At 36.7% G+C, this 144,179-nt stretch overlaps 8 protein-coding genes, 4 long non-coding RNA genes and 1 pseudogene across 28 annotated transcripts; 7 read left to right on the top strand and 6 right to left on the bottom strand.

Moving 5' to 3' along the window:
- Positions 1–8,037: 8,037 nt before the first annotated feature.
- LOC148872894 (small ribosomal subunit protein eS28-like) lies at positions 8,038–10,489 on the bottom strand. 3 transcript variants are annotated; one of them, XM_088968117.1, is made up of 2 exons: positions 10,380–10,489; positions 8,038–8,430 (listed from the first exon to the last, which is right to left on the bottom strand). In XM_088968117.1, the coding sequence occupies exon 2, from the start codon at positions 8,427–8,429 to the stop codon at positions 8,232–8,234; it is 198 nt and encodes a 65-aa protein (XP_088824243.1). In that variant the 5' UTR covers position 8,430; positions 10,380–10,489; the 3' UTR covers positions 8,038–8,231. The 3 variants fall into 3 exon arrangements, with proteins under 3 accessions (XP_088824243.1, XP_088824244.1, XP_088824242.1); XM_088968118.1 differs by having other exon boundaries at positions 10,335–10,469; XM_088968116.1 differs by lacking the exon at positions 10,380–10,489 and adding an exon at positions 9,807–9,964.
- A 3,394-nt stretch (positions 10,490–13,883) lies between these two features.
- Positions 13,884–15,818, bottom strand: LOC148872893 (IQ domain-containing protein IQM2-like). Its single transcript, XM_088970167.1, has 3 exons — positions 15,778–15,818; positions 14,939–15,161; positions 13,884–14,820 (listed from the first exon to the last, which is right to left on the bottom strand). The coding sequence occupies exons 1-3, from the start codon at positions 15,816–15,818 to the stop codon at positions 14,074–14,076; spliced, it is 1,011 nt and encodes a 336-aa protein (XP_088826293.1). The 3' UTR covers positions 13,884–14,073.
- A 1,613-nt stretch (positions 15,819–17,431) lies between these two features.
- Positions 17,432–33,101, bottom strand: LOC148872892 (mediator of RNA polymerase II transcription subunit 7a-like). The gene is made up of 8 exons (XM_088968115.1): positions 32,905–33,101; positions 32,673–32,767; positions 29,502–29,571; positions 21,102–21,256; positions 20,499–20,568; positions 18,530–18,696; positions 18,374–18,447; positions 17,432–17,879 (listed from the first exon to the last, which is right to left on the bottom strand). Exons 1-7 carry the CDS (start codon positions 32,966–32,968, stop codon positions 18,400–18,402), a joined length of 669 nt encoding a protein of 222 aa, XP_088824241.1. The 5' UTR covers positions 32,969–33,101; the 3' UTR covers positions 17,432–17,879; positions 18,374–18,399.
- A 7,990-nt stretch (positions 33,102–41,091) lies between these two features.
- Positions 41,092–56,881, top strand: LOC148872890 (Ribosomal protein S18). Its single transcript, XM_088968114.1, has 6 exons — positions 41,092–41,244; positions 41,385–41,495; positions 51,131–51,486; positions 53,299–53,394; positions 56,124–56,183; positions 56,283–56,881. Exons 2-6 carry the CDS (start codon positions 41,387–41,389, stop codon positions 56,487–56,489), a joined length of 828 nt encoding a protein of 275 aa, XP_088824240.1. The 5' UTR covers positions 41,092–41,244; positions 41,385–41,386; the 3' UTR covers positions 56,490–56,881.
- Positions 46,929–47,882, top strand: LOC148872891 (uncharacterized). The gene is made up of 2 exons (XR_016106789.1): positions 46,929–47,327; positions 47,472–47,882. It is a non-coding gene; the product is annotated as an uncharacterized LOC148872891 (long non-coding RNA).
- Positions 56,882–79,761: 22,880 nt separating the features above from the next.
- Positions 79,762–83,279, top strand: LOC148872889 (IQ domain-containing protein IQM2-like). Its single transcript, XM_088968113.1, has 9 exons — positions 79,762–80,016; positions 80,396–80,926; positions 81,025–81,139; positions 81,225–81,290; positions 81,387–81,475; positions 81,590–81,680; positions 81,763–82,002; positions 82,124–82,225; positions 82,346–83,279. The coding sequence occupies exons 2-9, from the start codon at positions 80,436–80,438 to the stop codon at positions 83,087–83,089; spliced, it is 1,938 nt and encodes a 645-aa protein (XP_088824239.1). The 5' UTR covers positions 79,762–80,016; positions 80,396–80,435; the 3' UTR covers positions 83,090–83,279.
- A 593-nt stretch (positions 83,280–83,872) lies between these two features.
- Positions 83,873–87,047, bottom strand: LOC148872888 (uncharacterized). Of its 2 annotated transcripts, none has more exons than XR_016106788.1 (2): positions 86,827–87,047; positions 83,873–86,566 (listed from the first exon to the last, which is right to left on the bottom strand). It is a non-coding gene; the product is annotated as an uncharacterized LOC148872888 (long non-coding RNA). The 2 variants fall into 2 exon arrangements; XR_016106787.1 differs by having other exon boundaries at positions 83,873–86,382.
- A 1,937-nt stretch (positions 87,048–88,984) lies between these two features.
- On the top strand, positions 88,985–90,322 carry LOC148872887 (putative pentatricopeptide repeat-containing protein At3g13770, mitochondrial). The gene has a single exon (XM_088970166.1). The coding sequence runs from the start codon at positions 88,985–88,987 to the stop codon at positions 90,320–90,322; it is 1,338 nt and encodes a 445-aa protein (XP_088826292.1).
- Positions 90,323–99,128: 8,806 nt separating this feature from the next.
- On the top strand, positions 99,129–108,003 carry LOC148872885 (mediator of RNA polymerase II transcription subunit 7a-like). Of its 14 annotated transcripts, none has more exons than XM_088968110.1 (7): positions 99,163–99,278; positions 99,749–99,851; positions 104,137–104,292; positions 104,826–104,895; positions 106,713–106,879; positions 106,960–107,033; positions 107,528–108,003. In XM_088968110.1, exons 3-7 carry the CDS (start codon positions 104,152–104,154, stop codon positions 107,583–107,585), a joined length of 510 nt encoding a protein of 169 aa, XP_088824236.1. In that variant the 5' UTR covers positions 99,163–99,278; positions 99,749–99,851; positions 104,137–104,151; the 3' UTR covers positions 107,586–108,003. The 14 variants fall into 14 exon arrangements, with proteins under 14 accessions (XP_088824226.1, XP_088824235.1, XP_088824236.1 ...); XM_088968102.1 differs by having other exon boundaries at positions 107,525–108,003; XM_088968111.1 differs by having other exon boundaries at positions 103,945–104,292.
- On the top strand, positions 101,321–101,518 carry LOC148872886 (small ribosomal subunit protein eS28 pseudogene; annotated as a pseudogene).
- A 5,822-nt stretch (positions 108,004–113,825) lies between the features above and the next one.
- Positions 113,826–114,970, top strand: LOC148872884 (strigolactone esterase D14-like). The gene is made up of 2 exons (XM_088973812.1): positions 113,826–114,266; positions 114,342–114,970. Exons 1-2 carry the CDS (start codon positions 113,881–113,883, stop codon positions 114,775–114,777), a joined length of 822 nt encoding a protein of 273 aa, XP_088829938.1. The 5' UTR covers positions 113,826–113,880; the 3' UTR covers positions 114,778–114,970.
- Positions 114,971–122,762: 7,792 nt separating this feature from the next.
- LOC148872883 (uncharacterized) lies at positions 122,763–123,370 on the bottom strand. Its single transcript, XR_016106785.1, has 2 exons — positions 123,228–123,370; positions 122,763–123,115 (listed from the first exon to the last, which is right to left on the bottom strand). It is a non-coding gene; the product is annotated as an uncharacterized LOC148872883 (long non-coding RNA).
- A 5,467-nt stretch (positions 123,371–128,837) lies between these two features.
- Positions 128,838–129,731, bottom strand: LOC148872882 (uncharacterized). The gene is made up of 2 exons (XR_016106608.1): positions 129,451–129,731; positions 128,838–129,353 (listed from the first exon to the last, which is right to left on the bottom strand). It is a non-coding gene; the product is annotated as an uncharacterized LOC148872882 (long non-coding RNA).
- Between the last annotated feature and the right edge of the window lie 14,448 nt (positions 129,732–144,179).

The following is a 144,179-nucleotide window of genomic DNA, read 5'->3' as shown; positions in this document are numbered from 1 at the left end:
TCAATAAAAACAGATGCACTGCTTGATTTTATTCAATGTGATATTTGGGGACCACACAAAACTCATTTTCATTTTCGGTCTCGTTATTTTCTAACCATTATTGATGATTTCACTCGTTATACATGGGTGCACTTTATGAACTTTAAATCCGAGACTCAGTCTATATTGAATTCCTTTTTCTTTTGGGTGAAAACTCAATTTGCTCGGGATATTGAGATTTTACGAGCTAACAATGGGGGTGAGTTCACTTCAATGCGCCCTTTCCTTGATGAAAATGGAACCATCTTTCAACATAGTTGTGTTCATACTCCTCAACAAAATGGAGTAGTCGAACGTAAACACCGTCATCTTTTAAATGTTGCCCATGCCCTAAGATTTCAAGCCAACTTACCTTTGCACTTTGGGGGAGAAAGCATTGAAACCGCATGTTACCTCATTAATCGTTTACCCACACCTCTTCTGTCCTATAAATCCCCTTATGAACTTTTACACAAAACTCCACCTATTTATTTACATCTTTGTGTCTTTGGATGCTTATGTTTTGCCACCAATCTCACTCCCAACAATAAATTTGATTATCATGCACATCGATGTATTTCCATTGGATACCCTCTTGGACAAAAGGGTTACCGAGTTTATGACATTGAAGGAAAGAAATTCTTCACTTCTCGGGATATTTTTCATGAACATATCTTTCCTTTTCATAACCATTCACTAGAAAAAGAAGATGATGGCCCAGTCTTACCCCTACCTAATGGCCCAACACACTTTAACAACCCGACGCAATCTTCTGAGCCTTCGGATAATGATCCATCTACTTCTAACACCACAGATGCCCCCACCATCCTGTCGTCTCCAATGACGTCATCAGCACCAGATCATGACCTCTACCAGAACCACCTTCACCATCACTAGAATTGAACACTTCTTTTGTCTCTTTAGACCCACAACACAACCAAATCCCCCCTCCTACAACTTCACCAAACCCATCTCCTATACTGGAAGCATATTCCAACCTTAACCTTCGTTGTTCCTCCCGCATCCATCGGCCACCACCTCACCTATGAGATGCACCATGCTATTGTCCTACGCCATGACACCTCATCTTCCTCGTCTGGTACTCGTTATCCGTTGCAAAGGTATGTCTCCTACTCTGGGTTGTCAGAAAAGTATCGATCATTTGTGCATAATATATCTCGACTTGTTGAGCCAGCCACTTATGAACAAGCCTGCCATGATCCTCAATGGGTTGCAACGATGAATTCTGAGATTAAAGCACTTGAAGATAATAAAACTTGGTCTTTAGTTCCCTTGCCTCCCGGTCAACGACCTATAGGCTGCAAATGGGTTTTTAAGATCAAGTATCATGCTGATGGAACCATCGAGTGTCACAAAGCTCGACTTGTTGCCAAAGGGTTCACCCAACGCGAAAGCATCAATTACAAGGATACCTTCGCCTCGATTGCCAAATTAATTACAGTCTGTTGTTTATTAGTAGTTGCTTCTATTCGGAATTGGCCTTTATACCAGATGGATGTGTAAAATGCTTTTCTTCTTGGTGAGTTAACTGAGGAAGTATACATATTGTCTCCGTCAGGTTATCGTCGACAGGGGAGAATGTAGTTTGTCGACTCCATAAGTCACTTTATGGACTCAAACAAGCCTCACGCAATTGGTTTCAACATTTTTCATGTGCGATTCAAGAAATTGGGTTTCAACAATCAAAGGTCGATTACTCTCTGTTTACTCAGGTCAGTAGGAATTCAATTACCATTGTGTTACTTTATGTTGATGATATGGTCATTACAGGAAATGACGAGAAGGCCATAAGTAATCTCAAGAAATTCCTCAGGAATTGTTTCAAAATTAAAGATCTTGGACCACTGAAATATTTTCTTGGGATTGAAGTTGCATGTTCCAAGGCAGGGATTATAATTTGTTAATGCAAATACACATTGGACATATTGGAATAAGCCACTTTACTTGGAGTAAAACTAGCAAATGTTCCCATGGAGCCTGACTTGACTTTGACCGGAACGGGGAGTGAAACTCTCAAAAATCCAACTAGATACCGAAGGTTAATTGGCAAGTTAATCTATCTCACGATCAGTAGGCCAGAGATCACATATGCTGTGAACACACTCAGCCAGTTCATGCAAGAGCCCAAAATACATCATGTCAAAGCTGCTCATCGTCTACTTCAATTTTGAAGGCAGCACTAGGGCAAGGGTTGTTATTCCCATCTAATAGTCAACTTCATTTGATCGGATATTGTGATGCTGATTGGGCAGATGTCCACTCACACAACGATCTGTTACAGGTTATTACATTTTCCTTGGCAAGTCTCTTGTATCGTGGAAGAGTAAAAAGTAGGCTACAGTTTCAAGGTCATCAGCAGAAGCAAAGCATCGATCTATGGCAGTAGCCGGTTGTGAACTCTCCCGGTTGAGATATTTATTAAAAGACCTACATGTATCACATCCTCAGTCGGAAAGGTTGTTTTGTGACAACCGGGCAGCCTTGCACATTGCTGCAAACCCAGTGTATCATGAGAGAACAAAGCACATTGAGTTGGATTGCCATACCATCCGTGAAAGAATTCAAAAGGGAGAGATTCAGACGGCCTATGTGCACACTAGAAGTCAGATAGCTGATATATTTACAAAGCCTCTGCGGTCACCAGCATTTCATACGCATCTCAGCAAGTTGAGTGTTATTGACATTCACACTCCAACTTGAGGTGAAGTGTTAAAGGAAAGAAAATCAAGAGCATTCATATTTGATTCCATGAAGGAGAAAATCGTGGGTCAAATAATCAATATTCAAATTTTGAATATTGAAATAGAATGATTGTAGGATCATAATTATGTGAATATTTGTATTCCTAAAATAGATCTATTATTCCTAGAATAGCTCTCCAACATGTCTATGTATACCTAGCTTGTACAGACCTTTGCAGTACAACAAACACAATTCTCTTTCACAATTTGTTCAGTTTCCTTCCATTTGTTCACCCCTATCACTAGATCAAGCTTAAATTCAACAATTCCAATTCAGGCAAATGTGATACCATTTGCAACCTTTGCCTTTCTAAGGGTTGTGTGTGTGAGAGAGAGATTAAATTTAGAAGGGGTCAAAATGTTAAAAGATTGATCAAAATGTTCTGAGGGAAAAACTATGTTGAAAAGACATTATTTTAAAAAGGATTTCACCAATCACAACTCCTTGAGAAATTTGATGAAGACTCACCTGATTGGTGACTACGTGTATGATGTTGATTGATAGGTTGTAAGTTTTCCTGGTATCATGTCTTTCTAGCGTCATATTCCAACTCATTTTCTAAACTTCAAGAGACCCGTGAAATATTTTTCTAATGGTATAGATATCTAGGTTATTATCCAAAACTCTCCTTCATTTTTCTAACCTTCTTTAAATAACCCTTACCCTACTTTTTGTATCTCTAACTGTGAGACACTTCTATTTATAGCATAGGTACTTTCTTAAGGCTATCAGTGAACTATGAAGTCTAAGATCCAATCTGATATCAAATCCAATTATTTTGGATTTAGATATTAGAACCTACCTCCATTTAATATCTGAATTGGATGCAAATTTGACAAACTTAAACCTATTAAATAACGCTCTAGGTAATTGTTTCAAACCATACAGAGATCTCTCAAGTTTGTACCCTCTCCATTTAATAGGACATAACTAAACCTATTAAATAAGGCTCTAGGTAACAGTTTCAGACCATACAAAGATCTCTCAAGTTTGTACCCTTTCCATTTCTTTTCATCACTATAAAAATCAGGAGGCTCATGTATTTCTTCACATCCAATTGGTAGAGAAGCCAAGAGTATGATGAAACTGTAAAAGGTTTCCAAGTAATTAATATCATATGCTTGTGAGTAATTTTTTACAACCAACCATACTTGTCGAAAATCAAACTGAATGAGGGTCAATCTTACAAACATTCTAGAACTACTTAGAATAGCAATTGATCTCTTCTAGATGTCAAACAAAAACTAGAAAAATAAATGTAATACCCAAAAAAACCCACTAAGATTAATAATGGGAGAGTGAGTGTTGTAGGAGGGGGCTCTTTGAAATTTCTTTTAAGGGGGGACTTCTTAGCAAAAAGGAAAAATGTGTTTAGAAAAAAACCTAATTTCTTTAGCTAGTGCAAGAACTCTTTCCTTTTTTTTTTCTTTTCAAAGATAAGAGAAGGTGAAGACAATCCATCATTGGAAAATCAAGTTAGGGATTTTAGTGATTTTTGGCATCAAACCGCTCTTTAGGTAAGTCTTTTTCTCCCTTAGATATTCATTTTTTGTTTTCTTGTGTATTAAACTTAAAATTAGATTTTTTTATATGATTATTTTCTAGACAATCTCCAACAATAAAATAGTTTTAATAAGGACTTCTTCATATTAGAAACCCAACGAATTCAACCTTGTGTCTTTTGGATTTGTAGATGGAAAGCTAGGTTAAATTTCATATTGAAACACAAGGGACGCCAACCGATTTTAGGCCACCAAAAAATTGGCATTCTGGTGACATTTTTTTACTAAATTTTGGTTCTAAATTACAATTCTCGATGATATCTTTGAAACAATACCTAAATTTTCTCGTTGGATTTTTGTACTAAAAGTTATGAATTTTTAAAGCTAGTATCCTAAATCTACCCAAATATGGGAATCCAAGAAAATTCTAGCAACCAACCATTTTTAGGCTACCAGAAAGGGATCATCTAATGATCTCTTTAGAAGGGAGTAATGTTTAAATTGTAATGGGCTGTAAGACCTTCATGACATTATATCATACTTGCAAAACGGATTTTGAACTGAAAGTTATGAGTCTTAAGATTTTGATCCTTGAACACAACAAATTTGGAAGTATGGGAGTCTCAAAACCTAAGCTAGTAAACTATTAGAAGTTTAGATAGACTAATACAATAAGGTTATAGTTTTTACCCCACAAATTTATCAATATTAGTTTTGAAATTGGTGGTGACAATTATTCATTGATTTATAGGCTTTTGGATATACCGTGACTCACTTGTATTGGTAATTTGGACTCAGTGTATTGAATAAGTGACTTTTCATCTTCTAGTTATATATTTTTTTCTTTTCTCTTTTTTTCTTTTGCCAACTATCAAGTAAATTAACAAATAAATTCTTGGTTATATATTTTTTTTTATTTATTTGAATTGGGATCCAAGCATGTAAATATTATGAATTTAGAATTTAGATGATGTTTTTTTCTTTTTTTGTTAACTATTGTGAATCATCAATGATTGACACATTGTTATTCCTTAAAAGAAGCAATGACTTTTTTTAAAGTTGTTATTCTTTATTTAGCTATGTTGTTATTCCTATGATAAATTCCTTTGTGAGACGCATGTGTGGATTGATACATCTATTATATATTCTAATAATATAGGACTACCCTTTGGACCCTGCCATTGGGGATGAATACGATAGCATCTTAGACTAGTCCATTTTGAATTTGGGCCCTTGCCACAGGGCATATATGTGATCCTTTATCACTAGGGATAAGGTGGTCGTAATTTAATATATAACTACATTCTGGACCTTGCCATTGGGGATGAAAATGGTCGTAGTTTACCCTTGTGAAAATTGCTATGTGAGTTTGAATTTGAATTTGAATATATCAACATCAGTCCACACATTGTGTTTCACCTAGCTTGTTCTTATGATTTGGTGAATTGTTAGAAAGTTTTATACTTTTTTGAGTATGTGAATTTCTCTTCTCCAAGACATATTAAGTGGTTTGAAAATTATCTTGTGAGTAATATGAGGATTTTATGAATTATTTATTGTTATGCACATTATTATTTTCTTCTACATGCTTGATCTAACTGGAGGAAAGAAATGTTACTTACTGAGGGTCGTACTCATTATTCTCACTTTTCTTCCTTTTCAGATGCCGAAGCAAATAACTACTATTTGGGATTGCTTGAGAAAGAGAAAGAGTGCTAGTACAGATTTTCTTTATATTAGAGCTTGTGGTAGACTTTATTAGTTAGATTTTAGATTTATTTTCTAGTAAGCGAGTGCACATCTACTAGAAGCATGTGGGCTATTTTATCTAGTAAACTGATTTACAATAACCCGACTATACTGTAGGGGGCAAATGTAGCTTTAAGGAGAGTAGCCAAATGACACAATTCAACCCATTTCATACTACTATTACTCAGTTTGTTATCAGCTTTCAGCACTGATTCTGCAACACTGGTGCATTCCGGGTTCAGAAAGCATTGAACGATAAGTTCTATTATCTGTTATTAATTCTATTTTTGCAACAACATGTGCATCAGTCTTCTCCAAAAACCTCCTAAAGGCATGTGATCCAAGAGAAGAAACTGATTAGTGCTTCAAACACCTACATACCTTGTTTATCCTAGGGTTTACATGAGACTACCATGCAAGAAAGTAAAAGAAAGCCTTTGCTCTTATAGCAACTTGTGCTTCAACAAGTAATAGAACCAAGGTCTAGTTTAAAATGTGCAAAGAATGGGAAAAGTTATAACATTTGAAATGAAGAAAAGAGGAGAAAATAGAAATCAACACACCATCATGGGTTTCTAGGAGAGTGCAATTGCTAATAAGTTTTAAAATTTGACCTAGGATTTGTTCTGACCACTGATTTCTAGGTCAACAGTTTGCCTGTTCGGTTGAACGGATGACCTATTCCAATTAAAAAACAATTAAAATAAAAATGGCCAAAAACTGTTAAATGGGTCGAACAGGTCAAGGGTTCAACTATTTGTGTTAATGGGATGCTAATCAAATCAAGGATTTTTTTGCCGAGGACTGGATTGAGGGTGAAATGGAACCATTTGCCTGAACGGTTACAAAGTTAAACAGTCCAACAGTCCAAGTCAACAACAATTCAAAAACACTATAATTTAGGTAAAGGCTAACTTTTCCTTTGAGGTTAGGAAAGAAGGGACAAAATGGACACAAAACACAAAAACACTATAAAAGAAAAGGCCTCTTACATTCATCTCGAGCTGTCAACAGGTCAATTCTACCTAATCAATTAAACCAAACGGATCTTTTATTAAATAAATTTTAAGGGTTTTCCTGTTTTTCTTATAATTTTTATTATATTTTATATATAAAATGGTAAATTTAATATTAGATGAAAACAAATTATTTTATTAACATATAAATGATTTACTATCCTAGTGTCATTTAATTTTTTATATTATCAAACTTCAAGTTTTGAATTATTCTTTAAATAAATAAGTATTTCTATCAGTGTAATCCGGTTTATTGGGTCAAACCTGATTATCATGATCCATTATTTTGTCCTGCTTAATAATCGTTTCAGGACTGGAACATCCTGTCCTGCCCCAGAATCAACCGATGACAGCCCTACATTCATTCCAACAATTAGAAATTAAAAATAAATAAATAAACAAATAGGTGACAAACTAATATTCGATGTTCTCTAATCAGATTTTAGACCAGATTTGGATTTAAAGTTTAACAATTAAATCTGATATAGAAATAGCTGGATCCAATCCATTAACACCGTATTTCTCCAACACAAAGCTATTCTATTGAGACTAACAGAAATGGTCCGCAATCCGCATACACCACTGTTTTCTAACGACAAATGACTTCGAACTAGACCTTTCATGGGCGCGGGCTTAAGCTCAGAGGCCCATTCAAATTTTGGCGAAAGCTCAACCCAAGACCGGCCCAAGTATACTTTAGTTTAAAATAGGGCGAAGGAGTTGGCAATCAAGAAAGCAGGGGCCATCGTAGACGTTTGATGTTGGAAAAGAGAAAGCTTTAATCAGAACTGTTGAGTCAAACAAAGGCTTAATACAAACTATCTGGAGAGGAGTCGAGGACATTCACTGATCCACGTCTTCCGTCAAGTATCAACTGGTAATTTCCTAAACACTGCAATTCACGTCTTGATCAGCGGAGCAATATCTAAACTTCCCAAAAGTCACTCCTTGCATGAACATTGAATAAAAAACAGCCAACAGAATTGAAATGCTCTAAACTAACTCTTGATTCGTTCTCTAAAGCTCAACCAAATAAATAATCGGGCAGACTCCAATCCAATTTTGAAGGAGAACCAAAAACGTACTAGTGTAAATTCAAAATTTGCATTGAAATGGAGATAGATCTAAGACAAAAAAAATCACTTTAAGAGAATAAGAGGGGAATATTGTCATGTCCATGGCCTCAGCGCAACCTCCTAGCTTCCCTTTCGGATTCGAGCAAGGTGAGGACATCACCCTCCCTGACAGGCCCTTTGACGTTCCTCATGATAAGCCTGTTCTGGTCGTCCATAAACTTGACTCTAACCTGAGTCACCTGCCCCCTTGACCCTGTTCGTCCCATTACCTTCACCACGATGGCAAGTTTCACCTGAGAATCCATCCTGTATTGTGGGCAAAATGAAGTCAAACAGAGGAATTGGTTGTTAGCCGTAAGCCATTCAAATACAAACCAAAAATAGCACAGTTGTAGTTGCAGAGTCAATGAAGCATAATCAGAGTCGTATCATTTTAGCAAGGTTGAAATTAAGCCAGTCGATATGAAACAAAAAAAGTAAACTGTAAAGGCACCATAACCATATTTGAAATTTGATTAAAGGTCTCTGTTTCTGTTTGTGTTAGAAGATGCCCACTTCAAGAAACAATAAGAGCACAAGCATCATTTAGTTTATTTTTCTGCACATCTATAACATGTGATGCCACTTCCTGGCTCATCTAGGTTGCACCTACTAGCCTCTACTTTCAGGATATAGCTAATGCTAAAATAAAATGAGAAGTGAAGCAAGTACTAGCGTAAAGCTCAACCAGTGTTTTAAGACTCAGATCAGACTAGACAATTGGACCATGAGAACCAGGACCTGGAACCAGAAGTTAATTAGTTCTATTGCTAGTAAACATATTCAACCATTGGTTCGACCAATCTCCAAATGAGATATCCGCTTGATACACATCAAACACATACCCTAATAGGATAGCAATCTAAAGGCATTCCCAATGAACCATAGTTCATTAGGGCAGCAAAATTATTTAAACAGCAAGACAACACAAATAGCATCTTCATGATGCACTTCAAGCTAGGAGTCCATGCATCGAAGCAACCATAATGACATTAAACAGCCTCACTGCAGAGCACTTTAGACAGAAAATTCAAAAGTTGTTGAGAATGGGCTAAACCCATGGGCATGGACGGTTTTACATTCTGGATTTCCAGAATGTCAACCTCTAAGATAATAGCACAGAATCAATGCCATACATAAAAATTTAACTATTTTAATGATCTCATGAATAATAATTCTGGATGCAAACTTTTCCACTGCTTTTGCTACAAATAGAGCCTTCACAGTTCACAAAGCTTTTGGGAAATCAAAGCATTTGCACATTATTCATTAAAAAAAAAAGTATGTAAATGAGATGATGCACTAAAAGGGCTCTACAACAAAATTAAATATATAAATAAACAAAGGCCCAAACAAGCAATAGGTAAATATTTGCACGATACAAAAAATAACCTTCCCCAATCAAGGTTCAGCCAAAGAGTCAGCCAACTGGTTCAGTTCTCTTGGGATCCATCTGTAACTACAGCCAAGGGATGCAGATATCTCACTAATTTCATGGAGAAGATGGGTTACCCTCCAAGGACCTTACTGCACGTATTTTTTCTAGGGATAGATTGTCAATGAATCCTAAATGCCGATATTTTTTATTGACTTGTACTCAATTAATTGTCAATATGCGGGTCCAATTAGCGTTCATGGCAGACCTTTTAGTCTTGAGGTGCTCACATAACGCCAGAACACGCATAAGGCTCAAAACTTCTCCCATACATGTAGAAAATTGCCACTAGATAACCAAGCAATTACCACCTGTACGCCATTATCACAAGAATTATCGTTCAATTAAATTTCCTAAGGAAAACGATTGGCACCATGTTTGCGCATATTCACGTAGACAAGGAAACTGGCAATGTACTGATCTAAGTTAACCCAAACAAGATTTAATTCTAATTATCAAGAAGATAAAGGAGTTGTCTCAATCTTCAATATGCAAGGAGAACTATTGAAAATCATAAAAGTGAGGCCTTCAAACAAGAATAGAACATATATCCATAGCACAAAACCAGATTCACCATTATCTATGTAATCGAAACACCAGAAAAAGGAATCGTCTGTCAAGAAACACCATATACGTATACAGTACACGTAAGTAAACAAGAGAATGAAATATATGGACTGATTTCTGAGACAAAGGAAAGCCTTCAAGAGACAAGATATGAGCCAGAAGAGATAACTGTGCATCCAAACAGAGATCTCATGGGAAACGCAGATTAGGGCACCTGCGTAGAGATCGGAGAGCGCGAGTGAGAGAAGAAAGAAGACGTTGAGGCCGCTTGCTCGCAACTCGCACTCCGTGTCCAGGGGGAAGGATCGTAAAACCCTAGTATTGATTCTTATATAGAGAGAGGCATTGAATAGGTTAACTCTGAAATTACAAGGACATCCTCCGAATTTACTCTCACATAGGTATACAGTAAAGGGTATGATGGTCATTTCAGATTTTGAATTCCTCTAACCTTGTTTCTATCTTCTCTGTGAGGGGCGGATTTGAACTCCTGCGGCTGCCAGGCTGGGAAATCAAGAGGTACATCAACTCGTTTACGAATTACGAGTGAGTATTCATGTGAGTTGGAACCATCTACCGATCTACGGTTCAACTCATAATACTAAACCAATCCATGCACCAGATCAGCTCTACATACACGTCCTAATCCTACATGTAAAGCTGACGTGGCATATGCCATTTGATAATGCCTGATGTGGCTAAACTGAATGATTCATTGCTGTCTTTCTAAGAATCATGACTATTAATGAGTAATGAGAAGCAGAAGTTTGGTTGAATTCCTATCAAGCCCAAGTGCCCAACCACAGCCTCATCGTCACAGGCTGGAAGATGATTAACTGGGCCTAAGCCTACTTACTTTATAGATCCAAGCCCAATAGTGTGACCAATTTTATTCAGTGCCCATTGGACCTGAATATTAAGCAAAGCATCACCCAAGCGGCCAAGCTCATTAAAATCAGTTCCAAATTCAAAGCAGTTGATTTTCTGTCTAAATAGGTAATGTTCAAAGTATTGAAAACGTCAAAATGTATCGGAAAGGCAATTTTAAAAGACATATTGAAATACACCTTAGATAAGTATGTGCATCGAAGAACCTACCAAATGGGGCTATACAATGCAGGTAGCCCATCCCCTCCCTTAACCCTCCCCCCCCCCCCCCCCCCGGTGACAGCAGAATTTAATCACAGGTCTTTACTTGGACGACTGACGCGGTGCCAGGAATCATTCACAAAAAGCATTAATGACTGATTGTTTGTGACTTTGTTCCTTTGTGTTCTACTTGAATAAGCTGAACCGAATAATTTATTCATTTCAGTCTTTAATAATAGGGCAAAGGATCTCACAAGCTATTTGATCACTTAATGACTTGTTCACAAAAGGAAAAGCAATTAATCATTCAGTTAGATCACTTAATGACTTGTTCACAAAAGGAAAAGCAGAGTTTAGAAATTTCATTTCAATCAAGTAGATACAAATAAGGTTCAAAGTATCCATATGATATACCCCTTATATATTTTGGTCCTCAATACATCTGTTTACAGTGATTTTGGAAACACATTTTTTAAATAATATATAAAAATATGTGTAGAACTGAAACTTGAAAAAAACTAAAAAAAATAGGAGTATCGTTTTTAAGTATTGATACATCTCTGCCGATACACATACGTGTATAGATAATTTGAACCTTGGATACAAGAAGATTACTGATACCTAAAACATAGCTGTTTGGTATTTTCTTGAACAGTCTATGTGATGCCACCCAAGATTATATTTTGCTACAAAAACCCTTTCATTAGCGAATCTATTATGTTGTATTTGCCTTAAAAAATTCTCCTGTTTCTATCTATCTAGTATTGACCATAACATAGCTGGTGGAATAACTCCCCAAATAGCCTTCCCTTTCTTAGACAGACCAGCTAGATTCCAGCACCATAGTTGGACCACCAAAACCGGCAATGGCAGCCAAAATGGGTTTTCAGTTGTCCAGTTCTTAGAAATGTTGATACAGTCAAACTTACCCCATTTACATGTATTAGTATGTATTATACTCTGTAGTACTTATTGTTTTAAAGTTTATTTTGATTTGAAGTAGACTTCAAAACTAATCTAGAACCATGCTCAATTTTTCTGAATGAATTGAATGGTTGAACCAAAGGATGAAACCATTCAACCTGTGATCCAGTAACCAAAACAGTTCTCTATCAGATCGGAGTCGACAACATTCAACATTGATTTTTAGTGTTTCCTATAAGAGGTACATGAATATTGATGTAGGTGCATATGGCACAGCCCCGGATTGTGCCACGTGGCATCAGCTGGATGTGATTCTGGCCATTCATCTCTAACTGCCTCCAATCACCCCATGGCAAAGTCAGCTATAAAACGGGGGGGGTGCCCAGTTCAAGGTAAATCCGTCTTGCTCAGTCTTACTCTCTTGCATTCTTATTCGAGAGAGACCTCGTCTGAGCTCTTAAGGACTAAGCTTTGAGCCCTCGTCTCAAGTCTAGTCTAACCCCTCTTTAAGCACCTGGCTAATTTCACCGTCAGAGTCTCCGCCCCTGGGATCACACCTGGGGCGTCTGACCTGTTCTCTTCTCCTACTCACATGTTGGACCCATCAGCATCGGATGTCAGTGAATTTACTTTGTTGCCCTCGGTCTCATCTTTGACAGCAACAAATATATTTATCTTCTTGAGCTTCTTCAATGTTTCTTGCGCAAGGAATTCATCTCTACGCAAAAAAGGCATAGAGGGAGTAGTTGGTGCTTTAAGAGTTTCTTTAATGCTTTCTAATGAACCTGGTCTCAGGATTTGGTGACTTGATTGATTAAAATACAGAAGAATCTTTCTCAACCGATGATATGGAATCTGCTTTCCTCCCCAAGATGTGGATGCCAAACATCACCATCAAGGACTTATCTACGCCGACTTGTTCTTTACCACCTCCGTCCCAAAAAGACCTCCCCAGAAGGATACGAAAATAGACCAAGTAAAAGTCCTTTAGGCATTATCTCATTTATTTTACTGTCATTTTCAGGTATTCCATGTTTTGATGTGGACATGAATAAGCAACTAAGCACGTAAATTTCTTTGAATTCTTGCTTGACGCGGAAAGATTAGAAAAATTTGACTCCCTGCACTTTCTCACACGGTTTCTGTTAATCTATACTTGCTCCTCAAACAAAGTTACTCCTGTTACAAGTAAAGGATTTAATACTACCCCACACTTGAAATGAAGTCAACTGTATTTAATTCAAATCGAACTTATGGGTATGTAGTCCAAGCTTATAATTACCAAGAAAATCACTATTTGAACATTGTTTTCGTTTCAGAAGTTCTATACTGGTGCAGAATGCAAAGTAGTTTCTTTGAGTTCTTACTGTACACGGAAAGAAATGGTTTCCAATTTCCATTATCCTACCACAGACAGAATACTACATACTTTTCTAAAGCCCAAAGTGAAGTCAAATTTATCAAAGTCAGCTCAGTTCATGGTTGAAGATCATCCTCAGAAAATGCCCTTTTTAGGAAGATAAAACTGCAGTTCTTGAATAAGTTGACAGGAGGAAGTAGTTTCAGAACTGAGGCTCATCATTTGATGATCCTCAGATATCCCATGGCTAAGGTTGACAAGGATAAAATTATAAACGGTTAAAGTAGACAGAAAGTTCAGGACACAGGCATGAGAAGCACTTCCATGATATCATCACACCAAGTGTTGATAAAAAGAATCTAAGTCATTTCTTTGTTAGAGGGAACTAAAGCCCAAAAGACTCTACAATTTTGAAATTCACAACAGGATCTACAAAAGAATTAAAAAAATAATAATAATAATAATGGTACAAAAAGAATTCTTGTATAATCTTGTCTACAGACAAAAGAATAGATCATTAGGGGGTTGTCCCTCCTCATCTAAGATTAGTTCTTATGGTTGGTGTTGTTTCTCTCCACAAAGAAGTTGGTGTTGATACCTTTGGGCTCAGTCCTTTTAAGCTTCTAGGAGAGGAGTAAGCTCTAGAACACCCATCACTTCTTGGAGACAAGTTTGCTTGCTCCAGAGCTCGGAATTGGAGCTCAGATGGGTAATCCCTCAAGCAGCCAATACGGGGTCCAGCCCCCGTTGTCCATTTGCAAGACAACTTCTTCCCCAGTTGATATGACTTTGTTCCCTTCTTTGAATTTATCCTCTGGAGGATTGATTCTTTTGGAATAATTTCATCTTCTTTTTTTTCTTGATCTTCCTCAAACAAATTCCTCTTGGGAACCATATAATCTTGCTCTGGCATAATCAAATCTTCTGCGGTTTCACAGCCATTAGATAAAGTTTCCCCTGAGAGACTGTTGCAACTTGGTCCATCCAATAGACATTGGCTCACTGACGTCTCAAACAGATCATTTCTTTTTGGTATTTTAAGGTTACTCAATTTGCTTTTCAGGTTATGAGTCTTCATCGACTCCTCTGGTTCTGGTTCAGAATCGCTAACTAATTTAGCAGAATCAGTTGGTTCTTGAATCAAGTCAACGGAGTTGATGTCTTCTGCCTCAAAATCTGTCACTTCCTGAGTCAAGTCTTGTTCGGAGGAGTTCTCTCTAATAAGACCAATGCTGCTCCTCTGCTTTCTTAATGAGTCTTCTTCCTCGTCAGTTGGACTTCTCTGGAAAAAAAAAGAATTAAAAGAAAACATAGAATTCCATCAGAGTGTGCCCAATTGACTATGTTTTCCTTCTGAGTAGGTTATGAAATTACTAAAAGTGAAGGCAAAACTTTTATACCTTAACATCCGTGAGATCCACATTATGTTCCTTGAGGTAGGTCATAAATTCCTGAAAGTTTTCTTCCGTTGGACGATAATGTCCACTATGTGGCCAGACTGCCTGTTTAGAAGTCGAGAGAAAATCCTGGTTAAACAACCTTATCTGTGCATAAGCTAAAAGCCACAATAAAGCATTGGATCTTGAAGATAAGAAGAAAATTAAATCAGAAATTGCTTTATACCTTCAATACACCATTTTCCACAACTAGTCTCCCGGCTGCAGAAGTGGCGCCTCCAGCCAAGAAACTGGAGTGTTGGAACGTTCCTTTCTTCTTCTGCCCAACATACAAGTTCTTGGATGTGCTCAGGACAAACCAACAAGGGTAGGTTTCGATTACATGAACCTACAACCAATCCCTACAGGATAGGATCCAAGTTTTGCATTGGAAATGAACCAAACAAACCTTATGTTCACCCTTAAATAGGGATGGCAGCACGGCAGCTTCTTGGTGAGTTTTATAAATTCTAGACCCTCTTTGTCTCCCCAAACCTCCCAATCTGTACCCTCCCCCAAATGCATAGCGGCGGGTTGGATTTTTAGAATCCAATCCCTCTCTACACACAACAATGCAAACCCTTTCCTAACTCTACCCTCCCCATATTTGCAGGTGGGGTGGGCTGGGCTGGATTGGCAAGTCAGGTCCAAACCCACATCTAATTTCCCGTTATTCACCATGCATTATATATAAGCAACAAAGAAGCAAAATAAAATCAACAAACATAAAAAATTCCAATGATTGAAACATATAAAAAAAACGAATTGGGATATGCTCCTCACAGAGCGCTCCTCACACCTACCTCACAGCTACATCCAACCATATATTGGGAACATCTCCCATGAATAATGACATACAAGTATTGGAGATATTCCCGATGTACAGTTGATACATGTTGCGAGGTCAGTGTGAGGGGCAGATCCTGACTAAAGAAAAACATAAGCCATAAGTTGTTAAGGAGGGTCAAATTTAGCCTAATTGACACATCCTACCCATATCCATACAGGTTGTAAAATCCCAAAACCAATCTCTACCCTAAAATCTACTTTTCAAACAATAAAACCCGTCTTGACGGGGTAGGTAGGGCAGATATCCATAGGATAGTGTGGAAATTGTTGTTCCTACTCTCAAGACCTTTATTATATTTTATAATATACAATGTGTAACATTTACTTATACATATATTATACATCATATAGCATAAAACAGGGTCCTTTACAAAACACCCCCTATAGTTTCATGGATTTACTTAAACCTACCTTATAGTTTTCACTTTATAAAACATTGCCTATAATTTGCAACATATTTATTTAATCGACCTTCTATTATATAACAGTGGAAAATAACAGTTTTGACCGGAATGTCCATTTTAATAAATTTAATCAAAATAAAATAAAAATACCACTTTAACCCCTAGTTGCCAGAAGTAGTCATTCAATTTGACTCCATTTGGTCAATTTTGTTTTTTGAATAAAGAAATGTTAAAGATACTTTTGAAATAAACAATCATGGGTCCATGCCTTTGAACATTTTCCATTTAGTTTAGGTGATCACGTTACTATTTGCTTTTTATTTTAATACTCTGGAAAAGTTTTAGTAAAATGAAAACTATAAAATAGGTTTAAGTAAATCCATGAAACCATAGGAGGTGTTCTAGTAAATGATCCCATAAAATATTACATATTCTTAGCATTCTGCCTTTTTTTTATTTGATATTTGATAATACTACAAATGCTTAGTATTCAACTTCAGGGATGGAACCCGGGACTAGAGTCCTTAGCAAAGGTGCTAAGCGCAGGTTTGGCTAAAACACTTTTTTAAGTCCAGGCAAGAACTTGGATTTGCTAAGGATTCCCGATCATTACCGCTGTCGGAAAGCCAAACACTACAATCCCCAACAATAATGTGTCCCTACCAATATCAACACTGGTATTTAGAGGTTCTACAAAGGATGTGGAAATTACCATTCTCAGAATTTTTTGGGTCCGTTTTGTACAGCTTTTACAGATGGTGGATTCTCAAAGGATGGTTCAAGTGGTTTTGGTTTTATAGCACAAGATTGATTTTGGTTCTCTTTTAACTGCAAACTGTGGCCCCTAAAGCAAAATCTGCTATATATGCTGAACTAGTAGCTATCGGTGAATAGTATGTGGGCCACCGGCAGAGGTTTCTCAAACCTGTTGATTTACTGTGACTCCAGGACTATAGCATCTATCCTAAATCAGAGATCTTTTGAAAGCCCTCCAGAGGCTTGGCCTCTATTATCAGATTATTATAACATAGCAGGTTTGAATCGCAGGTTCATCTGGATTAACAGGACTGCTAACAAGTCCGCTCATATTCTTGCTTCAAAAGGAAAGGATGGAGTTTCAGGTTCTTGGAACTCTCCCTTAAATTGGCTGATAGGGCCTCTAGCAGAAGATTCTGCAGTTTTTTCCTCTTTCGTAATGTGATAATTGGCAAATAACAAGAAAATGTCATCTTCAAAGTTCAAACTGCAATGCAGCCTATGGGGTTAACAAAATGCAACATGAATGCTGCTGGTTCAGCTGCCACATACAGGATACCTGTCCATTCAAATTGCATGGGATGTCCACAGTATATGGCCTTCCAACAAATATGGCAAATGGCCCATTTTTGTTATTCTTTCCTATAGATTTATTACATTGGTTGGCTAAGTCTCTCCTATATACCAAGAAGTTTCAAGCATGAGGCATATCCGGAGATGCTGCAACGGATAGAAATGAGAGAAATCTGAGGTCCCATTGGTAGGCGTAAGAAATCTGCTCATGTCAAACCCACAAGATCTCTTGAAAGCACAGCCTCATATATACTGATTTGTTCTAGTGGCCATCCAAGGTCCCAAGTGACTCCTTAAGCAGCCTCTGAGCTTCTTCTCTTCTTCTAAAGAAGCAAAAGAACAATCAAAGGTTATTACTCATAAATGACAAAACATAATTATAGGTGCTTGCGTTGCACACACTCAATAATAAAGCAACAAAGGCAATTCTAGCACTAGTGGGGAGGGGGTCTATTAGGATTTAGGATAGAGGGACTCTCCTATCATCCCCATCCCCATCCTCCACCCCTCCAAAAAGGCATACAAATATACAAAATAACAACCCCAATACGCAGAGTATTTTTTTTTTCAAAATATATTTAGATGCAATAGCATCCATACATGTACTTCTCATCTAAGTCATCAATTTTGTTAGCTGTCCAGTGAACTAAAAGGCAAAAGTCAACCTCAGCAGGATGGGGTGATAAGAAAGTAACCAAGAAGGATGTCTACATTGGTTGCTAAATGCTATAAGCTCATGGACAAGGCCAGTATTGAGATTATTATATCTGTGGTTGGAAGGACTTGATATTTCCAACAAAACATTGAATCAAGATACCTTCTGATGTCTTCCACTGCTTGTTTTCAACGTTGTATCTGTAGTTCTAGTATGTGAATCAGCGTTGCCCTGGCCTGTGAAGAAAACAAAAGGCAAATTGAAAGAAGTAGAATTAAAAAAAAAAAATTGTTAAACAATTAAAGGGAAAATTTCTACCTGGTGAGGACGCAATGAATTAAGAAGGTGGTGTAAGTTTTTAAATATAAGAGATATGTCCTCCACTCTCCTTGCATATTGAGATGGCCTCTCAACAAGAACATCTGCAAGCTCCAAAATATGTAGCTGCAATTCTCTGTTCAGTGATCTTAGTTCTTTCTTGAAGTCTGGGAAAAAAGAGAAGTTAGTCACATAACAATTAACAAGCACTGTTTGAATTTCATTATTGAAGACGGTTACAAGTGATCAACCATGTCCAAGTTATTAAATAAAAGAAATGCCAATAATAACAAATTTCCTTTATTTTCCCTCTTCTTTTCTAGGTGACACCAACACAATAAAAAATGCCCCAGGAAGCTTTCATGCACAGCACACAACATGCTCAAGTTCAAAGCAAGTGAAACTTGGATTTGCTTGTCCATATTTATTTATTGTTTTGTTTGTTCACATTGATAAATACTGGAAAAATACATAATTAATGATAACAAAAAACTCCTGTTATGGCCATGTGTTAGATGTGAAGAACAAAGTTAGACTGAAAGCATCTATCTGCAGGAGAGGGTTGAGGGATTCAAAAGGAGGGCTTATAGATGAACTTTTTTCTCTTCTAAACTCGGTGTTTTTGGACCAATCTTGTCTTGATAGTAGAATTTGATCAGAAGTCTCCTCAAGTTGTTTTTCTTGCTTTTCATTTTTCAATGATTTGTTGCAACTTGGTTTCCTTTTTTCCTGTAAAAGAAGTGAGGTGTGCTCTGTACCTCCAAAGGTGAAGGCCTTTTTGTTGGGAAGTGGTTCTCCTAAAAATTAACACTTAAGACATGCTTCGAAGAAAAAGACCAAATTGGTGCTTATCCCCAAGTTTGTAACCCTGTGCTTGAAGAGTGGTGAGACAGTAAATCATCTACTAATCCCCTGTCCTCTTGTTACTCTTATTTAGGATTGGTTCTCCTCTCTCTTTGGGTGCAGGTGGAATCCTCTTACAAGCATGGCGGATCTTTTTGAATCTAACTTTTTTCTAACAACCAATGAAAGAGGAAGGGTGATGGGGAGAACAACAAGGGCAGCAATCATTTGGGCAGTGTGGGAAGAGAGAAATAACAGAGTTTTCCAAGGACAATAAAAAACAGCACATGAACTCATAAAAGGGATCACCATCAAGGCTATACATTGGCTGAAATCGTTGGACCTGTTCAAAGACCTCCGTAGATGATATGGTTAGAGGTTGGAGGACAGTAGCGAGCTCTTCCTGTTCTATAACTCTTAAAGAGGATTGGTACCCTCCTTTACTTTTTGGTGTGAAGTTGAATTTTGACGTCAGCTCTACAGGTAATCCTGGCCCCTCTGGAATTGGGGGCGTATTTAGAGATGGGGAAGGAAGAGTCCTGGCCCTGTTTTCTGGCCCGGTAGGTTTGGGGGACTCTCTTAGAGTAAAAGTTTTGGCACTCCTATAAGGGCTCAAATTGGCTAAACAACTAGGTTTTTAACAATTGGAGGTGGAAGGAGATTTGAAATTGGTAGTAGGTTGGATGCAAACAAACAGTTTGGGCACTTGGTCTCTTAGACAACCTATAGGGGAAATTATGCACCTAACAACGGAGCTTGAAGTGCATTTTAAATGGACTAGGAGGTCAGCCAATGCAATGGCCGGTACCTTAGCAAAGGGAATTAGTAGGGAAAACCTTTTCTGGGCATGTTTGTAAACTGTTTTTATGTTGAAGATCACCTTGCCTATGAAGGTTGACAGTTGTACTAAGTTTCCTTAAAGCTTAGTGAAAGTTACTGTTTCCCATAAAAACCATATATACTGATACATATTTTTTTAGGATGGCCTAAATTGTTCAGACTCTACATTCCGCCAGCCACAAACATAGTTTTTATTTAGATGGAACAAATCTGGGAAAGAAAAAGAAATTAAGCCAATCTGTCTTCAAATAGTATTACAAATAAGAAGAAATGAACTGAAATGTACCGATATTGGGCCCTTTTGGATAAAGTTGATGAATTCCTTGCTCTTCCAAGCTAGGAAGTACATCATCAGCCTATGGTGGCAATGCAACAAGTCCAAACAATCTGAAGCAAATGAAGTATATATAGCACACAAAGATACAAATGCAATTTACACAAAGATAACTTGCAAATCTGATCCAACAAGGAAAGAAGTTAACATCAAAAGAAACCTACCAAATCTGAGTCACTCAGTATATCAGTGAAAGTTCAAATACAAAATGCCTCTAAATTTATGGAATTATTAGAATTTTCTAAAAGACAGAGCTTAGCGGAGTAAGCATGCACAAGGAGTTCAAAAACAAGAAATAATTAACCAATACATCAATGCACATCTAAATAACATAGAATTTCAAAATGAAATGCAAGGTATTCATATAAAATTAAAATTAAAGAAAAATAACAAAAAAATCAAAACTAAAGCTCAGTAACAGCATTAAGTAAACAGAACCCACATATTTACATCTAAATAAACCCTAATCTTTACAATGAAATGAGAGAGACCCAAGAAGAAAGTAAACAATAAAAATATGATAACAAAGTTTAAGAAGAAAAACAGAGAACAGACCGTGTAGGCGCCACCATAGAGCATGTAGGTGCCTTTAATTGGAGGGGGAGGCACAGGAGCCGATTTAGGGTTTTGGAGGTAATCCTTGTAGAGCCTGTAGTATGGTGGTGGTGGTGGGTATGTCGCTGATGTTGCTGCCATTACTTCGTACTTCCCTGTTTCGAGTTTTTAGGAAGAAAAAAGAGTTGTTAAATACCAAAATTTGTTCTCTTTTCCTTTGAAAATCCAGATAATTTCATGATTAGGACTGCCAAAAGTAGGCATGACTGGTTGTCTGAACTGAATCCAAAATCAAATCCCATTTAGCTGGGTTTGAAACTTAAAGGAGGGGATTCACCCTGGTTCAATCTGATCCAATTAGAACCAAAACCATAATATTACTATATGTTTATATGAAGTTAGTAGAAATCTGCCGAATTAAAAAATATGAAAGAAAAGTTGTTTCTTGAAGAGAGAAGGAGAATAAGAGAAGTTGAAAGAAAAGAGAGCAATAATCTGGCCGCCTCCTTCACTTATTATTTATACTAAAAATAATAGAGTAGTACAAAAACAACTATGCCCTTATAGGGCGGCAAGACATAAAACAGCATATATAAGACACAAAAATATAATAAAATTTGGACTCACATAAGTACTAACATAAAACATCTACTCATAAAATACATCATAAGACTGATTAATCTTCAACACTCCCCCTCAAGTTGGGAGTAAATGTCACACATTCCCAACTTGCATAGATCATGTTCAAACTTGTTCTTTGCCACCCCTTTAATAAGAACATCAGCCAACTGCAACTCTGAAGAGACATAAGGCAAACAGACTTCTCCAATTGTTACCCTTTCTCTTATAAAGTGTCTATCAACTTCAATGTGTTTTGTCCTATCATGCTGAATTGGATTGTGGACAATATTGATTGCAGCCTGATTGTCACAGTATAACATCATAGGTTCCTCTGCTTTCACCCCAATCTCACTCAAGAGAGATCTAACCCAAAGAAGTTCTGAGACACCATGAGCCATGGATCTACTCAGCCTCTGCACTTGACCTTGCCACAACCGCTTGCTTCTTACTCTTCCAGGAGATCAAGTTTCCACCTACAAAGGTACACACTCCTGATGTAGACCTCCTGTCATCTAAGCATCCTGCCCAATCTACATCCATATAAGACTATAGCCTCAGATTCTCATGATTTGAGAAAAGAATGCCTCTGCTAGGGTGCTTCAAATATGCAAGTATCCTCTCAATAGCTTCCCAGTGCTAAACCCGATGTGCATGCATGTACTGACTCACAACACTGACAACATGAGAAATATCTGGTCATGTCATACACAAATACATTAGTCGGCCCACCATTCTTTGATATCTCCTTGCATCCTTTACCAACTCACCATCCACACCATTAATTCTATGATTTGGATCAATAGGAGTGTCTGTTGGTTTGGTCCCCAGCTTGCCAGTCTCCCGCGATAGGTCAAGTACATACTTCCTTTGTGAAAGGAAGATCCCATGCTTGGATCTTGCAACTTCAATCCCCAAGAAGTATTTGAGCTCACCAAGATCTTTGATCTCAAATTCTTATTGCAATGATTTTTTGAGATTATCAATCTCCTCCAAATCATTTCCTATCACCACTATATCATCCACATACACAATCAGAATTGACACCAGAGCATCTCTCCTCTTCACAAAGAGAGTGCGATCAAGTTGTGTCTGTGTGTATCCAAAACAAATGAGTGCCCCTCTGAACCTGTCAAACCAAGCCCTAGGTGACTGTTTCAATCCATACAGAGATTTTCTGAGTCTGCACACCTTTCCCTTATCAACATTCTCATAAAAGCCTGCTAGAATGTCCATATATACCTCCTCCTGTAAATCACCATTGAAGAAGACATTTTTTACATCAAACTAGAACAAAGGCCATGAATAGGTGACTGCTAGAGATAAAAGGATATGAACTAAACTCATCTTAGCTACTGGTGCAAAGGTTTCCAGATAATCAACACCATAGGTCTGTGTATACCCTTTTAATACCAACCTTGCCTTGTATCTCTCTATCTTGCCATCAGCCCTATACTTCACTGCGAATACCGATCTACATCCAACTATCTCCTTGTCTGGGGGGAGATCAACTATTTCCCAAGTTTGGTTTTTAACCAAAGCATCCATCTCATCTTACATGGCTATTTTCCACTCAGGTTTGAAGAGAGCCTCAGTAACATTCCTGGGTATAGACAAAGAACCCAAGGAAGAAAGAAAGGCACAATATGAGGGTGATAAGGCACTATAGGAAAGATGGTGTGAAATGCAATGGGTTGTACACTTTCTCTTCCCCTTATGAAGTGCAATGGGAAAATTAAGGTCAGTGGGATCAGCTGCAACAATGGTGTTAGGGACAAGAACATTATCATCAGAAAACATAGCAAGCTCTGGCTCAAGAGGAATACCTAGAACTGTATCTACCGAATCTGGAGTTTCAGAAGGAGTGATAGATAATGGTGTGGGTTGAGGATGTTTGGAGTCAACCATCATCTGTCGACACTGATATTTCTGTGAGGTTGCCCGTAGTGGCTCGAGTAATGAAACTGGAGGTGCATGTGTTAGCTGAACTGATGAAGGTGTTGGATGAACTGATGAAGGCACCAAAAAAATAGGAAGATGAACAGATTGTGAGTTCTCCTCCCCAAAACTCTCCCCCTGAGGAAAACCACTCGAGAAGAAGAAGGTGGATTCAAAGAAAGTAACATCCATTGTGACAAATTTGCTCCTCAACACTGGATCATAACAACAATACCCCTCAGAGGTATATGAAACACACCCAAAAACCCTCAGAGGTATATGAAATATCTCCCCATCTGAAAAAAACAGGCTAAATGGCACCTTAAACCCCAAAGCCCGTGAAGGAACATAGTTAATCAAATGCACGGTTGTAAGTACTACATCTCCCCAAAACTATACAGGAACTGAAGCACACACCATAAGACTCCTTACCACCTCCACAATGTGTCTGTTTTTTCTCTCAGCAACTCCATTCCGTTGTGGTGTATATACACAACTGCTCTGTTGAATTACCCCATGTTCTAGGAGATACGTGGTCAGGTCCTTCTCAAAGTACTCTCTGGCATTATCTGATCTAAAAACCTTAGTTCTCACTCCAAATTGTGTGAGAACCATCTGGTGAAACTGTCGTACCAAGTTAAGAACCTCATCATGTGATCTCATTAAACATATCCAAGAATATCGTGTATAATCATCCATAAACAACTCCAAAGTAGATAACTGAACAGACTCGAACAACTTTGGGAAAAGACATTTCAAAGAACTAAAAGAAAGTTGTCCCAAGCAATTGTGCCAGAGCATAATCTGATTCACTGACTCTGACCCACTACTATTGTTGTTGCTAACATGATGGCCCTGATGTCTCGAAATCTCATCCAAAAGGTAAACTCCATTCACCATACAACCACTCCCAATCATCTTCTTTGACTCCAAATCCTCCAAAACACAATTACCAAGAAGAAAAGTCACGGAACAATTCAAATTCTTTGTCAAAGAACTAACAGATAGTAAATTGGTATGAAATCTAGGGACATATAAAACAGAAAACAGAGTTATATCATTGATCACTCTAACTGTCCATTTCCCAGCAATGGAAATATGTGAACCATCTGCTATAGAGACTCTGTCTCTACCAAAACACAACTGATAGGAACTGAAAAGGGTAGGGGCATTAGCCATGTGCTCAGATGCTCCTGAGTCTATAATCCAGTGAGGTCCCTCCTTACCTGAAGTGGATGCAAGATTTGCAGTTGCATATGAACTACCTATATGTGCAAAGGAAGTGGTGTAGTTGGCTCCTGCATTATGTTGTCCATCTAGAAGGCTAGAGCTAGGTGAATCTTTCTTACTCATAAGTTGTCCAAACTTCTCCAATTCTGTTCTCATTGCTGCTACTGTAATGGATTCCCAATCAGTTTGGGAAAGAGGGGCTAAAGAGTCTCGTGTAGTGGCTACATTTACATTTCCTTTCTTGTTTCTTATCCGAGCAGGCATAAGATTTGGATGAAGCTTCCGACAAGTGTCCCTGGTATGCTTAGGCTTCTTACAATAATCACACACCAAGTCCTTCGTATCATCCCTTTTAGTCTCACTACTCCCCCTGTCTCCATTTGGCTTAGGTTTTGTTGTACCAACCATAGCTGACAGGTCAATCCCAAGCTGTCTCAGCATTACATTCCTCCTATTTTCCTCTCCAGAGGCAAAGGCATAGGCCTGAGAGAGTGTCACACCCTCCCTAAAAAGAATATGCTGCTTAGCAATGCCAAATTCAAGGTTCAGCCCTGCTAAGAACTCAAAAACCCTATCCCTCTCTACCAGTCTGTGTTAAGTTGTTGCATCATTTACACTTTCCCATACCATAATTTCTAAGTGATCTATTTCCTGCCATAGGGTTTTCAGCATGGAGAAATACACAGCAAGAGGTTTTTCTCCTTGTTTCATACTTATCACTTGATTTCTTAACTAATAGGCTCAAGCTTCATTTTGCTTCTGAGAGTAGGTTTCAATCACTCTATCCCAAATCTCCTCAGCAGTATTAGCCCATAGGAAATTTTTTGCAATATGAAGTAACATAGAATTACACAGCCAGGACATTACCATGTAATTCTCCTGCACCCATCAGGAAGCACCTGTATCAAGTTTCTTCTCCTCCCTAGTGAGATACCTTAATTTTCCACATGCACCAATAGTCATCTTAGATGATTGTGCCCACTCCAAATAATTTGTACCATCAAGTTTTATTGTAGTAAGGATCCCTGACCCAAAAATATCACTACTACCTCCAACACCCAATCCCACAGTACCGGTAAATTTCATCTCAATATTCCAACCCTCCATCTTACTTCAAACAGTTCAACAATAAGAAAAAAAAATAGATTAGAGACCTTCAAAAAATAATTTAATACCAAACACACAAACCAACCCTTCTGAAAGAAGAAAACCCTAGCTGGAGAGAAATCTCTCTCCTCCCTACGCCTCCCAACAAAGAAACGAGTGAACCGATCACTCTGGGAGGCTCAGAAAATTCCAGAAACCAAACCGCCGTCTTTAGAAAATCAAAAGAAAACTAGCAATACCTGGGCGCCAAAGGTCAGATAAAAAATAGAGAGTCCAACTTTTCTGGAACTCTTCCCCGTACTCCAATTCTTCCTAATTTTGATGCTGAACAATAGATCACCTTCCTGATGACTAGATCCCACCAAAAAATCCAAGAACTAGGCAATCTATAGCAGATCGATCATCCCTTTACTACTTCACGCAGTTGGCTGATCTAGGGCTGAATGAGAATGCTTCAAGAAACCCTAGCCGAGGCTCTGATACCAAGTAGAAATCTACTGAATTAAAAAAATATGAAAGAAAAGTAGTTTCTTGAAGAGAGAAAGAAGAGAAAAGGAGAAGAAGAGAAGTTGAAAGAAAAGAGAGCAATAATCTGGCCGCCCCCTTCACTTATTATTTATACGAAAAATAATAGAACAGTACAAAGACAACTATGCCCTTATAGGGCGGCAAGACATAAAATAGCATATATAAGACACAAAAACATAATAAATTTTGGACTCACATAACTACTGTGATCCCCACCTCCTATCTAACAACTAACATAAAACATCTACTCATAAAAAACATCATAAAACTGATTAATCTTCAACAAAGTTAAAATATGTTTGTTTTTTTATTTATTTTTTGATAAATAAGTTAAAGTATGTTTATTAGAAGATATGGAACAATAATCACTTGAGCTGTCATCCTCAACCACCAGTGCTCATATAGGCATGGAACAACAAAAACATATAGAAGTTGTTTCATGAGAAAAAATCAATGTATCATGGCATTCTAATATAGAGCCAACTTATTAACTGTAATTGTTCTTGGGTATCAACTTCTACTTCTAATTTAAGAAAAATGAAGCTTAACACACAAAACTCATGTGGAGGCAATCCATCCAAGAGGTTAAGCTCTCTAACTCCTTTTTCAAAAACAGATACTAAATGAATTTGCAGTTTCCATTGGAGCAAAAATCAGTCCTCGTTAATCTAAATATCGCATCAATACAAGAAACTTTCATTAACTGTATTATGTTTGATATCTACATTCAAGAGTTTTAAATGTCAATTTTTCTTGCAAATTAATGTAGAACAATATAGATGGGGTCTGTATAATTCAACTATTTGCTAAAATAATAATGATACAAACTTATGAAAAAAAATGATAAGACGCTTCTTGTGGAAATTTGGTGGAGCTGAAAGTTCAATTTTTTTATCAGCAACACAAAGAAGAAATTTTATTGATTAGAAGAATAAAGAGCAGATTACAACAAGGCGTTGTGAAAGAACGGTCCAAAATAGGACTAGCCCCCCAAAAATTACAAATGTGCCTAGTACATATTGTTTCTTTGAACTCCTTTCTTAGCTAAGCTGTCAACCAAGCTATTCGCAGATCTCCTAATCCATCTGATTTGGATATACAAATCCTTTGAGAGCCATTTGAACCACCTGAATTTCATTTTTGAGTTGCCAAATCACCCCTGCACCTTTCCTCAGCCATTTACTACAATCTTAGAATCTCCTTCAACAATCAGCCTATTAATGCCCATTTCTTTTGCTCTTTCTACTCCAAAAACCGCTGCTAGAAATTATGTTTTTATTATGTCCTCCTGCTCAATTGGGCAGAAAACAAGGCCCAAATAGCACCATTCTCATCCCTGATTACCCCTCCAATGCCTGAGGTCCCCAGGTTACCCATACTGCTGTCGTTAAAATTCAGCTTCATAAATCCCCTCCATGACAGCTATGGCCCCCCAATTCCTGAAAAAACCCTCCAACTTAAAGTCCTTGAATAATGTCAGAGTTTTTACCCAGTGTGCTACTCTTAGGGTAATTACTACTCTTAGAGTTTAAAGTTTAATTGCTACCTTCAACATAAATTTTTGGTCCTAATTACTTTAAATATAGTCATCCAACTCTCAGGAGTGGAACAAAGATTTACTAAAGAAATTCAACAGGCTACATATACATTATACAACTCTGAAGCTGGAAATACCAGGGCTTGATGACTTTCAGCTATGTTTTGTTGTAAAAAAAAAAGGTGTTCTTTTTCTTTTATTTGTACCTAAACTTTTTTTGTATGGGTTGCTAAACCTCAGCAAACTTGGTTCCAACAGCAAGAGAATTTGCTTCACAATAGGTGGAACTTTGAATTGAGGAGACAGTTATGTGGTAAAAACGTGGACCCTTTGCCTGCAGCAGTTTCCTCTGCTTAGGAGTGCAACTTGGGTTGGCCTGAACTAACATTTTACACTGCTTCAGGCTCAGGCCATTGGGCTGGGCCCATTCAATTTTGATAAAAGACCAACCCAAGCCCACGCAAGTTGCACCCCTACCTTTGCTTGATATATGAACCAAGAAACGAATAAGAACAGCAAGACAAAATAAGGAATCAAGCAGAAATAATCCCAGGTTCCAGAAATTACAAGAAAGGATGCATCTGAATAGACAATTTTCTCTACCTCAAACATCCTCCAGCTTTTACAAATGAAAATGCACATATACATATACTAATTTGTACACTGGTGCTGCCATAAAAAAACTCACTTTATGGAAACGGTCAGCATAGTGTAGTTGTGTTGAACTATATCGCATAACCTAGTTTATTTTTGTTCTGCTAATATCATTTTTTTATTGTTAACTGTATCAACTTTTATTATGTGGTAAAGATATAAGCAGAAGATAAACAAACAAGTTAGTCTTGCTAAGTTAGCCAGGCCCTTTTCTTTACATCATTAAGTTACCCTTCCCAAAAACATATTGTTCCTCCCACTTGCACATTGGTTTGCTGATGACTCCACTAAGCTGCATTCGTCAACATTCATAGAAAACTCTCCCTGTCCCTGATTTGCCTAGATTTCCTAAGCCGCATTCGTCAAAATTTAACTTAGTTGATTGATTGGTGGAGTTTTATACTCCAATAGGACATTTGTTCTAGGAGATGATGAATGAGCCACCATAATTTTCAAGGCACCAAGGCGAGGCTAGGCAATAAGGGGTGCCTAGTCGCCTAGGCGATGTATATTTTTAAGTAAAAAACATAAATCCTATGGTAGCTCCCTAGGTTCCATAACCATATTTCCTTAATAATTATCCATAATTTCCATAAGAAAGGTATAAACTTCATGTCAAAGTATAGAAAATCAACATATGAACATTTTCATGAGAAGAAATAGAGGAAATAGAAGAAAATTCAAAAATTATTGGGGCTAAACCCCTATTTTTGTTATAGGAAAAGATAAAAAGAAAAGGTGGAAGAAAAAAATGTGTTGATTAGACAAAATCTTAGGTTCTTCCTTACTTATTGGTTCAGATTTTGAAGTCTTTGAGAGTTCAACACAGTAGTTGGCAATGTCTATGTTGATTAAACCCTAACAAATAAGAAAATAATAAATGGAAATTAGTATATAAACATATAAAATGAATATTTTAGTTTAATAATGTCTATTTTATAATTACAATCTCAAAAAGTTAAAAACATAAGAGTATTTCATAACACAACATACAAAACTGCTTGGCGATTAGGCAAGGCAAGCCTCCAAGGGCGCCTTGTCGCCTAGGCATTGCCTTGACAACTATGTCAGCCACCTACTGCCAACCCCTTAGTAAATAATTATCAAGAAAAGCACAAATATATTTAGAGTTCTTATCCAATGCACCGACTTTATGGAAATGTTCTCAATAAAGCTCTCCTTTTTTGGCAGTGATTTCTCCTTAAATGTTCTTGAGTTTCTTTCTTTCCAATTTACAAATTGACAATAATATAGCCACCCTAGTGCATCTCCACATATTTGTTCCTCTTTTCTTTAGAAGGTGGATAATAGATACTGAAAAAAAAAAAAAAAAAAAAAAGACTGCATCAGTTGGAGAAGATCATCTGCAACCGAAGAGAGAAAGAAACTACTCCCAAATAAATATATTTCCCACTTGCATTGCAAAGAAAGCACATACATGGAGAAACGCAATATTTGGGTCTTCTCTTTTGAAGATTCTCGCACATGTTAATTTTCAAATGAAACAACTTCCTATAGAAGGCCCTAATCCTTGGTGGGATTGGTTCCTTCCAAATAGAGTTAAATGGAAAGCCTGTACAATGGGGGAGCTGGTAATTGCAATTAAAAAGGAAGAACATGAGGAGACTCCAGAGGTGTTACGAGCCCAAATGCAAGAGTCAATAAGAAGTAGGGTCAAGGAAGACGCTATCAAGGGATTTGATTAGTTCTAAAGCCCCCAGTCTTTCAAAGTCTCTCAAGCCTCTCCCCAAACCTAATTCACAAACCAAGAAATAGGTTCCAACTTAATCACTTGTACACCCAAAATTACAAGCAATCTGTGCAACAAGTCTGCTAGAATCTATTTATCATGATATAACATAATTCATAAAACTTCTGGTTTCTGTGTAGTCTCCAATTTTCCATTGATACTGAACATACTAATAACTGCACATTTTATTTCTTTTAACCAAGGTTTTAAAAGCCTAAATGAAGAGGTTGCTGATGAAAATAACAGTAGCTCGTGGTTATATGCCGAAATACAAAGATAACAGCATGGAGAATGCAGCGATGATTCAACAAAAAATGAGATAAAAAAAAAAAAACAAAGCCAACTCACTGTCTTTTGATGGTAGTTTGGACTGTTGCTAAAGGGAGAATGGAGAGGTAGCCGATGGTCAGAGGTGAGTGGCTGAACTGGAAAGTTGGGCGTTATCAAAACCCTAATCCCTCTTCAGAGACAAAAAATCTATAACTCAAGAAGATAAAAGCAAAGAATCAAAACCCGAGAAAAGTATCAATGTAGTGGGGAAGAAGATCAACATATAGCATACAAATCAATAGAAAGAAATGGATCATACAACCGTAGTACCCATTAAATCCGGAAAAGTTCTGCATTCTAATAAGTGAATCTCTCATATTAACAATTCTCGCAGCGAGCTCCCTTAAATTTACGAGCACATGTGCCCATGTTACACATGCGAACATGGGTTTTCATATCATTTCGCTCATTATACAATAAGGTAAATTACATATTAACACCATCTACTTTTGGGGTAGTGACACATAGGTATCCTGAATTTTTAATTGCAACACTTGAGTACCCTTAACTTTCAAAAATAGACACTTGGGTCCATCCATTAGTATTTTACCAATTAAACATTACATAATATCAAAAATATCCTTCTTTTGTATTTTTTGAGATCATTCTTTGGAATAAAATCATTACTAGAGAATGTCAATTGTCAAAAAATTTGAATTTGTTATTTGTTGTCCATATGAGAACAACATTGTGGGGAGACATTCAGTTACTTGAAATTGATCTCAAACATACATGAGAAGGGTATTTTTGGTATTATGTAATGTTTAACTAACAGAATATACTAATGGATGGACCCAAGTGTGTATTTTTTGAGAATTAAGGGTACTCAAGTGTTGCAATTGAAAGTTAAGGATACCCATTTGTCACTACTCTCAAAGTATAGGATACCTATCTATAATTTTACCCTATAAAATATCATGAGCAAAAAGCCCCCATTCAAAGTAATGTGATTATTTCTTTTTTTATACATTATTCTTCTATTTTTCATTTGTTCGTTTTCTTTCTTTTCCCCTATTTTTGGTTCTTCTTCTACTAAATCAAAACTCTCTAATCCTTGTGCAGACAACAACCGACTAAAACAACATCTCTATTCTTCCAACTTCCAACCACAAGAGGTATGTGTTCAATCCCCATTTGTGTTCGATTGTTTTATATGCTTATATAAAACCCAAAACCGTGTAAAACCTTGTGGAAAAGAAGGGGAAAATAAGTGATTTGAGCGTACCCATTTGGTAGTTCATGAAGTTTGAACCAGAAGACCACCATGCTTTAGGATGTCAACTTTAAAACATTGACATTATTATTGATCCAAGGCATAGTTTTCAAGGCGAAGGCGAGGCTAGGCAACCATGGGGCGCTCAGGTGCCTAGGCGCCTAGGCGATGGAATCTATAAATATATTAATTTATAGATTTCTATACTTCCTAAAGGACCTAATCAGCCAAAATAACAAAAATAAAAAACAAGACTGATAAAAAATCAGCCATATAGTCAGCCATTTTAGATTTTCAAAGTAAAGCATTTCAAACATATATCAGATTTTCAGTTCAGCAATCAGCATACAATGATACAATTAAAATAAAACATTTCAAAAATAAAATAAAAAACAAAAGAATGGACTCAAGGACTCAAGGGGTGGACGACTGTTGGGCACTTGGACAGTTGGACTCATGGCCTCATGGGGCAGAATGGAAGAAGAAGAAGAAGAAGAAGAAGAGGTTTGGCGGAACCCTAGTTTTTTCAACTGAAATTTGAAGAAGAAGAGGTTTGGCGCCTGGCCTGCGGAGTGCGGACTGTATTGTCAAAAAAAAAAAAAAAGGAGAAAATGTTGAAGAAGAAGAAGAAGAAGAAGAAGAAGAAAACTGAAGAAAAAAACTTACCAACCGCTGTCGGAGGTGAGGTGCGATGGAGTTGGGCTGGGGCTCGAGCTTGAACTGGTGTTCAGTTATCCTCCCTCTACAATCGAAAGAAAACCCTTCACAGAGTCTTTATGTAACTTGTCTTAATACTAGATGATTCGAAGATTGTATTTTAAAACAATACAACAATCAATAAAATTTCAAAACAATTATTAAACAAAAAAATAGTTTTATTATATATATAAATACGCACCCGCGTAAGTCTTTGGGCGGGCGCCTAGTACGTAAAACCCGGGGCGTTTGGGCGAGGAGACCATGAAAATTTGCCGCCTAGCGTCGCCTTGACAACTATGATCCAAGGTGTTTGGTTTTGTAATTTGTTCAGCTTTAGCAATATAGGGATACAAAAATGTTTCTCCATGAATTAAGGGAACAAATAACAATAATAGCTTGATTTTTATTTCCTCTTAAAAGCTCCTACCCCGGCAAGGATGAATTTTAAAAGGAATTAAAAGTTGTTACTTCATGTTGTTAGATTATTAGATATACTCTCATAATAATTATGTTTTCTATTTTGAGGGGTTTGATTCAAAGAGGGCTTCTCACAAGTGGTTGCCACAATAATCAACATGATGTTTGGAAGCATGGGCGTTTTCTAGAACCGATTTACAAGAAAAAACGCCCATACTTCCAATACCCATTTTTTTGTTGAAAAACGCCTTTATTTTTGTTTGATAGTGTTTCTGCCATGTAGGTAGTGAGCAATACTATGCTGTTTGGTAAGGTGATTTTCATCACCGTCTACTATCTTTCATGTATGTTCACACATTCCCCTGTAAGATGATACATGCTAATATCATACTAAATTATATAACGATGCTTATCAAATGGTCCAGATTAAATTGGATGATTGTTTTATAATATATGGCCTAATGGGAGGCATCTCTGGGTTCTTCCATTTTTCTTTGCATGAAGCAGAGCAGAGCTAACAAAGACTCATAATGGGAACAGATTTCACATAAACCCAATTGCAACACAATCAAGAGCCCTCCAGTCCCCTGTCCTATCTGGGTTCTTCATATTTATTTGCATGAAGAGCTAGCAGATACTCATTATGGGAGCAGAATTCACATAAACACAACAGATTTCACCACTAATTGATCCGATTAACGAGCTAGAGTATCACAACAACAACTAGGCATATCATTAAATCACATACGTCGAGATTCAAGTGGTCCATCATGGATGAACTAACACATTAAAGAGATGGAAGCTTCCTCGATATCAAAACACATGGGATTCATCACAAGATACACAAATGTGTATGGAAACCTTTACCATGTTCAGACTTCCAAGCCACAACTTTGTTGGGTTGGATCAGGTTGAACATGTTGTTCATGGGAACAAAGAATTAATCAAATTCTTTGGTAAAAGAATGCCCAATTTGGTTGATTGGTTGACTAATCAATTATGTGTTTTTTCTTTTATTTTGTTTTTTGTTTTTTATTCTATTATTTGGGTTGCTTATTCTCCTAGTTTATTTTGGTTCTTTCATGTTACTTCATTTTTAATGTTTGCTAGTTACTACAGAAACTACAGAAACAAGATAATTCATACAAGAATAGGGACAGAGACTGAAATCAACTAACTAGATACAAGTGCACTTGAAAGCAACACAATCCCCTTTCATCGCTACAATACGATTTTCAAATACAAATTGAAAAAATATATCCAATCACTTTCTTCTTGGATAAAAAACATTTAACCAATGACAGATTCACTTAACTGATAAAACAAAAGAAGAACCAATGATGTTAATAATCTCGTTGAGCCTATTATAGGTTATGACAGACTAGAGATTACTTTGTTTATCTAAGATTATGTTTTGATGATTAGTATTAATGAGGGCAGATTTGGCTCTCGAGTAGAATTGTGACACGTGGCACCTCGTGACAACTAGGTAAACACCCAGCCAACAAACTTACGAAGTTGGTGACCCACCCGGGCACCAGTCTGGCCGCCCTGACGCATGACTTGCGCGGCCCGCGCATGGCACGCGTGGCCTGGCACGCGGCCTGCACGACCTGGCCGACCTGGACCAGCCTAGCACATGATCCGGCCAAGCCGCCCATAAGACGCCCACCGATAAACTCGGCGGCATACATACCCCACGAGCTCGATAGCTCGCCATAAACAGTTCGGCAGAGATCGCCATAGGCAGCTCGCCACAGGGAGCTCGCCCCCAGACAGCTCGCTATAGGCAGCTCGCCACTTGTAGAGAAGTTCGGTATAGGAGTAGTTTGGCGTATCGCCGGAAGATCTCCTGTCTGACGACCTGGCCTAGACACTGACCCACCGACTGACACAGGCGCCAACCTGACGACCTGGCCCAGACACCGACCTACCGACTGACGTAGGCGTCGCCCTGACAACCCGACCCAGGCACCGATCTGGCCGCCTGACACAAGCGCCAGCCTGACGACCTCGAGGAGTTCACCACTGTACCGCGGTTCTGACAGGATGTGACGAGTCTTACCGTTTGGAGGCTTTTCACCCACCTAACCCGTGAGGACTCCGGTATATAAAGACCTCACCCCCCCAAAGGGGAGGGAGATGGAAAAAGGGAAGTAACCCCTGCTCTCTAGCTCTCTCATATTATCTTCAGAGCTCTCTACAATCAGAGTGCTAACTTAAGCGTTGGAGAGCCCCCGCCGGGAAAATACACCTGGGACCTCTGATTCAGTTCTCGTAGGTCCCTCAACTCCCGCCGCCTACAAAGAGGAGGAAAAAATGGAGTTCTCGCAGGTCCCTCAGCTCCCACTGCCTACAAAGGAAAGAAGACCGCCTCATGCTGAGGGCAGTCGGATTTCGCCGCACCAGGGAGCTCCACTATTTTCTAAGTCACCGGCTGCCTAGTAGGGAGTTCGCCACCAGGTAGCTCTTCCCTAGGTAGTTCACCATCGAGCAACTCGCCATCAGATAGTTCACCACGGGGCAATTCGCCACCAGGCAGTTCGCCACCAGGGAGCTAGCCACCAGGCAGTTCACCACAAGGGAGCTCGCCACCAAGCAGTTCGCCACCAGGCAGTTCGCCACAAGGGAGCTCGCCACCAGGGAGCTCGCCACCAGGCGGTTCGCCACCAGACAGTTCGCCACAGGGTAGTTCACCACCAGGCAGTTCGCCCCTAGGCAGTTCTCCACTAAGCAGTTCACCAGTAGGCAGTTCACCACCAAGTAGCTCATCACTAAGGCATGCCACCACCGGGTCAAATGACGAGGTACTTAGCCAAAAAAATTTACATCACAAAACATTGGTACGTGGTCGAAAACGGTTACATCAATTGGCGCCGTCTGTGGGAACACGCTACAAAAAGCTAAGTTCTCATCCTACAAAAGCTAAGTTCTCATCTTACCAAAGCTAAGTCCTCACTTTTTAGAAATTGAATCTATCGCTTTATAGTTTACATTTTTTATGAACTCAAAGACTATGCAGGGAGCTAACGGACTAAATATCTCTACCAACCTTACTTTCAATTCAGATAATGCCACATCAGTCCTCTCCGCAAGGTCCCCCCCCTACAAAGATGAGCTCTTTGTGGCTTTCGCGGGAGTTGGCGGCCAACTGACTACATAGGCGCCCTTACCGGTCGAGCCTTCCAAGGCTCCCATGTGAGCTGGCAACCTAAAGTTAGTAGTGCTACCCCTGAAGGTCGAGCTCCTACTAGCTTCTTGTAGGAGTAGGTGACCGGCATTACGAAGCTGATGCAACAACATCATAGCTCGACACCTCACAAGCCATGCTTATGGGCCACATTACTACTTAAGACCCGGTCGCCTCTCCGGCACGGGCAAAGTCAGAAAAGAGTAGACCACTAGTCACTCTCAAAGTCTACGGGCCACATTACTACTTAAGACCCGGTCGCCTCTCCGGCATGGGCAAAGTCAGAAAAGAGTATACCACTAGTCACTCCCAAAGCCTACGGGCCACATAACTACTTAAGACCCGGTCGCCTCTCTGGCACGGGCACAGTTAGAAAAGAGTAGACCACTGGCCACTCCCAAAGCCTACGTGCCACATTACTACTTAAGACCCAATCGCCTCTCCGACACGGGCAAAAGTCAAAGAAGAGTAGACTACGAGTTGCTCCCAAAGCCTACGAGCCACACTAGTAATTGGATCAGCACTTACTAGCTCATCGACTTACGGACCAAAAGAAATCTACTCCTTTCGCTGAGTTACTATCAGCTCGAGAGGGGGCTATTGATGAGGGCAGATTTGGCCCTCCAGTAGAATTATGACACGTGGCACCTCGTGACAACTAGGTAAACACCCAACCAACAAACTTACGAAGTTGGTGACCCACCCGAGCACCAGTCTGGTCGGCCTGACGCATGGCCTGCGCGACCTGCGTGCGGTCTGCGCGGCCTGGCGCGTGGCCTGCACGACCTAGCCGACCTGGACCAGCCTAGCACATGATCCGGCCAAGCCGCCCATAAGACGTCCACCGATAAACTCGGTGGCATACATACCCCACGAGCTCGGTAGCTCACCAGGAAGCTCGCCAAAGAGCCAGGCAGCTCGGCAGAGCTCGCCACAAACAGTTCGGCAGAGATCGCCATGGGGCAGCTCGCCACAGGGAGTTCACCCCCAGGCAGTTCGCCCCCAGGCAGTTCGCCCCCAGACAGCTCGCTATAGGCAGCTCGCCACTTGTAGAGAAGTTCGGTACAGGAGTAGTTTGGCGTATCGCAGGAAGATCTATTGTCTGAAGACCTGGCCTAGACATTGACCCGCCGGCTGACACAGGTGCCAACCTGACGACCTGGCCCAGACACCGACCCATCGACGACGAAGGCGTCACCCTGACAACCCAGCCCAGGCGCTGACCTGGCCGCCTGACACAAGCACCACCCTGACGACCTCGAGGAGTTCACCATCGTACCCCGGTTCTGACAGGATGTGATGAGTCTTACCGTTTGGAGGCTTTTCACCCATCGAACCCACGAGGACTCTGGTATATAAAGACCTCACCCCCTAAAGGGGAAGGGGATGGAAAAAGGGAAGTAGCCCATGCTCTCTAACTCTCTCATATTATCTTCAGAGCTCTCTACAATCAGAGTGCTAACTTAAGCGTAGGAGAGCCCCCATCAGGAAAATACCACCAGGACCTCTAATTCAGTTCTCGCAGGTCCCTCAGCTCTCGCCGCCTACAAAGAGGAGGAAAAGATGGAGTTCTCGCATGTCCCTCAGCTCCCACTGCCTACAAAGGAAAGAAGACCACCTCATGCTGAGGGCAGTCGGATTGCACCGCACCAGGGAGCTCCACTATTCTTTAAGTCACCGGCCGCCTAGTAGGGAGTTCGCCACCAGGTAGCTCTCCGCTAGGCAGTTCGCCACTGAGCAGCTCGCCACCAGGCAGTTTGCCATCGGGCAGGTCACCACCAGGTAGTTCGCCACCAGGCAGTTCGCCACAAGGGAGCTCACCACCAAGCAGTTCGCCACCCGGCAATTCACCACCAAGGAGCTCACCACCAGGCAGTTCGCCACAGGGTAGTTCACCACCAGGCAGTTCGCCCCTAGGCAGTTCTCCACCAAGCGGTTCACTAGTAGGCAGTTCACCACCAAGTAGCTCATCACTAAGGCATGCCACCACCGGGTCAAATGACGAGGTACTTAACCAAAAAATTTTACATCACAAAACATTGGTACGTGGCCGAAAACGGTTACATCAAGTATCTATAAGTCTAATGGCCAATAAAACTTGAAACAAGTTCGTTGTATAATTCCCTGAGAACAGAGATGCAAGAAAAACAAATTGTTAACCTCAAGTAGCCAGCAGTCCATAATGTATAAGTCAAGAAAGAAAAGAAAAATAAAATAATACACATGGTTATATCTCATGGTTCTATCAAAATGAGAAGGAAAGCAAGCTTCATGGTTCTATCTCATATGGTTTACAGAGAAGGAAAAGAAAACGTTTTTACAGAGAAAAACAAACTTACACAAGGGAAAAAAAAAGTATAGAGACAAACCTCTTCCGGCAACAACTAAATTCCTTAGGCGACGACCAACCTCTTTCAGCGACGACAATGACAAAGATACTTTCAGCGAGTAGAAGTTACAGATGCTCTGGGATGTTCGGTGGCAAGAAGAAGGAAGAGGCCTGTCTAACCCTACCATTTGTTGGGTTATTGTTTTGGTGGACTGAGAAGCATCGAAACATTCCCATTGATGCCAACTTGGATTACACATAAGCGCCACATAGGATGCTATTTTCATCAGCTTAGTTAACCATTGGGGGCAACGGTTCATGGATGCATCAGTGGTCCCCCGATTTTCAAGGCAAACCCGTTTTTTTTTATAATCGGCTGAACCAAACAATGAGCAACATGGGCATTTGTTGAAACACCTATGTGGATTCGACGTGGCACCTTTTTTTTTTTTGAAAAACGACCACGGTTCCAAACATCCCCAAAATATTCAAAAGTGTCACTTTGAATCAGGTGTCTCCTCGTGAATAATAACTCTTAATTTAGGGGTCATTTGGTAAGTCTTTTTTGAATGATCTTTTTGAAGTTCTAATAATCAAAAGATGTAGTGAGCTTTTGTATTAAGATGTTGATAGCTTGAAGACTATTTTGGTTAAAGTGTATCTTTCCGTGCAAAGACGAATTGACAAATAAAGATAAAAAACTTCATTTGGAGCTTCCCGAAAATCGTCCAAAACAAGCTTCATGGGTCTTATTAGCATGATGTTTTTTGGTGGCTATAACACTCTGGTGCGGATTGTATGCTCAAACCCCTTAATTGAAGGATAGTGAAGTCTATAACACTCTGGTGCGAATTGTATGCTCAAACCCCTTAATAATATTTCTCATATCTCAATTCTCACCCCAACTAACAATATAATTTAAAATTCCAAACATCTCAAGGAAAAAAAAAACCAAAGAAAAATTTCAGTTTGAAAATGCAACTTGATCATAACAGATTACAAAACAAAGCCATTTGATTAGTGTTCTCACTATTTGAAATACCCAATATTTCAATTGTAACTTATAAGGCTATAATTACTTACTACCATCAGATGGGTATCAATCAGAACCGTCCAACTAAGCCATCACATTTCATGCCAAACATTTAAGTTAAATTACAAATAGGTACCTTGTACTTTGGGTGTAGTGGTAGATAGGTATCCTTAACTTTCAATTGCAACGCTTGGGTACCTTGGACTTTCAATTGCAACACCCAAGTACCCTGAACTCTAAAAAAAAGACACTTGGGTCTATTTGTTAGTATTCTGTCAATTAAACATTGCATAATGTCAAAAATACCATTTTTCATGTATTTTTTAGATCATTCTATGGAGTAAAATCATCACTAGAGAATGCCATTGTCGGAAAATTTGAATATGTTATTTGTTGTCCATGTGAAAACGTCATCATGGGGAGACGTTTAGTTACCTGGGAATGATCTCGAAAATACATGAGAAGAGTATTTTGGGCATTATGCAATGTTTAATTGACGAAATACTAATAAATGGACCTAAGTGTCTAATTTTGAAAGTTTAGGGTACTCAAGTATTACAATTGAAAGTTCAAGGTACCTATCTGTCACTACCCCAAAGTACAGGGTATATATCTATAATTTACCCAAAAATTTATCAAGTGAAAGGTTTTTTTTTTTTTTTGTGGTAATGGTAAGTTATTTACAATGTAGGGTTACTTACATTGTTTGGTTCAAATCATAAAACCAAACTAAACCAAATTAAATTTGTGGTTTGGTTCGGTTTGCACCTGAAAATAAGTTAGTTGAATTTCATATTTTGCAAAATTACGGTTTGGTTTCTTGGATTTTATAAACTGAACCACACCATAAACTATAAACCATAATTATATCTATAAAATATAAATAAATGATGTGTAAATATGATATATATGTAAACCGAATGTATACAATTTTAAATATATAATAAACTATTTTATTTTATAATAAAATAATAAAATAAAAGGATTAAGTTTTAGTTTTTAGGGGTTCTATTTGGGCTTTTTAATTGGGTTAAGCCAATAGAATCAAAGAATGGTCCAAAGTTCCCCAAACCGTATTAGAAACTGCACCAAACTGTAATAAAACTAGTTGATTTAGAAAATTTTCAAACCGTAATTTACTGGTTTGGTTTGAAATCTTTTCTAAACTGCACCAAATTATAATAAAACGGTTTGATTTGAAAATTTCTCAAATCGTAATTTACTGATTTGGTCTGAGATCTTCTCCAACCAGACTTTGAACACCCCTATTTACATGAGATTTCTCCCGTCAAACGGATTTTTAAAGAATTTTCGGGTTTATATTTGAACCAACCCGGCTTTACCTCCGGGTGATGAATTGAATGGTTCAACCGTCTGGGTGAAGGCACGTATGACGGTATGAGAATAGGGTCAAAATAGTAATTAAACGAAAGATTGAACAACCCTCGTTTTGCTCTCGCACAATTCACCGCCTTGGTATTAGAGACTTGCTTCCGACCTCACCATACCCTGGCTGGTTGTTGCCCTTGAGTTCGACGACCGTGATCAGCGAGAAACCGCAGGAGTGTAGGTCTGTTCGTTCATTATTGCTTAATTTGTGTGAACTATTCGTTACTGATTAATTTCTTTAATTTGTCTTAAGAAGCTTATCTTATATGTTGCTGAATCAAAGAAGGATTTCCTACTGAAATGGGTATTTGATTGTTGCAGAAATGAAACTTATTCGAGTTACATTAAGGTCCATAAACGGCAGCTCGTTTTTGTCGCGCCAATGTCATCGGCCCTGGATGGCTAAAGCTCTGTTCACTAGCAGTACTTCAGGTGTATTTCCTGGAACCAACGTTTGTTTATTAGGTTCTGTAGAGCCTGTACGTGCAAAGAATTGCCTTAGGTTTGAAATAAAATTTAGCTCAGTAATCCTTCTTGACATTGTCAACGAGGAAAGCAAGTCAAGACCTGGCTAAGTGCCTCCCTAGCTGCTAGAAGCTATTATCATTCTATCTCTAAATCCTCCAACTTTTGCTTTGCTAGATCTGTCATTGCAGCAAGATGTCATGCATTTTTTTTTGTGATAATTGAAATTTTATTTGAATGAGGAAAAGAGAATACAAATTCAGGCGATAAGCAATCACCCAGACAGAGATGAAATTAAAAGCTGATTCTCTTATCACAAACCATCAGCACAACCAACTCAAACAACAAATAAACAGCAACAGACCACAACACCCCACTCCATACACAAGAACAACCCACTGTGAAGATCAACAGCCCACTCCAACTCAACAATCATCCTAACATCCCCATAAACCATATATAAACTCTGGCCCAATGAGTAATATACTAATGGCAATTCCCTCCCCCCCCCCCCCCCCCCCCCCCCCCCAAATTATTGAAAAAAACCATTAACTCTCCATCCAATAACTCTGAAAAGATTTCATTAATTAGAAAACTTTTAGGATACAACAAGAAGTGGTGAAAGAAATCAGCTTTAGCAAGCTGACCTGGGATAGAATTACAAATGTGCCCAAAACATTAGTGTTCTTTGAACCCCTTGCTTTGCTAAACTATCTGCCAAACTGTCAGCAGATCTCCTAACCCATCCCACCTGGATTGACATGTTCCTTGACATCCATTTAAGTCTTCGGAAATCATTCTTTTAACCACTGGATCACTAGCTTGGAATTACCTTTGATTAAAAGCTGTTTACAATTCGGCTCTTTGACAAATTCAGCTCCTTGTAGCACTGCTTGAATTTCTGCATTAACTAAATTCCCTACTCCTATAGGCCAGAATATAAAGTGATAATTAACCCCTTTGCATTTCTAAACAGTCCCCCAATACCGGAAGGTCCCAGATTGCCTAAACTTCTACCATCAAAGTTGAGCTTAATGATACCCACTTGAGGAGGTTTCCATTTTGCTGACAGTTTACTTCTCGCACCAGAACTTTTGGCAACCACTTCCCAATTTCTCCATAAATCATTGAAAGAGAATAAAGAAAAGAGTTCCAAGGTATTCACCCAGTTGATGGCTCTACTAATTAAACATTTCCAAACATTGACCTCATCCCTTCTCATAAAAAAATTTGGAGTTTCTTTTGTCCCAGACAGTCCAAATCAATGCAGCCCTAGCACACCTCCACAAGACTCTACCTCTTTTCTTAGGCCACCTAAAAGTTGTATGTTCAAAACTTCAAATAGATTGCTAATCTGCATCAGCATTTTCCACCTGCATCCAAAAAGACAAAAACTTTTTGGAGGATTTGGCACCTTCATTGTTGTCTCTTTGTTAGGGCTTTAATGTGTTCCATGGGTTGGGCTGGTGCCATTAAAGCTAAAAGTTATATGTCAAAGCTTTAAATAGATTGCTAATCTGCATCAGCATTTTCCACCTGCATCCAAAAGAACTAAAAAGCTTTTTGGAGGATTTGGCACCTTCATGTTGTCTCTTTGTTACCTAGGGCTTTAATGTGTTCCATGGGTTGGGCTGGTGCCATTATACACTTCATCTTCCTCATCATTCTCCTCAACCTCATTAACTAATTAATCTCTTTATCAGCAATACTGCATGATGAGGTGAGCCACCATTGAATATGAGAAATATCACTTCCCTCTACACACTCCAAACCAGTCTCAGAGACATTTTCGATCCTTCCTCCCTCAACAACTATAGCTGATGAAGACTCAATAAGAGATTTTATCTTATCTAATAGCAATCTTTCATTGGGCAGAGTGGATCTTATCCTTTACTCCTTTAAATTCACGTAAAGGCTGGACTACCATTCCAATTTTCAGTTTAGGGGAAAAACTTTTATAACTTACACCAACCAGTGATTCCTTTAACTCTTCATGAGATACTGACATTTTCCTTCCATATTGTGCTAGTAGTTACCTCATCTCTTGTTCCAAGCAGCAATCTTTTGCAAGTTGAGGAGGCTAGGAAGGGCTGGGGCAGACCAAAAGGGAAATGGTTTGAAGTAGTAAGAAATAATTTAAGCACTCATGGTTTAACAATGGATGTGGCAATATACAGAACAGAATGGTGGAACAGAACAGAATTCATGTAGCTGGCCCTATATATTTAGGACAAGGCTTAGATGATGATTATGATTACAAAATGAGTGAAGGTGCAAAGCTTGTTTACCTCCTTTCCTTCTAACCAGCCAACAAAAAGGGCAAAGATAATGTGGAGATGTGTTAGGGCTGCAATGTGTTGGTCTATCTGGGAAGAAAGGAACTTAAGGATCTTCTCAGAGAAGGAGAGAACTGTGGAAGTAGTGATAGACGTGATTCATGTAAGGGTAACTCATTGGCTGAAGACTTTGGACTGATTTGCAGAAATTTCAGTAGATGACCCACTTAGGAACTATAAGGAAATTGCAGATTCAGTTTCAGCTAGGAAGGTCTCAAGCTCTTACTGGACCCCCCACCTCTTGGTTTTGCCAAAATGAATTTTGACATCTTCTGCTAGCAGCAACCCCTTTTCTTCCCCAGTAATTTCGGTAAGAAAGAAGGACGGGAGTTGGAGATTCTATGTGGACTATAAAGCCTTGAACCGTACCATGGTCAAAGACAGATACCCCATACCCTTGATTGAAGAACTATTTGATGAGTTGGGCCAAGCTAAATACTTCTCTAAGATGGACCTGCGATTAGGATACCACCAGATCTGGGTCCACCCTGAGGACATTCACAAAACAACATTCAGGACCTCAGACGGACATTTTGAGTTCCTAGTGATGCCCTTTGGGCTGACCAATGCCCCCTCTTCATTCCAGAGACTCATGAACGGGATTTTCAAGCCTTATCTACGCCTATTTGTCCTAGTGTTCTTCGACGACATACTTGTTTACAGTTCCAGTTGGGCCTCCCATTTGGAACACTTGCAGTGTGTGTTGAACCTTCTAGGAGAACACCAATTGTTCGCCATACCTTCAAAATGCTCGTTTGGACATACCCGATCAGCTACTTGGGGCATATCATTTCTGGAGGACAGGTTTACACAGACCTAGAGAAGATTAGTTGCATGGTTTCTTGAGCCCGACCCAGCTCTCCACGGGATCTCAGGGGTTTCCTTGGGCTGACGGGTTACTACCGCCGGTTCATTAAAGGATATGGGGTTCTTGCCGCTCCCTTCATGCGGTTGCTAAAGAAGCACTCATTTGTGTGGGACCAACAAGTTGAAGAAGCATTTCAGGCACTCAAAGAAGCCATAACCACTCCATCTACACCGGCCCTCCCGAATTTTGATTTGGAGTTCGTAGTAGAGGCAGACGCCTCAGGTAAGGGAATCAGGGCCGTGTTGATAGCTTGATGCGGCTAGGCCGGCCCTTGGCCTATTTCAGCAAGGCTCTTTCTCTACAAGCTCAAGCTAAGCCCACTTATGAGAAGGAGCTCATGGCCATTGCTTTGGCAGTTCAAAGATGGAGGGCATATCTTTTGGGCCGAAGGTTTACTGCTAGGATGGACCACCGCAGCATTAAACACCTGTTGGAGCAGCGAGTTTTGGGCTCATATCAGCATAAGTGGGACTACAAGTTAATGGGGTTTGACTTTGCTATTGAATACAAGTCTGGGGCCTCTAATGCAGTGGTAGATGCACTCTCTAGAGCTGGTGACTTTAATCTGATGGGCCAGTCACGGCTGAATTATCCACTGTCTACCCAATTGAAGCAGGAAGCCCAGGATGATCCCCACTTAGCCCAAATTCGGGCCCAGATCCTTGAGGATGCTGCACAGGCCCCAGGATACACAGTCCAGAACGACGTTCTCTTCTACAAGGGCTGAATGGTGGTATCAGGGGAATCCAAACATCACCAGGAGCTGCTTCAACTCTTCCATAACAAGGCCCAAGGGGGAAACTCCGGAGCTCTCTGCACCTATAAGCACCTGGCAGCCCACTATTACTGGAAAGGTATGAAAAGGATGGTGCAAGAGTTTGTGGCCCGATGCACTATCTACCACCAGCAGAAATATAGCACACAAAACTCCAGCCGGGTTGCTGCAACCTCTACCCATTTCGGAGAGGGTATGGGAAGAAGCCACTATGGACTTTATAACTGGGCTTCCCACGTCCCATGGAAAATCAGTGGTGTTGGTGGTGGTGGACCGGCTAAGTAAATATGCTCACATCATCGGTCTTTCCCAACCATACTTAGCAACTATAGTGGCCCAAGCTTACATCCGGGTGGTAGCCAAACTGCACGGGACACCATAGTCCATACTAACAGATTGGAACCCCCTCTTCATGAGCACCTTCTGGAAGGCATACTTCACAGCTCAAGGGGTCCAGATGTTGCATTCTACCAGTTACCATCCTCAGACAGACGGGCAGTCAGAAGTAGTCAACCGTTGCTTAGAGACATACATAGTTGTCTAGGCATCTCCTAGGTGACTAGGCGCCCTTGGCTGGGGCGCAAACGCCTTGACTTTTAGCAACTAGGCACCCTTCTAGGCGACTGAGTGCCCGCCTAGGCGACAAAAATGACAAGGCGGGTGCCTTTTATAATATCATTTATATTGCTGTATCTTATTAATGTATGTGTTAATACATTTTATTACGTGCTATATATATCAATTATACTTTGTTTTAATGTTTTACTATTGAAATTTAAAAGATCAAAGGGTTTTGAGAAGAGAAAAGAAAAGAAAGAGAAAGAAAGAATAGAATAATAAAGTTATTTTTTCTATTTTCTCTCTCTCTCTAATTAAATAAAACAGAAACTCCATCCTTGTTTTTTTCCATCTTGAATATTTATCATATAAAGTTGATAACCATCTTTAGCTGCTAATTAATATCAATTTTCTCTATTAAATACTTATTATAGTAGTATTATTTTTAAAATTAATACATGTAAAAGATTTTTATCTTTTATATGTGATGATTTGCCACATTTTTAGAGGACATTTAATGTTCTTAATAAATAGAATTGTCATTTTTTCAATTACCATACATGTGTGGTATATAAAACTAGGAAACTAGCAAAAGTCATATTTTTATATTATAAAATTTTTATCGCCTAGGCACCCACCTAGGCGACTAGGTGCCCCAGTGTTGCCCAGAATCGCCTAGATGCCTTGAAAACTATGGAGACATACTTGAGATGTTTTGTGGGTGACAGGCCCAAACAGTGGGCCCAGTGGCTGTCCTAGGCTGAATATTGGTATAATTACCACGTTCCAGGTTTCAACTGGAATGACGCCCTTTAAGGTGTTGTACGGTTATGAACCTCCTTTCATTCTGCTGTATGAGCCAGGTACTTCGGTGGAGGCACAATTGCAAGCAAGAGATAGTACACTCAAGCTCCTCGAATTCCACTTGCAACAAGCCCGACAGCGAATGAAATTAGCCTATGATAAGAAGCATCGAGAATTAGAGTTGCAATTGTGGATTGGGTTTATCTACGACTCCAACCGTACAGACAGATCTCCCTGGTGAAGAGGGCATCCTATAAACTATCTCCCAGATACTTCGGCCCATTTCAGGTGGCAGAGCGAATTGGGCTTGTGGCTTACCGTCTCCTAGGGACTGTTCTTCTCCTCTCCTATTCAGTTGAGAGCATATGCTGATGCAGATTGGGCTGGTTGTCCAGACACTCGTAGGTCCACTTCTGGGTGGTGTGTTTTTATGGGTGATTTGCTCATCTCTTGGAAGTGTAAGAAACAACAAACAGTCTCCAAATCTTCCACTGAAGTAGAGTATAGGGCCATGTCTTTGGTTTGTAATGAAATTGTTTGGTTACAATCTCTCTTTATGGATCTTGGCATTTAGGTTCATACTCCTATTCCTCTCTATGCAGACAATACGAGTGCTATCAAGATTGCTTCTAACATAGTCTTCCATGAGAGGACCAAGCACATCGAGGTGGACTGCCATTTTATCTGAGATCTCTTCACTACTGGGTCTATATCGCTTCCTCATGCAGCCTTGGACATGCAGATTGCTGATATCTTCACCAAAGCTATGATTGTAGTTCGACATCTCTTTCTTATAGACAAACTGATGCTTATGTCGAGGCATCAGTTTGAGGGGGGGTGTGGAGACTCTATAACTTGATGTGCCTTATTAGTATAGTCCCTGTTGTATATTACTTTTACATCTTATTCTTCTTTTCTCTTTCAGCCTTGTACGGGCATTCTTGTAATTGCACATATCTTTTAATATATAATAGACTCTTGAGGTGGGGGTCATTCATTCTGGACACCTCTAAGATTATTCTTGTTTTTTTCTCTATTCAGGCAAGAGTGTTGACACTGTTATGTACATGTTTACAGCTATTAAAGGCACAAATTTGAACCCAAGGCTCGTAAATGTGTTTTTCTAGGATATGCCTCCACACAGAAGGGATATTGTTGTTTTGATATGGTTAGTGGCACCCGCTTTGTATCTCGGGACGTCACATTTGCTGAGTCTACTCCTTTCTTTAGTATTCCTCTTGAGGGGGAGCAATCTGAGGAACCCTTTGCTATGTCTCCAGTAGTTCTTCTTCCTGTTCCTTTTGAGTCATCTAATGAGGTCCCCACTTCTCCCACTGGGCCTACCTCTAGTATTCCTACTCCACCTCATCTTCCTATAATTCCTCCACATCTTGCTCTTCAAAGATGGTACCAAAGACACAGATTCAGGCATGGGAAAATTATTTCCATCCTACAGAAGAGCCTCTTAATCCTCCCATCATTACTGAGGTAACTTGTCAGCCATCCTCTGACTCATCTACTTCTTTTCCAGACCTTGATCTTCCTATTGCTCTTCGTAAGGGCAAGCGGAAGTATACAACCCATTGTATCTCTAAACACCTATCCTATTAGCCTTATATCATTTACTTACTACTCTTTTCTTGCTTATGTTTCTTCCCATGTGATACCCAAGTCTGTACCAGAAGCCCTATCTAAACCTGAATGGAGGGATGCTATGATGGCTGAATTGAATGCTTTGCATAAGAACCATATCTGAGATATTGTGGTTTTGCCAGAAGGAAAGGAACCAGTGGGTTGTAAATGGGTATTTGCCATTCAATATCATTCTAATGGCTCTATTGAGTGGTTTAAGGCCAAATTGGTTGCTAAAGGCTACACTCAGATGTATGGTATTGACTATCTTGAGACCCTTGCTCCTGTGGCCAAGATGACCTCAGTCCGGATTGTGTTGTCCCTAGCTACTACTTTTGATTGGCCTTTCCACCAGTTTGATGTTAAAAATGCCTTATTGAATGGAGATTTACATGAAAAAGTCTATATGTTTTTGCCTTTGGGAGTGTATGGAAAGGAAATGTAAGGGAAGATGTGTAAACTACAGAAATCCATTTATGGTCTCAAATAGTCTCTTCGGGCCTGGTTTGGGAGATTTAGGGGTGCTCTTGTCTCATTTGGTTACACACAAACTCAATCTGACCATACCTTATTCTTGAAAAGAAGTGACTTTTTGGTGATCTTCCTGATAGTTTATGTTGATGACATTGTGGTCACGGGTAATAATACCTAGGAGGTCAATAAGCTCAAAAAGTTTTTTAAATCTAAATTTGAGATCAAGAATTTATGAGATCTTAGGTATTTCTTGGGAATTGAAGTTGCTAGATCTAAGGATGGTATCTTCATTTCTCAATACAAATATATCCTTCACCTCCTTGCAGACACTAGTAAACTTTGTGCTAAACCGGCTACCACTCCTATTGATCCCAATCATAAGCTTTCTGCTACAAATGGTGAACTTTTATTTGATAGGGGAGTGTTTCAGAGATTGTTTGGGAAGTTGTTATATCTCTACATGACTCGACCAGATATTTCCTATGCAGTGAGTGTTATGTCAGTTTATGCGTTCTCCCAGAGATACACATTTAGCTGCTGCAGAAAGAGTTCTATGTTATTTGAAAGGTACTCCATGGAAATGTATTCTATTTGTCAAACATTGACACATGAAGCTGGAGGCATACATTGATGCTGATTGGGCCAGATGTATTGATAATAGGAGATCCACCTCTGGTTATTGTTCTTTGGTGGTAGGGAACATTGTTTCATGGAGTAAGGAACAACCTATAGTTGCCAGATCCTCTGCTGAAGCAGAATACAGGGCAATGGCACATAGTGTGTCAGAATTACTGTGGCTGCGATCACTTTTAGAAGAATTGGGGGTTGATTATGAAAAGCCAATGATGCTCTATCGTGACAACCAAACAACTATCAATATTGCACATAATCCTATTCAACATGACAGAACTAAGCACATTGAGGTTGATAGACATTTTATATGGGAAAGAGTTTCCTTAGGAGAAGTTTGCTTGCCATTTATTGCCTTAGAAGAACAGTTGGCTGATGTTTTGATCAAGGGAGTTCCAAGAGGGAAGCTGACACACTATATAAGCAAGTTGGGCATGATTGACATCTATGCTCAGCTTGAGGGGGTGTGTAGAGAGACTGGGCCGAATGGGCCCTAGTGTCTATTCTTGTAGTGTGTTATTTATTTTGTTTGTTAATGGGCCTGTTATTTCTCTTTGTAAGCTTACTTTAAGTTTCTGCTTACCTGGCCGCCCACTTAAGGGTATACTTGTAATTAGCCTAATGAATGGAGACTAACAAAAGGATTAGAGAGGGGAGAGAGGAGATGATCAAACTCTTCTTCTTCTTCTTCCTTTTCTTCCTTTGTACTGCTGTCCTCTACTTTTTTTTCTTTTCTTTCTAATTTTAACCAAGTTTATATCAGTTTTAGAGGACTGATTCACATCTGTTTCAACTTATTTTTATTTGATTATTGATAGAGCAATGCTTAACTGTATATCTTGATGCCCAAGACTTCATGTCATCTTTGTTCTACTTGCTTGTAAGTTATAATTCCTAACAATATCTATAAGCCAGAATCAGTGTTTTAAAAGGCATTGGAGGCATATGCCTGGAGGCGCAGCTCCAAGCAAGGCACCCCCAAAATGCCCTAAGACATAGACCAGAGATGCTCATGTGCCTCGTACCAAAAAGACAAAAGAAAGAAAAGGAAATGGAAGGGAAGGGAAGGAAAGAAAGAGAAGAGAAGGAAAAAAGAGAAAAGAAAGAAAAGAAAAGGAAAGGGAGGGGAAGGAAAGAGAAAGGAATGAAAGTTGGGGACTCTGCGCTCAGACCCCCCCCCCCTTTTAACTTTTAAATGCAGTGTTATGCATCTTCGTTCTTCTTAACACAAGACCTCTTTTGTGAAAAAAGAAACCAGAAAAGGGATGAGATCCTCCTTCCTCTTCTTCCTTCTCATCCCCTTCCTCCTTATACCTCTTATGTTCTAAACTACACCCAATGCCTCCAGGAAATGAAATGCCTTGCATCATGCCTCCATATTTTGAAACATTAGCCAGAATTATGATTCTTGTTGTGCTGATTGCATCATGTGAAATATTTCTGAAGCAGCTGTTTTTCCAGTTTCTCTTGGTAACTTTACATGGAAATTCATCATTCTACTTATTGTGCCCTGGATCTTAAACAGGTAATGAGATTAATGACAACGGGACCGGAAATTCCTTCGAGTCAGCTGATGATTTTGAAAGGCGTATATTCAGTGGATTTTCTGACAGTAGGTCAAACAATGATGCATTCTTCCAGAAACTTGATAGACTTGAAAAGGCTCATGGAAGATCTGGTTTTGGCTCTAAGGGTGGAAGCAATAATTCAGAGTTTTTTGATGGTCTAGATGAAAGTTTCAATACATTGTCAGATGGTATGGATGGGAAGCTGAAGAAAGCTGCCACATACTTTGAATTTAATCCCGATGAGATAACAGGTGATGACTATTCATTCAGAGCTGATGTGACTTTTAGACCTGGGATGACATATGATGTTAAGGTACTTTAATGACTCAATATCCTTGGGGAACTAAAAAATAAGAAAAAGATTAGCCTAACTTCTTTAGCTGCTACAGTGTTGTTTCTCTTATATTTCCTTGAAGTGTTGAAACTTGCCATGTTTGTCCATTCCATATACTAGTTTTATTAGTATTATGCAAATTATGTGAATTGTTGATTCTGAAATTTTATTTGAACTTTGCAAGTGATGTATGAGACTATCAGTAGCTGATGATATTTAAATAATTATGGATTGTGATACTTTATGTTTATACTTAAATTATATATTGAAAATAGGTGGTTAAGCTTTCTAATTTTTCATATTTATGGGATATTTACTATATTTGTTTATTTGCTTTAATTATTTATTAATTAAAAATCCATGCTTGGGAGGTTCACACCTTTGCATTTCTGGTTGGGACACCTTGCATCATTGCACCCATCATATCCTTGAGAAAGGGGAGGATGGAGCAATTCTGTCTGATTGGCGAACTTCTGTAGCCTTATCACACCATTGTCTGACACTCCACCCATAATATATACACATACAACCATGCATCCACATGTTAAAATGTGCAACGATTTCTATGAGTATGAATGGTATGAGAGATGTGAAGGTGGTGGGAGACTGCCAAACTATAATTTATTTGATTAAGAAACCAGAAGGCATTCCATGGATTTTCAGGCCTTTAGTTAGTCACAAGTCCTAGGTAGCAGTTTGAATAACTCATTCAAATGGGTACCTAGAAATGCAAATAATTTGTCTGATTCATTAGCAAGAACAGGGGCAGTAACTCAGTAAGGGACCATATGGAGTGGGGATCACTGGGGACATTGATTGCTGTCTGATTTGTTTCACTTTCATATATGAGTTGGCGTTGCACCTACTTTAGCCTACTTCTTACTTTGTGAAGTAGTTAAGAGATTCTTTCTAATGCAATTAAAATATTACTTATCATTATCAAAAAAATAAAATAGTGCAAGGAATTCTTGTTAAGGTAATGCCAGGCCCTACAATAACCCGTTTGGCATGTCTATGCTTCCTGGCTCTGGACCACTTCCACAATGTATTTTGTTTGGTTCCTTTATCCATTGCAGTACCTTTGTGTTTGTACATGCATGAAGACTGAATGGAGTTGCTCAGAGAGTCTTCTTGGTGGCATTTTTAGTTTATTTTGTGCTCTTAGTCAAGATATTGTTGATAAGCAGTTTAGGAAATACCATAGTGAGTGCATTAACACAAGAATGTTACAAGATTGATCTCAAGGATGCTTATTACCATGTTGATTAAGACTATGGATTACATGGTTGACCAATTATTTCCAAAGTAGATGATGGATATTGATATCAGATGCTAGCCTTGTAAGCTTCCCTGCCAAAATCCAGGCTATGAGCCTTTGAGACTTGGCTTTGTTGGGTGATATCTTATCACCTGTCTTGTACTTTTCTTGTTTTATCTCAATAATTTTTTTCTTTTATTTAACTACCAAAAATAACCGTATCCTTTTTATGTTGTCATCTACAATTATCCTTTGGACTTGTGCAGTTTTATTGTTTTAATTAAAAGTTGCTGTGCTGGTGAATTCCAGAATCATATCACAGACCATGTTCACTAGTAGAATGCCTGTAGAATAGGGTATATCTTGCATGCTATCAATTTTTGTACTTAGCATGTAAAGTTGCTTTTTCTATCATTTTCTCTCTCTTCTTTTTTTTCCCTTTTGGCAATAAAGATAAAATTCATTAAGAGAAAAAAGAAACATCTTTCACTTCCTTCTTATGCTGCTGATGTATAAACTTTTCTTTTATGCAGGATCTTGATCTTACAAGGCCTGGAGTTCCCAAGCCTTTCAAAAGGTCTCAATTTGAAACCACAACAGAGGAAGTACTTAGGAAAGCTGATTTTCGGGTAGGGATTTTCTCATTTTGCATAATTTGAATTGATTCCTAAAGAACTATGTGAAGTCCCTATGTGATGGAGAACATTGCCAGCTTTTTTTCTTTTCCTTCCAATCTCCAATTGCATTCAACAATGATTTTTCGTGCATTTACATTGCCTATTTAAGTGATTGATGCAGCCACAAAAAAGGAGAAGAAGCAAGGAGCAGCTTTGAGATTGATAGGCATTTGTTTGTAGGGCGTGTATAAGCTTCCTTTGATTCCCTTATGTCTTTGCAGGGTGCAGTTGCTGCAGTTAACCAAACCCAAATAGACTTCCAGTAGTTATAGCTACTAGATTAGTTGGGCTATCCATATTGGTGTTTCTATTTTATTTAGCTACTACATTGTTCATATCATAAGAATGTGTTAATGTTTTGTCTTTTGTTTAGGGTTGTTTGAATATGAGGACAACTTAGTAGTTTGTCATTTAGAGTTCAGGTTCTATTCCTCTTTTTTTTTTTTTTTTTTTAATTACAAAACAATGCTTGGGTGCGGTGATAACTGAGCAAGGGTTTATAGTTTGACAGAAAAATGGTTCTTAATAATTAAAGGTCATTACTCAGATTCAAACCCATGTTCTCATGCTTTTCAGCACGAGATTTTACCATTACATTATGTAATGGCCCCTAATAAATGTGTTGTTATGGATTTATAAAAAAAGGTTCTTTATAGAACACAATGATGCGACAAGATTTGTGTAGCAGACATGAAATAGTTGGGATTAAGGCTGAGTTGAAGTTTTTTTTTTTTTTTTTTTTCATTTTAAAAAAGCAAAGCGGATGAACTTCATTCATTCAAAGCATAATTACAGGAGTTCCAGGGCATCCCCTGTTCACACACTATATGGTTATATTTACAAGCATCATAGGCTTGTTCGTGGACTTTTAAATTCAAAGTTCTGCTAATATGGTTTATACGTATAATGTCAAAAAAACTTGGTCAGATTCCATATTTCCTCTCTAAGAGGCTCGATAGTCCAATCTTCCTCTTCACAGTAGAAACCATCAACAACTTTAGCAGAATCAGAAAAAACAGCAAGCGATTTTATTTTTATCTGCATCTGTACTGCTTACTTCAGTCCATCCAGGAGGGCCCACCATTCAGCCTGTAGAGATCCAGATGCTTTGACACATTGACTTGCTGCATAAACAACATTATTAGTACCACCCAGAATAAAAAAACCTATAGCTGCATTCCTTGTTTCAGTTTGAAAGGATCCATCAGTATATAAAGAGAAGTAAGTTGATACTTAAGAGTTGATCATAAATCTATTATCTCCAAGTAGGGGACAAGGTAGTGAATGTACATGTTATCATCTCTAAGTGACAAGCAGGTGTTGGGTAGGTAATATTTACAAGGTACAATGAGTCTGGTGACAGGTAGCCGAAGGAACAAGTTACTTGCTTAAGAAGAAATTTCTCTATCCAACTCTATATATTCATATACCATGTTTTTTCGATGTAATAAACAAAGAAGTATTGTCTGTTTACTTTGAACAAGAATTCTCTGAACTCATTTGAAGTTATAATGCTTATCTCCAGGATTGATTCTTAGAAACCATAGGGAATCTAGGTTACTTTCCTCCTTCTAGGTGTGATGCCTAGAACAATACTTGAGTAACTTTTGTAGATCTACCTTCTCTTTAACATGCCAAAATTAGGGTATATCCATCTCCCTTAAAAGTTCTATCCTGCATAAGTGGTGAATCGCCATTAACATATATTTGCAATATCTCAATAGACAGTCTATTAGATGAGCATAACCAAGAAATTATGCCAACTTGATCCCCCTGATCCCCCACTCCCTGTGTGAGCACTTTATTAAAAATTAACTTTGTTCCTTGTGGCCATTTAGTATATTTATAGGTTAAGGTCCTTTGGTTGGTATTCTACAGATGAGAACAGTCTTTTTTAATGTTTTTGGAATTGTTGAGACAGCAGAAAGCAAATATGCTTGTTTTTCTTTAGTTTCCACATTGCTGATCCAATTTCTATGCTGAACTCAAGATCCATAAATAGGGGTCATTGGTGTTTTGATGAGCATAAATAAGGGTCTCTAGTATTTTGGTGAGCATAAATGGTTACAGGGCATGATGAGAAGAACTTGGCGTATAGAAATTCTGTATTTGAGGATTCCATTGTGTGAAATGGTATTCATAAAAAAATGTGTGAAATGGTACCTAGCGCCTTGAAACTCATTGTGCTTGCAAAATATTCCAAAATATAGGTGGGTGCAATTTTAGTGCAGATTGAAAGAAGTCCCCTTTCTTGGCTTCTGTATCAAATTTCAAAATTTTCCATTCCCTCTTCCCCAAACGAGTGAATGAGGATGTAATTTCTTGCTTTTGCAGCAAAAAAAAAAAAAAAAGAGGCAGCCCAGTGCACGAGGCTCCCACAAATGCAGGGTCTGGGGAGGGACAGATGTAGGATGTCTTAACCCTGCAGATACACAGGCTGTTTTATTCTTCTACTTCAATTATATTAATTGTTTATTGTAATTGGGTTCCTACACAGCTTTAGATATTCTCATAGAATTGCATGCTTTTGACTATTAATTCAGGCAATCCTTTAGAAATTGTAATTTTTCACTATCCTGATCCCCAAATTCATTTCCTCTTACTGCAAGATTGCTTGTTTCTCCAAATGAACTTCTGGGACATCTTGCAAAAAAGTCACTAAACCTAATGATTTCATGCAGAATGTGAGATTCCTTGCCAACTTCCTTACAGAAGCAGGACTTATTATCAAAAGGAGCAAGGTGAGGAAGTGCAAGTTCAAAAATTGTCTTTAATGAAATTTGTAATATTTCCTCTAATTAATTTTGAATCCTTACCTAATAATTTTTCTCCACCTGTAGACAAAAATTAGTGCCAAAGCCCAGAGGAAGGTAGCTAGAGAGATCAAAACAGCCCGAGCTCTTGGGCTCATGCCTTTTACTACAATGGGAACAAAACCATTTATTTTTGGGAAAACCATGGAAGATCGTGACGAGGATGATGAATATGATTATTATGATTCCCCTGTAGGGGGCCTAGGGGCTAGTCAGGACCCTGTTGAAGAGTAGCACCTTCTATGATATTGATGGCGTTTTGGTTGGTTATTTTTTATTTTATTTTATTTTATTTTTTTTATAGATGTTATTTGTGCTGTTTAGTGTCTTGAAAACTATCATGCATTTTTTTGTAATTAGAAGCTAGTAATTAGTTTGGTTTCTCTTTCCATCATAGTACTAAATACTGGTTAAAGAAAGAGAAATTCACTGCCGGGTTTAGGGGGTCATAAACATTAGCTGTGATTCTGTGAAGGTGGCCTGCATGTGGTATCCTTTGCACTTCTTGCTTCTTGGCTTGGGTTGGTAGGTCAAGGACTATGGAGAAAAGGAATTGTCATCTCATACTGAAGCACAACTCCATCATCTCTTTAATTCTCAAAAAATTCCTTTCATTGAACTTTTAACATTATGGGTATAGACACTGGTTATAAACAAAGGATGCCTTATATAACATGACCATTTTTGTTTCATCTGTTCTTGGAATTATCATATCAGGCGAAAAAAAAAATAAAGACAGTTCTTGTGTTGAAAATTGAAAAGCAAAAGCAAATTGGTTTATTCCAAAAAATTCAGTTTATAAAACCATCAAAATAATGGTTTTTGTAATAAAAAACACAATTTTTTAGCATGGAAATTATATAATTCTGGAATGCGATAATAATGACATGGAAATATATTCTTTAGACAAGAAATTCAGGAGCACATATATTGGTTTCTTTTTTGGAAAAAAAAAGAACTGTATATAACATGGTTCAATGTATCGATATGTACAATATGTATCATTTTTCAGGGTCACTGGTCACTGGCTAAAGGGAGGGAGGTGGACTACCCTCCGTTGTGTATCAGAGTTTTCAGGGTCTCCAAAAGAGTTAGGCCAGGGCCACACCAATAAGCACTTATGCGCATTTAGAGAAAAAGCCAAATAAATGCTTATTACAGAAAATAAGCCTGTTTTGAAGAAATAAAAAATTTTGACTTATTTCTAAGCACTTTTTCAGTAAGTGCTTATTGCGTTTCTGGCCCATCATGTAATTTTCAGAATTACATTGCGTTTCTCAATAAGCACTTTTTCAATAAGTGCTTATTGCGTTTCTATACCATCTCATTTGAAAAAAAGTATTTTTTCACCATACACTCATAAACAGGATAAACATTTATCAATAAGCATGTATTTTTCCAATCAGCATTTCTAAATGAAGGCCTATTATATCTATCTGTAAATTTATCAAATTGCATAGAGAAAAAAAAATGTATCAATTGACGAAAACTCTGAATACGCAATTGAGCCAGGTAAATAATGAAGCACATCGTTTTCTTTCAAGGCACAATTGATTTTTAATCCAGTTGGTTTTGTTTTGGAACTCAGAACAGAAAAACAACTCACATGGATAACACTCCCAAAAATTATTTAAAAATTCTTAGCTTCCTGGGTAGGTACGATTGAGTTATGACTTGTGAAGGTCAGTTGGTGTTTATACAAAAGCAATTAAATCTGATATTTTAAGGGGTTGACTTTATAGATTGGTCACTTGGGGCTACTAGGTGGCTAACCCTGGTTATGGATTTGTTACTCATACAGCACGTCTCACACCAACCTTACAGTAGTACATTGCAGCCAACATCTCCGTACCCTATTTATAAGTATCATTCATGGGAGATATGAGGTTGGCGTGAGGTGTATTCTGTGAGGAACAAATCCAAACTTTAAATGTTGAAGATTTGAGGTCACAAACCTTTTTAGAAACATGATTGAGTATAGGTATAGGACTTTAGGTATTGGCACTAGGGTGTTATTACAGTTCAGTTAATCATCTATTCCTATGTCAAATGTCAAGCAGTTGTATAGAAAAATATATATATTAACAAGTCAACAAGTTGCAACAAATAATGGACAAATTGCCTCGCAAATTCTGGGTGTCTTAGTTGCAATTTGCAGTGACAAGAACAAATAATTTGACATAAATGAGAAAAGGTGCAAGGGAAATTCTTGTTGGTGAAGAAATTGAGTTTTGTGTATTGTCAAAAGGTTAAGATGAGGGGGAAGAAGTTGCAAGGAAAAGATCATGTTGGGCTTCATTTGTTGCTTGAGTTTGAAGATAAAAGTATCTCTTCTTTCCAACATTTGTTCAAATTTTGACTGACCCAGAAACTTTCTTCACAAGGGGTTTGTGTGTATGTGTCTCTCTGAGAGAGAGGGAGAGACGTCTTCTAAGTTCTAGATGTTTAATAAATTTCAGTCCAATAGTGGTGTTTCTTTCCAACATTTGTTCAAATTTTGACTGACCCAGAAACTTGCTTCACAAGGGGTTTGTGTGTATGTGTCTCTCAGAGAGAGAGAGAGAGAGAGAGAGAGAGCCTCTGAATCTGTAATAAATTTCAGTCCAAAGGTGTATTGCTTCATGAGCATGAGCATTAGAGAGCTGTCTTTCTCATCTACTATATTCATATAAAGGAAATGTTAGAAACACATGGTGCATGTGTACGTGGGGCGGTGGGACTCAATCTGTAAAGGACAAACGAACAGAAAACTAAGCAATGTATGGTGTGTCTTTGGTACCACCTGTTTGAACATTGAATAATGAATGTGCTGGAGTCAAGCCTACTCCGTGTGAAGCCAACAAGGAGCTAGGTTTTTTAGGCTACTCCTGCCTTTTCTTCTTCTTTGTTGTTATTTATTAGTAATTTCATAAAATTACTTACTTTCACTAACAAAGTAATTTAAAAATAATATTTTGGTTAATATATGAGGTTTAGTTTGATTGCGGTGTGAATTATTTCATTCTCACTGGTGTAAATGCATGGGAATGTAGATTGGTTGAGTATAAGTTCTTCTGGTTGGTTGGCTTTAATTTTCTTCTGATATCATGTCTTTTCGGTATTATAGTCGAATTCATTTTTGAGGTACAAAGTTTGCATTATAAGAAAGTGCAAATGAGCAATGTTTTAAAAACTGATTCGGAACCAGAATTGCTTTGAGCACCAGTTTTTTGGATCAGCAGTTTGACCATCTGGTTTGAATGCATGATCCGTTTCAATTTAAAAAAATAATTAAAATAAAAAAGGTCAAAAACCATTGTCTATGTTGAACGGGTCGACGTTTCAACTACCAAGGCCAACAGGATGCTGATCAAGTCAATGGTTTTTGGCCAAAGAATGGATTAAGGGTGAAACAAAACCCACTGTCTAGACGATTCCTGAGCCGAATGGTCTGAACGTCAGAATCAACAACAGTTCGAAACATTGTAAATGAGACTAAGGATCCGTTTGATTCGCAGTCGAAATCAGAATGGTCCATTCTCATAGTCTATTTGGTTCAGACAGAAATGGGAATGAAAATTGAAATCAATAGGGATAAGATTTTATTCCCAAGGAAGGGGCAGAGAATGACCATTCTCTCAAATGGGAGAATGCCATTCCAGCAAAAATGGAAATGAGATTCAAATTCCATTCAACCAAACAGTTGGAATCGGAATAGCCCATTCCAATTCCGATTCAAACCCCTATTCCCACGAACCAAACGGGGCCTAAAAGTATAAATTTTGTACATTAACGCTTGCGGTGTTTGTTAACTGGAAGTTACATGTATTATTAACAATTTATGATTGCTCTGACTAAAACCCTAAAGAAAATAAAATAAAATGAATCGACAAACTCTTTCAAAACCCAAAAACTGAATTCAGGGGATTAATCACTTGGTCCAGTTTGCTTATGAGTCAATAGAAAGTAATAATAATATAAAACGCTGAAAGGAATATAGAATGTAAAGTGGAAATTTAGGGTAAAGAGAGGAGCTGGAAAAATTAAAAGATTGAACTGAATCTGATCGCCATTGGTGCAATGTGAGAAAACCTGGTCATGATTTCCCAGCGGAATGCCGAAATGAGAGAGAGTTGGTAATACAGTTCCTTTTTGGGTAGGTGAAGGATTGATTAAACAGGTTAAGCATTTTAAACTCTTATATACATGATTAACCATAATTTATCTGTAAACGAATTGAATTCAGATCTCTGTATCCACATCTACTCATGAAACCTTTATACCCGTATCGACATGATTATTATGTTGGATTTTGAATTGGATTTGGATTTAATTTACAATTATTTTATTGTGTTTAAAATGATCAAAAAATTTAAAAAAGTTAAAAAATTAATTATTTTTAATTTAGATATGTATAATAAATGTACATAAAATAAATAATATTAAATTTACCAATTATAAACTTTATATAATTATACATAATTATACTACATATACATAAAATAATAAATATTTATTAGACTCGGATTGTTAATCAAATCAGATGGGGTTAAATTTATATCCGATCCAATTATTAATTGGATGCAAGTTCTAACATCCAAATCCAGGATAATCAGATCTGGAGTCAAATCGGAGTTTCAAAGTCCATTGATAGCCCTACCATAACTACTCTCAATTTCTTAGGGCTTTTTAGAGTTGTAAACAGATCGATTTGAATCAAATTGGAATATCAGTTATAAGTAGATCCAAATTTGATTCCTTCACATTCAAATTCCAATAAGATCTTATTCATTAGATTTATATTCAATTTTTTTTGAATTAATTAAATTAAAAATGACAAAAATATATACATTATTAATAAAATGAACTAAAAAGGACTTGTATTGTATTTCATGAACAAAATGTAACAAAAATACTTTTTTTTTTAAATTGCCACATCAGCAAAACAAAACAAAACAAAGCAAAACAAAAAGTAAAAAGTTCTTAAACTATGTCTTTGTTTTGAAAAGTAAAAACAAGTTGGCTTTAACATTTTTTTTGAAATCATCAAAACAAAAACAAAATTTTCAGTATATAGATTATATAATTTTTAGAACATGATGAAAACATGTTCTTTAAATCATAAATTCAAGAACACATTTTTTTTATTTCACTTTTGGTAAAAAAAAAAAAAAAACAAACTATACTAACTACGAATATATTTTCTGTCTCTATCTCAAGAATAAGTTTGTTTCAAATCAGCTGGTTTTATTTTGTTTTTGAAACCTGCAACTATTGCATAAAAACAATTTACATTGGAAACATTCTCTCAAGCTATGTTTGGTTTGAAGGAGGTAGGGAAAAGTACAAGGTTTCCCTACTTTTCCCTTCCTTTCCCTACTTTTTCCTTCAAACCAAACACAACCTTAATAAACCAACAATGAAATAAAATTTAGGGAAAATTTCACTAAAGCCCACCTAAGAATATTTTTCACTCTACCGTACACCTATAACAATTCCAAACTTCTACCACCCCCACCTAAATACCAATACTCCCCTTGTATTGGCATCAATTCACCCTATCATTGTTTTCCAATTGTATGGTGAAATTAGAATTTATTAGGTGGGGTAAGTGAAATTTTCCCTAATATATATATATATATATACGTCTATATAAATCAAATTGAATTCAATTATAAATGGGTTGAAGCCAAATCACCCTTAATGGCATAGAATTCAAATTCGAATTTGAACAATCAAACATTACTCGCATTTTATTTTTCCTTTCCTCCCAAGTTCGCATGTTTGAGAGAGCAGAGAGACAGAGTGCACACTTAGGATTGGCTTAACCATAACTTATTTGTTGAGGAGGCTGTGATTTTCGATTTACTCCTTACAGATGTGGTCCTCACACCTATCTCACAGAAATTAGAGGCATGCATTGGAAGCATCTCCCCATAATAAAAATATACAAATACAGAGATATTCTTAATGTGCGGCTGCAAGGACTGTGTGGTAGGTGTAAGGATGAATTCTATAAGGAGGACATCTGAATTCCCTGCCTTTCTTTCAAACCACATACAACCTTAAATCCTTGACAAGCTTGAACTCAACATATAGAAGAAGCCCAATAAGACAGAGTTTAGGAGTGCTTATTTAGAAAATAAGTGCTTAATTTTAATAAGCACTTGTGAGTATATAGTGAAAAAGCACTTATTTCAAACAGGGATAGTATAAGTATTTTTTAAATGATGTAGAAGGCCAAAATAGGCAAAAAATGAAAGAAACACTTAAAATTAAGTCCAAATTTTTGGACCATTCAAATAAGCATTTATTTGAACCAATTTTCCAAATATAAGCACTCAAGATTTTCAAAACTGGATGCCCGGACCAGACTGGACGGTTGGATCAGAAAAACTGGGAACCAGTTAGGTCAACAAACTGCTGACCCAGGCAGTCAATCATTTGAACCGTTCAACGGTTTGTCCGGTTTTTATTTTTTTTATTGTTGTCAGAATGGGCTATCCATTTGGTTCGAATGGTCGAACCATTCGACATGAAAACCGGACCCCTAACTGGTTCGTTGTCCAAATCAGTTTTAAAAAGCTTGTAAGTACTTATTGGTGTTGTAATCCCAACTCAAAATAATTACTTATTCGAATAACTGCTTATTTTTAAAAGCACTCGCCTAAAATTTTAGCTCAAACCAACCGGCTGCAGCTACCAGCTACTAGTGGGCTCAAGCTTGTGAAGCAAGCTCAGCCCATTCTTTTTTCCTCCTTATCCACGAGACCAGAGTCCAGAGATGGTTGGCATAATAATATAAATGGAAGGGTGTTGCTATTTCTTTCATGGATTCGTTGACGCGTGGTCTAAACGTGAAAACGTTACGTGGTCCGACCGACAGGTCGTTCAGTCACCGTCCAACTGTGACAGTTTGACGAAGAAATTTTCCTTGTCCGCTTTTAGACCGACCGGTTCTACTTCCATATTTGAATTCTGTGTGTACAGGGTCAAACCTTGCTTCCAGCCCTATTGCTAAGCAGGCTTCACCGATTCAAAGTCAGTGGTCAAGCCGTCTACTGCTAAACCGGTCCACATAATCTTTTTGCCGGTTTTCAGTCTGAACCATCCAAAACCAGATTCGTATTCAAACACCGTAAAACACGATTCGCTGGATATGCTTAATAAATTTCAAACGGCCTTTTGTAGTCTTCTGCTTGTCCGGTTCCTATTTTTGGTATTTTAACTGTGCTGCATTATTCAATAAAGTTTATTATTTAGCTTTTGGATTAACAAAAAAAAAAGCTGTTCTTCATTTAATTTGTTGATGAGGCGAATCTAATTTTTTAGTACCTTATAGTTTGGGGCTAGTTTTAATTTAGTACCTGAATTTTTATGAATTTTAGAAAATTGTCAGTTTACTCCAAAATCGTTAAATGACATTAGATAATATGAAGGCAAACACGAATATCCTTTAAATTTTGAACAGAGGAGAGAAATACACAATTTTGAAATTATCAAAATAGCCATATTGAAATCCCTTTTCACTAAATTACAGCACCACTATTCACTTTATGCCTTAACCTTTCTGTTGAAGAACAAACACTTTTCCCTTTTTTCAGTTTTGATAGATTTTGGGAGTTAAGGAGTGGCACGTTTCAAAGTTCAGGTACTAAAGACAGACTAGCCCCAAAATCATGATACCGAAATATAAAATTTTGAAAACAAATCCTTGATACCCTATAAAGAATAAGTCAAATAAATATTAGGGGTGCAAGTTGGTCAATGGGATTTTGGATCCCATTGACCAAAAATCCCATGTTCTTTTTTCAGATTTATGTGGGGATCAGTGAAAGTTTATTTTCCTGAGTATCACTTACCTAAGTGATACCCCATCCCCTAAATGGGTAAATAACCTTCCCACCTAGAGGAAAAATTGCCAACACTTGAATGGGACAAAAATACCTCTTTTAATAATGATTTTTTATGGCTAAAATGATCATTGCATTATTTAGCTGGGAAATATGAAAACATGGATAAATGCACTTACCCAGTTAAATGTTTCCCAACAAAAATTTACCCAGGTAATTGCATTTACCCGAGTAAATAACTTACGGAAAAACGGACAAGGCCAAGGGAATATAGCAACTATTAATTTTTCAAACAAAAAAAAAATATTAACTAACATATATAAATGGGTTAAGCTTGACCAAAGGGGTGTTGAGTTTGTGATTATTATCCTGTTTCATCTAGTTAGGGTTGTCAATGGACCATATATTGGGCCTATCTAATCCGGTCCAACATGAGTCCATTATAGATGGATCAGGTCCAATCCAATCCTATAAATATTTTGAATGGACTTGTCTAATTCAGTGCCTTATTGAACCATCCAACCTATTCAAATTGGTTTTAATTCAGATTGTGTCCAACCCAAACCTGGTTCATTGACATCCCTACTCTTATCTTCTATTAATGGATTGTCTATTGGTTCAAACCAACCCATTCCAATATATAAATTTATTATAGATGGACCAAGTCATATATAATCCAATAAATACTTTGGACCATTAAAGTGGCATTCATTGAATTTGAAATCTGAAGTCTCAAAAGAAAAAAAAAAACTCCAAAAAAGCTTTGAAAGTATTTAGTGGAAAAATTGTTTTTTTTCTGCTTTTGCAAACATTTGAATATAGTGGGGTTGTTTGGTAATTTGAATGTTGTGACATTTGAAAAGTAAATGAAAATTATTAAAATAATATGATATTATAAAAAAATATTGTAAAATAATAGAAAAGATAAAATATTGTGAATTAATAAACGAAATAAAAAAGACTAATAAATAATATTTAAAAGAGTAATAAAAATATTAATATTATAAAAATAAAAAAAAATTAAATACAATAAAAGTTAAAAAATAATATCACTAAAAATAAAAAAATTAAAAGAGAAAAAATAGTAAAGATTATTATATATATATATATAGTTTCCATCTCTTATGGCTTGTTCATGTCCTCTTAAATCTTATCTCTTAGGAGGAATCTTTTAACATTAAGAGAAAAATAGTTGTTCATTTCCTCATGTCTCTTATCTCTTAAAGTGAAATCCTACAACTTCTTATTTTTCAATGATACCCCTAAAAAAGACAAACAAAAACTTTTATATATGGGGTCAAAATGGATATTTGATAAATTTTAGAATTCAGAACACCATTCTCTGCATTCAGAGTTAAGAGGAAAGAAAAGTTCATCAATACCAATATACCTATTAATGTAATTATTGCACTTTCACATGTTAGACTTTAGAAAAAGGAACAAGTCCTGACTATCTTCCTCAATGTTCATCCATTGTCCCCAACCTCCCACAAAAATAAAGTTCATGATCCTCTCCATTGCAATGTTGAACCAAAGGCGATAAGATTCTCCACCTCTCCAAAGTGTTAAGCTATAAATTAGAAATTTTTACCAAATTATTTAAGAAATGAAAGAATACAATTGAAAAGAAACATAAATATAATTTTTTACCAAAATTTTACCCTGTTATTCATGCATTGAGAATGTCATCACCTGCAATTAATCATTCACCGGCAAGATCATTTGCCATGTAATCAACATCCTTTTTTTCCTTCTCCTGTGAAAGGGATGCATGAGACAAAATAGTTGGCAAACCTAGGTTTGGTTTGAACCTGGTTCATCGATTCCATCGACATTTTGGGTATGAACTAATTCATCGATTCCTCTATTCATGAGAGAGAGAGGGGCATGGATGAAATCAAAGTTTCGTCTACTAACTCGGAATTTGCTCAGAGGTAGCTTGGGTGAAATTCTTTCCTTGGGAGGTGTATTGAATGGCCTTTGACCTCCAAAAAAATAGTAATAATTTCGGTTTTCATATGTCAATTCAGCAATATCAAACGCCACCTAAGCCTACACCAGTCCAATTCAATATGCTCCATTGGATTGTCAAACCCATTCAAATTGGTTTTGATTTAAATGAATTCCACTCAAACCAAGGTAGTCTATTAACACCCTTATATTTAATTCAAAAGCAGCATTCTCAATGTAATTGGTATGCCATTATTGGTTCTAGAATTAGCAATGCAAGGATTCAACCTTTTAAAGCTTGATGTAAACATGATATGAAATCTAATAATAGTGGCTCACACATCAGTCATATGTATTTATTCGATGATGACCATATGACTGAACGTAATCAATTAAGACATATGTACACACATAAATCATACAATCAATGTTCATATATTATGATTTATAAAATGAATCATAAACAAAACAACGTCTGTTCAGAAAATTGTCATTTTACACCACCCAAACCAATATTTATAAAAATTGGGCAATCAATATAGTATTCCTTTTTTTAATGTAGATTCCTGATTATGATGGTCTGAGAACTGATTTGGATCTAAATCTGATAAAACTGGTTTAGGATAATAAATACTGATTTCTTTATCCCCAGAACAATTCAACTTCTGTGAGGGCAAATTGAACAGCCTCTTGCAATCTTGTATTGTGAATATCTCCCAAGAAATAAATCCGCTGGAGATATTCCCAACGTAAGGCTGTATAATCTGTTTGTCCTGACCGAAGCCGGACTCTTCCGAAAATATTTCCAAATGAAAAATTTTATGAATATTTTATCGAATAGAATTGCAGTGAGATTCCAAAGAACCAGACTTCCGCTGGCGATGGTAGACTCCCCTCATGAACATCGGGATTTGCGCACAACCGGCTAACATTTCCAATAACCCTCTAAGTGTTGTACGCTATGATTAGGTAAGGGTCCCGGGGAATGATGGGATGTGGGGTTCGAACCATCTCGATATGAATAGTGATATTTCAATAATTTGTATTATGATGAGAGTTCAAAATATTCATACACTCCGATATGTCAAAAATCCCATGATATATTTTAATAGTTTTTTGTTTTAAAATTTCACTGTATTTTTAATGTTATTTAACTATTAAAATTTAAAACATCATTTAATTAAAATACCTTTAAAAATCTGAGATTAGTAAACTGAAATCCATTAATTACAATTCTCAGTGTAGACCCAATATAGGACTACATTAAAACTTGGTGTTAATTTGTGTTGATTTTATTTCTTTTTGTATGTTTTAATTCTTTGCCTTGAGTTTTCACCATTAAAAATATATATTTTTTAACTACGTTTGGAAATGAAACAAATAAGTGTAAATGCAAATACGTAGAGTGTAAAATGGTCCATATAAATTATAAAATTGGGTTAGTTTTGCATTGATAAATTTACCTTCTTATCAAATAGATTTTAAGCTTCAATTAGAAGTGACGCAAATCAAGAACCCATGTAACATTTACATCGGTTTGGTTGTATAGGCATTTGGAATGAACGTGTAATTATGATCAATGTAAAACTCCACTCCGATTCAATTCTGTGTGCATTTGGATGGAGTGGAGTTTTATGTTAATAATCGATGTAAAATCTCATCAAGTATAAAGTTTTACATCGATAATCAATATAAAAACTACATCAATTTTATCGATGTAAAAACTTTACATTCTTTCACCCATTGCGTTTTTCAAAAAGCAATGGTCACTTTCACTGTTTAGTGTAAAACATCATTTTACATTGATTCCAAAAACAGCCTTAATTTCAATGAATGTAAATACAAATTCCAATAAAACATATGTCTCTTTTTATCAAAAACCCACTTGAATGCAAATTTACTTCATTTTTTTATATACTTTTATATCTTATTATCAATGTAAATATACATTAGAAAATATATTCTTTTATTATTTATCAATGCATAAATATAATGTTGCCAAATATAGGCAAAACTACAAAAGTGAATTAGAGTGTAAATTGACCCTAACCAAGATTTATACTCCATTTTCATCCTTTCCAAACGCAACCTTTTTAAGTCTTTTAAACCTCAATCACACAAAGAAAAAAAAAAAGGTTTTCTGTTTATATATTGAACTAAAAAAACACATACACACATCCCGAATCTTATCCAAATGAAACCACAGCGATAGATGGAGGTGCAGTAGGAAATTATTTAAATAAGTAGGACCCACGTTCACCCATGATATAATCCGATGATAAATCAAGAAATGAAAGGGAAGTCAAAACAACTTAGCTGGAGTCCGGTGGAGGTAGCTGCAAGTGTGATTGAACATCAAGGTGGAACCCTATGAACCCTTCCAAAAGCAACCCTAGTAGTCGCATCGATCCTAACCTCTTCTCTTCCCTCAATCTATCTGCAGTTTCATAGCCATAGGTAGACCCCATCACCATCTCCAACAACCAATCTAAAAGTATCCCTTCAATCCTTCCTCAGGTGGTTGCATAGTCTTATCTGGAAACTGGAAAACGTCCAACCTCAATCAATGAAGATGGGTTTGGATTTGGATTGGAGATGGGTCCATGGGCCCATGGGTAATCTGCTGCTTGTCTTTACTACCTTTCTACATGTAAACAGTAAACACTAAACAGTGGGAGTATAGATCTATTAACAATAAAACGCTCTCAACACTGTCCCAACAAGGCATTGAATTCAACATCTCTCCATGAATGAAAATTTTAGAAATAGACACGAATTGAGTTTTTCACAAGTTACTTGATTTAGGCTTATATATATTTATTTTGGGCCTACTGTCACTTTGGTTCCCAGACTTTAAAATGTGATAATTTAGTACCCGAACTTTTAAAATATGACAATCCAATACCTGTTGTTAAGTAATTGTTAACCAATAATTAAGTGACATTTAAAAAGACACAAATGCCCTTCGAATGCCATCTAATTTTCTTTATCAAACATCCAAACATTGACAAAAAAAAAAAAATTGACAGCCTCAAATCTTTGCTTCTTCTATTCAAGAAATTGCCCACTCAAACGTGACCCCAACTTTCTTGAATGGAAAATGCAAAGATTTGGGAGTGTTAATTTTTTGTCAACGTTTAAATGGTTGATAAAGAAAATTAAATAACACTTGAAGGGCATTTGTGCCTTTTTCAAATGTTGCTTAACGACTGATTAATAACTAGTTAACGACGAGCATTGGATTGTCACATTTTAAAAGTTTGAGTACTGAATTATAGCATTTTAAAGTTCAGAGACCAAAGTAGCAATAGGCCCAAAGTACAAGGTACTAATCGAAAAAATTCCCTAAAAAATAATAATATAAAATTATTATTATATACAAAAAATAATATTATATAAAAAATCATTGTTTTCAAAACCGGACCAGATTGGATGATCGGACCAGAAAAACCGGGAACCGATCACTTGACCGGTTCCGTTTTCCTCCAAAACCACTTTTTCCCCTAAAACCGTTGATTTTGGTTTGCAAATTGCTGAATTAGCCGATTAACCGTTCGAATGGTTTTAACTGTTTTCTAATTTTTTAAATTTTTTAATTTTTTTGTCAAAACGGGCCGACTGTTCAAATCAAACGGTCAGACCGTTCGAACCGATAACCAGACCCCTGACCGATTCGATCATCGGTTCGTTTTTAAAAACCATGTAAAAAATAATATGTATAAAAATAAATTTTATTTTTTGGGAGTGAAATCGAATTTTAGCTTAAATGTCTGGCTCAAATCGAATTCAAGTTTCATAATTCTTTAATGAATCAAGCTTGAGTAACTAGATATTCGACTTTACCAAATTGGAATTGGAATATACGGTCTAGCCCTAATTAAAATACATGTTGGGAGCGTTTTGTTCACAGTAAGTACATACCCAAACAGTGGTCGGGGCTGGAGCATTGGATTTCCACGTCATGCCAAGCTGACGCCAGGTACGTACAAAACCAACCATGCGTTGAAGGCACAGAACCGTACCTTGTTTGGTACGGTGGGCAAGGACTAAGGACTTCCTACTACTTTAGAAACTGACGACTCTACTCCATTCGAGTTTCAACGACAACCACATTAGCCGATTAGCGTCGGTGCCACTGCCGCAGAAGACGCGTTGTTATCAACAGGGCATGGGGGGATATTTTTTGGTTGGCTCAGACTTCAGACTTCACTTTTGAATTTCGTCAAAATAAATAAAAAACAAGACTCCTCTTTCTCTCGAGTGCTAGCTGTTCCTTGTGCCACACCTCACTCTAGTGCAGTCCAGTTGGCAGCTGCTCTCTCTTTTGGCGGTTACTACTTACTACTCCCCACCCCCACCAACTAAAAGATAAATGAGTATCCGTGGATACGTGTCCAAACATCAGGCTTTCGGGTCTCATTTCGATCCGTATTTGAGTTCGATTTCGGTCCATTAAACCTAATCCGTATCTGATTCTATTTGATTTAAATATATTGTATTCATGGTTTTTTTACCATTTTTTATTTAGACGGTTGGACCATTCGACCCAAATATTGTTTAAGCAATCGGTTCTATTTTACTCCTAAACTTATTCTTTCTCAAAAGCTATTGACTTGGTATATGTTTTGCATTGTATGTGTGTGGGTTGGAAGGATTGTTTTTTGAAAAAATGATGTCATTTCTTTTTTATTTGTAAACATTATTGTCAATTAGAACATTTCATAGAGCAACAACAACACCTTCTATTTGATACCAGCGCTGTATATCTGTTTTCAGCATTGTCACCCATTATAGAAGTCCACATTACTACCACATCATATCATTGTCGACAACAACGAGCTTCAATTTGAAAAAAACATCAAATTTGGTATTGCTCTAAATCATACCTTTTCGATTTCTAAAATATAGCTTAGAGCATCGTTTTTTATGAAAAATGGTTTCAAACATATTGACATTTCTTGGAACGTTAACTTTTCCAACATAATGTTACTATGTCACCATTTTCTGGAACAATGGTATCAATGCCAAACAAACACTTGATTAGTGATCCTGTTTACCCATTTGATACGGACAACAATTTTGTCTTTATTTATTTTAATTTCATTTTTATTTTTTAAATTACAATGAATTGTTCATTTAAATCGGACTGTTAAACTGCTGATTCGAATATTGGTGATCAAAGCGGTTCGGGTTCTGTGTCAATTTTTAAGACATTGATACTATCTATTAGTAATTATGACTTAAAGGTTGTATTTTACTAAATTGTCATTTCGTTAAATTTTGGTATACAAGTTATTATTTAATTTATTTTGTTAATGAAATATACTACCAAAGTCGATTTTATTTCTGATCAAGGAAGATTTGACCCGACCTCGTAATTACGCAACACATGGCAAAGGGGCAAAGGCAACAGTTCGGCACAACAGCGCGCCTAAGGTGCGAGCACCAAAGGGAGGAACCAGCGGTCCGAACTCCCTACCAGCAGTCTAAACTCCCTACTGGGAGCCCGAACTCCCCCTTAGGACCCGAGCCAAACCCAAAGGGCAGTAACCCGAACTGGCCTGCCCTATGGCAATTCGGGACACACCTCTCCGAACTGGCCTGCTCTATGGCAGTTCGGGACACACCTCCGAACTCAAGACTTCACCTCGCTCACCACTCCAGCACTTCGCCTCCAGGACGCCAAACTGAACAACCATACCATGCCTGACACTGAGGAAGTTCGTATCCAGGGGCGGCGCACTTGACTGACTTGGGATCTGACGCTTGACAGCCGCACTTCGAACGGCCACCTGCCACCGCCATCTCCAGTTATAGAGACGGCTCCGACAAGGAGCAGTGGCGATTCTGTCCCAGTAGAAAGGATGACACCCGAACTGGCAGAAACACAGAAGTAATCATACCCGACCTGACAAAAGCCTCGGAGTGAGTGTGCGAAGTGGTTATAAAAGGCCCCCTACCCTCAACAACAAGGTATGCAAACTTTGCGCCATCTGGTTTTATCTTGCCTTTGAGAGAATACTAACTTGAGCTTCGGAACAATCTCACTTGGTTCCCCCTGGAGTTCCCTCATTTTCTCCGTTTCAGGCTCCCCGTTGTTCCAATCAAAGGCAAGATCGTTGACAGCTAAGACCGGTCGGATTACTCACCATTAATTTCATTTCATTGCTGATATATAATATGTCGGTCATTTTTTAGTTAATTTATCAATACTATTTAATATTCAGTTATAATCCGAAATTGATGTAAAAATCCAAATCCGAATGACATGATTCGACCCGAATTCAAAATATAAACGAATCAAATTTGTCCAATTAAAAGCGACCCAGTTTCAGCCCTAGGGCATCGCAAGGGTCAGTCTGGAGCAGAAGTGGTGTTGACATGTTGTGGACCCTTTTTATTTTTATAAATCCCGCCCAAAACGCTGTCACGCATCTCATGGGTCATGGGTAGATCTGAGGCCGGTTTTATAGATCCATCTTTATGGTCACTCAATTGGAATCTTTTATCCAGGGAGTACTGAAAAAAGGATGCTGTCAATCTGGGGTTATTGCATCCGGGTGTACTTTTTGTACACACCAGATCTAATATGGATCTTCCAATCCAATTGTTATTTAAAAGTAGGTTTGGAAATTCGTTCGATTTCATATCAACCCTAATCCAACTCGATAGGCTGTTCATAAGAAGATCTAAACTGATCAATCCGATCTGATCTAATCCAAGTTGGTTGAGTTTTCTTTAGCATCGGTCGGTTTCGAGTTACTAAAAAGCATAAACTGATGAATCGGTTTGGTTTCGATTTCCACATATGAAAATTGAAACCGAATCAACTTAGTTCCTAGTTAGTACTTAGTAGTTAGTATCTAACTTAGTTTCTACTTTCTAATTACTTGTAGTTTCTACTTTCTAGTCTTTTTCTTTAGAAATGCCATTAATGTCAAGCATTGCATGACAAGGAATGCCATTAACAACTTCTTACATTTTTTTGGAAGGTTTAAAAAAATGATGTTATTCTCTAAGGTTCTTTACACCAAATAGATAATTACAATTATGTGCTATTTTTACTTAGATTAGAAAGCTTCTTAAAAATTCCAAATCTCATTCTTCTTTTTTCTAACACAATTTGACTATCTTTTCTTGGTAACTTCTAACTTGGTCCGCTCTTACTTCCTTAGCCCCTCAACTCAAGCACTCAAACTGACCAGGTCAGTTTTGGTTTCATTTTCAGGCAACCCGACCAGGTCGGGTTGGTTGGAAAAACAACAATAAACTGACCCAACCTAACCCGTGAACAACCCTACACCACTATGATGATTAAATTGGTTTATATTTTATTTTGGATTTATATATACATACAATATTTTCAAAATTGAACCAGATCAGGCAGTTGAATCGGAAAAAAAAAATCAGGAATCGATCGCAAAACCATCATTTGTCCAAAAAAACATTTATTTGGTTAGTGAACCATTGATTCAGGTGGTAAAACCGTTTGACTCGAGAACGATTGTTGGCCATTTTTTAGATTATTTATTTATTTTTTATTTTATTGTCAGCCGCTTGCACACATACATACACCTTATATAAGCTAAATCTTTGATGTCATAAAGATATAATACCAAAATAGCATTGACTAATCAAAACCCTAATAAATTTTGATGACTACCAACTAATTGCTTATTACCTTTATGATACATTGATTGATTATAATGCCATACACATCTCTTATAGATAAATGATATATGGCATTTAGATTTTTCTTTTATAACCGGAAAATATCGACTTTATATAATACTATTATAAAGGGCACATGCTATATACATGTTGAAGTAAATGGATAAAAATATAAATTAATATTATAAAATTAAATTTAACTTTTATGACCTACACTAAAACCAAAACAATATCCCTTTTATAATAATAGAGACAGATGACCATAATATTTATATTTTATAGATATAAATATATAAACATGTTGAGTTTGGATTGAGTTCCATAACTGAAATCTGAACCTTAACCATGGTTCAAAATATAGATACACCAAACCCAATATGCCAAAATGCGTGTATCGATGCTTCACACCTTACACTTTCTTTTTTTTTTTCTAATTTTAAGGGAACCGTCTTAGATTATTTAGCTAAGGCCTAGTATTGGTTATATTAAAATTTGAAAAACTTAATATTTCAAGCATGCCAATCAGGCCGATATGATACATGGCAAAATTTTGAACCTTATCCTAGAAAAAAAAAAAAAACCTAATAAGTTATATATTAGATTCATATTTTTGGAAATTCTTATCCGAACTTCAACCTGACCCAACTCAACTCTATGATGGGCCGGCTTGACTCCAACTAACCCGGACCAAGTTGTAACTGGGCCAACTTCAGAGGAAACTACAGACGACCTTCCAAATGAGTTAAGTTCACAGTTTGTTTAACATAAATATAATGGTTGGGGGGATGTATCAACATTTCAACAACTCCAGCAAGAAATACGTGGTTGCAGCTCATGTGGACACGTGGAAGACGATGAGAAGCTTCTTGTACGGTACAGACTACAAAAGTACCAATACTTTGCATGGAGATCCCAAAAGACAGTTGGACGTGACGATGAATTGTCGACGATATTCTATTAAAAAAAATGCCGAAAAGAGACAGAAAGCTAATTACATAAAGATAATCAATTACAAAAAGGCGTTCGTGGGTTGACCTTCTGACCCCCCACCCCTAAGTACAGCCACGATCGCTGCTTTTTTATCTGGATTTTGAAGTTTCGCTTTTCCGACAATGTCCTCTTGTCTTCTTTTTAAAGTTCTTTTGTTATATAATATCTGGTGACTTGGCGAGTGGCGAGCGGTGTTTAAATTGATGAAACCTCCCACATATTTTCTTACGGTTGCTAAAATCTCCCTTCAAGCTTGTTAGTTGTTGTTTAAATTGATGAAACCTCCCACATATTTTCTTACAGTTGCTAAAATCTTCCTTCAACCTTGTTAATTGTAATCATCATATCCCCGATAGATATCCAACTTTTTCGACTCGATGGGGTCGGGGATGCGGCTGATGGGGAATTAAGGGTGTCGATGGATCCTTTTGTTTTCATTATAAATTTTCTGATATAGTTATCCTTTTGTTAGAATTAATAGTCCAAAATATTTATTGGATTGGATTGGATTTGGTTCACCCATAATTTATTTATATTGGATTGGATTGGAATGAAACCAATATCCAGTCCATTAATAGAAAACTGAAGATAAAAATATAGGTGTCAAAAGACCAAGTTTGGGTTGGAACTAATCTAAATTAATTAAAATCAATTTGTACTGATTGGACAGTTCAAACATTGAGTTGGACTGGTTCAAAATATTCATTAGATTGGATTTGATTGGACTTGGTCTATCTGTAATGAACTCATATTGGAATAGATCAGATTGGACCAAATTCGATCAATTGACATCCCTGGTTAGGTCCTTTAACAAGAGCCACAAAAATGTCCAAAATACCGATATAGCAACTTTTGACCAAAATGCTTATTTTCCAAAATTCCTCTTCATATCAATCGCTACCCCAAATCATTCCAATCCCTTTCCAAATTTGATTTATTTCCAAATTCACCCTTTATATCAATCATTCATAGGTAAAACTGCAAGCTTTAAACTCTTTTTTTTTTTGTTGTTGCTCATAAATTTTGTTTTTTGTTTTAGAAACCACAGCCTCAATAGTAATTGCATGGGTTCTCTTGGAAGAAAAGTAATTGCATAGGTATTTTGTAGGCTAGTCCAATATGAATCCGTTACAAATGAAATGGGTCCAATCCAATCTGATGAATACTCAGGACCATTTTGAACCAGTCCAACTCAATGTCTAGTTCAAATTAATCTTAATTAATTTAGATTAGTTCCACCCCAAACCTGGTCCATTTGCACCTATAATCTTATGTTCTATTAATGGATTGGATATTGGTGCAATTCAACCCAATCCAATATAAATTCATTACAGATGTACCAAATCTAATCCAATTCATCAACCCAAAATTGATTAATTGGCACATCTAATTTTAAACATTTTAATACTTCTTGTTAAAGTATTTTAACAGAAAGGATATACTTGCAAATATATCAGAAAATTTAGGAAAGATAGATTACAATTATCAAATTTCACGAAGGTTTCATTCAGCAATTTACCCTTTTATAATTTTGTTATTGGCGACTGAGGGGCGGTGTTTTGTAATTTTACGCGAACGCAATTACGTATGGATGAAGTGGAAAGGGCTCGGGACTGTTTGTGACGCATGGTTTTGATCAACGTGGAAATGCCTTTTTGCATGATTCGGTGCTTTGCTTTTTTTCGGACTGATTCCTTCTTTTGGGCGGAAAGATTCATATTTTATGTTTGTTCGTGTCCCGACATGAAATCTTTGAATCTCGTTAAGTGGGTGGAGAGTCTGAATCACAATCATGCAATCAGAATGGGTTTAATGGCTGATGGGATGGGACCCATTTTTTAGCAGGTGAGAGAACTATTAATTGTTTGATCTTCACTGTATGGCGGTGATTGAGACCCTACATCCAATTCTGTGTGTGTGTGGAGGGTCGGTTGAGGTAGGGGCCTACCGGCTACCACCATATTTCATTTGTCAAAGAGACAAGTGTATAAGAGAATGTCCCCACACAAAATGCAGAAATAAATTTTGCACTCTGTTTGGGAAGAATACAGATACAGATACCTTCCATGTAAATCCAAAGAGAGCCTATGTTTATGAACCGTGTATATATTTGTATCTGCATTAGATGTATTTATACAAATGTAAATAGAGCCTATTTGTAAAAACCGTGCATATTTGTATTTACACTAAATAGTATTTACATTCTTTTCCAATGGAATTTAAGGAGAAATTATTGATTGGGCTTAATTTATAGTGTAAAATCTTATATTTTGTATTATTTTGTTTGTATTTGTATTGTATATATTTTATATTTATATTTCTTTTAAATTAAACTTTGGGCTGTGTTTGGAAATCATACAAATGGAGTGTAAATCCTGTTTTAAGGTAAATTTGCACTGGTTCACTTTTGTCTGTATTTGGTAAGTTGGTAATATTATATTTATGCATTGATAAATGACTGACCAATGCATATTTACATTGATAATAAAATGTGAAAGTACGTCAATAAAAAAGAAGTAAATTTGCATTCAAGTGGGTTTTTGATAAAAAAAAAGAGTATGCTTTATTGGAATTCATGTTTACATCCATTACAGCTAAAAATCTGTTTGGTAAAAATATAAATTTGTCATTGCAAAACTAACCTAATTTTGCAATTTATATGAACTGTTTTACACTTATTTGCATCGTTTCCAAACACAGCCTTGATTTCAAAAGTAGAGAGAGAGAGAGATTTCCTTTGAATGATTTCTTGTACCCAGAATTTCTTTTCTTAAGAGATTTTCATAAAATGCAAAAATAATATGATTTTACTAATATGACGGCTTTCTTTTGTTTTAAGAAACAAAATTGTATTTTGTACATATTTGTCAATCTCCTTAATGTAACTAGTTTTTCTATCTACCTATCCTTTGAAAATGAAAAGAAACAACAAAGAAAATATTGGTTTTCACCGTTTTCAAATTGTAGAAACAACAATCTTGAAAAACTACCTCCATAATGCATCATTTTTGTTTGGATAAACTTTTGCTTTTGAGCTTTTTGGGATGTGGAAAATAAAATTGAGTCATAACGTGTTTTTAATGTTTGGTAAGAGTTGATTTTTGAGGTAAAAACATTTTTAAACAGTGCTTTTCAACCTGCCACTGACTCTGATAGTTGAACCATCACCCACTCAAGATTTTGGGTCTGATTTTTCCTAAAACCTGGGGTTTGATAGAAAAACTGTTGATTTGGTCAAAACCTGTTTGATATGGGTATTTGAATTATCGATCCATTTGACTTGACCATTGGACCATGGGCTATACACTATATCTGTATACAAACCATTGATTTGGTTAAAGCTCGATCGACTTGGTTGTTTGATTGAAGTGATCTTTGTGTCAATTTTGGATAGCTTTTCCTGATCTACAAATCTCATGGTGCCCCAAAAGCTTCTCTCCCCACTCTTTTTGCCCAAAAGAACATTTTTACCCTCAAGCCCCAATTTTTAATATTATATATATATATATATATATATATTGCTTATCACAAGGTGACCTGCAAACTAGAGGTAAAAGCGGTTCAATCTTTCGATTGGTTTTTGAAACATTCTTTCTAATACCCAAAATACAAAACCTAAAATTAGGGTTTTGTGTTCTGAGCCTTGAAATCACAAATTTTGAAGCTTATCCCAACACAAGAGACCACTACTACCACATCCAGAATTTTTATGCTTCAACACCCCCCCTTCCCTCTCCTCTCTCAAAAATTTCCTTGAATGACTCATTTAATTTGTTTATAAAGTACTACTCTGCAGATTAGATAGATTCATGGATTATTTTAAGTCTTGCTGTACCCTGTACATCATACATACAATTAGTTCAACTACACCCTGTTTGGCTCCTAATATTTTATAAATTTGGAAAACACTACTATTTTGATAATAAACTGTTGAGGTTCACAGCAGTTGATTTAGACCTCTCTGACTCAGGAAGAATTTGTTTGGTCCAGCTTTATATCCCCTCCCCCACAAAAATTGAAAACTAAGTGTTGGATGCTTGAGAGTTAAGCCATGTAAAAGTACGCGAAAACTCGAGTGACATAAGCAATTGCGGTCCCCATGCTTGACCCCTACTTAGCTCATCAAATACATACAATACTAACCAAGGGAGAACTTACTGACCAAATCAGTGCTTAGACCCAAATCAAGAATTCATGATGATTATGTTGCCTGACTTATCAGGGCCATTATTTCGTGTGTGTGAAGGATCAAAATTTTGCAACGTATCGACTGATGACATATTGATAAACTTCATCTTAAATATTAACCTCTATCGATATTTTGAAATAGAGTTGGATTATGATATGAAAAATATATAATATCTAAAAAATAATTGATCAATACATTCGAATCATAAACATGATAGCGAATCAAGTGTGATTTATCAAAATTCATAAATGGTTTTTGATCGGTCAAAACTCTTTTCATATCATATCTTTTCCGTATCATAAATTTTTCCTTTGAACTAATTAAAAAATGGGTCTTTCCATCAAAGCATCAGATTGATTGGATCTCTAAAGGAAATCTGATTAATAGGCTTGGTCTACTCTGCTCTGCACATAATCAGAAACTTAACAGAGCCATGACCCCATCACCCTTTCTCCCATGGTCTCTTCTGTAGATGCATAGAATCTTAATAGAACAATTAACTAATTGAGCCTCACACTAGCAAAGTACTAGAAATTTCACAGGCACCAGTCCCTGCCTCTATCCAACCACACACACACAGGAATGATAAAACAAAACAAAATAAATAATAGGAAGATGACAAGCAAGATGAGATGGATCGAGTGTTTTTTTCTTTCATTTTGACCAGCCAAATTAATTAGCAACCAAAAAGGCATTCAGATGATAATAAATAAACATCAAAAGTGAAAACGATGAAAACATAAAACGAGTTGAGGAGAAACGGCGAGTTTTCTCTTTTGTATGGTCAAGAACACGTGGTTGGAATTTAGCAGCTCTTGACTTGCTCCCTCCCTTTCCATCTCCTCCATCCCCTATAAATTTCATCGGATGAGATAGCATGGAGAGCTATAACGTTCTCTTAGATTGTAAAGCATAAGCTTGTGAGTTGTGAAAAAGGAAGCAAGAAGAAAAGCCACTCTGTAATATCCACGACCCAAGACACCAACCCCCCTCCGATATCTACCAGTTTCCAATCTCTTCATTCTTCAATTGGGTTCTTCTACTCTCTGTCCGTCTTGTCTCTCATTGTTTCTTCAAGCAACCCAAAACCAATTTCATCTCTTCTAGTAACAAGTCTTCACCGCCAAAGGTAAGATTTTTATGTACATTTTTGAATAGTTTGACAGGTTCAATCCATTTTCGTTCATTCTCTTTTAAAACTCATGCGTTCTTTCAATGAGGATTTCGCAAATAAAGATGGAAACATACAAACGGGTTTTCTGGGTAGTTCATGAAATGGTGGTTCTGTATCCCGTTTGATTAAATTCTGCAACTGGGTTCTTGTTTTTATGTTATTTGTAGAAACAAATCGAAATGGGTTTTCTGGGTTGAAGGTCGTTCTTGTTTTCTTCGTTTTGACCATCTTCAACGACGAGCTTTACTGGTTTTTATTGCAACCAATGAAAAGAGGGAAAAAAAGTCGATTGCTTTTGGTTTGTTCTAACAGGCAAGATCTGTTTTTTCTGCAGACAAGGTTTTCAGTAAGATCTCCCAGGCTTTATAATCGAAATGGGTATATCTTTGTCCTGTCCCTTTGCTGATTACGATGATTTGGATGACGATGATGGGCGCCAAGCTGTTGTCGTTAAACCCACCAGTTTAGACGGCGAGGATGCCCGGACGACACTGCGATCCGTCAGTTTCAATGGCCGGAATTCAGAACCTATAATAATGAAATCCTCTGGCTCTGGGAAGATGGTCTTAGAAGGTTTTGTCAGCTTTAAAAAGAGCGAAATGGAGACCACAATCTCAATAACAACTCCTTCCACAGACATGGAAAAGAATGTGGCTGGCAGATCAGTCAGTTTTAAGAACAAGAACAGAGAAACTGCCAAGGTATTTCCTGAGCCGGATAACTGTATTGGGAAGGTCTCTCCACAGCCCTCGTTAGATTCAGGCAGCCCGAAGCATGAAGCGGCATTGAGGTTGCAGAAAGTGTACAAAAGCTTCAGAACCAGAAGAAAGCTCGCAGACTGTGCAGTTCTAGTGGAGCAACGATGGTTAGTCTTCAACTTCATCTGTAACTATTTCCCTCTCTCTGTAGCCTGTACTTGTTGAAAAATCCTAATTTGTTTTCTATGCTTAATGTGTATTGCAGGTGGAAGTTGCTAGACTTTGCAGAGCTCAAGCGGAGTTCTGTGTCATTCTTTGACATTGAGAAGCATGAGACTGCCATATCCCGATGGTCAAGAGCAAGAACAAGGGCTGCCAAGGTAAGTTTGGAATGAATTCAGAGGTGCATCTGATAATGTTTCCTTTAACAATGGCTGAAACTTAAGTAATTCTTTTCTTTTGCAGGTTGGGAAAGGCTTATCAAAGGATAATAAGGCTCGAAAACTTGCTTTACAGCATTGGCTTGAAGCAGTAAGCCCTGGACTTAGAATGGTTCCTACAAATGAAACCTTTAGCTGATGTCCATAAGCTTGTACTGATCTGAATCTTATGTTGTGTCCTTGACAGATTGATCCACGACATCGTTATGGACATAATCTCCACTTCTATTATGTCAAATGGCTCCATTGTGAGAGCAGACAGCCCTTCTTCTACTGGTAAATTTCTATAAACATTCTTCTTCTTCTTCTTCTTCTTCCCTTTGATTACAAGAATTTAGTTGCAGAATCAGATCTAATTCATGAAACAATTGCATGAATTTGAAAATGCAGGCTGGACATAGGAGAGGGAAAAGAGGTCAATCTTGTTGACAAATGCCCTCGATCAAAGCTTCAACAACAATGCATCAAGTACCTTGGTCCGGTAAGCCTCAATTTGTTTCTGTAGAGTGCATGTTTCACAAGGCTGGGAATTAGTTTCTTACAGTTATATGCTTGCTTTTCAGGTTGAAAGAAAGGCTTATGAAGTTGTAGTGGAGAATGGGAAGTTCTTCTACAAGCAGACTGGAAAAGTTCTCGACACATCTGAAGGACCAAAGGATGGTAAATGGATTTTTGTCCTGAGCACATCCAAGAACTTGTATGTTGGGCAGAAGAAGAAAGGAACGTTCCAACACTCCAGTTTCTTGGCTGGAGGCGCCACTTCTGCAGCCGGGAGACTAGTTGTGGAAAATGGTGTATTGAAGGTATAAAGCAATTTCTGATTTAATTTTCTTCTTATCTTCAAGATCCAATGCTTTATTGTGGCTTTTAGCTTATGCACAGATAAGGTTGTTTAACCAGGATTTTCTCTCGACTTCTAAACAGGCAGTCTGGCCACATAGTGGACATTATCGTCCAACGGAAGAAAACTTTCAGGAATTTATGACCTACCTCAAGGAACATAATGTGGATCTCACGGATGTTAAGGTATAAAAGTTTTGCCTTCACTTTTAGTAATTTCATAACCTACTCAGAAGGAAAACATAGTCAATTGGGCACACTCTGATGGAATTCTATGTTTTCTTTTAATTCTTTTTTTTTTTCCAGAGAAGTCCAACTGACGAGGAAGAAGACTCATTAAGAAAGCAGAGGAGCAGCATTGGTCTTAGAGAGAACTCCTCCGAACAAGACTTGACTCAGGAAGTGACAGATTTTGAGGCAGAAGACATCAACTCCGTTGACTTGATTCAAGAACCAACTGATTCTGCTAAATTAGTTAGCGATTCTGAACCAGAACCAGAGGAGTCGATGAAGACTCATGACCTGAAAAGCAAATTGAGTAACCTTAAAATACCAAAAAGAAATGATCTGTTTGAGACGTCAGTGAGCCAATGTCTATTGGATGGACCAAGTTGCAACAGTCTCTCAGGGGAAACTTTATCTAATGGCTGTGAAACCGCAGAAGATTTGATTATGCCAGAGCAAGATTATATGGTTCCCAAGAGGAATTTGTTTGAGGAAGATCAAGAAAAAAAAGAAGATGAAATTATTCCAAAAGAATCAATCCTCCAGAGGATAAATTCAAAGAAGGGAACAAAGTCATATCAACTGGGGAAGAAGTTGTCTTGCAAATGGACAACGGGGGCTGGACCCCGTATTGGCTGCTTGAGGGATTACCCATCTGAGCTCCAATTCCGAGCTCTGGAGCAAGCAAACTTGTCTCCAAGAAGTGATGGGTGTTCTAGAGCTTACTCCTCTCCTAGAAGCTTAAAAGGACTGAGCCCAAAGGTATCAACACCAACTTCTTTGTGGAGAGAAACAACACCAACCATAAGAACTAATCTTAGATGAGGAGGGACAACCCCCTAATGATCTATTCTTTTGTCTGTAGACAAGATTATACAAGAATTCTTTTTGTACCATTATTATTATTATTATTTTTTTAATTCTTTTGTAGATCCTGTTGTGAATTTCAAAATTGTAGAGTCTTTTGGGCTTTAGTTCCCTCTAACAAAGAAATGACTTAGATTCTTTTTATCAACACTTGGTGTGATGATATCATGGAAGTGCTTCTCATGCCTGTGTCCTGAACTTTCTGTCTACTTTAACCGTTTATAATTTTATCCTTGTCAACCTTGGCCATGGGATATCTGAGGATCATCAAATGATGAGCCTCAGTTCTGAAACTACTTCCTCCTGTCAACTTATTCAAGAACTGCAGTTTTATCTTCCTAAAAAGGGCATTTTCTGAGGATGATCTTCAACCATGAACTGAGCTGACTTTGATAAATTTGACTTCACTTTGGGCTTTAGAAAAGTATGTAGTATTCTGTCTGTGGTAGGATAATGGAAATTGGAAACCATTTCTTTCCGTGTACAGTAAGAACTCAAAGAAACTACTTTGCATTCTGCACCAGTATAGAACTTCTGAAACGAAAACAATGTTCAAATAGTGATTTTCTTGGTAATTATAAGCTTGGACTACATACCCATAAGTTCGATTTGAATTAAATACAGTTGACTTCATTTCAAGTGTGGGGTAGTATTAAATCCTTTACTTGTAACAGGAGTAACTTTGTTTGAGGAGCAAGTATAGATTAACAGAAACCGTGTGAGAAAGTGCAGGGAGTCAAATTTTTCTAATCTTTCCGCGTCAAGCAAGAATTCAAAGAAATTTACGTGCTTAGTTGCTTATTCATGTCCACATCAAAACATGGAATACCTGAAAATGACAGTAAAATAAATGAGATAATGCCTAAAGGACTTTTACTTGGTCTATTTTCGTATCCTTCTGGGGTGGTCTTTTTGGGACGGAGGTGGTAAAGAACAAGTCGGCGTAGATAAGTCCTTGATGGTGATGTTTGGCATCCACATCTTGGGGAGGAAAGCAGATTCCATATCATCGGTTGAGAAAGATTCTTCTGTATTTTAATCAATCAAGTCACCAAATCCTGAGACCAGGTTCATTAGAAAGCATTAAAGAAACTCTTAAAGCACCAACTACTCCCTCTATGCCTTTTTTGCGTAGAGATGAATTCCTTGCGCAAGAAACATTGAAGAAGCTCAAGAAGATAAATATATTTGTTGCTGTCAAAGATGAGACCGAGGGCAACAAAGTAAATTCACTGACATCCGATGCTGATGGGTCCAACATGTGAGTAGGAGAAGAGAACAGGTCAGACGCCCCAGGTGTGATCCCAGGGGCGGAGACTCTGACGGTGAAATTAGCCAGGTGCTTAAAGAGGGGTTAGACTAGACTTGAGACGAGGGCTCAAAGCTTAGTCCTTAAGAGCTCAGACGAGGTCTCTCTCGAATAAGAATGCAAGAGAGTAAGACTGAGCAAGACGGATTTACCTTGAACTGGGCACCCCCCCGTTTTATAGCTGACCTTGCCATGGGGTGATTGGAGGCAGTTAGAGATGAATGGCCAGAATCACATCCAGCTGATGCCACGTGGCACAATCCGGGGCTGTGCCATATGCACCTACATCAATATTCATGTACCTCTTATAGGAAACACTAAAAATCAATGTTGAATGTTGTCGACTCCGATCTGATAGAGAACTGTTTTGGTTACTGGATCACAGGTTGAATGGTTTCATCCTTTGGTTCAACCATTCAATTCATTCAGAAAAATTGAGCATGGTTCTAGATTAGTTTTGAAGTCTACTTCAAATCAAAATAAACTTTAAAACAATAAGTACTACAGAGTATAATACATACTAATACATGTAAATGGGGTAAGTTTGACTGTATCAACATTTCTAAGAACTGGACAACTGAAAACCCATTTTGGCTGCCATTGCCGGTTTTGGTGGTCCAACTATGGTGCTGGAATCTAGCTGGTCTGTCTAAGAAAGGGAAGGCTATTTGGGGAGTTATTCCACCAGCTATGTTATGGTCAATACTAGATAGATAGAAACAGGAGAATTTTTTAAGGCAAATACAACATAATAGATTCGCTAATGAAAGGGTTTTTGTAGCAAAATATAATCTTGGGTGGCATCACATAGACTGTTCAAGAAAATACCAAACAGCTATGTTTTAGGTATCAGTAATCTTCTTGTATCCAAGGTTCAAATTATCTATACACGTATGTGTATCGGCAGAGATGTATCAATACTTAAAAACGATACTCCTATTTTTTTTAGTTTTTTTCAAGTTTCAGTTCTACACATATTTTTATATATTATTTAAAAAATGTGTTTCCAAAATCACTGTAAACAGATGTATTGAGGACCAAAATATATAAGGGGTATATCATATGGATACTTTGAACCTTATTTGTATCTACTTGATTGAAATGAAATTTCTAAACTCTGCTCAGTGCCTTATCGTGCAGTACTTCTATTTGATTTGTTTTTCTTATTAATGAAATATTATAACTTTTCTCTAAGAAAAAAAAATAAAAACTATTTAGTCCAGTTTGAGCTTGGCAACATTGCTGAAGTATCAATTAATCAAGATTCAAGAAAGCATGAACATTTTAGAGATGTTATGCTTTTTGATATGCATAACAATTGCAATCTGAAAACAAAGTTCAAAAAATTGGGGTTTGTAGTTTATACGTTGAGAGAGAGATTGTTGGATTCATGAGCTTTTCTTTTTTTCCTTTGATCTCTTTTGTATCTTCTTGTTCTAACTGTGACTCTAGCAAGGTTCAAAGTATCCATATTGGTAGGGATGTTAATGGACCAGTTTCGGATTGAAACCCATTCAAATCAAAATCAATTTGGATGGGTTACTCTTTAGTCTAGACTTAATGGTCCAAAATGATTGGATTGGATTAGACCCGGTCCATCCATAATGGATTTATATTGAATTGGGTCAGATTAAACCAATATCAGACCAGAAGTTAAGAATATATGCATCAATGGACCAAGTTTGAGTTGGAATCAATCTAAATTAAAACCAATTTGAACAGAATGGACGTCCTAGATATTGAATTGAACTGGCCCAAAATGGTTCAGAATATTCATCAGATGACTGGACTTGGCCCAATTGACACCCCTACATACTGGTGATACACAAAAATTGTGTTATCACCCAATTTTGAACATCAATATTCTCTGAAAACAAAAATATTTAAGAACTTTGAACATATTCATTCTTCCAAATTCTCAGTATTTCACACATCGTCCACCCTGAAAACAATGCATATTGAACATGTAATTGGCTACCATTAGCAATAAGAGACCAGCCCACTAAAAGATAAAGCAACAAGCCATTTAGTTCAGAAACATCTGAAGTGAGCTAACTGAATGATTAATTGTTTTTCCTTTTGTGAACAAGTCATTAAGTGATCAAATAGCTTGTGAGCTCCTTGCCCTATTATTAAAGACTGAAATCAATAAGTTATTCAGTTCAGCTTCTTCAAGTAGAACACAAAGGAACAAAGTCACAAACAATCAGTCATTAATGCTTTTTGTGAATGATTCCTTGATATTCTATAGTTTCAAATCCAAATTATCAATGGCAGGGTTCATGAATAAACAAGCAAGGAACCAAGATGGGTTTAAAGATTTACTTGGTTTAGTTGTTTTCTTCATTAGTTAAAGCGAATGAACGAAACTAAACAACCAACTCACCACATCGAAATTTGGAGATAACCATCTTTGCATCAAAACTGGCACCGCGTCAACCTTCACAGGGCAAGATGAGAGCATCTGAGAATGCTGATATATAAATAGCTTTCTTACTTAAAGGTGAAGAGAACGGCAAACTTGGGAACTAAGTAACCCATTTCTCAGACGCTACAGCCAGGAGCCGCACATCTCATCTTGTTTGTTGCCTTTGATGGGGTTGTACATGAGATGTGCCGTGTGCGGCTGTAGCGTTTTGTGGGTACCAGATTCAAACTCAAATAAATAAATAAGGCCCAAATTAGCAAAGAAAGCCCACCAATAGATGGTGGCTATTGGGTTGGGGGGGGGGGGTAAGGGAGGGGATGGGCTACCTGCATTGAAGAAGAAAATCCATAAAAAATAAAAGAAAAATGTGATAAAATGAGTTAAGATCAAATTATTGATATGATCGGGCATATCATATCCATATGCACGGATACCCACTTGAGTGTTTGGTATTGATATTATAAGTGGAGATATTTTAAATTTTGAATTGTTGTAGATCTCAGTTGAATTTGGAATTCTGAGGTGGAGTGCTATATAGTTTTTACTTGTAATTGGTTCTTATAAAGGCGCCATGGTGAAAATGTCTTTTCTTTAAGTGGTGGTTTTGGAATGCAAAATATCATGGATTTTGACATGCATTTATCAACACATAATTGATCACACCATGGCTGTTTGGTACTGTGGTCATTTATTTAAAAATCGTTTTGTATAGAATTTATCTTGAAAAACGAAAAAAGTGTTCGATAAATTTTTTTTTTTTTTGTTTTTGTATGACAATTAGACATTATTAAATGTCATTAGATACCACATAAGCTCAACAGTAAATAAATACATTAGTATTGGGAAAACATTAACTCTCACACAAACTGAGACTAAAATTTATATAATATAATTACAAGTTTTAGTAAATAACAATTTAAAATAAACCTCTATGTAGCAATGAGCTGATGGCATTTTTTCAAATAAACAGCACGGGACCATACACCATCATAATCTTTGATTCAATGTTTTCATAAAGCACAACACATGATATGGGGTTCCAGAAAATACAACAGAGTGGTCCAGTTACAGCAGATAACAAATGATTAATTATAACATACAAGTTTGAAATGTCCCTAGTCCCTAGGGCTACAGACTTTTTGCTCTGGGTTCATTGGGCCAAGGCCTTACTTTGAGTTCGAGATGGAGCTTTTTGCTTTTCTGCAACCAAAACAAGGCCCATCTCATACTCTCATAGCTGGGCTTGGTCCAAACCCACCCCACTAGATACACTACAAAGTGGGCATCAGCTCAATTTATTAGAGCTGCAAATATGAAATATACGGATATATAAGGTCCATCAAAACTGATTTGTTTATATATTCGGATCCATCAATTATTGCGTATCTGGTTTATATGGATTATAGTGGAATTTGGGCTGTAATAGAATATTGAATAGTATTAATATATTAACAAAATGATCAACATTTTATGTATTATTTAACAAATGAACTAAAATGATTTTAATATTGTTTACTACGAAGAAAATATATTAAAAATAAATTTTATGAACCTTGAACCATTGAATCTAATAAAAATACAACAAATTAAATCAATTTTACTAATAGCTGAATTATAAATTTCAAATATATATATACATACACATCTAAATCGATTCAAATTAGGGCTGTCAATGGATTGGGTTTACCCAATAGAACCAAACTGATTATGCCAGTTTTGGTTTTAGGGCTTTGTACTCATTAATAATTGGATCGATTCTAGTTCTTGTTTGTTTTGAGCCGATTATTTTGATAATAATATATAAAGCTTTTCTAGTTTTCTTATAATTTTTATTATATTTTATGTCCAAAGTGCAAATTTAATTTATAATGCATAAGATAGTTTTAGTTAAAAAAGTTGATTTATTAACATTTAAATAATTTAGAATTTTATTGTCATTTTTATTAAGGCTATATTGTGAAAAATTAAATTTTAGTTTTATCATACATATATAGGCGAAAGGTGTCTAATCTCAGCCGCCCAAGAGTTTGGACTGGTCTATGACCGTTGACCACAACTTTTAGCGAAGTCCAAAGATATATCTTATCATGATCGTATTTCAGTGGCAGCCCGTCCAATGGCGGCCGTGTTGGCTCCAACTCCTCACGCGCTGCACAATCGAAGAGCATTTTCACTTCCACTCTCAAAATGCTGCCACCGGCAACGCCTATCGGTGGCTCGAACAGCCTCGGCCCCCCTCCACCGGAGAACCGACCGGCGGTCGGAGTATACCCCACCCATGGCAACAAATGAATGGTCTTTCGAACAAAGAATACAAGAGGCCCTCAATGTCTTGGAGCTCATGGAAGCCCAAGGCATTGAGCCGGAGCCCAGCTTGTTTTGCATCCTTCTCAAAAGCTGTGCCGATGCAGAGAATCTCGAATTCGGAAAAACAATTCACAGCAAAATCGTTGGAACCGAACTGGAGAATGATGTTTTCGTGGTGAATAATCTCATTAATTTATATGCCAAATGTAGGTGTTACAGAACTGCTCGGAAGTTATTCGAGAAAATGCCTGTTAAAAATGCTGTCTCTTGGACTAGCATCATTTCCATGTATAGTCAATCGGGTTTTCATGAGGAAGCACTTAGACTCTACAATATGATGACATCAGATGGTAATGTCAAGCCTACCGTGTTTACTTATACTATAGCTTTGAATTCTTGCGCAAAGTTGGGTAATTTAGCAATGGGTAATGAAATTCACAAGGATATCAAGAGGGATAGGTGTGAAAGTGATGATTTTATTGTCACAGCACTGATTGATATGTATGCCAAGTGCGGCAGCATTGATGAAGCACGCCAAGTATTTGATAAGATAGATGAACCAACAGTTGCTGCTTGCACTGCAATGATAGAAGGTTATAACACAAACAATCAAGCTGACAACGCCATGAGATTTATTCGAAGGATCTTGCAATCTGGGTTAGATTTAAAGGTTGCAAAAGAGTTGGGTTTTACCTGTATGATACGGTCTTGCACCATGGAAGCTACTCTTAGACAAGGGCAGGAAATCCATGCTCACATGATTAAATTTGAGTACAAGCCAGGGCTGCTGACTGTAAATGAGCTTATTCTGTTGTACGAGAAATGCAATAAGATGGTGCTTGCACGGCGCCTCTTTGATGAATTGCTAGTAAAGAATGTTAAATTATGGGGGAGAATGATTTCAGGTTACGTCCGAAATGGGTTGAATCAGGAAGCATTGGAGCTTTACCTTGACATGGTGGTTGGAGACGTTGAACAAAATTCATTTGTTCTTAATTGTGCCCTTGATGCATGTACAAGTATCATGGGTTTGGAGGAAGGAAAGCAGATACATGGTCGAGCAATCAAAATTGGTTATGACCTATGTGATGATTCTCTTGATGCTAAACTCGTAAAGCTGTACACTGAGTGTCGGAAGGTCGCATAACTTCTGGTGTATGGCTTCATCTGCTGATAATTGCCTTCTTTTTCTTCATTTTCCATGGATATTGGAAGTAGAACTCTCCAACCCTTAGAATAGAATTCTCGGTGCTAGTGTAATACATTGTAACACATGGCGCATGCTCCTTACCTGGGCTTCAGGGACACAAGCATGGCAGCTTCAGCAACTACCATAACACCCTTCAGAGTATCCCACCTCAAAGTTGAATTTGTTTAGTTTATGTATAGTTCTAGAAGTCTACCATCACAATGGACCAGGATTGTTTTGTGTATCTTAATCTTTCTTCATATTGTATTGATTAACATGGTTTGCTATTTGCTGCTTTCTTAGGATTTAAAGAGTAGATTGTTTGGCTGCTTGATTGACAAGTGGAACGCAATATCATTTGACATTTTGTGTTTAGATGATTCTTGCAACCTTTTAGTTAATCAGTAGTTTTTTTTGGACTTACACATTTTTATTGCATTCACCTATGGACTTACACATCTTACTGAACTGCATAATCTTATATTTATGTTCTTAATTCTTCTTATTTTAATATATTACTATATTGCCATTAATCCATAGTCATACATCTGTAGAATAGGTGATACAGAGCTTGGGGTTATATGCAATAAATGATATTAAATCTCGAGCTTTGGATGTGGTGGCTATGGAGGTCTAAATCATAAGCTTCAAGATAGAGAAATTGATAAAAGTAATAAGTAATAATTTAGGTAAAAAAAATGTTTTATCAGCTGATCCAATGAGATCTGTATAAGACATTAATGGAGTTAAAGATTCATTTAAGGATGAACTCAGTTCTTTGCGCAGAGTAATTAGTTATCTACTTCACTTGGTCAATATTAAGGTTCATTTATCTGCCTTTTAAGGAGGTGAAGATGACAAAAATATTGGTTTCTGGTTTGAGGTTCATTTGTTCTTTCTCGGGCCTCACACTTCTACATGTGTGTTGTTTTTGAAAGGAAGTGATACGAGACCAAGCAATCAAAAGTGGCTACACTGGTAATTCCGTGGTTGCCAGCCTTGCAAATTTGTATAGTAAGTTTGAATGTGTTGAGGAAGTTCAGACTGTGTTTCAAAAATCTGACTGGACTGGATGGTTGGACCAGGTTTGACTGGAACTGGCCTTTGGTATGGTTTAATCATTGAATCAGTCTGATAAGAAAAAAATTCTATGAAAGGATGCAAACCACCCAGTTCAATGGCAGTAATATTTTGTTTTATTCTAAAAACGTCTTTTGTTGTTTGTATGTCAATTAAGATGCGTTCATGGGCTGGGCTCGAGCTTAGATTTTGCCAAACTTTGAGTGGGCCTGGCCTGAAGCCAGCCCGAAGCCTGGCCCATGAACAGGTCTCTCAGTTTTAAGCAATGTATGACACTAAAACTCTTCTAGAAGTGAACACTTAGTGAAGTGGTTCAACCAAACGAGCAACTCAATTAAGCCTTGTGCCATTCCACTCTGTTGAATGTCAAGTCATTGTTGAATGATGGTCCCTTAAATCATTTTTCACTATCTCAAACCATGCCCTTTTTGGTCTGTCCTTAGTTCTTCTGGGCCCTTTGAACTTGTCAGAAATCACTTTTTCTTATTTGTGTTGTAGATGGTTTTCTTGGTATATGACCAAACCATCTTAGTCTATTTTTCCTCATTTTATCACCTATTAAACTCCTCTCAACACACTAGTAAATTTGCACGTGCTTTGCACGTAGCAAGTTTAGATGATGAAAATAGTAATCTACATCCAAATTATTTTAAATTTTGTATATATTTATATGTGTATAAAATAATTCTATATTATAGGTATCCCAAATGTTTTTTACAAATATTTTGTATTCTTATCTTTTTTAATTTTTATTATTTAATTATGACATCATGGATTGACCCATTTAACCTAGATGGTTGACCTTACCCACCACCTAGACAACAAGACAATTTCATTTTTTGGTTCAATTTAAAAAAAAAATGTAATTTATATTGTTAAAAGTATTGGATATAGATCTAATAACATAATTTATCGGTGAGAAAATATCTTATATCATTTAATGAGAGCAAATGGACATTAGTACCTCAAATATATGACTTAATGAGAGGAATTTGAATGAGGTGAAAAATAATAGTTTAAATTATATTTTTTACCCTCGCAATTAAAAAGGGATCAATTCAAATTACATTTTTTTTCATTTTTTTCATTTTTATCATGTTTTGAATTTTTATTATTTAATTATGACATCAAATATTGACACATTTGACCTAAAAGTTGAACTATTGACCTAAACCAAATAGGAAATCAATTTCATTTCTTTTTGTTGGTTTTAAAATTTGTATTTCATTTGCATTATCAATGAAAACAATTTTTGTTTATGTCATTTTTTTTTCTTTAATATGATTAATATAAAATATCAGAGAAATGACCCATTTTTTCTACATATTTTATTTAACTATGACATCATGGATTCATCCAATTGGCCCAGATGGTTGAATTGGCTTACTCACCACTTGGATGGAAGAATGGTTTCATTTTTTTTTCTTTTTGTTAATTTTAATAAAAGGTAAATTACTAAAACCTCCCTTGAAGTTTCTAACCATTGCCGAAATCTCCACTGAAGTTTAGTGATTGTCTCCCTTGAATTTTCTAATATAGTTGCAAGTAGACCACACCCCTCTTAGAATCCTCTAATAAGAGGCACACAAATGTCCAAAATACCCATGTAGTTATTATTGAGGCTAGTTTTTGCATAACAAACAATACAAACTTTAAACAACAAAAAAAGTTTAAAATTGTAACTTTACCTTTGAGGGATTCATATGAAAGGAAAATTTATAAAATAAATCAGTTTTAGAAAAGATTGGAAGGGTTTGTGGTAGGGGTGGCCACAAGCCGAGCTCGAGCTTAATATATAAGCTCGTTTGCTAATCGAGCTGAGCTTGAGCTTAATAAAGTTCGGATCGTGAGGCTCACGAGCCTAATTGATTATGTGTACATAGGGTGTCACATCGACTACTAAGGGAGACCTCGGCCACTGAGGGAGACCTCGGCTCAACACCTTGACAATTAAGGGATACCTCAGCTCGGCACCTCGACAACTAAGGGAGATCTCAGCTCGACACCTCAATTGCTAGGGAAGCCTCAACTCAACACTTCAGCAGCTGAGGGAGACATCAGCTGCTAGGGAATCCTCAGCTTGGCACTTCAACAACTGAGGAAGACTTGCAATCAAAGGGAGTCGAGCTCGAACTTCTGAGCTTTTGACTCAAGCTAAGCTCGAGCTCAAGTCTCTAATTCGAATCTAGCTCAAGCTCAAGCTTGATAGTTTATGAGTGAGTTGAGGTCGAATAACCAGATATTCGACTTTAATCCACCCCTAGTTTGGGGTATTGATTGATATGAAGGGAAAACTTGGGAAATAAACATTTTCGTCAAAGTAATTACATGGTTATTTTGAACATTTTCATGCCTCTTATTAGAGGATTATAAGAGAAAGGTTATACTTGCAATTATGTTAAAGTTCAAGAGAGGTGATTGCAATTAGCAACTTCAGGGGAGGTTTTCAGTAATGGTTAGAAACTTCAGGGGACATTTTAGCATTTTACCCTTTAAAAACATGGGTTTTATATTGTTAAAATGATTTTTGTATTTGATAAAGATCTAATTATTAGAATTATTAAATGAAAAATACCTCAAGTACAAGATTTAATGGAGAGAATGTGAGTTAATACCTTAAATGTAAGACATAATGAGAGGGAATTAAATAAGGTGAAAATTATAAATGATATTACATTATTAGCTCTTAGAATTAAAGAGGGACTAAATTAAAAAATAGGGGTAGTTTAGTAAAGTTCTACACCCTCATTGGTACTTTTAAAAGTATAAATTAATATACTACATGTATGTTTGTATGTATGTATGTATGAAATAAACATAAATAAACACAAAACATTCTGACTTTATGTGGAAATTTTAAATTACAATAAGAATTATTATTATTATTATTATCATCATCATTATTATTATTATTAAATTTTGTATTCTATTTCCATCATAAATAAAATTAAATTTTATTTTAACAATTATTTTTATTTAATATAATGAATACATAACATTAGAAATATTTCCAAACTTTTTACACAAAATTCTATACTTTACAATTTTTTGTGTTTTATCTATTTTTTAATTATTTATTATTCAATTATGACACCATGAGTTTATTTGAAAATATGGATAATTGACCCACCATCTAGGTAAGAAAATAGCTTCACTTTTAGATCAATTCTAATTATATATGTCATCTACATTATATAAATAATTTTTACTTATTACACTTAACCTTTGTTTGGTATAATTAATATATTAGAGATGTGTACAATTTTTTTATAATTTTTATATTATTTCGATTATTTGTACTTTTTTACTTTTTAAAGATTTATTATTTAATTATGCCATCATTAGTTATTCCATTTGACCCAACCCACGACCCAAAAAGGAAAATAGTTTGGATTTTTGATTTTCTATAGTTTTTTTTTTATTTTTGTGATTCTTTTTAATTTCTATTTTTAAAATTTTATTATCTGACTATAACATCATTTCATTTCTATGTTGATTTTAGATTTGACATTCCATTTTCATCATTAATAAAAACACTTCTTATATTTTACACTTGTTTTGTTTAGTATAATGAATATACAATATTAGAGATATGCCCAAATATTTTCATTTTTTCTATATTTTATATTTTATTTATTTTAATTTATTATTACTACATTATGATAGTGTTGATTAAATCATTTAACCCCAAATGGTTGAATTGCTTATCCACCACTAAGAGGGAAGAAAATGGTTTTGTTTTCAAATTACTTTTTAAAATATTTATTTTTATACTATTAAAATTAATGTTGTTGATTTAATTAGTAGAATTTAATGATGAGAAAATGAATCTCAGATATAGGATTTAATGAGAGAATATAACTTAGATATGAGATTTAATGAGAGAGAAGAGAATAGGAAAATGGTTTTATTTCTAATTGGTTTTAAATTTTATATTCCATTTCCATTTCCATAACTCATAAAAATATTTATTATTTATCATAATTATTATTGTTTAATATGTTGAATAGATGATATTAAAAACGTTCCTAAATTATTCTTTAATTTTTAAATTATTTTTGAATTTTTATCTATTTTTTGACTTTTTATTATTTAATTGTGGCAATATGAGTTGGCCCATTTAACCCAACATGGTTTAATTTCTTACCACCACCTAAATGATAACATTATTTTTCCATGTATATTTTAAAAGTATAAGTTTTTATTTTATTGGAATTATTAATTTATAATGTATGACTTTTAATTAGTGGAATTTAGTGATGATAATAAATAAAAATACTTTAAATATATGGTTCAATGAGGGCGAATGGGAGTTAATACCTTAAATATGGGATTTAATGAGGGAATTGAATGCATTGAATAATAGTATTAAATTTACAATTTTTACCCTCAAAATAAAAGGACCATATTTCAAAAAAGGGGGTATTTTAGTCAAGAAAAAGTTTAAAAATTTTAGAGGCCATTCATACTTTTTATAATAGTATATATTTATTCTTTATCCTATCATTTCTAGTTGCTCCACTCACCTATCTCAATATTCACATTTTTTCTACACTAATATTTTGACATGTTTCTTAACTGTCCAACACTCTATTGCACATTGTTGGCTTTATAATTGATGAGGGGTAATTTAGTCCTCCAATGACATCATGACACATGGCATCATAGAATAGTTGGGTGACACCTAGGCATCACATAAGCAGATCATCTCAAACACTTAACAAACTGCATCAGTGACCTCGGGGCCACCCCGGTAGACCAAACTACAAGCAAATAGATGGGATTTCAGGTCAATGTATGATGCAACCTGCTTCCACCGGACTACCCTGGTCTTGTCAAGACGTTAGGTCGGCATGAGAGGCAACCCGCTTTTGCCGACCTAACCTGAGTTTAGCTAGTGACTTGTCGGGTGACCTCTTCCTTAAGAGGGTTACTATCTCCGACTTCTCCGAGATCATGATGCTCGACTGTTAGACCCATCTTTCCGTATCGACTGCATTGGAGTTGATTGGGTGGACCTTATCCCAGCTGAGAGATCTCCTTTGAACATGGCGAACACAATTTCCCGGGAATGTTGGACGTGTTACTAGAAGCTCCTAGTTTCTTATGCCTATATAAAGGCGTCCCCTCCCTCTGAGAAGGTACGTGGCGACTTAGCTCTTGCAGCTCTCTAGATCTTTTGCTCTTTAGCTCTCTCAAAATTCTCCTGTTTGCTGACTTAAGCATTAGAGTGCCCACCCTAAGTAAAGAAACTTAGACACTCAGATACTGTCTTTTCGTAGGTCGACCTGGCGAACTCTCCAGCTCGGCATTCGAGCTGCCCTCCAGCAAGGAGTTGCCAGATCGTGCATCATCAATAATCATTATGATTTTTTTTTTTGTTTTGATCTGAACAATACTATCTTCTAATGTAGGATTTTGGATACATGCCTTCATTTTTGCCCATCATGCTTAATTCTATAGGTAACTTCTTCCTCCAGTATCTCCCTTGTTGTTGATGATCAAATCAATGTAATAAACAAACATCACACTAATATATCTCTTGGCATCAAATCTTTAATATCCCCTACTTGTTTGTTTGTTGGTTTAACCTGATGATCTTGTTGACAAATTAAGCAATGTAAATATTACATGTAGGAAAATTTGTATCGCATTATTCTGGATGCTCCTAGTTACAGAGTTTAAATTTTCGATACGATACTCCCGATACGTGGTGTATCGTATCGTATCTTTAAAAAACATTTATGGGATATGCATGGAAATTGGGAGTCTCGTCTTTTTCATGCATATCAGATCGTATAGGGGGTGTATCAAGGCGTATTGGTAGTGTATCGATGAAAAAGATATAACCAAAACTTGAAAAAAAAGGGGAAAAACAAGCTTCTTTTCCCTGAAATAATGTTTTTTCTCACTCCCAAATGACTCTAAAACTCCAAACCTCATTCCCAGAGTGCTAGATTTGCAAAAATTTGCAAGAAAGTGTGAATCATTAAATTTTTTGAAGATTTTTCAAAATTTGAAAAAATATTGCAAAAATAGGTATTTTTTTTCAAATTTTTAATATCTTGTGATTTCTTTTTTTCTTGAATGTTTAAATTTACCTTGATCTACATTTCTTACATTCAAAATCATAATTTTTTGTGTTATTAGTAGATTTATGGAAATTTCATGAAAATATTTGGGAAAATATAAATTAACAAAAAATTTGAAAATATAATTTTTTTCTCTGCCTATAAAGACTAAATATGTTTTATCTATCATATCCATAGAGCAATTGAAATTTCTTCTTTAATATATATATATATATATATTATTTTTTATATTTTTAGAATAAAAAAATAAATAATAATTAATTATATTTTATCATTTGATCACAAAAATTTAATATATTATAATTCTATGGATAATCTATCATATCTATAGACCAATTGAAATTTCTTGTTTAATAATTATTTTTTATTTTTATATTTTTAGAATTAAAAAATAAATATTATATTTTATCATTTGATTACAATGATTGAATATATTATAATTCTATAGATGATCTATCATATCCACAAAGCAATTGAACTTTCTTCTTTAATAACTATTTTTTGAATATATTATATAATGTTTATTTATTTTTTATAATTTTTGGAAATAAATAATTATTATTACTTAGAAGTTGTGCCAATGCATGTTTTATGGTTGGATAGAAGAGTTGGGTTTTTTCCATCCCATAAACCATTAAAACTTAAGAATTATAATTTATAAATTATAATTAACCATATGATTTTTAATGAAATTATAATTAACTACAATATATTTCTTCATAAAACCAACAAATTATATTAATTAATTGTATATACACCTCAATGAGGTCTTATATTTAGTGTTGTTGATGTATTTTTATTATTTATTAAAATATTTATATTGTTTTCAAGCATATCTGCATATCTATGCATATCTTAGTTTTTCTCCAATGCACATACGTATCCATGGTGTATCTCGATGTATCTTTTAAAATTGACTTTCCGTTACATTTGACATTTTCAATACTTTGAACATTGCCTACTTAGACAGAAAATCAACCGCTTTTGATTTGGAACTGATTTTAATGAGCTTGGCCGCTTGGGTAATGATTTGCTTAATATTCAGGTCCAGTGGGCACTGAATAAAATTGGTCACACTATTGGGCTTGGATCTATAAAGTAAGTAGGCTTAGGCCCAGTTAATCATCTTCCAGCCAGTGACGATGAGGCTGTGGTTGGGCACTTGGGCTTGATAGGAATTCAACCAAACTTCTGCTTCTCATTACTCATTAGTAGTCATGATCCTTAGAAAGACAGCAATGAATCATTCAGTTTAGCCACATCAGGCATTATCAAATGGCATATGCCACGTCAGCTTTACATGTAGGATTAGGACGTGTATGTAGAGCTGATCTGGTGCATGGATTGGCTTAGTATTATGAGTTGAACCGTAGATCGGTAGATGGTTCCAACTCACATGAATACTCACTCGTAATTCGTAAACGAGTTGATGCACCTCTTGATTTCCCAGCCTGGCAGCCGCAGGAGTTCAAATCCGCCCCTCACAGACAAGATAGAAACAAGGTTAGAGGAATTCAAAATCAGAAATGCCCATCATACCCTTTACAGTAAACCTATGTGAGAGTAAATTCGGAGGATGTCCTTGTAATTTCAGAGTTAACCTATTCAATGCCTCTCTCTATATATAAGAATCAAAACTAGGGTTTTACGATCCTTCCCCCTGGACACGGAGTGCGAGTTGCGAGCAAGCGGTCTCAACGTCTTCTTTCTTCTCTCACTCGCGCTCTCCGATCTCTACGCAGGTACCCTAATCTGCGTTTCCCATGAGATCTCTATTTGGATGCACAGTTATCTCTTCTGGCTCATATCTTGTCTCTTGAAGGCTTTCCTTTGTCTCAGAAATCAGTCCATATATTTCATTCGCTTGTTTACTTGCGTGTACTGTATACGTATATGGTGTTTCTTGACAGACGATTCCTTTTTCTGGTGTTTCGATTACATAGATAATGGTGAATCTGGTTTTGTGCTATGGATATATGTTCTGTTCTTGTTTGAAGGCCTCGCTTTTATGATTTTCAATAGTTCTCCTTGCGTACTGAAGATTGAGACAGCTCCTTTATCTTCTTGATAATTAGAATTAAATCTTGTTTGGGTTAACTTAGATCAGTACATTGCCAGTTTCCTTGTCTACGTGAATATGCGTAAACATGGTGCCAATCGTTTTCCTTAGGAAATTTAATTGAACGATAATTCTTGTGATAATGGCGTACAGGTGGTAATTGCTTGGTTATCTAGTGGCAATTTTCAACATGTATGGGAGAAGTTTTGAGCCTTATGCGTGTTCTGGCGTTATGTGAGCACCTCAAGACTAAAAGGTCTGCCATGAACGCTAATTGGACCCGCATGTTGACAATTAATTGAGTACAAGTCAATAAAAAATATCGGCATTTAGGATTCATTGACAATCTATCCCTAGAAAAATACGTGCAGTAAGGTCTTTGGAGGGTAACTCATCTTCTCCATGAAATTAGTGAGATATCTGCATCCCTTGGCTGTAGTTACAGATGGATCCCAAGAGAACTGAACCAGTTGGCTGACTCTTTGGCTAAATCTTGATTGGGGAAGGTTATTTTTTGTATCGTGCAAATATTTACCTTTTGCTTGTTTGGGCCTTTGTTTATTTATATATTTAATTTTGTTGTAGAGCCCTTTTAGTGCATCATTTCATTTACCTACTTTTTTTTAATGAATAATGTGCAAATGCTTTGATTTCTTAAAAGCTTTGTGAACTGTGAAGGCTCTATTTGTATCAAAAGCAGTGGAAAAGTTTGCATCCATAATTATTATGTATGAGATCATTAAAATAGTTAAATTTTTATGTATGGCCATGACTCTGTGCTATTATCCTAGAGGTTGACATTCTAGAAATCCAGAATGTAAAACTGTCCATGCCCATGGGTTTAGCCCATGCTCAACAACTTTTGAATTTTCTGTCTAAAGTGCTTTGCGGTGAGGCTGTTTAATGTCATTATGGTTGCTTCGATGCATGGACTCTTAGCTTGAAGTGCATCATGAAGATGCTATTTGTGTTGTCTTGCTGTTTAAAGAATTTTGCTGCCCTAATGAACCATGGTTGATTGGGAATGCCTTTAGCTTGCTATCCTATTAGGGTATGTGTTTGATATGTTTCAAGCGGATATCTCATTTGGAGATTGGTTGAACCAATGGTTGAATATGTTTACTAGCAATAGAACTAATTAACTTCTGGTTCCAGGTCCTGGTTCTCATGGTCCAATTGTCCAGTCTGATATGGGTCTTAAAACATTGGTTGAGCTTTACGTTAGTACTTGCTTCACTTCTCATTTTATTTTAGCATTAGCTATATCCTGAAAGTAGAGGCTAGCAGGTGCAACCTAAATGAGCTAGAAAGTGGCATCACATGTTATAGATGTGTAGAAAAATAAACTAAATGATGCTTGTGCTCTTATTGTTTCTTGAAGTGGGCATCTTCTAACACAAACAGAAACAAAGACCTTTAATCAAATTTCAAATATGGTTATGGTGCCTTTATAGTTTACTTTTTTTGTTTCATATCGACTGGCTTAATTTCAAATTTTGGTTCCAAAGCGCTGTTCATTTCATATTTCAGATTGCACTGCCACATTGCTTTTCTGATGGTCGACTTTCTCCTCATATTCAACCTTGCTAAAATGATATGACTCTGATTATGCTTCATTGACTCTGCAACTTCAATTGTGCTATTTTTGGTTTGTATTTTAACGACTTACGGCTAACAACCAATTCCTTTGTTTGACTTCATTTTGCCCACCACCCACAACACAGGATGGATTCTTAGGTGAAACTTGCCATCGTGGTGAAGGTAATGGGACGAACAAGGTCAAGGGGGCAGGTGACTCAGGTTAGAGTCAAGTTTATGGATGACTAGAACAGGCTTATCATGAGGAATGTCAAGGGGCTTGTTAGGGAGGGTGATATCCTCACCTTACTCGAATCCGAAAGGGAAGCTAGGAGGTTGCGTTGAGTCCATGGACATGACAATATTCCCCTCTTATTCTCTTAAAGTGATTTTTTTTTGTCTTAGGTCTATCTCCATTTCATTGCAAATTTTGAATTTACACTAGTACGTTTTTTGGTTAGAGGAGAACTCACAATCTGTTCATATTCTTGTTTTTTTGGTGACTTCATTAGTTTATCCAACATCTTCATCAGTGCAGCTAGCACATGCACCTCCAGTTTCATCAGTTCAGTGTCGACAGATGATGGTTGACTCCAAACATCCTCAACCACACCACTATCTATCACTCCTTTTGAAACTCCAGATTTGGTAGATGCAGTTCTAGGTATTCCTCTTGAACTTGAGTCTGCTATGTTTTCTGATGATAATGTTCTTGTCCCTATCACCATTGTTGTAGCTGATCCCACTGACCTTAATTTTTCCATTGCACTTTGTAAGGGGAAGAGAAAGTGTATAGTCCATTGCATTTTACACCATCTTTTTTACAGTGCCTTATCACCCTTTTATTGTGCATTTTTTTCTTCCTTGGGTTTTTTGTCTGTACCCAGGAATGTTACTAAGGCTCTCTTCAAACTTGAGTGGAAAATAGTCATGCAAGATGAGATGGATGCTTTGGTTAAAAACGAAATTTGGGAAATAGTTGATCTCCCCCCAGACAAAGAGATAGTTGGATGTAGATGGGTATTCACAGTGAAGTATAGGGCTGATGGCAAGATAGAGAGATACAAGGCAAGGTTGGTATTAAAAGGGTATACTCAGACCTATGGTGTTGGCTATTTGGAAACCTTTGCACCAGTAGCTAAGATGAGTTTAGTTCGTATCCTTTTATCTCTAATAGCCACCTATTCATGGCCTTTGTTCTAGTTTGATGTCAAAAATGTCTTCTTCAATGGCGATTTACAGGAGGAGGTTTATATGGACATTCTAACAGGCTTTTATGAGAATGTTGGTAAGGGAAAGGTGTGCAGACTCAAAATCTCTGTATGGACTGAAACAGTCACCTAGGGCTTGGTTTGACAGGTTCAGAGGGGCATTCGTTTGTTTTGGATACACACAGACACAACTTGATCACACTCTCTTTGTGAAGAGGAGAGATGCTTTGGTGTCAATTCTGATTGTGCATGCGGCTGATATAGTGGTGACAGGAAATGATTTGGAGGAGATTGATAATCTCAAAAAATCATTGCAACAAGAATTTGAGAACAAAGATCTTGGTGAGTTCAAATACTTTTTGGGGATTGAAATTGCAAGATCCAAGCATGAGATATTCCTTTCACAAAGGGAGTATGTACTTGACCTATCGCGGGAGATTGGGAAGCTGGGGACCAAACCAACAGACACTCCTATTGATCCAAATCATAGAATTAATGGTGTGGATGGTGAGTTGGTAAAGGATGCAGGGAGATATCAAAGAATGGTGGGCCGACTATTGTATTTGTGTATGGCATGACCAGATATTTCTTATGCTGTCAGTGTTGTGAGCCAGTATATGCATGCACCTCGGGTTCAGCATTGGGAAGTTATTGAGAGGTACTTGCATATTTGAAGAAGCACCTAGCAGAAGCATTATTTTCTCAAATCATGAGAATTTGAATCTATAGTCTTATACAGATGTAGATTGGGCATGATGCTTAGATGATAGGAGGTTTACATCAGGAGTGTGTACCTTTGTAGGTGGAAACTTGATCTCCCGGAAGAGTAAGAAGCAAGCGGTTGTGGCAAGGTCAAGTGCTGAGGCTGAGTAGATCCATGGTTCATAGTGTCTCAGAACTTCTTTGGGTTATATTTCTCTTGAGTGAGATTGAGGTGAAAGCAAAGGAACTTATGATGTTATACTATGACAATTAGGTTGCAATCATTATTGTCCACAATCCATTTCAGCATGATAGGACAAAACACATTGAAGTTGATAGACATTTTATAAGAGAAAGGGTAATAACTGGAGAAGTCTGTTTGCCTTATGTTTCTTCAGAGTTGCAGTTGGCTGATGTTCTTATTAAAGGGGTGGCAAAGAACAAGTTTGAACATGATCTATGCAAGTTGGGAATGTGTGACATTTACTCCCAACTTGAGGAGAAGTGTTGAAGATTAATCAGTTTTATGATTTTTTTCTGAGTAGATGTTTTATGTTAGTAGTTATGTGAGTCCAAATTTTATTATATTTTTGTGTCTTATATATGTTGTTTTATGTTTTGCCGCCTTATAAGGGCGTAATTGTTTTTGTACTATATTATTTTTAGTATAAATGATAAGTGAAGGGGGTGGCCAGATTATTGCTCTCTTTTCTTCTAACTTTTATTCTTCTCCTTCTCTCTTCCTTCTCTCTTCAAGAAACTACTTTTCTTTCATATATTTTTTTTTAATTCAGCAGATTTCTACTAACTTCATATAAACATATAGTAATATTATGGTTTTGGTTTTAATTGGATCAGATTGAACTAGGGTGAATCCCCACCTTTAAGTTTCAAACCCAGCTAAAGACGATTTGATTTTGGATTCAGTTCAGACAACCAGTCATGCCTAATTTTGGCAGTCCTAATCATGAAATTATCTGGATTTTCAAAGGAAAAGAGAACAAATTTTGGTATTTAACAACTCTTTTTTCTTCCTAAAACTCGAAACAGGGGAAGTACAAAGTAATGGCAGCAACATCAGCAACATACCCACCACCACCACCATACTACAGGCTCTACAAGGATTACCTCCAAAACCCTAAATTGGCTCCTGAGCCTCCCCCTCCAATTCAAGGCACCTACATGCTCTATGGTGGCACCTACACGGTCTGTTCTCTGTTTTTCTTCTTAAACTTTGTTATCATATTTTTATTGTTTACTTTCTTCTTGGGTGTCTCTCATTTCAGAGTAAAGATTAGGGTTTATTTAGATGTAAATATGTGGGTTCTGTTTACTTAATGCTGTTACTGAGCGTTAGTTTTGATTTTTTTGTTATTTTTCATTAATTTTAATTTTATATGAATACCTTGCATTTCGTTTTGAAATTCAATGTTATTTAGATGTGCATTGATGTACTGGTTAATTATTTCTTGTTTTTGAACTCTTTGTGCATGCTTACTCTGCAAAGCTCAGTCTTTTAGAAATTTCTAATCATTCCATAAATTTAGAGGCATTTTGTATTTGAACTTTCACTGATATACTGAGTGACTCAGATTTGGTAGGTTTCTTTTGATGTTAACTTCTTTCCTTGTTGGATCAGATTTGCAAGTTATCTTTTTGTAAATTGCATTTGTATCTTTGTGTGCTATATATACTTCATTTACTTCAGATTGTTTGGACTTGTTGCATTGTCACCCCAGACTGATGATGTACTTCCTAGCTTGGAAGAGCAAGGAGTTCGTCAACTTTATCCAAAAGGGCCCAATATCGGTACATTTCAGCTCATTTTTTCTTATTTGTATTACTATTTGAAGACAGTTTGGCTTAATTTCTTTTTCTTTCCCAGTTTTGTTCCATCTAAATAAAAACTATGTTTGTGGCTGGCGGAATGTAGAGTCTGAACAATTCAGGCCATCCTAAAAAAATATGTATCAGTATATATGGTTTTTATGGGAAACGGTAACTTTCACTAATCTTTAAGGAAACTTGGTACAACTGTCAACCTTCATAGGCAAGGTGATCCTCAACATAAAAACAGTTTACAAAGATGCCCAGAAAAGGTTTTCCCTACTTACTCCTTGCTTTCCTAAGGTACCAGCCATTGCATTGGCTGACCTCCTAGTCCATTTAAAATGTACTTCAAGCTCTGTTGTTAGGTGCATAATTTCCCCTATAGGTTGTCTAAGAGACCAAGTGCCCAAACTGTTTGTTTGCATCCAACTTACTACCAATTTCAAATTTTCCTCCACCTCCAATTGTTAAAAACCCAGTTGTTTAGCCAATTTGAGCCCTTGTAGGAGTGCCAAAACTTCTATTCTAAGAGAGTCCCCCAAACCTACCGGGCCAGAAAACAGGGCCAGGACTCTTCCTTCCCCATCTCTAAATACGCCCCCAATTCCAGAGGGGCCAGGATTACCTGTAGAGTTGCCGGCAAAGTTCAACTTCACACCGAAAAGTAAAGGAGGGGGGTACCAATCCTCTTTAAGAATTATAGAACAGGAAGAGCTCGCTACTGTCCTCCAACCTCTGACCATATCATCTACGGAGAAGTCTTTGAACAGGTCTAACGATTTCAGCCAATGTATAGCCTTGATGGTGATCCCTTTTATGAGTTCATGTGCTGTTTTTTATTGTCCTTGGAAAACACTGTTATTTCTCTCTTCCCACACTGCCCAAATGATTGTTGCCCTTGTTGTTCTCCCCATCACCCTTCCTCTTTCATTGGTTGTCAGAAAAAAGTTAGATTCAAAAAGATCCGCCATGCTTGTAAGAGGATTCCACCTGCACCCAAAGAGAGAGGGGAACCAATCCTAAATAAGAGTGACAAAAGGACAGGAGATTAGTAGATGATTTACTGTCTTACCACTCTTCAAGCACAGGGTTACAAACTTGGGGATAAGCACCAATTTGGTCTTTTTCTTCGAAGCATATCTTAAGTGTTAATTTATAGGAGAACTACTTCCCAACAAAAAGGCCCTCACCTTTGGAGGTACAGAGCACACCTCACTTCTTTACAGGAAAAAAGGAAACTAAGTTGGAAGATTGCAACAAATCATTGAAAAATGAAAAGCAAGAAAAACAACTTGAGGAGACTTCTGATGAAATTCTACTATCAAGACAAGATTGGTCCAATAACACCGAGTTTAGAAGAGAAAAAAGTTCATCTATAAGCCCTCCTTTTGAATCCCTCAACCCTCTCCTGCAGATAGATGCTTTCAGTCTAACTTTGTTCTTCACATCTAACACATGGCCATAGCAGGAGTTTTTTGTTATCATTAATTATGTATTTTTCCAGTATTTATCAATGTGAACAAACAAAACAATAAATAAATATGGACAAGCAAATCCAAGTTTCACTTGCTTTGAACTTGAGCATGTTGTGTGCTGTGCATGAAAGCTTCCTGGGGCATTTTTTATTGTGTTGGTGTCACCTAGAAAAGAAAAGGGAAAATAAAGGAAATTTGTTATTATTGGCATTTCTTTTGTTTAATAACTTGGACATGGTAGATCACTTGTAACCGTCTTCAATAATGAAATTCAAACAGTGCTTGTTAATTGTTTTGTGACTAACTTCTCTTTTTTCCCAGACTTCAAGAAAGAACTAAGATCACTGAACAGAGAATTGCAGCTACATATTTTGGAGCTTGCAGATGTTCTTGTAGAGAGGCCATCTCAATATGCAAGGAGAGTGGAGGACATATCTCTTATATTTAAAAACTTACACCACCTTCTTAATTCATTGCGTCCTCACCAGGTAGAAATTTTCCCTTTAATTGTTTAACAATTTTTTTTTTAATTCTACTTCTTTCAATTTGCCTTTTGTTTTCTTCACAGGCCAGGGCAACGCTGATTCACATACTAGAACTACAGATACAACGTCGAAAACAAGCAGTGGAAGACATCAGAAGGTATCTTGATTCAATGTTTTGTTGGAAATATCGATTCCTTTCAACCACAGATATAATAATCTCAATACCGGCCTTGTCCATGAGCTTATAGCATTTAGCAACCAATGTAGACATCCTTCTTGGTTACTTTCTTATCACCCCATCATACTGAGGTTGACTTTTGCCTTTTAGTTCACTGGACAGCTAACAAAATTGATGACTTAGATGAGAAGTACATGTATGGATGCTATTGCATCTAAATATATTTTGAAAAAAAAATCCTCTGCGTATTGGGGTGGTTATTTTGTATATTTATGTCTTTTTGGAGGGGTGGAGGATGGGGGTGGGTATGATAGGAGAGTCCCCCTATCCTAAATTCTAATAGACCCCCTCCCCACTAGTGCTAGAATTGCCTTTATTGCTTTTTTATTGAGTGTGTGCAACGCAAGTACTTATAATTATGTTTTGTCATTTATGAGTAATAACCTTTGATTGTTCTTTTGCTTCTTTAGAAGAAGAGAAGAAGCTCAGAGGCTGCTTAAGGAGTCACTTGGGACCTTGGATGGCCACTAGCACAAATCAGTATATATGAGGCTGTGCTTTTAAGAGATCTTGTGGGTTTGACATAAGCAGATTTCTTACGCCTACCAATGGGGACCTCAGATTTCTCTCATTTCTACCAGTTGCAGCATCTCCGGATATGTCTCATGCTTGAAATTTCTTGGTATATACGAGAGACTTTGCCAACCAATGTAATAAATCTATAGGAAGGAATAACAAAAATGGGCCATTTGCCATATTTTTTGGAAGGCCATATACTGTGGACATCCCATGCAATTTGAATGGACAGGTATCCTGTATGCGGCAGCTGAACCAGTAGCATTCATGTTGCATTTTGTTAACCCCATAGGCTGCATTGCAGTTTGAACTTTGAAGATGACATTTTCTTGTTATTTGCCAATTATCACATTACAGGATGCCCTTTCATCTCTCCCCATTATTTTTTTTGGTAGAAAACTGAGAGAAAATAACAGAAAACAGAAAAAAACTAACAAACAAGAAAAAAACAGATTAAGAAAAAGAGGAAAAAACTGCAGAATCTTCTGCTAGAGGCCCTATCAGCCAGTTCGGGGGAGAGTTCCAAGAACCTGAAACTCCATCCTTTCCTTTTGAAGCAAGAATATGAGCGGACTTGTTAGCAGTCCCGTTAATCCGGACGAACCTGCAATTCAAACCTGCTATGTTGTAATAATCTGATAATAGAGGTCAAGCTTCTGGAGGGCTTTCCAAAGTTCTCTGATTTAGGATAGATGCTCGAGTCCTGGAGTCACAGTAAATCAACAGGTTTGAGAAACCTCTGCTGGTGGCCCACATACTATTCACAGATAGCTACTAGTTCAGCATATATAGCAGATTTTTCTTTAGGGGCCACAGTTCGCAGTTAAAAGAGAATCAGAATCAATATTGTACTATAAAACCAAAATCACTTGAACCATCCTTTGAGAATCCACCATCTGTAAAAGCTGTACAAAACGGACCCAAAAAATTCGGAGAATGGTAATTTCCACATCCTTGTAGTGTTTAGCTTTCCGGCAGCGGTAATGATTGGGAATCCCTAGCAAATCCAAGTTCTTGCCTGGACTTGAAAAAGTGGTTTAGCCAAACCTGCGCTTAGCACCTTTGCTAAGGACTCTAGTCCCGGGTTCCAACCCTGAAGTTGAATACTAAGCATTTGTAGTATTATCTAATATCAAATAAAATAAAAGGCAGAATGCTAAGCATATGTAAAATTTTATGGGATCATTTACTAGAACACCTCCTATGGTTTCGTGGATTTGTTTATACCTATTTTATATAGTTTTCATTTTACTAAAGCATTCCCTATAGTTTGTAACCTATTTACTTAATCGACCTTTCACCAATAAGTGTTTCTTTTGCCATCTGAAAATAGTAACATGATCACCTGTTGTTGTTAACTTTCTTATAGTATTAAAATAAAAAGCAAATAGTAACATGATCACCTAAACTAAATGGAAAATGTTCAAATGCTTGGACTCATGATTGTTTATTTCAAAAGTATCTTTAACATTTCTTCATTCAAAAAACAAAATTGACCAAATAGAGCCAAATTGAATGGACATTCCGGTCAAAACTGTTATTTTCCACTGTTATATAATGAAAGGTCGATTAAATAAATAGGTTACAAATTATAGGCAATGTTTTAGTAAAGTGAAAACTATAACGTAGGTTTAAGTAAATCCATGAAACTATAGGGGGTGTTTTGTAAAGGACCCTATTTTATGCTATATGATATATAATATATGTATAAGTAAATGTTACACATTGTATATTATAAAGTATAATAAAGGTCTTGAGAGTAGGAACAACAATTTCCACACTATCCTATGGATATCTGCCCTACCTACCCCGTCAAGATGGGTTTTATTGTTTGAAAAGTAGATTTTAGGGTAGAAATTGGTTTTGGGATTTTACAACCTGTATGGATATGGGTAGGGTGTGTCAATTAGGCTAAATTTGACCCTCCTGAACAATTTATGACTTATGTTTTTCTTTAGTCAGGATCTGCCCCACACTGACCTTACAACATGTATCAGCTGTACATCTGGAATATCTCCACTACTTGTATGTCATTATTCACGGGAGATGTTCCCAATACATGGTTGGATGTAGCTGTGAGGTAGGTGTGAGGAGTGCTCTGTGAGGAGCATATCCCTATTCGTTTTTCTTATATGCTTCCATCATTGGAATTTTTTATGTTTGTTTATGTTATTTTGCTTCTTTGTTGCTTATATATAATGCATGGTGAATAACGGGAAATTAGATGTGGGTTTGGACCTGACTTGCCAATCCAGCCCACCCCACCTGCAAATATGGGGAGGATAGAGTTGGGAAAGGGTTTGCTTTTTTGTGTGTAGAGAGGGTTTGGATTCTAAAAATCCAACCTGCCGCTATGCATTTGGGGGAGGGTATAGATTGGGAGGTTTGGGGAGACAAAGAGGGTCTAGAATTTATAAAACTCTCCAAGAAGCTGCTTTGTTGCCATCCCTATTTAAGGGTGAACATAAGGTTTGTTTGGTTCATTTCCAATGCAAAACTTGGATCCTATCCTGTAGGGATTGGTTGTAGGTTCATGGAATCGAAACCTACCCTTGTTGGTTGGTTCTGGTCGTGGTGGTTCTGGTCAATAATAAAAATAAAAATAATAAATAATGATAATAATAATAATAATAATAATAATAATAATAATAATAGTTCAAAACTTATATTATCTTTATTGATTAAATTGTGTAATTTAATATATAGAGTATCATAATATATTAATATGTGGTTCAAAATTCATCATTAAAGGTGCAATGTGGGCCAAGTTGGGAAAATGAACTTGCCTTGAAATAAATCTCGAAATATGAGATTGTAAAAATTTGAACCCAAGCATTCATGGTTTCAAAGATCATAGTCTCTGTAGACCATGAGTCATTGAAGTGATTTGATAATTTTTCCTCACTTCAATATTTGAATGTATATAATAAATAATGTAAAAGGTAAAATTTACAAAATTTAAATTATAATGATAAATTTGAACTAAGTATTAATATATTATGATAATTTATAGATTAAATTGCTCAATTTAATCAATAAAGGTGATATAAGTTTTTAATTATGTATTATTATTATTATTGGAAATCAAGTTTTCAAAGAATAATCTTTTTTTTTGAAGGGGGTAAAGAAAGAACAGATTCCATGTATAGACCCTGGAACTGGCCTTAGAACCACTAAAGCCTAAAACCAATCCTAGAACCAATCTTAACAGGATAGGCTCCAGTTCCAACAATCTGAAACTCTCTATAAGGTAGGTTCTAGGTTCCACCTTGCAACTGAACCGAACCAACCCATGTCATATTAACCCCTACTTCTAGTATTCTATACCATTCTAATTTTTCTTCAGGTTTTCTGGTTGAGAGAATGGACCCACCAATAATGAAGTGTTAAGATGTAAGCCCATGCAAGGGGTGTAGGAAGGATGCAAACTCAATGGTTGGTTGGTGTGGAGTAGTTGGAACTTGGAGCTAGCAATTAAATGGAGCCTTTTTTAACTTTATCACAACTACATGTGAGTCACCAAAGCAAAACCAAGCCTTCATCATTGATAGAAACATTGAATTCGTAAAGCTTACCGCATTAAACTCTGGCACGGCAATTTGGTTGAGCTGCTTTTATCGCCATTGATGCCCAAAAGTAGAAAAGTTGATGTACAGTGATGTCAAAATCCTCCACAGGACCACAACTCTACTCTGCCAATCAACTTCACTCTCCTTCTCAGTATAATATATTCCACACCTGATTGACCCCGTTCACACCTTCATAGTTTGGTCTTATTCGTTTTTTGGTACCCGGGAAAATGATTCCCAGGCAAGAGTTAGTCAGGTAAATTTCAGTGATGTTTACTCAGGTAAAGACTTTGATGGAAGATTTTTAGGTTTTGGGCAGCAATTTATCCACTCCTAGGATGAAACAAATAATTTTTTGGTGAAACCCATTATATTAGCACTCAAATGTGGTGAAATTGATCAATTACCCGATTGACGAATTTACCTCGGTGAGATATCTGCAAACGAGTGAGGCCTTTGTATTTCCAGCAGAAGTAGCTCCAACCTATGACTAAACAACGGGCTGGACCCAAGGGTTAGGGAACCATATGACTAAGCAAGTGTAGGTTTTCTGGGGACTGCCCTGAACAATGTCAGTGTTGAACTGGTAAGTTAGAAGCTAGATTTAGCTTTTTCACTAGTTAAGCTGCCATTTATGATGTCTAGCAAGCAGCCCCTTTCACTGCCTCCCTGTTTGGTTTGGGTGTGCCTTGTGAGAACAAATATATTTTGGGTGTTTCTATTGCTGCTCCCCCATGTTAATTGTAAGGGGGTGTTTATCTATTATTGGGTTGAAATGGTCAACATTGTGGCCAAAAACTATATTTATTTATTTATTTTATGCTCAAAAGTTCTTGCATGAATCCTATTGTAGAAACCATGGTTTTCAAAATTGAACCGGAAAAACCGGGAATCGGTCACCTGACCAGTTTCGTTTTCCCCCAAAACCACTTTTTTCCTCAAAGCTGTTGATTTTGGTCGGTAAATCGCTAAACTGACTGGTTAACCGTTCGAATCATTCAAAACGTTCGAATGGTTTTAACCGTTTTTCAATTTTTTTTGTCAAAACGAGATGACCATTCAGATCAAACGGTCGGACCGTTTGAACCAGTAGCTGGACCCCTGACGAGTTCGGTTTTAAGGTCATGGTAGAAACATCAAATTTACTAAAAGTATCCTGGCAATAGCAAAAAGTGGAGTTACAATAGTCTAACTCTACATTTTTGCTAGTTCTAACTTTGGATAAGGAAGTGCATATAGGATCTATTTATGTCAGATGGGTATTAAGAAACTCAATCAAAATTTCTCTTAAAAAATCAATGAAAGCATTTGTTCAGTTAAACATTCATTAATGCTGCGTTTGGAAACGATGTAAATGGAGTGTAAATCCCAATTCAGGATAAATCTGCACTCTGATTCACTTTTGACTGTGTTTGACAATATTATATTTTTACATTGACAAATTACATACCAATGCATATTTACATAGATAATAAGATGTAAAAGTATATTAATAAAAAAGAAGTAAATTTGCATTCAAGTGGGCTTTTGATAAAAAAAGGGGCTTTTATGATTCAGTCCACCCCTAGGTGGAGCTAGGATTTCCTAGGGGTGGACTAAATCCTGCCCATGGATTGATGTCAAATTCACAGGCAGGATGTGGTTTATAGGCTGCAAAAAATATTTCCGAGGGGGATTGCAGTCCAAAAATCCCTAAAAAAAACTATGCTTTATTGAAATTCGTGTTTGCATCCAGCTAAAAGTCTGTTTGGTAAGAAGGTAAATTTGTCAATACAAACTAAACCAACCTTGGAATTTATATGAACCATTTTATACTCTTACATATTTTTATCGTTTCCAAACACAACCTAAACATTTAAACTAGAAGATTATTCATGAAGCTGTCATACATAAAAGTTTTGGGATGCTTATTATGTGTCTTTTGTGGCGTTGGTTACAGAAGGAAAGAAATGTGAATTAAGGAAGTTTCTCTACATTAAATTGCTCTTGGTCACTAAAAATATAAGATTTATCGTGCTATTAGAAGAGATGCAGAGTCATTTCTCATATCCTCAAAAAAAAAAAAAAAATCAAGCAATTTTGCTTTGACTTAGCACATAAGTTAAAGGCCAACAGCTTGGTCTAGATGCATTAGATGAACCAGATTGGAAAAAACATTGATTAGAAAGAACAGCATTTGAAGACTGTTGAGGACAAGCTATTTCCAGATAGTGAATTGTCTAGTAACAAATTAACAGAAAATAGATGCTAATTAGTCATTGTCCAAACGGATGAAATGATCATAATTCCCAACTCTTTTTTATGGAAAGATGTTTGTGTGCCTTTTCATTTTCATTGCGCAATAATGGATTCAGATGCAAAAATAAATTTCTAGTTATAACTCAATTACAAACAGTTTGGTCCAAGGCATCCATCAAGAAGAGAAACCAAAAAGTGAATATCTTATCTTGATAAAGCTTACAATAAAGCTAAGTTAATAAGAATTTGTGGGTTTCAGAGATGATGAACAGCTTTAATTTTTCTTACTTTTTAAGTTTAAAAAGAGAAAGAAAATTACAGGAGAACAAGTGGACACACTGCATTTTGGGTTGTTCAGAGGCTATATAAATGGCTTCACTGCAGCTGGACAGACATGTCTTCAGTGTATACAATTTCTCATTTAAAATTTTCTGTGGGTATAAATGGATCTACTATATGAACGTGGAGGCCTTGTGGAAGCTCTGAATGCTAGAGTGTATGGGAATGGCACAGAAACCCTGGTTCTGTCTCATGGGTTTGGTTCAGACCAGACTGCATGGCACTACATTCTCCCTTACCTTGCATGCTACTTCAAGGTGGTGGTCTTTGATATGGTCTTCTCAGGGAGCGTCAATCCTCATCTCTACAGTCCCAGAAGATATTCAAGTTACTATTCCTATGCACAAGATCTACAGTGTCTTCTGGATGAGCTCAACGTGACCAGGTCTATCTTCTTGGGTCATTCCATGTCTGCCATGATAGGATGCATAGCTGCAACACAGAGGCCAGACCTCTTCAAACAACTCATCTTACTGGGTGGCTCTCCAAGGTCTCTCTCTCTCTCTCTCTCTAGATCTCTCTCTTTTGAGCTTCTGTTGTCACTGATTTATGTTTATGTCCACAGGTACCTCAACGCCAAAGGATATCATGGGGGCTTTGAGAGATCAGATATTGAGGCAACCTTAGAAAGCATAAAACAGAATTACTCAAACTGGGTTACAAATTTTGCTCCAAAGGCTATTGGGGTGAATGACAAGGCTGCTATAAAAGCGTTTGAATCCACTTTGGGAAGAATGAAACCTACTGTTGCCTATGATGCAGCAAAAACTGTGTTCTTGAGTGACTACAGACAGGTTCTGAGAAAAGTTGGGGTACCTTGCACCATCATTCAATCTGAGAAGGACATTGTTGTTCCAAAATGGGTTGCATTTTACATGGCAAAAATGCTTGGTGGTACCACCAATGTAAAGATTTTGGATTCAGAAGGCCATTTTCCTCATCTAACAGCTTATCATTTGCTGTTGGGTGTATTAAGGAGAGTTCTTCATATTGACAAGTAGAGATTGAGAGGGGATTTTAATTTAGTAAATTAAAGCAGTGGAAAATGCAGCTTCTCTTCTACTGCATGTGAAGGTGGATTCAGATTATAAGGGTGATCTTAGATGTTGATTATTTTAGAAATAAAGTATAGACTAAGCCATGTTGGTTATGTAATCTTATGGGTCATAATGTAGCCACAGCAGAGATTAAATTTATTAGTGTGTAATCTCCTAATAATTAAGCTGCTTCACCCATGAATGCTTGATTACCATCGATAATACAGTCAAATGTGAACTTGGGATTAATCATTCAATTTCTCATATTTGCCAATCTTAAGAGCTGAAACCAAGAAATTAATGAATATAAAACTTCTGGTCTATTGATTTGATAATATATGTGTTCTAAGATGGTGTAACGGCCACCAGTTTGACCTACTCCCCAACTGGCTGTGGCTAGGGGTGCAAATTGGGCGGGCTGGGCCAGGATTTTGGTCGACCCAGCCCAACCCTAAGATTTGGGCCTAAGGCCCAAGCCCAGACCGAGCCCAAGGATAATACTGCTCTTCTCAATCCTCTGAGTCTAATCTGCATTGTAATTTGATGTATTCGGGTTGGGCTTTGGTGAATTTGTCTTAGGTTGGCTAGTAAATTCACTCTAAAATTATCCATGTATGTATGTATTTTTGAATTCACTCACTCACTCTCTCTCTATCTATATGTATGTATATATTTATTTATTTGTGTGTGTGTGTATTTGGGCCGGACTTGGGTTGGGACAAGTTTGGATTGGGCTCAAGCCAGGTTTAGGCTACCTAAGATCTAGGTCCGGGCCTAACCCAAAAAATAAAAAAAGTCCAGAGTTTGGGCACAAACTCGACCCGAGGACCAAAAATAAAAGCCCAACACATGTAAAATTTCAAGCAGGGGAATGAACCAGCTATTGTAGGAAGTGTAAGAAAAATGAGTGTAGGATATTTGGTCTCACATCAGGCTTGAGCTGTTGCATTAGCTGCTCTATTTGTTAACAATTATGGGATTGGAAAAGACAACATTTGTGTAGGAAGGTCACAAAACAAGCCAAGTGTTGCTTATTATTTAAGATCACAAGAATATTCTCCATTATATTTTGTGCAAAAAAAAAAAAAGGATTGAAATGATTTGGTCACATGCATGAAAAACCATATACAACATCATTTACAAGTTGAAGGATTAGAAGAATTAGGGGCAATCCAGGCATATATTGAAATGACCTGGGTGAATTTAATTTAACAATGAATATGGCACAAAACAAAACAAAATGGTGAAACAAGATTTATATAGTCAACCCTATATAATTGGGGCAACGCTTAGATGATGATGATTAACCTTTTATGTTTGTGCTTGTTGAGTAATTCAGTTGGTAAATTGGCATCCCTCCATTTGAAAAAGGGTTCAACTATGATATGGAAAAGATATGATATCAGAAAAACTTCTGGCTAGTCAATTGGAATCATAAGTGTGGTAGCTAATTATGTATTATTTATCAAAGTTCATGGGTGGGTTTTGATTGGTTAAAACTCTTCCCATACCATATATTTTTCGCATCATAGATTTTCCCTTAGAAAAAAATGGTTCATACCTGGAAGGGCAAGTTCTATGCATTGTGAATGCGAATGTAGCCTATGATGCTATGTCACGTTTTATCTTATGTTTAGTGTTTAGAAAACCAGAGAGGACCAGCCAATTGGACTGGTTGAACCGTGACTCGTGCCTTTGGCCAGTTCGATCATACTCCCAAAACTGTATTTTGTAAAATATTGGTCAAAATTGGTGACCTTGATGGTCAAACCGGAAAACCAGTGACCTAGTCCTAGTTTTAGAAAACTGGCTGATTTTTTGATAAATTTTTAATACATAAATGCAAATTTCTAAAGGCCATAACTTTATGCTCAGATGTCTGATTGGGGTGATCTTTTTATTTATTTATTTTATTTTGGGTAACTTTTCAAGCTCTACATTTTTCGAAGGTGAAAATGGTGTTTTGCCCCATTATTTTTGCTAAAGAATGCCTTTTTTCTTCAAATATTAATTTTTAATATAAAAATTGAAACTAAAATAAAAAATGTGTTATAGAAGAATATAATTACATATTTTTAATATATGCATATAATCAATATTATTATATACATAATTATATATCATAATTGTGCACATTATATATTATATATAACCTCTGGTTGGACCCCGTTGAACCTTTGACCCATGAACCTCTCCATTTTTTGGGTAGATATCCGGTCCGGTTTTCTAAACATTGCTTTATAAATGAATCCAAGGAAAAATAGAGATTTCTTCTTGTAGAAAAGGCTCGACTTTGGTAAAAGGGGTTGCTGCTATTGATACCAAAGTATGCATATTATATGATATTGTACTATTAAAATATTTAATTTTTATGTCTCCCATGCAAATTAAGACAAGTATGAGCACTATATAATATAGATATTATATAATATCTTATTTTCTTAAAATTCATATTTTATCATATTATTTTTGACTGGGCCAGGCTGGGTTTGTTGGGCATAAAAGTTTTAGACTCAGGCTATTGTGTAGGCCTGAAGAATCGGGCCTTGAGGGCTGGATTGATATTGATCACGTCTGCTCCTTTAAGCCCAAAGAATTCTCCAGTGTTGCTATGTAAAATATTAAGAGAAACCATTGATCAGGAAAAAAAAAGAGTTTTAGGGTCGTTTGGACCATAGTTGAAATTAAAATTAGAATAATTTATTCTCATAATTTGTTTGGTTCAAATAGGAATTAGAATGAGAATTAAAATCAATTAAAATGGGATTTTATTCTCAAGAGAGAGAGAGAATGGCCATTCCTTCAAATGAGAATCCGGTGGAATATGATCTCTAATAGCAGTTGTTTTAAGTTAATCTATAATGTCATCACCGATAACGGTGACGGTGATGCAGCTTTTAAAGCTAAGACCATTATGCGACCCTTAGCTGTATTTTTTGGTGAAGAGAATGGAGACATTTTACTTGTGATATAAGGAGGGGAAAAGGTTTGATGTAAATCTGCGGAGATGTTCAAAGCTTTGGCGTTAAAGTTGGAAGCATCAGTAGTAGCGAGGTGAGTCTCATGAAGGTGATTTTTGAATTGGACTCTCAGACCTGAATCAAGAACTTGCTATCTCTAGGCCTGATGCAACTTCCTCTTACTCACCATATCTTTTTTTTTTTTTTTTTTACGCCAAAAAGGCAAAGCTAGCAATCATCCTCAATTCAAAATACAATCAAAATATAAAGCATTAGTAATGAAGTAAGGTGGAGTAGACCAAGGCCTCGTTCGCTTTTTGGTAAGTTACTTGCCTAGGTACTTGCTGGGAAACACTTACCCAGGTAAGTGCATTCACCCATGTTCTTTTATTTCCTAGTTAAATAAGGTAATAATCATTTTAGCCATAAAAATCTATTATTAAAATGGACATTTTTGTCTCATTCAAGTGTTAGCAACTGTCCCCCTAGGTGAGAAAGTTATTTACCCATTTAGGAGATGGGTACCACTTATCTGCATAAGTGATACTCAGAAAATAAACTTTCCATGGTCCCCACATAAATCCAAAAAATGAACATGAGATTCTTGGTCAATGGGAACCAAAAACCCATTGACCAACTTTCCCACTCTCAAAATCCAAAAAAATAATGATTGAGAGAATCCACTAAATGAGGCACATGGTTACCTGAACGGCCAACGAAATGAACTGAGGAATGGGAGTTTTGCTGAAGTATTACCCTGCAATATACAATGATTGAGAGAATCCACCAATGGACTAGCGAGGAAGATCCCAACAGTGTAGGGAGTTTAAAACTTATAGAGCATCTCCTTCAAAAGAAACATGATGAAATTGGAATTCAATAGATAATTGAATCTAGAAGGGCCAAAACTTCTATCTCCAGAGAAGCGCAGGGGCCATGTTTAATTGATCTAGCCACTATCAAATTACCAGAGGAATCACGTGCTATAATTCCCGCACCTGTACAAAATTTGCATTTGTAGCTCCATCAAAATTAATTTTTGTATGATTAGGAAGAGGACATTTCCAAAGGGGAGGGAAGGGAAGAACTTGACTCAGAGTTTAAAAGATGAGCTTCCAAGTCATTAAGTTGAGCACATTAAGATGAGATTAATGCTTCTATCAACTTCTGGATCGACATATTTGAAAACGACTTTACACCTTGCAGTCCAAATATGCCATAGGACAATGCTACACGGCTCTATTTTGGTAGAAAAGAGAGGAAATTCCATAAGGGCCTGGTGCTTTCATAGGGCTGATGTCAAATAAAGCTACACGGATTTCATTAGTTATTGGAATTACAGACAGCAAGGAATTATCTGAATAAAAAAATGTCACTCGACACCACTTCATCTGTTAAGAAAGAATGATAAGGATTTGTGGAGGAGAATAAATTAGAGTAATAATCACATATCAACCTTTCTATTGAAGCCATGTCATCAGTCCAGGTTCGAAACTATAACTATATTATATATTTTTAAAATATTTATAATATATTATATATCATTTATTATTTATAATATATATTATAAATATAGAAAACCAAAAAACCGAAGAATCAAACCGGTAAAAAACCAAAACAGTTGGACCGGTTAACCAATGTATCGATTTGGAGAAATGGAAAAACCGATGGTACCGGTTTAGTTTACAAAAATTACCCATGATTTGATTCACCAAACCATGGATACCCCTAACTGTAACCACTCGATATTATTCTTACGCATTCTATTAGAAGCAATTGAGTGAAAAAATTTAATATTTTTGTCACCCGAGCTCAACCAATGACATTTCAAGCGCTGCCTCCAATGGGTTTCTTCCATTTCAAGCAAGTTTTCCAATTCCATTAAGAGATATCTCTCCCCTGTAATACTTTCTTCTGTGTGGATAGAATCTTGTAAATAGGCGAATGAATTAAATGAATACAATGTGGAATATGTCTTAGTTTATGACCCTAAGTTTTTGGTTAATTGTTTCCATGTTCAGTGGTCAGTACACTCATACTATGAGACAACATTTAAAGTGTCGATACACTTGATATGTACCAACAGGCATATCGAGTGTTTTAGTTTTTTTTTTTTTTTTTCTTTTTTTTTCCATTACTTTGGTTAGGGATTTGTCTTAACTCCTTAGAATTCACATCAAATTCCCACAATGCATCCTAACTATGTATTGGAAACATATTACTATGACAAGTATAAGAGATGTTCTCAATGCACGGTGAGATATACTTATGGGGTATGTATGGGGCAAACTCTGTGGGGTGCCAATTTGAACTCCTTTATTTCTTGTATCGAAAACCCCACCAATATGATATGATATCGTATCTATTTGAACCTTGCTATCAGAAAAGCGAATAAGGTGATTCATGAGTTGGCTCGTCAATTAAGATACTCGGGTTTTTTTTTTTTTTTATCCACTAGTGGCAGCCATCCTTGGCTCCAAGCCTTTTTATTCAAGTTGATTATCCTACTGTGTACTCATGGATTGATGGTTCAACCGTTTGGGTTTTATTGATCAAGGCACTTTGTTTTTTGTAATATAGTGGGTTAAAGATTGATCCAAATTGGAATTGTGATCAAAATCTATGGTTTGACCAATGTTCAAAATATATGGTCGGTAGTAACGTATTAGACTGTATTGGGGCTCATTCCCCCTTTTTTTATATATATATGTATATATTTTTTAATTTGATTCATAGGGGTCGGTTTAAGACCTATCTACCCCTTGAATTAGGATAAACCCTAAAACACCCCATGTAGGGGCATATCAAGAAGCCCTTGATACGACCCAATACATATCTAAATTTTGAACCTTGGGTCTGACTGGTTAAGACTGCATTTGTCATTCCTTATTTTAAGCACTTATCTCATTTTGACTGTTAAAAATTCAGTGTTCGTAGGGATATTTTAACTGCAAAAAGGAGATAAGTCCTTAAAAATAAGGAATGCCAAATTTAACCTAAATCACCAACAGATTGAAAACACATTTTTTTTCTTACACTTACTATTCAGTCTATGACAAGTGCCCTATTACATGTATATACACTGAATGCTTATACGTATGAGATAGACACACTAAGAAATAGGATATGCTATGTGCATAGCTTATATGATGTAAACAATCACGAATGGGCACACCAGTGTTCTACAAACGTCGATATGATGGTGGTTTGGTTGTAGGGACCAATCCCTATGGGTCCCCTTATGCCTCAAAATTCTGCAGAATACCCATTTATACTATTAACATAATAGAACAATTTACCCCTGCTCCCTTCCCCACCCCATCCATGTTTTTTAGCTTTTGGACTCTAAAAAATCGGGATTCCACTCTTGCTTGGTTGGTAAAATCTCTAGTTGGTTGTAGCATTATGATCAAGTTCCACTATCACAGTGTTGGGGCTAAGGGTAGAGGTGTAAATTGAGCGTGCCGCTCACTGTCTCACATGATTTTGAGCTGGCCCGATCCAATGGTTGACGGGTTATGTCGTGGCATGGCACAATTGTATGGGCCGTGTCAGGGTTGAGGTTTTAGGTTTGTGGGCTGGGTTGGCATGCCTGCACTATCATGCCATGCCACTCGTGGCCCGCGGGCTAGCATGGCCCAACCCATAGGCCTGTAGTGGTTTGAGCACAACCCACCTGAAGAACTAGCTGTTTGAGACCCCTAATGGCTAGTTTCAAATTTTTTTTTTGGGGGGTGTTTACAGAAATACCCCCCAACAACTATATGGGTGTATTTATGTATTTTGTCTTTGGGGAGATAAAATAACAATAATGGGCCCAAACAACTATATAACAATTAGTTTAGGGGGTATTTAGGTAAAGTTATAAACGGCTTTATAATGACCAAAATACCCTTCCCAACAACTAAAAGACGACTATTTTGGGAAATAGCCTTATCCTCCACCATTCTCATACTCTCTTATACTCTCTTAAATCTCAATCCCTCATACATCACTCTCACATATACTCTTATACTCTCTCTATTCATCAATTCTCAACTTGATTCAAGTTTCAATAAGAAGAAGGATTGTTTGTATCTTAAGTTGGCATTTTGGGAGACGTGGGTAAGAGATCCGGACTCCCCCCCTTACCAACCATCTAGTTGGCACGATGCAAAATTACCTCCTTTTAAAGTTGTAATGGGCCCTCCATTGCCACACAAAAAAGAGGCAAAACAAACATGTGGGCCCCATGATATCCAAAATAGAACAAAATAGCAAATCAGGTGGACCTATTGATGTAATCCCAAGTTGTCCACTTACAAGAATCTTTGGACTTTGTATCTCGTGGACGACGCCTTTGCCACAAACATTCTGCTTTGGATTTGGTGCCACTGTTTTTTTTTTTTGCTAGCTCTGGTTTATGGGCGGCAAACGGATCGGAACGGATCGGGTGGAATGTGATTCGCTAATATTTGGATCCAAAAGAAAAACTCATCTATCGCCTATCGAATTTAGATTGGATCCGGATAAAAAACTGGACTGTATTTGGACATTGAAAGAAGTTGCTAAGTTAAATTAAAAGTATCAAAATATTATCATGTATTATTAATGAAATAAATTAAAATGACTTAATATAATAAAATAAATTGAAAAAAAATAAATGAAATACTTGAACTTATGATTCTTCGATAAGTACAACATTTATTTGATGGGCATAATATAAATTTCATGTAGATATAACTTAGTCTAAAAAAACCCTCGATAATTTGAATGTTTCACTTTTTTAGTATTTTTTTTTAATCTGTCTAGGGAGTTATCATTTATCAATGACCCGTTATATAAATATGTCTAATATATTTATTTATTTATTTAAGCAAAATCAAATTAATTTATAAAAGTTAAATCACCTTTTACTGGACCGATTGGAATTCGAATTCGGGCAAATTGAAAAAGAAAAAAAAAACCATCAGCTTTCACTCTTTCAGCTGTTCAATAAAGAAAAGGAAATAAACCCCAGAAACAACATTCTGTGAATATATATGATAATTAATCAGTAGAAATTTGACACCAACAAGGAGATCTCATCTCACAGCTCCATCATCAGTATCAGTTATTGGGAGCAACGCCATACTTTCGACAGACTGGTTTTCATTCATGAAGATTCGCCGGCCGACTCCACCGACGCTGTATGGGAATCCTGATCATCGCCTTTTCCCTTGCTTATCTCAACTTCCTCCAAGCTCCTAGCCAATCCACTCAGACTCGTCTTCCCTTCTCTCGTGCTTCTGTCTTTCACCCGGAGACCACCACCATTGGTTTGAGGAGGTTTTCCCTTATCGGGTTTGGGTTTTGCACAAGTTCTGTCCGAAGGAAAGAGAAAACATCAATAAAAAAGGTTCAGAAAATGATCAACCAAACAATAAGACAGATCGATGTATACATAAAAGAAACGATTTAGCAAAGTGAACTAACATGATCATCGTCCTTCGCTGACGAATGGGTTTCGAAATCGGCATCTGAAGCAAGGTTCTTGGCACGGAAGTACACAGCAGAGCCATTGATGGAGCGTGAGGAGATTATGGGTTTCTGGTTTTGGAGCTCTCTCTCTCAGTCCTGATCAGTAGTCAGTAGTGTGTATATATATACATCTTCACCAGATTGGTGAAAGTATAAATTTATTAGTGGTCAGAGATCAAAACCCATCTTCACCGTCTGGTTTAGCTGAAGGGATTGTTGACTGACCCATTCCTCACCAATCAGAAATAAGCGTGTTTTTGAAAAGTCAAAAGTGATGTCTCAGTCTAAGTCTTGTGGTCAGCAGATTGGAAGTCCTTGATGATTTGACGGTTTCAATTTTGATCCAAGAGTAAGAAAAAGCTACCAGATCAATATGTCCGAATCAGGTAAATATATGCAATCTCTTGTTGTTCTCTCTCTCTCTCTCTTTTATTTCTTTGTTATTTCGTATTTTCTGTTATAATGGTTATTTTGTTTTTTCTCATTCAAGTAAGGTTGTAATAACAGATCAGGTCTATTATTAAAAAAAAACTTCAAATCAGGTCTAATGTTCCATGTGGTTAAGATAGGAAAGGATTAAGGTAAACTAAAGATTATCATCCTATATTATACTTTGGGGTAGTGATACTTATTATGTGCTTGGTTTCTTGTGCGTTTATGGATAGGTTTTTATTTGTATTTTTTCATGTTAAATATTTATTTATATTTTTTTTTATTTTAAATGTTTTCTATTTTTGTTATTTGGTTGGATTTCACTTTAAACTTTTTTTATTCTCCACTTCAAATTAATACCCATTAAAGTGTGCTATATCAGCATTTGGTTTTAAGAAATGTTGGGGCATTGGGGGAAACAAGAATTTGACGTTTCCCCCTTCATGTACAAAATTCAAAGCGTTTCAATTTTCTGCAATTTATTTGATAAATAGTGAAACCAAACAGTTATTTTATTTTGTTTTATCTTCAATAAATTCCAATACCTATGTGGTGCTGATGTCGCAGGATATTTTCAATAAACACCCACGGAATCAAATACAACCTAAGTCTCCTAAACTTTTATTTGTCACAAAGACCCCTGAATTTTTACATTCTAACGCTTTGCCCTCTATTTACAGTATTGAGAAAAAGAAGTACAATTATTCCGATGGATTATCAATGCAAATGTTTACGTGGTTTCTTTTTTAAGTTATAGTTTACGTCATGTTTTTAAAAGGTAAGGTATCTTTTATTAAAAAAGAAAATAAAAAGAATATAGAAGTATACAATGAAACAAAGCCATCCAATCCCAAAGGAATTTACTTTTTTTTTGCAAAGCTCCAAACTTTTCACCAGGCGGTGGAGGAGCTTATTAATAAAATCATTATAATTATAAAAACATGAGAGGACAAAGCCCACCTTGCCCCAAACCCAAGATACAAAATATCTCATCCTGAACCGCTCAAATCCACCCAAAAAAGAAAAATACAATTAACTAGGTATTAGCAATCCAATGCAATCATCAAGAGCTTTGGCCTCTCTCTATATGTGATGGAAAGAAATTCACATATGTGAGGTAATTTGCATAATTTCTTGACATTTATAGAAAAATTTTATATGTGGGGCATTTTTTTGAACTGAATTGGTAAAACTGGTTTTTGGAAAACCGGTAATTGGAATCGAATCAAAACCAATTGGTTAATCGGTTCAATTAATTGTCAGCTCAGTTTGTCGGCTTTTTGGTTTTTAATTTTTAAAATATAAATATATAATAAAAATTGTAAATATATATAAAATATTATATTTTAAATAATAAATAATAAAAAATATATATAATATACATAAATATATATAAAATATATAGAAATATATATATGCTGGTTGGTTCAGTTAACTACCGATTTTTTATATTGGTTAATCGAAATCGAACCGATACCTTCAATTTTTTAAAAACACCAAATCAAAACCGAACTGATCGATTGAATTAATCGATTTTTCAGTTTGGTTTCAATCAGTTCAGTTTTTCGATTTGTTTTGTTCACCCCCTATATTCCAGGGGGCGCTTTTCCTTCGTCAATTATAGAAATAATGACTTGATTATCACATTTCACCGTTATGCTAGTCTCATTTAAATTCAAGCAAAGGGTGAGACCTTCATGGATTGCTTTTATTTCAGTCTGGATAGACGTGCACTGACCATAGAAGGAGAAGAAACCTGCTATATTAATTCCTTGGCTATCACGAATAATCCCTCCTCCCCTTCCTAGACTTGGGTTTTTCTATAGGCCCCATCGGTGTTAAGCTTCAAACACTCTTGAGAAGGGAGAATCCATTTCACCCATTTTATCTTTTTGTGAACAATTGTTTTTATAGGCAGGTGAAGACAAAAAACCCATCTTGTATCAAAGTCTACAATTCTAGGATTTGGGAGCAGACTACTTACAGCCCAAACAACACAAGGGCCAAAACCAAACACGACAAAAGCTCACGAGGAAAATTGGAACTAGATCCTTGATTAGAACCTAAACACCAAAAGCCTAGAGCTAGAGAATACCCCAACAAACCAGAAATAAAGGCCCACAAGTTAATCAGCTGAACTGTTTCTTCCTCTGCCTTTTCTTCCCCTTCCCTTGATGCTCAATTCGATTTAAATCGAGCTTTGAGCCTGATATATAGGCTTATTTGCTAATTGAGCTAAGCTCAAGCCTAGTGAGGCTCATGAACCTAATTGAGCCTAGTATAATAAATAAATATTTTTTTATCGTACATACATACATACATATAAATATATAAATATGTGTAATAAATAATTTTTATTGTATATAATAATATTTTTAATTTTTATGTATAACAGTAAATAATTTTTATTTTTTTTATATGTAAAACAAAATAAAAAAAATTATATGTATAATTTTTATTTTTTAGAAAAAAACTTGACTTGTAGTCAAGTTCTAACCAAGCTTGAGCTCAAGTCTCTAGCTCGAATTGAGATTGAAATCGAGCTCAATCGAGCCTAACACAGTTTTAGCAAGCCAAGCTCGAATAGCCATATATCTGGCTTGGTTCGAATCCACCCCTAGTTGTGAGTGCCTTAGAATGGCGGAGTAGCCATTGGACGAAGGTCATAACAATGAGCAAAGTTTAACTGAACACTTTAGCTATTTAGCGGCCTATGGAACCAATGATAAGGTTCCATGGCAATATTAAATACATGGGCCCCATGAATTTATTACTAGCATGAAACCTCATCATTGGTTCTACAACCGCTGAATAGTTAAAGCGTTCAACTAATCCAAATTCCATAACAATCCCTTAACAGCTTGGATTTTCTACTCCAGATTGGCAACACCAAAGGTGTAGAAGAGACATCTAACCAAGAACTTTCTATCTCCATCTCTGTTTCCATCTTGAGGCACCTATCGTTACGTGGGGTGTAAGCCTTCACTTCTCTTGCGAGTGAAGATCTAAACCAATCTCTTAACTGGTGTTCTCGCTGCACTATATAGTTTACATCAATTATCGATGTAAAATTTGATGTGAGTAGGGTTTTACATTGATTTTCGATAATCAATTATACTCCATCCAAATGGCTACAAAACCACAGGGTAGCACGGATACTTAAAAATGTTTAACAAGCACAAATAAGTCAAATGAGAATTTTGTTTGAAGTTAAATCAGCATAATACTAACGAAAGGGGCAAAATATTGGAATTTGAAAGTTCAGGGGTTCTTTATCACAAATGAAAGCTCAAGGGTCTAAATGTAGTTGAACTTATTCACCCAACTTTGATCTGATTAATCAATAAACCAAAATCCTAACTAAAATTCTTTAAATTGAGCAACCCATGAAACCTTTGGAAGAAAGCAACTGATATGAAAAAAAAAAGGTTTCCACTAGGATAACTGAAATAATGACGCTTAGCAAAGCAAAACGAAGTTTACAGAACTGTTGATCCATGAATAGAGGAGGCAATAAGAGCGAGAAACGCAGATGCTATTTGCAAGAATTGTTCAACTGATACTGGTTCAATGGAAAAAGACAAAAGGTTAAAGAATGGTAGTTTGGTGCTTGGTGGGGCTCAATTGCCTGGTCACGTGGTCTATATTCCCTAGATGTTGACCAAAACTAACATTTCACACTATTTCTGAAGATGGCGCTCAAACCTCAGGTCAATTCGAGTATATATCATGTTTTTTAGGAGGTGTTCTTTTTTCCAATTTTGAGAGGCGGAAAATTGGTCAATGGGATTTTGGTTTCCATCTAGATTCTTTTTTTCCCTATATTTTTTCATAAAATATAGGGAAAGTCCTATATATATATATATTTTGTTTTACTACCACATAAAATCTTCATTGGTAGCAACATGCTGCAATTTGAGAAAATGTTAAATTCGGCATTGCTCCAAACCATGCCTTCTTGATTTTCAAGGTGTGGCTTGGAGCACTATTTTTTATGGAAGATGATTCCAAACAAATAGGCATTTCCTAGAGCACCATTTTTTTCTGAAGTGGCATTTCCTGAAGCAACGTCATTGATGCCAAACAGATGCTAAGTTAGTTAAAGTGAGTCGAGGTGTCCTAGTGAGCAAATAAGAGCAAGAGAGGAAGAGTGCATAAGAGAAATAACCTTCAATCCCAAATTTTAGGCGAGGCTCCATTAATGGTGGTGTTATGGTTATCTTGTAATGGCTCCGCATGTAGGTGTTTGGCATCGTTGTTGAGAACACAACATTGTTTCTAGGAGAAAACAATACTTATTTTTTGTTTGGAAACAATATTGCTACCTAGGCTGTTTCCTGGGAAAGCAACACTGGTTTTGTATGGTACTAGTGCTATAGAATCATTTTCAGCATTGGTCTATATTATCCAATGTCCAAGATGATGTCATATTGATGCCACATCATTGCACCACTGGCAGCACGAGCTGTTTTCTGAGAAAACAGTGAATTTGGCATTTTTTCATACCACACTTTCCCGATTTCCAATGCATGGTCTGGAGCAACATTTTTTTTGGAAAATAATGTCAAACAAAAGGTCATTTTTTGAAGCACCGGTTTTTTTGATGATGTGGCACCTACGTGGCACCATTTTCTGAGAAAACGACATGGATACCAAACACCGACTATGAGGGTGTTTGGTTCCGTGGGCATTTATTCAATAAATGCTACCACATAAGCACCACTTCAGCAGTTTCCCTCTCATGCTCTTTCTTATGCATTGAGAATGATAAAAGTGGACTTCGGTTTCTATACACATCTACTGTTTAGGGAAATTATTTTTTTAAACTTCTACAAACGATTAGTCATTTTTTCACTATTACGTTGGTGTGGTGCCTAGTGGCATGCCTAATTGTTATAAACGGTTACCTTTCTCGATTTTGCAAACAAATAAATCACTCTTGCATTTAGTGAGTTAAAGGCTCGGCCTTGGTTGTAATGCCTCGGCACGGGTCCCGTCATTGAGGCCATGGGTGAAATATTGAAAATACCCCCTCGAGGCCTATGAAAAGATAAGGAATTAAGGATACCCTCTGAGGACCGAGGTGACTACATGTGAGATGCAGATTGGTGTGGATGATATTTGCTGTATCACTTTTTTTGGTACTGTAATTGCTTATTTATTGTGGTATCAACGATTACATCTAATTCAAATTTCAAACAAGCTAGAGTACAGTTCTCTTAATAATACATGCAGCTTTGAAGCAGAAAAAAGAAAACAGTTGAATAAATGAGGAAAATTATTCTCATAAAGCAGAGAATAGAATCTCATCAATTCACCGCAACTCAACTGTCATCCCTACTTCGTGATGATCCATCTGCTTGCTAATCGCAGCGTGAGCTTCCTCACTGCTAGCTGCTTCCCTCGATAATAGCGTTATGCTGGGAAGGGTTGCCTTTATCTATCTCCGGCTTGTTGGGTTTGGCCATGAGAACACTGTTCGTCTGAGGAGGGTCACCTTTACTTATCGGCGGTGCAGACCTGGAAAGAATATTGATCCCGGACGGTTTGCCGGAACCTGTCTTCTTTGTCACCTTTTTGGCCTTGAGAGTGGAGTTGGTCTGAGGGGGATCGCCTCTGTCGATTGGTGGCTTCCTGGGTCTCTTCCTCCTGTCAAAACAATGAGAAAAAGCAAGCTGATCAGAACAAAAGACTAGTTTTAATGATTCATATACAGAAAACTAAACGTTTAGAATAATAAACTTACCTAAGTAGAGAGCTTTGTTGATTTGTGGTTTTCAGGTTTGGCATTTGAGACGGGTTTCTGGTAATCACAATTGGAGCCGTGAGAGGGAGTACTCTTGTTTGCGTGCACAGTTATGATGATGATTGATCGTCTTAATTTCAGTCTTGCCGGGTGCTAGCTTCTCAATCAGGTAGAGTTATATATAGATGAATAATGGGTTCTTCCTGAGTCAGTGAAACCGTGTTTGATTAATTGATTCTACTTTCTGTTTCGATGTATTGGAGTTTGTGGGCTTGAAATTTGATTCAAGACTGGAGTTACAGAGTCAATTTAAAGAAGGAGAAAAGGTTGATTTGGACAAACTGGTGGAAGAGATGAATCAGTCTAACACCCTGCCACTTGCATATAAAGTAATAAAACGACAAATGATGACAATTTGCAATTCATTAGAGAGTTTTTGATTTGGTGACGCTCATCATGATCAGTTGTTTTTTATTAATTAATAAAAATTAATCTATCTGGACTTAGTAATTTATTAATGCTGACTAATCCATATAAAATAATAGGTTTTTAATATAATGGTGGAATTTTAACGGTCATAACGGTGGACCTAAAGGTGTAAATTAGGGCGGCAGACTGATCCGACACGATCATCTGGGCCGTGCTGGGCATGGAGTTTTAAGTTTATAGGCGGGATAGACTGTCAATGAATCGAGACTAGGGCATGGGGTTTTAGGTCCATAAACCGGGATAAGCTGTCAATGAATCGAGACTGGGTCGGAACAGGGTAGAATCAGTTCTAATCTGATGGACCAAATGATAATAAACTTGCTGAAAATGCTATATATTTATATTATATATATATAATATCAATATATATTTATCTAACAAATGTGATGAACGAAATCAAATATTGGAACATACAGTTTTTTTCATTATTTTAAAATATCTGTGTGTGTGAGAAAGAAAGGATATGGTATTTCTACAACGCATACCGGTATGGATATGGTATTAGGCTAAATCCAATCCTCCTTGACCCTAATATTGTTAGAAAGCATCTGAATTCTATCTAATTGTTAAATTTAACAATATTTTAAATTTTATGTGTGAAGAATAATTGATAGTTTGTGTTTTTATATGCCTAATTAATCAATGATTGGAAATTTGATTGTTTGTTTATATAATTTTACTTATTTATTGGTTATATATAGAAAGAAATAATAGGAAATTAGATGTTTATAGGGTCGAGGAAAGTTTTGCATTTTCATCTACAAGAGGGTTTGAATTCTTAAAATCCAACCCGCTACGAGTTATGGAAAAGGTATGGGTTGAGAGGTTTAGGGAGGCAAGTAGGACACAGTTGATATGTCATATGCCATGTACTTTATTCTTTCTGATGTTACCGAAGATGATAGAGAGGATGATTTGAGAATTTCTGAGATATCTTGGCCAAGGTCCCACTTATAAGCACCAAAAGATGTCAAATGCTAACTCCAGGGTGTGAACCTAGGGGCCAGAGACTTTGACGGTTAACTTAACCAAGGTAATGAGGGAGCCAAGGTGCCAATGTGAGCAAACAATAGCAAGGGAGTGAGAAAGCAATCAGTCCCAATTTATAGATGAGGCTCCATTCATGATGACGTTATGCTCAAAGTGTAACGGCTCCAAATGTTGGGTCGATGGTAGGCTTGTAAATGGTATTCTAAAATTTAAATTCGAATCGAATTTAGATAGTTCTAGCGGGGACCCGTGTGATGCACAAGATTTGTCAAGGAAAAATAATCATATTAATAAATAGTTATTTTTTAATATCATCCATTAGTGTTTTATTTTTTATTTTATTTTATTAATCATTAAATATTATAATTAAATTAATATATAAATTAACTTGTTTAGTAATAATTATATTAATTTAAGTCCAAGCTCAAGGTTTAAGATTATGAAATAAATCCTCATCTCCAATATTTCTACCCCCATCCTTGGTTGGATATCATTATCAATCCCCATCCCTACCAAGGCAATACCCATCCTCAATTTCATCGGGTCAGGGAAGTTGAGTATTCGATGGGATGGGAAACATTGTCGTCCCTATTCACATTTAAATCTTATTAATTGGTTAATTGTCATGAAACTATAATTCAAAACCTAATAAATTAAATTAAATTTTAGCAAATTTTTTTCTAGAAACTATTAAAATTTAAGAAAATTAATAAAAAATAGTAGTTTATAAAATAATAATAAAAAGTAAAAAAAATACTAAAAGAAATAAAATAAACCATTTGTGTTCCATATAAAGCTATAAAATTTAATTAAAAAATTAAAATTAATAATGACCTAATTATAAATGTCTTATGACTCCTACTCAGGGATGATCATTTATAACTTAGACTACACCTGACTAAACCAACAAATTTTTGGGCTCAAGCAACTATTTTCTTCTGAGCTAGGTATAGCTTAAATCTACCTGAACCCCATACAATGTAGATAGTAGGATCATAAACGGATTGGATTTTGATTAGAACCAATTGCATCCACATCCGAATTGGATTATGAAATCTATATCCACATTTGCATCTTCACATTTAATCTACAACCATCTTATTGTGTTTAAAATGACAATAAAAATAAAAAAGTTAAAAAAACAATTATTTTTAAAAGTATATATGTATAATAAATGTATATAAGTATAAAATGTTATTTTTGGTTCATTTGGAGTTGGAATTGGAATCAACTAACATTTTTATTATTTTATTAGTACTTTTTAATTTTAATTTTATTAGTATTTAATATTTAATATCTTAGTATTTAGAATGAATATTTTATATTAATATTTCATTTGTAATTATTAATATTAATATTTTTATTTTATTATTTATTTATTACTTAGTTAGTAGTAATATTATTATAACAAATTATTATTATTATTATTAATTAATTAATATCATTGTTTTCTATTATTATTTTAGTAATACTTTATTATAGTACTATTATTTTATCATTATCTTATTATAAAGGTAATAATGTTTATTATTATGTTAATATTACAGTTTTAGGGGACTTGTATCATGAGTTCTTTAGTCCCTAAGGGTGGCCTAAAATACCCAAATGTCCTTACATCACCCATCTCTCTCTTTAATAATATAAGTGCTCTCTCTCTCTCTCATACACACACACACACACACACACACACACACACATTAATACTCTTTCTTAATTGTTTCTCTTTTGTAATATAATCTCTCTCTATCTATCCCTGTTTCTCTCTCTCTTTAATAATATAATATCTTGGTAATAGTGTGCAACTTTAAATATTAATGATATACAACTTTGTTAATGGCATAATTATTATTATTTTATATTTAAAAAATAAGAAAAAATACAAAAAAAGGGGAAAATAGATAAATTTATACCTATGTTGATTTTTATAAGCACAAATATAATTATTATTTTATATTTTTAATAAATTGTTATTTTATTATTTTTATAATTTTATAATTTTTATTATTAATTATCCTATTAATATTAATTATACTAATTTTTATAAATGGCCATCCCTAAGTACAAATTAATACTAACTTTTAATAGTTGCTAGTTAAAAACTTGCTAAATTTTAATATTTGTATTAACTTTAGCAACTTTTATTAATTATAGTTATTGGGTTTTAAATTATATAATAATAATAATAATAATAATAATAATAATAATAATAATAATAATAATAATAATAATAATAATAATTTTTGTCGTTGTTATTGTTGTTGTTGTATGTCGTGTGTCACACTTTACAGGTTTCTAGATAGACCCGTTTAGCTTGTTTTCTTCATATCAGTGATAAAATGGGTTCTACATTTTAAAATTTTATTAACTTTTTATTTTTATATCAACTTTAATAGGCCTTCTATTTTATATAAGTCTCTTGTGTAGTATGGGCACTATGCACAACAAAGGTCTCAACTCATAAAAATTATTAATCTTAATAATATTAATTAATTAATTAATTAAAAATATATTAATATAAAGTCATCTAATAAAATAAAAATGAATAACAAAACAAAGTACAACATTAGAACATGGGTTCTATTTGCAATATATCAAACCCATATTTCAATCATAATATTATTAAAACTATCAATTAGTATTTTTAGTATTTAAATTTCTTATTTTTATTGTTGTTTATTAAGTTTGGTTTTTAAGTGAAATTGAAATGTTTTTAATTTTATTGATGGAATTTTATTTAAATTTCTTATTATTGAGTTTGATTTTTATCAGTGTTTTTAATTTTTACTAAGTTTTGTTAATATTTTCTTGTTTTAAATGGAAGTTTAGTGGATTTTTGAATTATTTTTTTAAATAATATTTTTTACTTTTGTTGTTTGATGTTTTATCATTTAACCTCAACCTATTTATATTATTTGACTTATTAATATTTTACTTTATTATATTGTATTTGTATTATCACTCTCTCTATTAGTCTATTCAAAATAAACAATGATTACTTTCTTATATTTTTAAAACAAAAGAAAATAGGGAAAATGCAAAAAAATGAGAGATTTTTGGACTGCAATCCCCCTCATAAATCTTTTTTGCAGCCCCCTCCTAGTCTACTAGTAGCCCCCCTATAAACCACATCCAACCCATGATTTGGCATCAATCCATGGGTAGGGTTCAGTCCACCCCAAGGAAATCCTAGCTTCACCTAGGGGTGGACTGAAAGATAAAACAATATTCATTTCACTGCAGAGCTTAACCCCAATGCAGACTTCTGAATTCGATGCTGAGCTATAAACATTCAAAATGTCAAAAAGCCCCACTTTATACACCAATGCTTGCTCGTGAATTGGCATCAATGCTGAGACTATACTCTGGTCTCTGGGCCTAGAAATTCTGACCTGGGCTGAATTAAATTTTAAATTTTAAAGATGGTTAAAAAATAAAATAATATTCATTTCATTCTCTTGATTGAGTCTTGAATCTCATCGTCTCTCATCTCTCTCGTTTTCTCACTTTCAACTTCAAGTTTCAAACCTTAACCTAGTTAAAGAATAAATAAAGGATAAAAAACTAAACTGATTGAGAATGATCCGATGGGGTAAAGAACCATTCAAACCCTGTGTATTTATAGATGAAGAAGTACAATTTGAGTACAACACTTAATTGGAGAGAGTCAGATAACATTGAACTCTATCAGATAAAGTTTATCCTATGTTTAAACTCTATCTAATAGGATTTATCTTAATCTAGATAGAGTTAGATCTATAGATGGAGATCTATCTGATGATGTGGCAGTAGGGTTATCCTCAATACGCCCCCTTAAGTGAATGGACATTGGGTGCACATGCGGTTTGTGCATAATGGATGAAAACCGAGGAGAAGCCAACGGTTTGGTGAAGATGTTAGCTAGCTGATCCAATGATTGAACGTGGTGAAGTTGGAGAGACTTCTTGAGAAGATGACCCCGTAGGAAGTGAAAATAAACTTCTATATGATGGGTCCAAGCATGAAAGATTGGATGAGCAGCAAGATAACATGCTTTGACATTATCATAGTAAAGCGATGGAGTTGATGGAAGTCGGATTCCGAGATCCTTTAGGAGAGATTGCAACCAAATTAATTCGGTAGCAATATTTGCAAGAGACCTGAACTCTGCTTCTGTACTTGATCTAGCAATTGTCTGCTGCTTTTTAGCACTCCAGCTCACTAGATGAGAACCAAGATAAACATAGTAGCTACTAGAGGACCGATGGTCATCAGGGCACCCAACCCAATCAACATCGTAGAAAGCCATTAGACTGGAGGTGGACTGAGAGGAAAAGAATAAAGTGTGATCTAGGGTATACTTGAGATACCAAAGAATACGCTTAACTGCCACCCAATGTTCATCTGTGGGATTATGTAAGAACTGACAAGCCTTGCTGACTGCAAAATTGATGTCAAGGCGAGTGAGAGTGAGATACTGCAACCCTCCCACAATACTCCTGTACTAAGACAGGTTAGAAATAGGTGACCCATGAAGTGTAGAAAGTTTAACACTCACCGTCATAGGAGTAGAGAGGTTTCGCACCATCAAGACCAGCACGACGAAAAAGATCAATAACATACCGGTGTTGACAAAGATAAAGTTCAATGTGATCCCTGTGAGCTTCAATACCTAAAAAATAGTGTAGGTCACCAAGGTCCTTGAGTTGAAACATTTGACTTAGTTTGGTAATCACAGATTTGATAATATCCGAGGAAGTGTTGGTGAGTATAACATCATCCACATACAATAACAAGTATATACGGTGAGCACCATGAAAATAAATAAAAGAGGGGGATCACATCTAGAAGTACGAAGTCCCAGTTCAACTTCAACAAGCTTAGAGCTAAGGCGTGAGAACCAAGCTCGAGGAGCCTATCGAAGCCCACAGAGGGCTTTGGATAGCTTACACACATGGTTGGGCCGATCTGCATCCTCAAAGCCCTCAGGCTGTCGCATATAAATGTTCTCAGTGACAAGACCATTGAGAAAGGCATTATTGAAGTCTAGTTTCCGAATAACCCATTGATGGAGAACTACAAGAGAGAGGATAGTACGAATGGTGGTGGGTTTAACAATTGGGCTAAAAGTGTCAAAAAAATCCACACCAAGGATTTGCGTAAAACCCTAAACAATAAGCCGAACTTTATAGTGATCTACAGATCTATTGGGTTTCCTTTTGATCTTATACACCCATTTAGAACCGATCACATTCATCGGAGAAAGATATGGAATGAGATCCCAAGTCTTGTTCTGAACAAGAGCCTGAAACTCTTTGGACATCACATCACACCAATGACGATGTTTAGAGGCTTGGGAATAAGTTTTGGCTTCAGATTCAGTAGCAGCAACAGAAGCAATATAGCAAAGGGGAAGATGGTGCCGAGTAGCCAGAGAGGCTTCAGAGCGCATGGACCTGGTAACCATAGTATGAGTGCATCAAACGGAAGGCGTCTAAGATGACGCCTTTTATGTCTATTGTATGGTCATAGGAAAGGATAACATGCATCTGAAGTGGAAGTAGGGTCAACACTTTCAACAACATTATTATTGCTGGTATCTGATCTGGATACGTTAGTCCCGGAAGGCGTCTAAGATGACGTCGGAGCTGCAGAAACAGATTCTGGAGATGATATCGGTGGTGTCAACCCAAGAAACAATTCTTCATCAAAAATAACATCTCGACAAATGTAGAGTCGACCTGCCTTGATATCAGAGCAATGATAACCCTTTGTGAGAGGTGTTGTTCCCCAAAAAATGTAGAGAGAGGATCTGTACTCCATTTTATGTCTATTGTATGGTCATAGGAAAGGATAACATGCATAGCCAAAGGTGCAAAGCAAAGAATAATCTAGTGTGTGCTAAAACAAAATTTCATATGGTGACTTGCCTTGAAGAGTCGGAGAAGGGATGCGGTTAATCAAGAAAACCGTAGTTTCAACTGCACCAGACCAAAATTTTGGGGAAGAAAGGCGGCGGCCAGTAAGGTGAGTGTGGCTAAGAGTCAAGATATTGTGAAAGTCTTTTGTATTCCCCTCCCCAATCAGATTGTACATATTTAAATTTTTTATCAAATAAAAGTTCAATATGTTGTTTAAATTTGAGAAAAATATCAAATACATCAGATTTTTGTCACATAGGAAAAATCCAAGAAAATTTAGAAAAGGCATAAAAAATTAACACATAATATTTAAAACCACTATTTGACTCAACCGGGGTTGGCCCCGATACATCTAAATAGATCAGTTCTAAAGGATGTTTGTAAGAGGATAACGAACTAGGGAGGGGAAGACGATGAATTTTGCTTAAATTGACATTAATGACAAACTAAAAAATTAAACAAACCATTGTACGGAAGACCAAACTAAGACAACACTTACCGAACTGCCTTAATTGAAGCATGCCCAAGCCGATGATGCCAAACTCGAACTAATGTTTTCTTGCCAAGAAACACAGTACTTCTGGAGGACGAAGAAATGGATGCTATAGTAGGAAATTGATAGAGTCCACCTTTACTAGGCCCGGGGAGTAGAACTCTACCTGTATGGTCCTTCAAGAGAAAATAACCAATATTTTTTTTTTATTTCCAAACCTACGCCATTACCAGCTTTCACATGGTCAGACTCTCCATAGTCTGATCGAATCTGCAGATTGTCTAGAGTGGATTGTGCGACTGCTAGGAGTGCTATGAGTTATTTTTATTGCTTGAAACAAAATTGGCAAAAGCTCCATCGTCAAATTTAACATAATGATTTTCCTTGAGCCAAGATTCATGATTGAGTAATTAGCCAATAACATTAGCAATTCTTTATCTATCAAAATCAGGTCTATTAGCGATAGCAGTAATAATGGACTCATATTCAGATCTAAGTCTGCTCAAAATACACATAACAAGATCTTGTCAAGAAATGGGTTCAGAGACAACGAAAAGGTTGTCAACAATACCTTTAGCCTTTTGTATGCATTCAGAAATAGAAAGGGTACCTTTCTTGATACTCTAGAGTTGTCTCTTCAATTGTAAAATTCTAGAGCGATAGTGGGAAGCAAATGACTCCTCCAATGCACTCCAAACTTCAGTGGATGAGGACATAACTACGACCTGAGCGAGTATACTCTTAGTAAGGGATGAAATGATCCAGTTGAGTACTAGTTGATCCAGTTGGTACCAATGGTCGAATGCTGGGTTGATAATCTTCCTTGATGGATCCTTAGGATCATCGATTTCTTTAGGAGGGGAAGGGGTTTTTCCTTCCACTACTCCCATGAGTTTGTGAGTACGGAGAGTGGGAAGAAGTTGTGCACGCCATAAGAGGTAGTTGTCATTGTTCAACTTGATTGAGAGATAGTGAGAGACATTTGGAATTGATCCTGGCATACCAGTTGTAGACGCTGGTGTCAACGACCCTAAGTTGTTGATCTCTCCTCTTGTCGAGCTGTTGAATGAAGCCATGAGAATGTGGGTCTGATACCAAGTTAAAGAACAAATAAAGGATAGAAAACTAAACTGATTGAGAATGATTCGATGGGGTAGAGAATCATTCGAACCCTGTGCATTTATAGGTGAAGAAGTACAGTTTGAGTACAACACTGGAGAGAGTCAGATAACACTGAACTCTACCAGATAAAGTTTATCTTAGGTTTGAACTCTATCCGATAAGATTTATCTTAGTCTAGATAGAGTTACATCTGTAGATGGAGATCTATTTGATGACATGGTAGTATCTAATGATGTGGCAGTAGGGTTATCTTCAGTAAACCCTAACCCTTCCTTTGTCGTTGCGCCCGAGCAACCACCATCACCGATTCGACATTCAAATACCAGTCACCGGCCAAGTGGCCACCGCCTTTGCCTCTCATAGTCTCATCCTCTACTATGTCTCTCCTTATCGGCACCTTCGCTGCCACCTAAACAACCATCATCACCGATGACGACGTTAGTGATTTAGCGCTCGAGCACCGATCACTGACCACTGCCTCTCAAGTCTCATCTCATCCTCTGTTTCTTCTCTGTAACTCAGGACATTCTCCGCACTAAAGAATAATTGCAAGGATCGTCATTCAAAAGAATGGTATTCTCTGCCTTTCAATGGAGCAAACTGCCCATATATATACAAATACATCAAGAATAAAAATAGCAAGAATAAAAATTAGTAAAACTAAAAATTAGCAACTTCCTAAAAGTCTATATGCACAAAATTAGCAACTTCCTGAAACTCTACCTTCCTAAAAGTCCATATGCACAAAATCTTTCTAAATATCTTACAATATCTCTATTACTCCCCCTCAAGTTGGAGCATGTAGGTCACGTATGCCTAACTTGCGAAGAAGAAAATCAAACTATCGTTGGCCAAGTGCCTTTGTCAAAATGCCTGCTAATTGATTATAAGTCCGTACATGAGTAGTCTCAATAGTCCGGTCTTGCAAGGCATCACGAACAAAGTGACAATCAACCTCTATATATTTGGTGCACTCATGAAACACCGGATTAGCTACAATAAAAATAGCGAAACAACTATCACAATGCAATTTCAAAGGTCTGGGATGTTCCACCCCAAGGTCACATAGAACACTCTTCAACCACTTCAGTTCACACGTTGCGGCAGCCAGGGACCTGTACTCTGCTTCTGCAGATGAACGTGAGACGGTATGTTGTTTTTTGGTTTTCCAGGAAATAATAGACCGTCCAAGCATCACAAAGTACGCAGTCAAAGAGCGTCGTGTCAAAGGACAACTAGCCTAGTCGGAGTCACAATAAGCATACAGTCTGAGATCACTATTGGTGCTCAAAATGATACCTTGGCCCGGATTCCCTTTGAGGTGTTGGACCACTCGTAGAGCTGCATTCCAATGTTCTTGTCATGGTTGTTGCATAAATTGAGCCAATATATGCACAGAATAGCAAAGCTCTAGCCGTGTTATAGTAAGATAGATTAATCTCCCGACTAGACGTCGATATTTTTCTGGGTCATCAACCAACTTCCCATTGGCCAGTGCGAGTCGATGATTTTGTTCCATGGGAAGATGAGCATGTTTAGCTCCTAGCAATCATGTTTCTGAAATAATATCTAGTGCATACTTTCATTGACAGAGATAGATGCCCTCATCTCCTCTAGCAACTTCAATGCCAAAAAAATACTTCAGCATCCCAAGGTCCTTCATGTGAAAGCACCGACTCAAATACTGTTTGAATTGATGTATCATCTCTCCATTGTTTCCTCCCACAACAAGATCGTCCACATACAGCAAAACACATAGTGTAGCTCCATCCTTATGGTAAGTGAATAAAGAATAATCTGAGTGTGATTGAGTAAATCCATACATCTTCAAGGTCGTGCCCAATTTGGAAAACCAGTTTCTGGGTGCCTGTCGTAATCCGTATAAAGATTTGCGTAAGCGACATATCTTTCCTGAATGTGTAGATGAGAAATCGAGCGCGTGCAACATTCAGGATATGGCGATGCTTGCATTCCACCCTGCCTTTTTGCTGAGGTGTCCCAACACATGATGTTTGGTGAATAATGCCATGAATATCACAATAATTACTCAAGGCTACAAATTCCAACCCATTATCACTCCTTATTACCCGAACCTTACTGTCAAATTGGGTCATTACCATGGCACAAAATTTCACAATGTTAGCACTAACTTCACTCTTTTTTGCCATCAAATAAATCCACACTGCCCGTGAGTAATCATCAACGATGGTCAAAAAGTATATAGCACCACATGAAGTAGGAGTATGGTATGGTCCCCAAAAATCACAATGAATCAAGGCAAAAGGTGTAGAAGCTTTATTATGGCTCAAAGGAAACACATCATGGGTTTGTTTAGCTCTTAAACAAATATCACATAACTCACTCTGTGTTTCTCGACTAGCAATTTTATTTTTAAAAGTAGGAAGTAGATTAACAACTCGTTTTGAGGGGTGTCCCATTCTCCTGTGCCACAGTTCATATGAGTCCATTTTCGCCAGCCTGCATGCACCAGTCCTTGCCACACAGCACCAAAGATAGACCCCATCATGCTTCTTACCCACACCAATCACTGTCCTCGAAGTGGGGTCCTGCATTACACATAATTTTTCAGAAAACGTGACTGTACATTTTAACAACCTCCTTTGCTTGCAAACTACCAATCTGGGTAGCCTACAAGCTAAAAACATTCGAGCACCTCCTGTCCAATCTTTCCACAATGAGAGCACATCTTCTCATCCTTGTTCGTAGCTTTGGTTCTATTTCCAGTTTGGACAGCAAATCCAACAACCTCTCCTCATTCTTCACGTGCTCGAGCCACCATTTTGTGTCGTTCCTCTTGCACAATTATTGCATATATTCGATTCAATGAAAGTAAAGGATCTATACTTAAAATATTTGACCTAACAGTGCCATAAACTGCACTGTCAAGGCCCATGAGAAATTGATGAATTTTCTCATTTTCCCGCTCCAACGCTAGTTCGGTTGCCGCTCCACACTTGCATCCACTACACATGCATTGTGGGTTCTTCACATACCCAGCCAACTCCTCCCACATGGTCTTCATCTTCCCATAATATGCAGATATGGTCATGCCTTCTTGTTTGCAATTGGCCAAGTCACTCTTTAATTGGTGAATTCGCAGATCATTCCCAATGGCGAACCGTTCCGGAAGATCCTCCCAAAGTTCCTTTGTTGTCTCCATATAGGAGATCGTAGACCGGAGTCCAGGTTCTATGGTATTGAATATCCATGCTACCAACATGGAATTCACACTATACCAGTCTTCTAATTCGCTGGAATCATCACCAGGTTTCGTCACATTACCTTCAAGAAAAGCCGATTTCTTCTTGGCCCAAAACACGTTCTTCATGGCTTTGGCCCATTTATCATAGTTATTGCCTTTCAAGATGATAGGTGTCACGATCAAGCCGGAATTGTCCTGCAAACCAAGATGGTAAGGAGATTTCGAATCAGCCATAGTGTAAGTGATACCATAAAGAATAATTGCAAGGATCATCGTTCAAAAGAATGGTAATTCTCTGCCTTTCAATGGGGCAAACTGCTCATATATATACAAATACATCAACAATAAAAATTAGTAAGACTAAAAATTAGCAACTTACTAAAATTCTATATACCCAAAATTAGCAACTTACTTTAAACTCTACATTCTTAGGACAAAATCTTTATAAATATCTTACAATATCTTACGACAGTCACCTTGAGAGTGACTGTTGACCAGCATCACCAGTCACCACTGTTGTGTCAGTCGCATTAGCGGAACACGTCGTTGCACTTGGCCCACCTCCGGATTCAAATTAATCAAATGAAATATTCGATTTAATAATTGAAATCGAATTCAAATAGGGATTTTTGATATCCATCGAATATCAAATATTCGATTTAATAGTTGTTTTAAGGATGCTAAGACCACATACATGACTGAGTGTTCTTGCATTTAATGACCTCAAGGGCTTGGTCACAGTTGTAACGCCTCAACACTGGTCCGCACGGGTCCTGTCATTGAGCTCAAAACTACACCTCGAGGCCTGTGAAAAGACATACCCTCTGAGGTGATCACCACATGTAAGATGCAGATTGATGTGGATGATATTTGCTATATCACTTTCTTTGGTACTGTAATTGCACTTACTAATTGCTAGAGTACAGTTCTCTTGATAATACATGCAGCTTTGAAGCAGAAAAGGAGAAAACAGTTGAATAAACGAGGGAAATTCTCAAAAAGCAGAGAATAGAATCTCATCAATTAATTCACTCAACACTCAGCAACTCAACTGTCATCCCTACTTCGTGATGATCCATCGGCTTGCTAATCGCAGCGTGAGCTTCCTCACTGCTAGCTGCTTCCCTCGATAATAGCGTTATGCTGGGAAGCGTTGCCTTAATCTATCTCAGGCTTGTTGGGTTTGGCCATGAGAACACTGTTCGTCTGAGGAGGGTCACCTTTACTTATCGGCGGTGGTGCAGTCCTGGAAAGAATATTGTTTCCGGAAGGTGTGCCGGAATCTGTCTTCTTTGTCACCTGTTTGGCCTTGAGAGTAGAGTTGGTCTGAGGGGGATCGCCTCTGTCGATTGGTGGCTTTCTGGGTCTCTTCCTCCTGTCAAAACAATGGGAAAGAGAGCTGATCAGAACAAAAAGACCAGTTTTATTTATACATATTTAGAAAACTGAAGTATAGAGAATAATGAACTTACGTAAGTAGAGAGCTTTGTTGATTCGTGGTTTTCAGGTTTGGCATTTGAGGCGAGTTTCTGGTCATCACCATTGGAGCCGTGAGAGGGAGTACTCTTGTCTGCATGCATAGTGGTGAAGATGATCGATCGTCTTAATTTCAAAGTCTTGCTGGGTGCTAGCTTCTCAATCAGGTAGAGCTATATATAGATGAATAATGGGTTCTTTCCTGAGTCAGTGAAACCGTGTTTGATTAATTGATTCTACTTTAAAAGTCTTGTGGGCTGGAATTACAGATTAACAGAGTCAATACAAAGGAGGAGGAAAGGTTGACTTGGCCAAACTGGGGGCAAGAGATGAATCAGTCTAGCTAATATCCTGTCAACTTGCACATAAACTGAATCCAAAAATTCATTAGAGAGTTTTTGATTGAGTGATGTTGATCATGAAGTCATGATCAATTGTTTATGGTTAATTAATACTAATACTTAAGCTTATCTGGACTTAGTAATTTATTAATGTTGGTCTATTGACTTGTCCATGTTAAAATGACAGCTTTCTATAAGGTTTCGTTTGGTTTGTGGAAAAATTTGTGTGGGACGGGAAAAAAATGGGATCGAATGGGAAAATGTAAAAATTTAACTTTTAATTGTTTGGTTTTATGTAGGAAAATAGTAGAAAAATTCCCATCACAAAACAGAGTTCTCAGAGGTTCAATCCGCAGTGGCAGAAGGTAGAAGGGCAAACCTAGCAGCGGTGGTGGTGGTGATTACCAGCAATGGTGGTGGCGGTGGTTACCAGCAGCGGTGGTGCAGTAGCGGCAATGGTTACCAGAAGGGAAGGAGAAAGTGAAGATGGTGGCGGCAGAAGGTAGAAGGGAAAACCCAGCAGCGGTGGTGGTTTCCAGAAGGGAAGGAGAAAGTGAGAAGGTGGGGCAAAGGATGAGGATGATGAAACTCGAGTTTTCTCGAGTTTTTCCACCGAGGTTGCACTATTTTGGTGTGAGCCCGATTACACAATTTTGGGATCTCGCATCCTAGTTTTTTCTCATCCCATCCCCCTATTT

Source organism: Nelumbo lutea, chromosome 2, assembly GCF_056320005.1.
Source record: "Nelumbo lutea isolate HS-2025 chromosome 2, American lotus-T2T, whole genome shotgun sequence".
Taxonomy (NCBI): domain Eukaryota; kingdom Viridiplantae; phylum Streptophyta; class Magnoliopsida; order Proteales; family Nelumbonaceae; genus Nelumbo; species Nelumbo lutea.
This window is presented reverse-complemented; position numbering and strand designations above follow the sequence as displayed.

Bases quoted from the DNA above. Each gene is read 5' to 3' on its own strand.
- LOC148872887 (XM_088970166.1), top strand. From the start codon at position 88,985: ATGGCGGCCGTGTTGGCTCCAACTCCTCACGCGCTGCACAATCGAAGA.
- LOC148872889 (XM_088968113.1), top strand. From the start codon at position 80,436: ATGGGTATATCTTTGTCCTGTCCCTTTGCTGATTACGATGATTTGGAT. The intron at 81,291-81,386 runs GTAAGCCCTGGA...TGTCCTTGACAG, and splicing joins TACAGCATTGGCTTGAAGCA to ATTGATCCACGACATCGTTA. The intron at 81,476-81,589 runs GTAAATTTCTAT...TTGAAAATGCAG, and splicing joins AGACAGCCCTTCTTCTACTG to GCTGGACATAGGAGAGGGAA.
- LOC148872890 (XM_088968114.1), top strand. From the start codon at position 41,387: ATGAAACTTATTCGAGTTACATTAAGGTCCATAAACGGCAGCTCGTTT. The intron at 53,395-56,123 runs GTAGGGATTTTC...GATTTCATGCAG, and splicing joins TTAGGAAAGCTGATTTTCGG to AATGTGAGATTCCTTGCCAA. The intron at 56,184-56,282 runs GTGAGGAAGTGC...CTCCACCTGTAG, and splicing joins TTATTATCAAAAGGAGCAAG to ACAAAAATTAGTGCCAAAGC.
- LOC148872884 (XM_088973812.1), top strand. From the start codon at position 113,881: ATGGATCTACTATATGAACGTGGAGGCCTTGTGGAAGCTCTGAATGCT. The intron at 114,267-114,341 runs GTCTCTCTCTCT...TTATGTCCACAG, and splicing joins TTACTGGGTGGCTCTCCAAG to GTACCTCAACGCCAAAGGAT.
- LOC148872893 (XM_088970167.1), bottom strand. From the start codon at position 15,818: ATGGGAGATGTTCCCAATATATGGTTGGATGTAGCTGTGAG. The intron at 15,162-15,777 runs GTAGGTGTGAGG...GGTGTATTGAAG, and splicing joins TGGTTGGATGTAGCTGTGAG to GTATAAAGCAATTTCTGATT. The intron at 14,821-14,938 runs GTATAAAAGTTT...TTTTTTTTCCAG, and splicing joins TGGATCTCACGGATGTTAAG to AGAAGTCCAACTGACGAGGA.
- LOC148872885 (XM_088968100.1), top strand. From the start codon at position 104,152: ATGGCAGCAACATCAGCAACATACCCACCACCACCACCATACTACAGG. The intron at 104,293-104,825 runs GTCTGTTCTCTG...TTGTCACCCCAG, and splicing joins TCTATGGTGGCACCTACACG to ACTGATGATGTACTTCCTAG. The intron at 106,880-106,959 runs GTAGAAATTTTC...TTTTCTTCACAG, and splicing joins ATTCATTGCGTCCTCACCAG to GCCAGGGCAACGCTGATTCA.
- LOC148872894 (XM_088968116.1), bottom strand. From the start codon at position 9,868: ATGGGAGAAGTTTTGAGCCTTATGCGTGTTCTGGCGTTATGTGAGCAC. The intron at 8,431-9,806 runs GTCTGCCATGAA...CCCACAATACAG, and splicing joins GAGCACCTCAAGACTAAAAG to GATGGATTCTCAGGTGAAAC.
- LOC148872892 (XM_088968115.1), bottom strand. From the start codon at position 32,968: ATGGTCTCCTCGCCCAAACGCCCCGGGTTTTACGTACTAGGCGCCCGC. The intron at 32,768-32,904 runs GTGCGTATTTAT...GACTCTGTGAAG, and splicing joins CCGCCCAAAGACTTACGCGG to GGTTTTCTTTCGATTGTAGA. The intron at 20,569-21,101 runs GTCTGTTCTCTG...TTGCCACCATAG, and splicing joins TCTATGGTGGCGCCTACACG to GCTGATGATGTACTTCCTAG.